General features: G+C 41.7%; 4 protein-coding genes and 1 long non-coding RNA gene across 15 annotated transcripts; 4 read left to right on the plus strand and 1 right to left on the minus strand.

Moving 5' to 3' along the window:
• The first annotated feature begins 2,062 nt into the window (after positions 1–2,062).
• Positions 2,063–4,038, plus strand: JUN (Jun proto-oncogene, AP-1 transcription factor subunit). The gene has a single exon (XM_064665139.1). It carries the CDS (start codon positions 2,418–2,420, stop codon positions 3,360–3,362), a length of 945 nt encoding a protein of 314 aa, XP_064521209.1. The 5' UTR covers positions 2,063–2,417; the 3' UTR covers positions 3,363–4,038.
• Positions 4,039–21,795: 17,757 nt separating this feature from the next.
• LOC135418574 (CARD- and ANK-domain containing inflammasome adapter protein-like) lies at positions 21,796–22,911 on the plus strand. Its single transcript, XM_064664013.1, is given in 4 exon segments — positions 21,796–21,957; positions 21,959–22,320; positions 22,323–22,343; positions 22,346–22,911. Coding segments are annotated over 4 exon segments (1,059 nt in total). The 5' UTR covers positions 21,796–21,847.
• Positions 22,912–24,338: 1,427 nt separating this feature from the next.
• On the plus strand, positions 24,339–41,525 carry MYSM1 (Myb like, SWIRM and MPN domains 1). Of its 4 annotated transcripts, none has more exons than XR_010432792.1 (21): positions 24,339–24,506; positions 25,284–25,429; positions 26,453–26,528; positions 26,707–26,777; positions 27,044–27,121; positions 27,250–27,276; positions 27,807–27,885; positions 28,555–28,653; positions 29,259–30,013; positions 30,867–30,997; positions 31,847–31,950; positions 32,581–32,658; positions 33,675–33,763; positions 34,082–34,136; positions 34,221–34,271; positions 34,947–35,021; positions 35,298–35,499; positions 35,692–35,824; positions 37,565–37,670; positions 37,788–37,845; positions 38,393–38,518. XR_010432792.1 is itself a non-coding variant. In XM_064665059.1 (21 exons), the coding sequence occupies exons 1-21, from the start codon at positions 24,354–24,356 to the stop codon at positions 38,555–38,557; spliced, it is 2,718 nt and encodes a 905-aa protein (XP_064521129.1). In that variant the 5' UTR covers positions 24,339–24,353; the 3' UTR covers positions 38,558–41,525. The 4 variants fall into 4 exon arrangements, 3 of the variants coding, with proteins under 3 accessions (XP_064521129.1, XP_064521131.1, XP_064521132.1); XM_064665059.1 differs by having other exon boundaries at positions 35,311–35,499; positions 38,393–41,525; XM_064665061.1 differs by lacking the exon at positions 25,284–25,429 and having other exon boundaries at positions 24,395–24,506; positions 35,311–35,499; positions 38,393–41,525.
• Positions 41,526–49,304: 7,779 nt separating this feature from the next.
• Positions 49,305–51,353, minus strand: LOC135419053 (uncharacterized). Of its 4 annotated transcripts, none has more exons than XR_010432801.1 (3): positions 51,166–51,353; positions 49,870–50,628; positions 49,305–49,570 (listed from the first exon to the last, which is right to left on the minus strand). It is a non-coding gene; the product is annotated as an uncharacterized LOC135419053 (long non-coding RNA). The 4 variants fall into 4 exon arrangements; XR_010432799.1 differs by having other exon boundaries at positions 49,870–50,041; positions 50,526–51,353; XR_010432800.1 differs by having other exon boundaries at positions 49,870–50,398; positions 50,526–51,353.
• A 233-nt stretch (positions 51,354–51,586) lies between these two features.
• Positions 51,587–99,013, plus strand: OMA1 (OMA1 zinc metallopeptidase). Of its 5 annotated transcripts, XR_010432797.1 has the most exons (10): positions 51,587–51,708; positions 52,463–52,985; positions 53,372–53,600; positions 54,666–54,839; positions 54,935–55,042; positions 56,253–56,381; positions 59,451–59,525; positions 60,949–61,098; positions 67,666–69,419; positions 69,590–70,949. XR_010432797.1 is itself a non-coding variant. In XM_064665128.1 (9 exons), exons 2-9 carry the CDS (start codon positions 52,483–52,485, stop codon positions 87,427–87,429), a joined length of 1,428 nt encoding a protein of 475 aa, XP_064521198.1. In that variant the 5' UTR covers positions 51,587–51,708; positions 52,463–52,482; the 3' UTR covers positions 87,430–99,013. The 5 variants fall into 5 exon arrangements, 4 of the variants coding, with proteins under 4 accessions (XP_064521198.1, XP_064521195.1, XP_064521197.1 ...); XM_064665128.1 differs by lacking the exons at positions 67,666–69,419; positions 69,590–70,949 and adding an exon at positions 87,370–99,013; XM_064665125.1 differs by having other exon boundaries at positions 67,666–70,949.
• The last annotated feature ends 44,317 nt before the right edge of the window (positions 99,014–143,330 follow it).

Genomic DNA, 143,330 nt, shown 5'->3' on the forward strand with positions numbered 1-143,330 from the left:
AAGTGATTTCTCTTCTGTGAATTCATCTAAACACTTTAAAATCCCTCAGACCACTCTTGCCAAGGAGTTCCACAGCTGAACTACAATTCTGTGAAGACATTTCTCTGGTTTATTCCGAACCTGCCAGTTCCATTTGATGCCCCTTGGCTCTGGTGCCCTAAGAGCCAGTCACTGGTCTCTATTTATCTTGTATGTAAAGAATAAAAGGGAGTTGAACAACTGCTCTGAGCACTCACTGCATTAATGAATTTCAGAGATTTTCTTATGCATGTGCAGTAACTTAGGGCTGTTTGGCTGAACTGTTTATGCAGCTGAAATTTGAGTTACCTGTAGCTCAGAGATGCTGCCTCTGTGAGGACTGTGTGGGCACCAGCAGAACATCAAGAGCTCCCCCATCCAACCAAAACTTTATATTCTGTGCCACAAACTGTTAACACGAACATACTGCATCTGTTATTGCACACAAGTAACACCAGTGCCCACAGTGTGGCCAAATGGAATCAAGTGGGAACACAGGGTAAAACTGAAAGGAAAAAATGTCAGCAACTTCAAAGAGAGGAGCTGGACCTTCACTTTTCTTTCACAGGCACTTGTGTTTCTGTTTGCTTCATTGCTCCTTCCTATACTGTAACTGCTAATTATGTCATTATATCCAGGAAAAAAATAGCACTGGAGAATTTGAAAGTGTGTTTTCAAACCTGGACATAAGTTTGTCAGCCTCTCATATCGTGAAAAGGGATGGAAGCTAACAGACCAACTTCTTCACTGATACAAGAAGCTGGACAAACAGCAGGTAAGAACTTTGTGCTGGAAGCGTAAGGAGCACTTGTTGCACTGCCGATAACCAAACACCAGCACAGCCCTTCAGTCCGTCCCCGTGCTACCCCGCATTGTCACTGCCTGCCCTCAAATACCTGCTGCACTTTACTCCAGAGGTAGCTGCCCGTCAGCATTCCCAAATCCACACCTCCCCGAGCGAAGGGTGTGTGCGGGACAAGGTAAGACAAACGCATCCCTTTCATCAGAGCCGTGCCCTGTAACGCCGCTCGCTCGGAGCGGCTCCAGCGAACCAGACATCTCCCATCTGTTGCTCCGAGGGGAACATGCCAGCACAGACTTTTCTACTCCTCCACAACGATCCTTCAGCTTCAGCCCTTATTCTCCCTCCCGACTAACCTGTACTTCCACACCAATACTGGGGCACTCTCTAAAATTAGGCCGTCGCTGTCCCCTCCCCTCAGAGGACGAGTTCAGAGAAACCCATCCGCACCCCTGCTTTCTCCTGTCGGGTTCTACTCCCCCCTGCGTTATCCCGGTTATTCCCGAGGCCGGGAACTGACGTCGCGGCTCTCTGTAAAGGCAGAGGTGCGGGGGTGTCCGCCAACGCCGAACCCCGCGGCTCGGGCCGTGCCGGGCAGGCGCGGGGGGACTCCGCAGGTGCCGGGAGGGGGTCAGGGCGGGGAGCGGGGGGTGCCCCCGGTGCCGCCCCCGGCGCTGCCTGGAAGCCGCGGGGGCGGCGGGACGGGGAAACCACGTGGGGCTCCCCGGGAGCGCCGCCTGAAGGGACGAACCAACACCGCCGGGGGGGGCAGGAGTGGGGAGGGGGGACGAACACACACACACACACACAGAGCACCACCGGAAACGCGGGGGGAGCGCCGGCCGCCAAACAAACAAAACCACAAATAACCGCAGAGACAAAGCAACAACCGCGGGCGGGACACAGCGGGACTGGGGCGGTTGGCGGGGATGGAGGGTTGGCGTGTGTGTGTCCCCCCCCCCCGCTGAGGCGGCCCCGCCGGGCCAGCCCCGCGCGCGCGGGACGCGGTAACCAGAGAGTTCAAAAACAACGACGTCAGCCCACAGTGCCCCGCGCGCGCCCCCCGGCATTACGTCATCCCACAGTGCCCCGCGCGGGCTCAAGAAGCTTCTGAGCGGGGGGGGTGGCCATGGCGACCCGCGCGGGGCCCGCGCGCCGCGCCGGGCCACGCCCCCCCCGGGGCCGGGGCGGCGGCAGCCAATGGGGAGCGCGCGGGGTGACATCATGCGCTATTTTTAGCGGGCCCGCGGCCGCTGATAAGTGAAGGGCTGCACGGCGGGAGCGAGCGCAGAGCGGGCGGGAACGGGAGAGTGAGCGCCGGGACAGGGAGCGGGAACGGCAACTGCGCGGAGCCGGCCACGGAAAGTACTTGTGGCGGCGGAGCGGCGTCCCGGCAGCGCCGGCACAAGGAGGAGGGCGGCGAGGCGCCCCGCCAGGCCGGGCGGGCTCCCAGCGCGGCGGCAGCAGCAGCAGCCACCCCAGTAAGACTCCTCGTTTCTCCTTCCCCGGCTCCGCGTTCCCCTTCCCTGGGAGGGTCGGGGTGCCCGCGGGGAGCTGAGCGGCGGCCGGGCAGCTTCCCCTCCCCGGACTGTGTTCTATGAGTGCAAAGATGGAGCCTACTTTCTACGAGGATGCGCTGAGCGCCGGCTTCGCGCCGCCGGAGAGCGGCGGGTACGGATACAATAACGCCAAGGTGCTGAAGCAGAACATGACGCTGAACCTGTCCGACCCCTCCAGCAACCTGAAGCCGCACCTGAGGAACAAGAACGCCGACATCCTCACCTCGCCCGACGTGGGGCTCCTAAAACTGGCCTCGCCCGAGCTGGAGCGGCTCATCATCCAGTCCAGCAACGGGCTGATCACCACCACGCCGACCCCGACGCAGTTCCTGTGCCCCAAGAATGTCACGGACGAGCAGGAGGGGTTCGCCGAGGGCTTCGTGCGGGCCCTGGCCGAGCTGCACAACCAGAACACGCTGCCCAGCGTCACCTCGGCCGCGCAGCCCGTCACCAGCGGGATGGCACCTGTGTCCTCCATGGCCGGCAGCACCAGCTTCAACACCAGCCTGCACAGCGAGCCCCCCGTGTACGCCAACCTCAGCAACTTCAACCCCAACGCGCTCAGCTCCGCGCCCAGCTACAACACGAACAGCATGGGCTACGCGCCCCAGCACCACATAAACCCCCAGATGCCCGTGCAGCATCCCCGGCTCCAGGCGCTGAAAGAGGAGCCACAGACTGTACCTGAAATGCCCGGGGAAACCCCTCCCCTGTCCCCCATTGACATGGAATCACAGGAGAGAATCAAAGCCGAGAGAAAGCGCATGAGGAACAGAATCGCGGCGTCCAAATGCCGGAAAAGGAAGTTGGAAAGGATTGCCCGGTTGGAGGAAAAAGTGAAAACTTTGAAAGCCCAGAACTCAGAGCTGGCATCCACTGCCAACATGCTCAGAGAACAGGTTGCACAGCTTAAGCAGAAGGTCATGAACCACGTCAACAGCGGGTGTCAGCTCATGCTCACACAGCAGTTGCAGACGTTTTGAAGAGACTCTTCAGCGGGAACTGTGATGTTGTGGTACAACTAAAACGGGCGAAATCCAAAGCGGCAGAGGCGTAAAGCTGATGGCAAAGGCTGGAAGGCTGTCCTGCCTGTGCTCTGAAGGCGCATGTGTGGAAAGACTGGCAAAGCCTTCGGCTGGAGCCGGGAGTGGAGCGGCCGGCGCCGCGCCGGGAAGGGCTATTCCTGCTCGGATGAGATGTCAGATCTTCGTTTAACATTGACCAAGACCTGCATGGACCTAACATTCGATGATCATTCAGTATTAAAGGTTAAACTGCAATAGAAACTGTAGATTGCTTTATGTAGTATTCCTTAAGAAAAAAAAAACAAACAAAGTGGGAGGGAGGTTTGTGGGAGGCTGATTTAAAAAAAAAAAGAACTATTCTGCCTGCCTTCAAGTAAATTGTGTATGTACATATCTTTTTTTATTTTATTTTATGAAAGTTGATTAATGTCAATAAACTACTTCATGACTTTGTAAGTTATTTTTATGTTGTTTATTTGGGCACTGCCCAGTATTGTTTGTAAATAAGAGGCTTTTTTTTAGCACTCTGAGTTTACCATTTGTAATAAAGTATAATTTTTTAATGTTTCTGTTTCTGGAAAAAATTCTAGAAGGTTCTATTATATTTAAGAAAAAATAAAATAATTAAAATGTATTTCCCCCTCACACTTTTTTTTTTTTTTTTTTTTTTTTTGCTAGTGGCTGAGTTGGGAAAATGCCCTTTGTGCTGGGCTCTGAAGGGTAGGGATTGTGCTGAACTTGCTGTCTAACTTCAGACATGTCCTGGAGAAAGTGAGAGGAGATGGGGAGAAGCCAGATCCTGGTCACTAAAACAATACAACTTTTTGGGTTGTCCTGGAGTTTTATTTCCCAATTGTAGCCTGAGTGCCTTGGCTGCCGCATTCCCAGGCCCAGTTCAGACAGCTGACTGACTTCAGGCAGGGTTGGAGAGGGGTAGAAAGCCAGGGAATGAAACTGTTCCATAACTGGAGCAACTGGCTACTTGATCTGACAGGCTTTTTATTAAATTAATGCCCTCAAGAAGATAAGGCAAGCAGTTGTACTTCAAAAAATGCTGTAGGCTTCAAAATAAAAATATTCACCTTTATTCCTGTGTTTTTTCCCAGGTAGGAGGTGATCCTTGTTTGTTAATATTTATGGCAATGCTGTCAGCAGTAAAATAATTTTATAACCCTTCCCCTGTCTCTAAATCCTTTCCCTTTTGGGTGTTACTCTGGGTTCTAAACTTTTTGGCAATAGAAAAGCTGGGAAAACTGAACTTAGTGGGAAATTAAAAGAGCAACTTGTTGAAAAACAGCAACTCCTGTTGCTTGTTTCCAGCAACTTGCTGAAAACAGCAACTTCTCTAGCACTTCCCAGGTATTTTTTTAGAATGTAATCTTGGTTTTTAGTACAATGACAATATACAGATATAGCTTAGAAACCTGCTACATTACTTGGGAGGGGGAGGGTGTGGAACAGTTTTATACCAGGATTTCCAACATGGTACCCAATTCATTTAATTTAATAAACATATTTAAAGGAGACCAGATGTTTTCCTGCTTGCTGTTCGAAGCCTAACAGCTAGGAGGAAGTAGATGATATGAAAAGACAGCCAGAAAATATTGGAAATTCATTATTCTCAAGCAGGCATTATTCTAAGGAAAAAAGTCTTTTTTTCCTTAGAAGAGGAATAAGCGTAATTTTAATTGAAGTGACAGTGTTGCTTAAGGTCACTTCACAAGATGACTAGATAATTTTATATATATACATACCTTTACTGTTATCAAAATGATACCCTGAACCTTGCAACTACTGTGGGTCAGTTCTTTACAGGAAGCATAGAAGTATCTTCCCTTTAATGTTTTTTCCTTGAAAATGACATACATTTTATCACAAGGGGTTGTTTTAATGTTTAAAATATGGTAATCACCTTCCACCTCCCAATCCAAGTGTCAAGGTAGGCACTGCTGGGCTGGTGTTTGCTGCTGTCAGAGGAGTACAACTGTAACAACACCAACCAAACAAAGGGTTACTAGGAGGATTCTGGAGTTTGCCAAGAGTACATTTTGCTGATGTCAGCAACCCGGAAGGTAAGTTGATTTTGACCATATGTAGGAATAGACAGCAGAGGGATAATACACAGCACTGCTGGGTGTGGTTTTACTGGGATTTAGCAAGTGCCAACTAGCAAAATAAGCAGGGCAAGGAGATTAATTACCTGCAAAGGTGCATGTTTAACTCTCAGCAGCACTGGGTTATGGAATAGATGTTACTAGCAAGCATTTTGCTTAATCACCTAATTACGTAAAAAATAAATACATTATATAAAATACTATGTTAATTAAACACAGCTGAGTGACAGTCTGCTCCACCCTGCCCTCATACACACACAGACATTGCAGTTGTGTGTTTGCTCCCAAGGGTGACATTCTGTAGCAAGGGCAAAAAAGTCCCTGAGCAATGGTTGGTTCCTGGGACACAAGTAGTTGGTGGCCAGTCAGAGAATCTCCCAAGCAAGGTGGGGTTTAGTGCCAGTTGTGCAGTTCCACAGGAGACCAGGAGCAATTTAAGATGAACCCTTTCTTTGGTCCCACACCAAAATTGAGGATCAGGCCTAGGATAGGGCAAAGTAGGTTTATATTCCCTCCACCTCCATGTGTTTTGTAAACAGCGTGGTGGGCCGGGAGCCTGTTGCTATCTGGTTCACTTCAGCCCAGATTAGAATCCAGCACTCTCAGGATATTAGCAGATCACTCTGTGATCAATACCCACAAGGGCAATGAAAGCCGTGCCTGCCTTTATATGTGGTGAAATGCAAAGTTTTAACACTTACTGAACTGCCAAGATTTAAATTGCCTAATGCACTGTGGGCCTTACTTCTATAAGGAATAGTCAGTTCTCTCTGAGATTCAGAGAGAAACTCTTTTTGTTGCCCCAGCTGTACTCACAAGGGAATATTTTGCAAATAACAGCATTGTGAACATGTATTTTGTTTGGCTGTGAGTGTTGTCAACGGATTCAGGAAGTGAAGTCAGAAAAAGGCAGGGTTTCAAACAGGGCAGGCTGCACAGAAATGCCTGGGCAAAGAGCCTCTAATCAGAACAACATGTTTGGGACACAGAATATTAATTAGAATTTAGGTCTCTATTGAAACCAACAAAACCCTCGCACTTCTATCGCATAACAGAAGTGAGCTACAAAGGGGGGTTTGACAACCATTACTCGTTGTACCATTTTAAATCCAAAGTACTTGTCATTGTAGAAATAACAGCAAAATCTAACTTATTCTACAGTGGGACAGAGTTACACACCAGCCAGTTTCAATCTCAGAACACAGAAGTTACTTGTATGTACTTACATGTACTCCTACTTCTATGTACTCCTACATATCTGTAGGTCTAAAAAATACCAACCTCAAAACAGAGCACTTTAAATACCAGCCTAAGGCAGCACATGCCCATTTAATAGCGAAGTCAGGACCAAGAGATGCCTTAGCTGTCTTTATTTTATAGGAAGCTGTCAGGAAATCCAGACAATATCTCTCCAAACCTGTGTGAAAAATGACTGGCAATTTTGTCCCATGCAAAGGTCTAAGAAATCCATTACAATAATTACTTTCTGAAAAAGCAGCTTAGGCTGGGACAAGCTCGGGTGCTGCTGGAGAACCCCACGCTGTGCTGTGTGCCATGGCCAGGAAAGTACAAGGCAGAACTGAAAAACCCCCACTTATCTTTAATATCAAGCCTAGTCCTTTATCTGTTCTCCACCTCTTCCTCCCTACTCCTATTCCCAAGACTTTGGAGTACCAGCATGGAGTTACTCACATCAAGAACTAAAACCAGTTCAGGCAAAGCTGGCTAAGTAGAACAAAAAAAGTTGCAAACGTCGTGAGTGAACACCAAATATTGCTAACAGGCAGCTGGACAGTAAGGAAATAACATTGGAAATTACCATATACACAAACATGAAACAGAATATACCTTTGGAACATCTGGCATTAGGGACAGGGAAGGAAGGTGGTATTAGCTTTGCAAGGAAAGGAAACTTCCAAGATGCAGATGGTTTGCTTTTTGGGAAGATAATTCTTCCAGAGAAGTGCTTGTTCCTTAGAATCACATGCTCTGCCAACGCCAGACCTGCACCCAAGGGCTGGTGGCAATCCTAATTCTACACATCCACATTAATGGTGACATGCACAGCATAAGGTGTCCCCTGAACAGAGATTGTGCCTCTCACAAAGAAAACTTGTAGAAAGTCATCATATAATTCACCGTGAAAGCCTCTGACTGCTGAAACACTTCTGGAGTGGTTTTGCACAGCAGGGCCCTCTTTTCCAATTCTGCACATTATTCCTTGCAGGACATTTTTGTTAAGAAACAATGGAACTACAAAAATCAAATTAGACTTTCATCAAGGTCCTTTCTGTCCTTGAATATTCTGAAACACTAGAAGCACAGTTACAATGGGGAAGAATGGCGTTTTAAAAAGTTAATTAAATATTGAAAACACTGCTAATTTTTTTAGTTATAGAGTAACAACAGACATGGGGAGAACAAAACAAAAATCTAATTCAGAAAAATGAGTGAGTAACCTATTTTTGAAATCTTTTACAAAACTTGATAGGTCATGACTGACCTGATTAATCCAAATCTCTATAAAACACCTAGAAACTAACTCTGTAAACAAAAGTGGAGGAAGAACTAATATTTATTTTCCTCAGCCTCACAATTATTTTCTGGTTTGAGTCTTACATTCTCCAAGCAATCTTTAAGTTGAATCCTTAAACAAAAGTACCAGCAACTTACTGGAAATTCCTCTGAACTGTGAACTTTATTCCTTATTCTCTTTTAAATTAAAGCCCATTCCTGTGAAACCTGGCAGCATAATAACACCAAAGATGTGGGAAACAGGATACAATTCCAGCAGATGGAGCTCAAAAGCAAACAGTCCTGGAAGCAGCTGCACAGATGCCTGAAGGAGGAGCCTCTGCTCAGGTGGTGGAGTAGCCAAAAAAGACTTCAGATGAAACCTGTTATCATGTATGTGTAGTAAAACCAGAATAATGTTATCAGCTTCCCTGAATTCTTAAAATAATCACTGGCATGGATAGGGAGATCCTACATCATTTTAGTCATAGAATATCCACAGTTATTTCAGGGGACACTGAGTGTTCAAACAAAGCATCCATGGCTATTTTTCTGACCTCTCATCCACAGTGATAAATTAGCTGGTGTGGCTTTTAGATGACTGCTGTTATCACACCTTTGTGTCCCAGATAAGAAGCCATGAAAACTTGCACCATGCAGGGATTATCCAACACATGTCGCTGTTCAAACTCACAGCCTTTCTTTCACACAGCACTTGTACTGAGAAGAGATAACTGAAGGAGTTGTGAATCTCTGCTGAATGGGTCACTGGGAGGTTTAAAAGCAGGGCCTACCTAGTTCAAGGGATGCAATTCTCCAAGTGTGCCTGCAAATTAAAGCACCTTGGCAACTATGGAAAGATCATTTTCATCTGTGTCCAAAAGTAGTTCTAGAACTTTTAACAGTAGCAAGAATTGTGAGCTGCTGCATCCACCTTGTGAGCTCTGCTGGTTGTTTTATTTTCAGCTTGGAAAGTGAGACTTAAAAAGCCATAACACTTTACAGATATAGCTCAAGAGTTTAACTCCTGACATCTAACGAAGTGAGCTGGCTCAGGAGGCACCATAGGTTCTCCCTATGGCTCACAGAAAAGCACAGGGTGATTTGGATAAAGTAAATTGCTAAGTGAAGTGCCTGGGCCCCAGCAGGCTGCTTTTTTCAACTCAGGAGCCTCCAGTCAGGATGAAACCAGGGAGTAACGATTACCTGATTAGAATCAGAGACACTCCCTTTCACTAAACAGAGAAGTTCTGCAAACATCCACCACGTGTTTGTGATGAACAATTTCCCTATGCAAAGTTGTACTCTCCTGCAACCCATACATAATGCACACTCTTTTTTCCCTATCCAAATACTATGGTATCCCCAAACATTAACTGTTCAAAATTCCTCACAAGAAGTCATTAAAAACAAGGCTTACTATGAACCCTCCAGTGGTGTCTCAGAGCCCAATCAAGATATGATCTTTATCATGTTAATAATCACCAAGTGTCTGACCCAAATACCTGACGGGGAGAAAAAGAACTCAAATTCTCCAGGCAAAATCCATCTCTGGTTTTCTTGTTTGGCTTTGCTATCATACAGACATACATATCTGCTTCCTGACTGAACCAGGTAAAGTATTTATAAGTACATGTATTCTAATCAGTTAACAAAGTGCTTAAATATGCAGAATTACATAAAAACTATGTAAAACCATACAGTAAGTAGAGCTGAATTCAGGACTGGCACTACAAGAGCTTACAGTTAATCTCCAGCCAGGTTACCAACCAAAGCCAAACCTTGGGAAGTTAACAGCAAATTTCCTTCTTTAACTGATGGATTGTAAGGAGATTTTAGTGCTCTTTGCCCAGGTCCCTCCTCCTTGAAGCAGAAATTTCTAACCAGTATCTCTCCAGTGCAGCACTTGCACAATTTCCAGGAGTGTGACCTGTGCAAAAGCAAAGCAGCGACTTTCCTCTGGGCAGATGGGTCTGTGCTTTTAATACATCAGCTTGGTTAGAGACTTCTGGATTTTATTTCCCACTTCTGCACTCCAAAAACCACCTAAGCTTAGTATATTTAGGGAAGTGCCCCTGACTGCACTTCACAACTACTGACAGCTTTTGCTTCCGTGTAATTTTGCAGAAGTAACAATAAATTTGACCACTTTGGTTGTTTCTCAAAACACTAACAGTTACCGAAAAACATAGCATGAGTCCTAAAGATGCTGAATATCCCAGCTTTGGAAATCAGGCCACTGATAAATATTGGAAAGAAAACATGTTTAAAAACCATTGTATTTTTTTATGTTGGGAAATGGGGATGTCAGAATTTCCAGACTAGAAAGAAAGAAAGGAAGAAAGAAAATGCACAAGGGCAAAACATTTTGTACCAGGAGCCTTTTTTTTTTTTTTCTTATCTTAGCCTCAGACTAAACTTTTATTTTCATAGGAAGGTTACAGAGCTCCAGCTCTTTCAAAGGGATGGTTTCAAACTGGTACACAAATATACACTGTTTTACTTTTTGATACAACTTGGGGCCTCGCTGCAGGACCTCAGGAAGCTTTAGCTGTGGTGCCTTATGAAGTTTCCAAGGAAGCAGTTCAGGTTTCTCTGCCAGTTTTGGGACTGCAGGAGTTAAAGCATTTGGCCACTACTGCTACAAGGGCTGCTGCTGCCAGGTGAGCACCCACAGATCCTCCTCCTGGCCTTATGGAGCTCTGCTTTGATGTGTATAAGCATTTTTTTTATACAGTGCCAGCCTGAGCAGCCACCTTTTCCCTCCTCCTTTGCTTCTTCTTTTCCACTCCCTCACTTGTGCTGGTAGTGCTTTTTGGAATATCGCAGGATACTTATTTTAACCTGCATTGCTTTCCTTATTCTGTAAACTACAGAGCTCTATGAAGACCTGAAACGATGGGGGGCAACAAGGGAGGTGGAACATAAACACAGGTACAGGCAGTGGGGATGCGGCATCTGCTGAAAGAAACGCTCACGACTGCCACAGGCAATCTCCAGACTGCCACAGACTGAGGCAGAACTCCTAAATTCATTCTGCCCAAGTTAACTTACAGTACAAAAATGCCCAAGCAGATTTTGCACCAGTTTTACTCAATTAATTTGAATTCACACTTTTGGTTAAACAAGCTCAACTTTCCATATGGACAAAGCCATAAAACGTGGTTTGACTTTCACAGGGAACATTTTTCATGCACCCATTAACTTGAACAAGAACTGTGAGACCTTACTGTACCTGCTTATGAAACTGTTTTTGTTAGATGACTAACTTTATGCATATATATTTTAAATTATTTAAGAGGGCAGTGAGGTTATTATCCAAAGCCTTATAAATGGAATTTCTTGCACATGTTCCTGATATTGGCTTCCATGTCTGTTTTGAATTTACTTACAAAATACACTACCACACCCACAATTAATTTCAAGCTGTTTCCTTGGCCCCCTCTGTTCACTGCATTATCATTCTTATGTGCAGAAACTGCTTCTGTGTTTTCCCTGGACAGGAAATGCCAGGCTGGCAACATGAGAGAGGCTTGGATTTTAGCTAAATGTTAATGTTTATTGCTGTGGGTTGAATGTGGCAACTTGGTTAAGGAAATGCTCTCCCAGCCAGGCTCTGTAACACCTATTTGCTACTACCAAAGCCAGATACAGTTCCAATCAAACTCTAAAGGTAACAGTGACAACATGTGGTGACAAAAGCAACAAAGTAATAAAATCAGGGAAGGAAAGGTCTTACGAAGTTACTCTTTTTCTGTTACAAACAGCCCAATTCCCAAGCCTGTTGCCAATTAGGAACACCAGCAGCTCAGTTGCAGAAGTGTGGGCACTGTAGTCCCACCTGATTTTCTGTAGCCTTTCTAATGGTGCTCTCTCTTGAAATTTATTTCTCAGTCTTTTGGCACATCTAAGAAGGAAGAGTTCACATTTATCCCCTTGAGAACATCCCAGCACAGCAGCACAGCCCCAGCAATCCATGGAAGCAGTGCCACCCACCTCACCCTTCCTGCCTCTTCAGGAGGGTCCGACTTCTACACTGGGTCTGGTGACCCAGGGGAATCAGGAAGAAATAAAACTCCTTTTCTTTACAACTGTATAGAAACAGGAACAAGCGAGACCCAGCAATCACCACACAGAAACCAACCCAGATTCCTCAGTGATACCACTTCAGCCACCAGCACAGTCAGTGATGAATTCGAGTTCTAATTCCACCTACAGCTTTACACGAGGAGCTACTTCTTAGTCCCACACGTGATTTTCCATAAGTGCTGGTTGAGATCTACAGTGCAGAAGAGAAGTGCTGAGCTTAATTCTCCTTCTTCCAGGCACTCCATGTCTTGGCTTAAAAAACAAAACCGAAACGCCCCAAACCAAACAACTGTGTCTTGGCCTAAACCCTCCCTCTGGTTTGGATGTTCAGAATAATACTGACTTCACAGAGATTTACTCTCTGATTTCAATGAGTCTCTGAGTCTGTGAGTTAAAAAAGAAAAGTTTTTTAAGTACAGGTTGAAAACAAACAGAAACTCTCCATGTAGCCAGGAAAAATTGCCACTTTTTCCTTACAAGCAAAAATGATTATTTGTAATGATGAAGCTCCAAAAAAATCTATGAATGGCTCTTGCAACTCATGAGAAGAGTCAGAATAAAAGTAGAGCTCTCAAATACTGAGAATTTTTAATCGCTTTCTATTTCCTTTATGGACATCCATCAGTATTTGCACAGTCTAAAGCCCCTCACATGTGAACAATGATAAATTGAAATGTATTTTGATTTGTTTCTTAAACTGTATTAAACTATGTTTAAGTATTGCTGTATTTTGAGCTAAAACTGGAGTACTGTGATTCACCACATTAAAAAAAAGCTGTGATTCTTCAAGTCCATTTGCCTAATATCTGCTTGCCATACCTAACATCACAAGCCTCATCCCAATGTTGAATTTAGCTATTATTTGATACTTTATGCTCTGAGATTCCTTCCTTAAGTCTGAAGCTTTAATTTAAGCCAGCTGTTCCACAATAACTCAACATGTGTGGGATTTTCCCACTAAATGAAAATGATAACTAGGACTTTTTTTTATTTTTAAAGATATATTATGTCCACTGAGAAATGGTCCCTTTGAAATAAAGGCAAGGAAACTGTCAAAGCTGGTTCACCCCTGGAATGTGGAAATGATCCTGTGCAACACAGCTGGGTTGGTGCTGTTATTGCCTTGACTGTGTTATGGTTTAATGTACAAACTTACGTTGGCTTTTTCAGCTTTCCATTTTTACTGACTTATACAGTTTCATGTTGAAAATTAATACATGAATATTAATATATGCAATATAATATTCTAAACAAATATTTCTATTCAAATTAATTTTCTTCTGAATAGCAAACACTAAAGACTATTTGTGTTCGTGAGGGAAGGTGTATACATGTACATCTGTACTGTAGAATGCTACTGGTTTAATACTAAAATACAGACAATTTTAGCATTGAAATACATCAGTTTTCAATACCATTTTGATCACAAGAAAATGGGAAATGGCCTCTAGAAAAAAAAGCCCTGCCATACCAGAGGCAATGGCAGGTAAAGGGTTAAAATCAGTGCAGTGTTTAAGAGTAACAGAATGTTTTCCTGCGAACTCCTTCTATGGTGTGATCCAGGGGAAGGTCCAACTTAAGTGCTGGATGTTCATACAGGATTTCCTCTGACTAATGCTGTCAGCATTCAAAACTTTGAATTTAAAATGTGGGTGTTCTGCACAGATAGGAAATTTACCATTTACAATTTCTGATTGGAAAATGAATGGAAATGACTCTGATTTTCGGATTCATTTGCTGTACGTGGAGCGACAGCAGAAAATAAGGAAGTCACTCAGTGGCATATGCTGGGATTGCCTGCCAAGCTTCTACACAAGCCTTTTATATCTGGATGGGATTCACAGGAAGCTTGTACAGGAAGGCCTTTTCCTTCCTTATTTTTGAAAAGCTTTGTTGGATTGAAATTATGCCAGTGAGTAGAAGAGGGGAAGGGGGAACAAACCACCATCCTGGTGGTTTTGGTGCCAATCCATACAAAACTGAAAGTCACATCAAGACAACATTAATGCAACCTGTTGTAAAATAAACTAACAAAAACAAGTCTACAGAGCATAAGAGATGTTTAATAGTTTCTGATTTAAAAGATTTAAAAAGAAAAAATAATGCAAGAACTAAACCAAACAGTATGGAAAATGCAAATCTGAGATGGAATCTGCCACAATTAAGGTAAATTTGCCAACATTTCTAGCAAACATGCCATGGCCACATACACTCTCTAGCAGGTTTGCTCTGAATTCTATTGCAAGCTCTGGCTGCCTCAGATAATGTTTAAATAGAGGTATTTTATTGAATTAAACATGAAGTCACTAATAGCACTTGAGCTGTCACTACAATATCCCTTCTATTGACTTCTTAATGTCACGTTTATCCCATTTTCATGACACAATATTAACTTTTAATTGAAACTAAGCTTTCCCTCTGTCTTGTGACACAAGGGAAAAAGAAGGTTGATTCTAGCTATTAAAAATCACTATTCCTTCCTTAATCTGTGTCTTCTAAAATCCCTAGTGAGCATATTACTGCTCTGTGTACTATTACACTTATTGAGCCAAAGATTTTGCTTCACTGGGAAGCATGTAATATAAAAATATACCTACAGGTGGACTTCAGTGGGTCTAGAGGCATCCTCAGCATCTACCACATCACCTGGCAGGGGTCCCACAACTCTCAGAGAACTCAATTTAACCCTGAGAGTCTTATAAACCCAGAACTGCAATTTAGGCAAGGAGGAAAAAAACCCCAAAACAACCAACAAAAGTAGAAACAAACAAACAAAAAACACCCCCCCCCCAAACTTTAAAAACTTTCTCAAATAGGGAATGCTTCAACTGCACAGTAAAGGAGACTGGGTTTGTAAATGAGTGGGTTGATGACAGAGGGATAATGGTGGAGGAGGAGACTCAAAAATGCATAAGGTAGCAAAATTCAAAGGATGAAGAGGAAAGTAGTGCATGGACAGTGGAAGACATCAAAAGCATTAGGAGGGAAGACTGAAAAGATGCAGCTCTTGTAAAGACTGTTGGAGGAAGTGTGCAGTTCTCTGCCACTGCACAGCAGAACCAAACATTCAAATTATGAAAGCTATTATTAAAAAAAAAAAAAGGACGCTGGAATAATGATTCAAACTTGTGCCTTGTCCACAGAGTAGCTCCAGCACAGGTACCCACTCTGTGTACCCATATTGTGAGAAAAGGCATTGCCAGGGAAAACAAAATCCATACTGGTGTGTTTGCATTGCTCCTGTGACCAAAACTCTGTGCAGCAAATACTTCTCTGCTCACAGTGCAGACTAGAGGAGCAAGGAATAAAAGACTTAGAGTCAGGAATGGGAATGGAGAAGTCTGAAATGAAAACTCTGGTTCAGAGGAGACTGCACATGATCTGCAGAGCGATGGAAACTGAGGGGGCAGCCAGGTCATGCCTTTCCCCTGCTGCATGAATCACCCTTTGAATGGAAATTTGAGTAGGAAGACATAATGGCTTGGGAACAAAGGGAGCTGCTGGAATATCACAGGTGCAGCCCAACAGAGAAGGATGTTTTGGGACGTGCCAAGGAAAGCAAACACCGTGAATCTGGAGGAGTTGTCAGGACTCTGTGATTTGGGGAGCTCTCCAAATCAACAAGGGTGCTTCTCATGGAGTCAAAGAGACAGGAGTGGAGCTGAGGTCCAGACTCAGTGCTCCAATTAATCAATTCCTCAATGCTAAAGCAGAATTCACAATTCAGAAATGACAGGAGGTGCTGATGTCCTGCTAAAGTTTCCAGGAGTCAGACTTGTACTGCACTGAGGCACTCCCTGCAGTGGTGGATGTGTAAGTATATACTTTGCTGAACTGGGACTAAAGTGAGGTGCAGGAATCCAGATCCTGACATACAAGACACATTCTGGGGGAGCCAAAACAGTCAAAGCCAGAGGGTTCAAACAGAAGAGAGGGGGAACTGCCAGAACTTGGAAAGGGAGATAACATGGGAAAGAATCAACTCTATATGCCCCAGAAAACCTTCTAGTAGTGAGAAATACTGTGAAACTGAGCAACAGGTACTCACTAAAATACAGAATTACAGGCAAAGTAAAACACTAATATGAAAGAAACAATGCCATACCCATGACTTTCTAGCACTGCTATACCAGGAAAGTCAAACCTCATTTTGATATACAACAAACACAGAGTGAATGTAACTGGAAATCCAAGATGATTATAACTAGTTGATCAGGTTGGAATACAACAAATGCTAATAACTAGAACAAATAAATAAATAAATAAGTGCTTCCATATCTTTTTCCAGGAGAAGGAAGGAAAAAAAACATTTTTTTCCTAAAATGTGGTCACAAGGAAGCCCCTTGAATAATTTGAATTGTCTAAAGACAGAGATAATGCTATAGATAGAACAGTGAAGATACTGGTGACAGATTTGTATAATCACTAAGAACCAAATTCTGCTTGTGCACTGCTGTAAATTTAGAATAGTAGTCCACAAAGCAAAGCAAATTTGGCCAAAAGGCTTCTGTGGGAGTGCAGTGGCACTGCCATCCCCACCTCCTGGGGACAATGCTGCCAGTAAGGTGAGCCCACGGGGTATAGGGGGTTTGAGGAGGATCCTGGTCCTCAACAGCTACAGAACTTCCATAAAGTATTTTCCTCTGTAAGATTTCACTGACAAAGTTTCTGTTCCTGACTCAAAACCACAAGGGCTTGTTTGGTTCAAAATAGCAAAAAAAATTCTGCCCATTTTGGAGAAAAACCCTGGCCCTCTCTCCATTTGGTTTTGTTGATCCTCGAAGCTGCCTCAGCATTTGGTAACTCAATACTTTTACATCATTTACATTTTATTCTAATGATAGGAGGGCTCGTGTTTTGCCATAACTGCTTTCTGTCAGCCTTGGTCTGGAAGGACACATTTAAAGCTCTAAAATTATAAGATAAAAATTATGACACTGATACAACTTCAAGCCAGTGAACTGGAAAATGGTAACTCCTTATTAGTAGAATCAGTATTAGTTTCCATGTTTAGTCAATAGATTGACAACCAAAATAGTTCTTAAATTTAAATTAAGCTTGTGACAGTACAGACTTCTGCAGAATAAATATGTATGGAAACAAATAACTAGTAATACTTATCACTTAGACACAAAAATTGTAATATTTCTTTTTTTAACTTTGTATTGTGAAAATTGCTAAATAACTAAATATGTATTTCATCATATCACAACTAACATTTTTTCTGCCTCTTTCAGACCAACTTTTATTTATTTATTATGTTCTGAAACAAAAACATTGCTTTTCTTTAGCTCTGTGAAGCTAAAATAGAAAGGTTTTTTTTTTCTTCTGCCTCCACTGTGTAGCTTTTCAGAAAACTACCTGGCAAGTAATTCCATGAAGAATTTTGGAAAAATACTTAAATCTAATTATTCAAAAACTTGAATGGCAAAAGAATAGTTTCTAAGTAGTTTGGTCACTCTTCTTAAATTCACTGATATATTCATGGTAAACTGGAAAACAATCCTAATCCTCACTTCTGTAAGTTATGTTCTTTAAGCCTCATTCCTGCAGCCAGATCCAGCCCTCCTGCTCTGTGGGCATTTCCAGCCATCAGGGGCACTTTGCAGATGTTTGTTATCCACTCACAGTCACCCCAGGTTGGCAACTTAATAAAAGTACATGTTTTTGGAAAAAAGAACAGTTTGCAATGCAGGGGTGCAGGACAACATGATCTTCATTTGGTTATGCCTGAGGAAACAGCACTACAGGGTTGGGATAAGGCTGTGGCTTGGAAATGGAATGAAATACCTGAGTTGTTACACCAGCTGTTGCACTGTCAGTACCTTGCCAGCATCCCTGAGCAGTGGCCACATCCAGGAAGCTGTGCCTTCTGCAGGTCCCTGCTTCCAGCCCCGTGCCTGGCACAGGCCCCGCAGGGGGGGCTCTGTCCTGCCAACGAGCCGCAGGAGGAGCAGAGTCAGACACAGAACACGAGGCTGAGCAGCTCAGCTTTCCCCTCCTCAGCAGCCCCACTCAGGCCCCCTGATCCACATGTCCTGCATGTGCCAGTTCCACTCAGGGGATGGCACTTTCCTAGGGAACACCTCCCATCTAAATACCAGCCAGGGCAGAGGTTGCTCAGCCCCAGGAAGGCCCCGAGCCTGCTCTCTACAGAAATATGACGAACACAAACTGATCGCTCAGCACCAAAGCTCCCCTCCTGACGTGCCTAATTTACTGCACTTCATCTTCAGGCAAAACTAAGCACCACATTTTGCCTCTTGCAGACATTCTGACTAGTCAGCTTCTCCTCCAGTGTTATAATAAGTCAAGCTCACTCTAATCATCACCACGAGCACTTGTAGCACTGCTGTTTCTCAACCCAGCTATACCTAAATATAGTTCAACCTCAACCAGCTCAGCCACACTCAGATTCCTGGTTATCCAAAATAAAGCTTTACCATGTTTATTAAGGAAAATGCCTTGATTACCCGGAGATATTTCTCCATCCCTCATCATGTCTGGATAATGCAGTTGGCTTTATTATCTCTTCCAGACTGGTTATTCCACAGCGAGATACGTTCCCAATAACCAGCTCGGTGAGAGCCTCGGTGGAGGAAGGGTGACCTCTGCAGGTGCCTCACGTCCCTTCTCAGTCCCTCTAACCACACTCGAGGTGTACTTTGGGTTGCTTTCATCTTGGAGAAATTAAAATGGAGAAAATTAAACGTATATTTGATGATGACATGGCAACATAAAATAAGCCAGAAAACACGGGCCCGCGTTAATTTAAGAAATAAATGTTCATCGCTGAGAAGTCAGAAAACAATACTTCAAAGGACAGAAACTTCAAAGCACTCTATAACTTCAAAGCACTGCTCCAACAGTAATGAACACTTAGGACATGTCTGTGAGGTAGAAAAAAATTTCCTTTTTTAATGCTTGTGTAAACAGGGCACAGGGATTAAGGGATTGGCCCAAGGACACAAGTTAGTGGCAAAACTGAGATTGCACATCAGAAATAACTGGCTCAAGTCTCCCAGGTACAGCTGGATTGAAACAGTTCCCTGCATGGCCACTCATTCAGCAGAGGCAAAAACTGAGATCTTTCCTATCAGTAGCATCACCTGTCCTTCAAATCTGTAAATTTAGCAAAGCCAATCATTTCCTTTTTAAAATAACCTAATAAATAACCTTTTAGAATAACCTAACAACCCAGTCCTTGAGTACATGAAGCTAAAAAAGGCCAGCAAAATAAAGGAGGTCTGTGATGTACTTAGCAAGAGAAACACAATCACCTCATGTTCCTCAGACAACAAATAAATACAAAAAATAACAAAGAAGGCCAAGGATTGGCATCTTCCTCTTTCCAACTTACTTCTTTTCTTAGATCCTTTGTAATATTGAATTTTGCCGTTTTGATTTTCAATGAAGAGCTTCCTGCTGATCCCACATATTTGTGCCCTCATGCACTTAAATTACAGGAGAAGAGGTGTGGAACCTTAATATTTTTCCCTTCTCTAAAACATTTACGTGTCAAATAAAGTGAGTTAGTAAGTTAAAAAGATACAAACAAAAAAGCATCCTTCAAACAGCCAATTCTGAACCTCTTTGTGAAGTCATTGTTGGAACAAAGGCTTAATTCTATAAGTAGTTAAAATAGTAATTAAAAAATAAGGATTTCTAAAACATAATTTCTAAAAATGAATTCATACAATAAGCTTCCAAAATTTTCTTGCCAACTGTGATTCTTGTTAAAGACAGAATTTTCTCCTGAGTCACATATTTATAATGAGGAACTTTTTTAAAAAAAAAAATGCATGATTATATTTTGAAGACTGTGATTTGCATCTCATAACATGCCACTTGCTGCTTATTACTTCCCCAAAATAAAGTCCCACAGTGGCTCTGAAAGAGATGGTGCCTGCAAATATTGTTCAAATGTTCCTCCTCAAGGCCAGTGAGGAGAACTGCACCCTTCCATCTGTACTAGGATCGCTTCCCAGGGAAAATTCTGTATTCAGAACCCCGGGAAATTACTGCCATACTAACAGACTCCTAAAGAATATCACAGTTTCTTTTTGTAAATTTTTTCAGGAGTTCTAAAAATTCTTGTGCCATCTCTACTAACAACACTGCTCAGCACTCAGCGTTTTCCACTGCCACAGCTCACAACTTTCCTGTGGATGTGATAAGTATTGTCATCTCTGTTTGACACGGGAAGAATAACAGTGACAACAAGTAGATCCCATTTCCCCAAATGTTAAGTAAAGACTAATTTACTCAAGGCACAGATAGATCTTCCCTACTTTACTAAGTGAAACCTGAAGACTAAAAAATTTTCAGATCCCAGACTGAGTCACTGGCAGATTTGGGAACAAAATTCAGTCCTCTTGACTCCCTACAATAAACCACGGGTTTCCATGTTATGAGTTAACAATCATTAACTAAATGACAAAGGTTTTGCTATTCTTGGTGTAGTGCCCTTCTTTGCATTTCAGAGGAATTACTGGGCTCTTAAATTGGCTGTCAAATTTGCTGACTTGATACCTGGCTGGCTTTCAAAATATATATTAAAAGTCTTGCCTTTCCTGGCTATTTCTTCAATAAAACTTTTTTTTTTTTAATAGAATAAATTTTGCGATCTCACTTATAAAATTAAAGTCAACAGAAAAAAATTACAAATCTTATCAGTCACACTGTACCCACTACTAAGAAAACACATGCAAAGGCAGCAGGACCCAGCAGGAAGGGCACTGAACTAAGAAACTGATGCCAAAAACTCCCATTTCCTTAAAGAATGTCATGCTTTCAGCTTCTGGGAGCATTTTACTTCTAGATCTTCCAGAACTCTGTAATCTCAGTTTCTCTCTCAGTTGGTTTCAAAATGTGTACATAATTATTACTTTGTGCCCTTATCTCCATAAGGATTTTTAACGCCAATAAATTAAATTAATTACAGCTAGATTCCAAGGTCCTATCCATATGGAAGACTCTACAAGTGCACAGATTCTAAGCTCTAATTATCCTTTAAGTATTGCACACTGAATCACATGCCTTGATCTACCTCATGTAACAGAATTAACTTGGGTTAGAGCAGCAATGACAAGATAATTGGCCTTTAAGTTAAATACACCCCATAGACTGCAGTTGTAGCTCATCCTAGAAAGGCTGGATCACTTCTTATAATCAGCTGCTTATCCAGTTTATTTTTTATCTTGGTCTTTATGCTTTTATTTCATTCCTTTATAGGGTTTTCACCTGCATAGGTGGCAGTGTGGACTGTCATGTCAGATCATACCAGAGGTGTGACTGTGGCAACAGTAACTATGCCGCCAACTTTCTTTTGTCCTGTTTAATCGACTGGTCATTTAGGGACCTACAAAAACCAGCTTGGCCAGAGGAACAGAGAAACTCGACAAACAAATATCTTCTATTCAAATATCAGATTCACAAAAGCTATTTTTTTTATTCCTAATTACGTGTAAAAAATCTGGAAGAAGCCTTCCAATTGGAATATCTTTACATATCACAGACTTCTGTTATTAAACTGCACTCGTTGCTAAGGAAGAAGAGAGGAGATCAAAGGACTTCTAACAACTAGAAACCCAAAGGTGAGGGAGTTTCGATTTCTTTCTCATTCTTTAAAGATTTACTCTGAACTACAACAGTTGTTGTTCAGAGTTCCTTGCTACTTCCTATTTACCTTCCCACAACACCTCAATTCACTCTTTGATTAGCAGCATGATGGTGCAGTCAAGCACCCCGTTTGCAAACCCATATGCAATCCAAGTCCTGAGGACTAAAAAGGAAGAGCTGGTGGAAGGCAAAAGGGACCCAGACCAGCTCCTGCACTCACAGAAAATGGGATTTTACTCCAGAAAAAAAGACGGTCATGAGTTTCTACAGGACACGAACAGAAAAGAACTCTCGGATTTTAGACATACTCATTTCTCAAGGTGAACGAGCCTCCAAGGTCTTTTTTTACCCATGTTTAAAGCAAGTGGAGCCAAGACTTTATAGCAAGATATGAAAATATGTTGGTGAAGTAAAGGAAAGCATTAGAGATGCCAGAAGACAATCGGTTGGGTATTTATTTGAAAAAGATTAGGTTTGACTTGAAAATAGCAGTGAACAGCAGCAGGGGAAAAAAGACCGTCCTGGAAGAATAAAGCATAAATGGGCTACTAAGAAGAACGGAAAAGAAACTCAACTTCCAAGGACACAAAGCCTAGAAAAGATGTGCTGCTGCTGACGTCTTTGCTGCAGTTGCCAAAGGCTCTGAGTTAGAGAAAACACTCAAAGATAATGATATCACTGCACTAAACTCTACCAGTGAAACACTTGTCCATGTTGCAGCTGCTCATGGACATCCACTGATTGTGGAATATTTGATCAGCAAAGGTGCAAAGACAGGTGTGAAGGACAGAAAAGGGAGAACAGCCCTGCACAGGGCTGCTGAGAGAGGCCATGGTGATGCAGTCGAGTGCTTCTCCGGGGTGGTGCTTCTATGCAGTTTGGGCATGGAGGGCAAGACATCCCTTCATTTGGGTGCAGAGAATAACCACAGTCACATACTGAAGATGCTCCTGAAAGAAGAGGCAAGAAGGTGCAGGAACCAGCACAGCTTTTTGCACATGGCAGCTCTTAAAGATGAGAGCAGTCTGACCAAAATGCTTTTACAGGCTGGTGCCCTCACCGATGGGAAGGATGAGAGAGGACAGACTGCTCTCAGTTACGCTGTTTCTCAGAGGTCTGAGCATACTTGGAACTCAAAAAAAAAAGCCCCAGTCTTAAACATACTGTAGATGACAGCCTCTAGTATAAATCAAGACTCATGAAAAAAGAAAAGATAGGAGATAACTTTTCATATATTTGTGAATATCAGCCTGTTTGGACAGCTTAGTTAAGCATTGTTTAAGCAAGGTATTCCTAAGACTATAACAATTATTAACTATTTTTCTTTCTATCTTTCATGCTACCATTTGTCTAGATTTTGCTTTTTCAAGTAGAGATAACAAAAACCATCACATTTGCTCTTTATTAATTTCACTTACAAACTCACTCCAGCACAAAGAGGAAATGTTCAGAATAAAAAGGTTGCAACAGACTTTATTGATTTGAAATATTTGTATTGAGATGACAATACAAATATAAACAGAAACACTTTTTTGAGTGGACAGTAATGATAATCAACTCTTCCCTTCGGTATATGATTAAAAGCCCAGCTACCACAAACACCAAAATATTTCTTGTGAAACGAAACACAGATTTAAGAATGCATGGGAACAAAACTGTGATTTTTTGGCATCCATAATACAACACCTTAACTTGACCCACACAACACCCTGTGCTGTCGTCTCTAGATGAAGGAACAGACATGACCACATGCTTGAAGGACAAAGGGATGTATGGCCTGTGCAGGCCTCCAGAATCACAGAATTTATGTAGGGTGGAAAAGACCTCCAAGATCATTGAGTCCAACCTTTGATTACCATGTCAACCAGACCAGAGCTCTGAATGCCACATCCAGTCGTTCCTTGAACACCTCCAGGGGCAGGGACTCCACCAGCTCCCTGGGCAGCCTGTTCCAATGCCTGACCACCTTCTCCGTGAAGAATTTTCCCCTAATGTACAATCTAAACCTTCCCTGGCACAACTTAAGGCCATTTCCTCTCATCCTGTCCCTTGTTCCCTAGGAGCAGAGCCTCATCCCCCAGGTGGCTTCACCCTCCTGTCAGGGAGTTGGAGAGAGCGAGAAGGTCCCCCCTGAGCCTCCTTTTCTCCATGCGCACCCAGCACTCGGGGTGCCCCTCACCAGGGCGGGCTCCGGTTCCAGGCTCCCGCTGTCGCATCCCGCGCTGCCCCTCAGCCCCTGCCTGACCGTCACCCCTTCACTCACAGCCCGGACGTGACCCTCAGAGCCCGGCCACGCTCCGTCAGTTCCCGGCCATGTCCCCTCACAGCCAGGCCATGTCCCTCAGTTCTCGGCCATGCCCCCTCACACGCCGGCCTTGTCCCCTCAGCCCAGCCATGTCCCCTCACAGCCCGGCCATGTCCCTCAGTTCTCGGCCATGCCCCCTCACACGCCGGCCATGTCCCCTCAGCCCAGCTCTGTCCCCTCACAGCCCGGCCATGTCCCTCAGCTGGGCCATGTCCCCTCAGCGCATCCATACCCCCTTACAGCCCGGCCCTGTCCCTCAGCTTCCCGCCCGCTCCAGCCGCCCCGCGCTCCGCCTACCCCAGCGCCATGTCCGGCTCCGCCCGGCCGCTCCTCATCGCTCCGTGCCCGCCCATCGCCGCCGTGGGGCCGCCCCTTCCCGCGATAGCGCCGTCCCGGTGTCATGGCGGCGGCGGAGGAGCCCGAGGTGGACATCGAGGGGGACCCGGGGGCCCCGCCGGGGTGAGTGAGGGTCCCGCGGGGCTCCGGGAGCGCGGCCCGTCCCCCTGCGCCGGGCGGGGGTCGCGGGGGGCGGCCGCTCCTGAGGGGGCGGCCCTGGCCGGGCGCTTCCTGCCGCTCCGGGGAGAGACCTTGGAGTGTCATGGAGTGCCTGTGGAGAGGGGGCAGCGCCGGTGTGGAGCATCGTCAGGCAGGGCAGAGGGAACGGGGCTGTGGGAGCGCTGGTGTGAGGAGAACACGGAACTGCTGCCAAGGGATCCCCCAGAGCTCGGAACAGCGCCCGGAGGCTGCTGGGAGAATCCTTAAAAATACACATGGAGAAGGTGCTGGGTTGTGTAACTGTGTTCGCGAGCTGGCGGAGGCAGAGAGGGTCAGAGAGCTGAACGCCGGGAGGGAGGTGCAAAAAACAGTCATAGAATCATAGAATGTAAAGGGGTTGGAATGGACCTTAAAGATCATCCAGTTCTACTCCTACCGTGGGCAGGGACACTTCCCACTAGACCAGGTTGCTCAAGGCTTTATCCAAGCTAGCTTTGAACACTGCCCGGAATGGGGCATCCAAACCTTTTTTGGGCAACCTGTGCCAGTGTCTCACCAACCTCACAGGAAAATATTTCTTCATGATATCTAACATAAATTTCCCCTCTTTCAGTCTGTACCCATTACTCTCTGTCCTGTCACTACAGTTCCTGATGGAGAATCCCTCTCCAGCTTCCCCGTAGGCCCCTTCAGGTACTGTGAGACTGCTGTGAGGTGTCCACACAACCTTCTTTTCTCCAGGTCAAACAGCCCCAAGTTTCCCAGCCTGTCGCCATAGGGGAGGTGCTCCAGTCTTCTCACCAGCTTCACAGCCTCCTCCGGATTTGCTCCAACAGTTCCATGTCCTCCTTATGTTGGGGACCCCAGAGCTGGATGCAGCACTCCAGGTGGGATCACAAGAGCAGAGCAGAGGGGCAGAATCACCTTCAACCTGCTGGCTGTGATCCTTTGGATGCAGCCCAGGGTTCAGTTCGCTTTCTGGGCTTCAGCAAATTCATGGATAAGGGATGGTGAAGTAGGCAGAGACTGTCCTGCAGGAGCACCTGCAGGTGCTGGAAGAGAACAAGAGGTTTGTAGCAGAGACTTGCTGTCCTAGGGCAGCACCTATCACTGCTGCACACAGGCTGCTGGGCAAAGGGGATATTGATCCCACCCTGTCCTTGGTGTGCTCCAAAAGAAGCAGGAGTTGTGTAGGGTTCTGACTGTACATGGAGATTTATTCTTTATCCTATAAAGAGGTGTTTGAGATGCTGGCACAACGCATTTCAGAATAGTAAATGAGTTTAAATTAGTAGCACTGCAGGGGATATAGGGCTAATTAGTCATTAGAACTGTCTGAATGCTCTGGAAGTAAAGATTTTTTTAAACAGCTAATTACTTGCGTTACTAAGCAGATTTTATGCTGCATGAAAATGAAAGGAAGTTGATCAATGATGTTAATCAGTGGCAGATCTCTAATAAGTAGTTATTTACAGAAAAGATCAAGCATAAACTGAATTAATTCTGTAAGAGTACTAGATTAGATAGTGGGAAGAAATCCTTCCCTGTGAGGGTGTTGAGGCCCTGGCACAGGTTGCCCGGAGAAGCTGTGGCTGCCCCATCCCTGGAAGTGTCCAAGGCCAGGTTGGATGGGGCTTGCAGCAACCTGGTCTGGTGGAAGGTGTCCCTGCCTATGAGATAATCATTAAGGTCCCTTCCAACCCAAACCATTCCATGATACTAACAGCCCTGTACAATTAACCCTTGTGTAAGTATGAGCTTTCCTTGGCAGGAAAACAAGTTTGTCTTTACAAGAAGGTGTTTTTACCATATTGGGGGAAACATGTAGAAATGTTAAGTGGAGATATTAGAACTCAGTGACACTTTTAATATTAAACTACAGTTGTCTTGCACAATGGAATCTCTTTCAGAGATCATGAAAACCCAGCATCAAGCCTGCTGCAGGATCACTATCTCGATTCATCTTGGAGAACTGGCAACAGTCTTGTAAGTATTTTTTTAAATGAGTGGTGCTTTTAGCAAGGTTATCACAGCTGCTGTGTGCTCTTCCCTCCACGTACATGCTCTTTAGGTTTTTAACCAGGGCTTTTTCCTTACTTTTAGAAAGCATTATATATTTATTCTGGGGAATTCAGATATTAAAACACAGTTGTGTTGTTTGCAGCCCTGGACATTGGACAGCAGCATTAGTGAAGAAAACAGGGCTGTCATTGAGAAGATGTTGCTGGAAGAAGAGTATCCTTTTGCTGATTTGGTTTCATGTTTTCCTGTAGAAAAACAGAAAACTTCCTATTTCCAAAGGAACTGCACTAATCTTTTCCTGTTAAGATGACTGAAGCCCTGCCACCTTGTAGGTAGATTGAAGAAATACTGCTGCAGAAACTGCAGCGTTTGTTTCTGCAACTGGGTAATTCTGAACCAGTATAATTTATATGATTTTTAGAATTCTCACATGTACAAATATCCCTGATGCTTTAAAAAGTTACTTAGCAATATCTCAGGTATTATTTATCTAATAAATCACTTTCTGAAAAAATATGGCTCAACCAAAAGGAAGTGGAGAAAAGATCTGTGAAAAGGTAAGATGTGCTTGGGAAAAATTAGATGAGAAGAAATGAAAAGTTCTCCTAAAGTAGGGTTATTTGCTGAGATATGCAACAGCATCACAATTGCTAATTTTTATTTTCACTCTGTTTTTTATTTGCAGCCCTCATAAGAAAACTGGAAAAGTCATGTACGTACATTTTAATGATTGAGTTGCATTTTTAAACGTGGTGTCTGATTTAAGTTCAGTTACGAGAAACTGTTTAAAAAAAAAAAGAAGTTACAGTTCCTTAGTTCCTTTGGTTTGGCTGTGCAAAATAATATAAGAGAACTTTCAACAGGAAGAAATACTGTGTATAATAATAGCCTCATGGTAAAATAGGGGAGTGGGGGGTTTTTTTGTTGCACAGTGGTCCTTATGAAAAAAAATTGTTAATTCTAGTTGGCTTTTTTGCCTGAACTTTTCTGTTTGCTGCTTTGATTTATTTCTGTACCGTTAGTCACTGATGAATATTGAGTTGCCTTGAACCTTCCTTTGTGGTGGGGAAGCTGATTCTCAGTATTTTATTTATCATGTTTATAAACTCATGTTTAAAACAATACTTTGAGTTTTACCAAACAAAGGGAGTAGTTCCCCTGTCAGAAGGTACCTTGAGTTACTGGGGTTGGAGGATTAAATGTTTTTAGGAAAGCAGCAACTTTTGCTTCCTGCTTTCCCAGGGTCCGGTCACCTGCAAAACCACCTGGCTGCTCCCTGAAGTGGACATTGGAGGAAAAAGAGCTGTTTGAACAAGGACTGGTGAGTTTGTTTATAGATGTAATATTTTTAATTGAATTAATTTATTTATTCTAAATAAGAGAATAGTTAATATGAATAAGCGTGATATGGTTCTTCTAAGGCTTCTGCTTTTTTTTCTTCTAACATGTTAAAAGTAATTGCCATCTACCAAGAGTGTAATGATAACCCAAAATGGTTTTCTTTACCAGATTTTGTTCATGGGAGGCTGATTACAATTTGAGAGCACAAAATACCTCAAATACTCAGCATTATGAGTTGCACAGTCACAATACTGTTCTTAACTATTGGAAGTGTAGTGTGTTTTTAAGGCAAATAAAGTGAAATCCTTTAACTACTGTTGTAAGGTCTTCAGAGATTATATGTAATATAATGTAATAGGGTTTGCTTGCCAAGCACAGTAGGATTCCTTGGGATAGCAGGCAGCATAATTTACAGAGTGCCTGAAGAGGGTGAAGAAGATGCTGTAGTTAAGAAGAATAACAATAGTTCTTACCGTTGGATGCCATTTTCTTTTTGGTAGAACATGAATAGTGAGGTTCTTTACCGTGGGTTTGCTGTACTGTTTGTGCATTTGAGTGAACAGCTGAGGTTTTAAACTCTCTTGGCACGTGAAGTGCAATGTCTGGAATGTCAGAGTTTGGGTGCCTTCAGTGTGCTTTGTTGTGTCAGGTGAAATTCGGCCGCCGGTGGACAAAAATCGCCAAGTTGATCGGGAGTCGAACTGTCCTACAGGTCAAGAGCTACGCTCGGCAGTACTTTAGGAACAAGGTAAATGGAGGATCTCTGGAGCTGGCAAAAAGGCTGTTTGCCAAGTGTGGTGTTGCATGTACAGCTTGCTTTTAATCTGTCTTTTCAGGGCACTTGCTGGCAAAGCACATACTCTGTTTATTCCCATATTCAGAAAAGTGGAATATGCTTATTTGCAGATTTAAAATAATTCAGACCTGATTTCAAATTCCTAGAATAACCTGTATTTTTATTGCTAGTATAACTAAACAAAAAATGTAGTATAATTGTGGCCTCTTACACTGTTTGTCATTAGTATGAAAATTATTTTCCACTACACAGCTGTTCTTGCTGTGTGTTGTAGTTTTAAGCTTAACCTCACTTGAGATTTTGGGGACATTTAGGAAGAGATAAGTATTCTCTAGGATTCTGTGACTGGAAATACGTGTTAATTTACACTTGGGCTAAAGTATACCTTTAATGCTGTGCCAAAGTCAGTTGCAGTGGATTAAACTATATTAAAAGGGTAAGATAAGGAAGAAACGCTTCAAAATATCCGCTGTTCAAATGAAGTAGTTCTGATTATTTGGGAGGCAGATGGGATTGTTTTGTTCTTCCCTTCTTAAAGTATCTGATATTTTCCTAAGGCAAAAAATGGTGATTCTGAAAAAGAAGAGCAAAGTCAGCGTGGGAGCAGTGTTCCCATGGAAGATGGGATAAGGGCAGAAACTGGAAATTTGAGAGGCCGTGCAGACCCTAATCTGAATGCAGTGAAAATTGAAAAGCTGTCAGATGATGAAGAAGTAGACATAACTGATGACATGGATGAGCTACTCTCTCCTACCTTCCAGCAAGAAACTGGAAAATCTGAATTATCTGTTATTCCAAAAAGTCCAGTTGAAGAAACAAAAGGAATGGAACACGGTTTGTCATCTGCTGGACACAGTTCTGCGACTGCTTTGCCTAAAGAAGATCCTCAGCAGACCAGGCAGGATACAGTGGATGCCTTGGTATTTCCTGCTGTGGCAGCAACGTGTTCCCAGCACCTGAATGGTGATAAATCTTTGAGTTTAGATTTCCAGCAGTACAATAATTATATTGAGAGAGCTGAACAAGGAGGAGCAGTAACATCTCTTGGTACTGGACAAGCGACTGCTCAGGAGCCCAGTGAGGAGCAAAGAAACCCAGCTGACAATGGATTGCTTTTTCCTTCCCCCTGCCAAGCGGATGAAGATCATCAAGAAGAAGCAGAGGAGCTGAAGCCCCCTGATCAAGAAGTGGAGGTTGACAGGAGCATCATTCTGGAGGAGGAAAAGCAGGCTATTCCCGAGTTCTTTGAAGGGCGCCAGGCCAAAACACCAGAGCGTTACTTGAAAATCAGGAATTATATTTTGGATCAATGGTAAGATGCATTGATTTCTCTTACTGAAATAAGTGATTAAGGTGTCCTGGTTTGTTGTAGTTAAAACACTACTTGGTACTAGCAGCTTCTGAAAAGAGTAAAATTATTTTATGGTAGCTTGCCAGTGAACAGCATTCATTATTAATGCTTCTTCTGCATCTTCCCATTTTTTTCCTGGCATTCTGGAAGCTAAGCAATGAACATACTTTGAAGCATTATGAAAATTAGTGTCCTGTATCAGAACAAGCTGCATGCATTTGGATTATGTTATTTTCTTCCAACTTTTGCCATCCGATATGTAAGAAGGGTTTTAATAAGTGGTTCCTCAAAATAAATAACTGGTGACATTAACTCTGTGATGAGGTCTGCAGCATTGGGGCACTGCCTTTACAGAAGGGCAGCAAGAAGTCTGTGCTGGAACAAATGATGCTGAGCAAAAGAATGCCTCTAAGTAAGTATCAATTTGGTGTAGTGCTTGCACACTTGAATATTTTTTATTCCATCTCTAAAGAGCTGGTGTAAGGAACCCCAGGGATTTGTGGCAGCAGGCTCAAGGTACAGTTTGTCTTGTTGCCATTTTGGTTTGTGTGGTCACTCTGTTGCTTAGCTTGCTTTTAAGTAGAAATAATTACTGAGTTTAACTCAGACTCCACTCAGTTGTCTTGTGTACTGTCAGCTTGTTGTGGGTGAAAGAAAGACTAAAGTTCCATGTTCAGAGAAGTGTGGAACTGAAAAGGTTCAGTGTCAGTTTAAAAGGAAGCAATAAGTGCACAGAGAGTGAAAACAGGACCTCAGTTAAAGTCACACAATTCCTTCCTCCCCCCATGATTTGTTCTGCTGGATTTGATTTTAGGGAGAGATGTAAACCCAAGTACCTGAACAAGACCTCGGTGCGCCCGGGCCTGAAGAACTGCGGTGACGTCAACTGCATTGGCCGGATCCACACGTACCTGGAACTCATCGGGGCCATTAACTTCGGCTGTGGTAGGGATGTTTCTGTGGGAACCAATAAATAGCCTCTTTTGGGGTAATGCTGAAGGACTGCCTAACGTTAGGGTGCACTGCTCACCCAGGGGATACACAACTGTCCTTGCTAAGGAAGGACTTTCTGAGTAGATTGTCTCTCACAACCTTGGAAAATCTGGAGTTTGTAACCTGCTTACAGGATTATGGATTTTTTGTTTTACACAAAACCTTTTTATTTTTTCTTTATTTTTTTTGCCTTCCCTCATGTTTAACCATACATGAGCTGGTGGACTGGTTGTTTTGTTTTGTGCTTTTCTGTGTGTCTAGGGTTGGATTATTTTTTTTTTCCTGATAACCTACTGTATCTGAAATTCTGCCCTCCTTCCTTATAAGACAAAATTCAAGTTATTGTTACTTTTCCCACACTGAATGATAACTGTTTCCTGAATAAACATCAATGTCTTCATCCTCAGGGCTAGTTTTTAAACTATTCAAATGTTAAAATCACATGATATTTAAAGTGTATATACACCTGGAACTTGGTGTTGTTTTAGAGTCTCTGGATGGATTTTGGTCCAAAGCTGAATGACAGTCACCTGAGAGAGTAGCAATGTCTTGCAAATACCTTTTGTCTGAAGTAAAGTTATTTAAAATAACAGAATTATAACCAACAAGAGATGTCTCTTTACTCTAGGGGGTTTTTTGTTGCCTTTTCCACAATGGCATTTGCCGTTCCCACTCACCTCTGTCCTCCTGTCTGTGTAGCAGTGCTGAGTGTCTCCCACTCACCTCTGTCCTGTCTGTGTAGCAGTGCTGAGTGTCTCCGTGCTTTGCTGACGTGCAGTGTCTCCCTTGTGTCTCCTGCAGAGCAGGCCGTGTACAACCGGCCCCAGGCAGCCGACAGGACTCGATCCCGGGAAGGCAAGGACACGGTGGAAGCCTATCAGCTCGCACAGCGCCTGCAGTCCATGGTACGGCCTGGGGGGGAGCCGGAGGGCAGCACGAATGGGGAGAGTCTGTCCAGCTTTCATAGTGAAGTGTTTTGCAGTGGGTGATTAAGTTGCTTGCATTTTAACTGTTAAATAGAGTAGGATATGGTTTACTGAGAGCCTTATGCACACAATTAAGTGCAGTAGTAACTACATGAATTACCAAGGCTTCCCAGAGTAAATTTTCATATTCACTTGTAGTACAGAGTTTTTAAGTACTTCACAGCAAAATACATCAGCTGATGAGAGGAAACACAAAATCAATCCCACTAAAAATATAATAAATTGAAATATAAAGAGCTGTAGCATCCACTGGATGTAAACATCCTGGTTTTATAGTTTTGTGCATTGTCTGAGCTAGAATTCAGGGCTGGATAACAGTGCCCTGTTGCTGTCAGGGGTGCTGAGCTTCCTCGGAACACCAACAGGCTTTACTGCCTTAAAATGCAAAAACTCCACTGATGATATTTCGTGACAGTCTGCAGAACACCAGGGTGTTGGTAACACCCCTGTGGCAGTACCCTTTTGGACACTGTCTTTGGGGCTGCCAGCTGAAGTAAATGCAGTTTTTGCAGGGGGAGAGCCCTGACTCTTGGTGATTTCTTGCCACAGCGCACAAGAAGGCGGCGAGTGCGAGACCCCTGGGGAAACTGGTGTGATGCCAAGGATTTGGAAGGACAGACATTCGAGGTGACCCTTCTGTGTTTTTAACTTTCCTTAGTTCTTGCTGATTGCTGGCAGATGGTGTTGCATCAAACAGACAAGGGAACAGTTGTGTCATAGGGACTTAACCTCTCTTGTGGAAGCAGTAATTTGAAAGTAATGCAGCAGCTGGTACATCTTTGTGCTGCTGATAATTAAAGTTGGTGTTTGCACAGGGGTTTTATGCCCCTAAAGCTCTTTGCCTTATCTTGTAGGAGATTTCATGATCCATTGCTTTTGAGTTAACTGCCTTAAAGCAAATGGTAAGGGATGGGAGAATACCATTTAAATGTTATTTTTTCAGTCCTATATGGTTTCTTTGTGCTCATTATGCAGGTGATAATGAGTTCCTAATATTAATTCTGCTACTAGCAATATCCCCAGAAATTCTGTGGTTTATGAAGTGCTTTAAAAATTCATACAAGTCTAAATATTTTATGGGAGAATTGGAAAGAAAATACTTGTCCATTCCTACAATTTCAGATTATATGAAAAGTGAAGAACATCTATTTTTCTTGTATAGAAAACCTTCTTAATTTGCCACCTTTAGTAATTACCTGTAACAATTACTTCCATAATACTGTTTTTGATTGAGATTAATAATTCGAACACTTCTTGCAAATTACGTATTTGGATGGAAAAAAAGGTTGAAAACACTCATCCCTAAAGAGGGGTTGTGATAAGTTTTGAGCATGGTTTGTGCTGGCAGATTATCACACTTGGATTTACACCTGGTTTGTGATGTGGGCTGTGATTTTACTGAATTTGATTGATTTCATATGAGAATTCTCTCATCAGGCATCTTGTGGGCTTGGTCTCTGGTTGTCACTCCTTCCACACTGCCTGGTTCATGGCTATTGCCTCTGCCATCAGTAGTTCTGTAACACACAAATTATATCAAGAGGACAGTGATATCAAGAATTGATTTTGGGCTGGTTTTGCAATCACTGCTGAAGCAGCACTTCAGACATTAAGACATTTCATTTTTTGTTGAACCCTCTTAGCATCTCTCAGCTGAAGAATTAGCAAGAAGGAGAGAGGAAGAAAAACTGAAACCTGCAAAATCTTCCAAAGGTTCGAGACAACCCAAAAGGTATTACTGGATGTGCTTCGTGTTCAAACACAGATCTGTCAGAGGTTGAACACATGTCTTGTGTCAGGCTGGAAAGGTGCAAAGCATTAGTGTGTGTCACGGGCTGAAATAGCCTGGATGCATTTCACATGTTTCCTGTTGCAATTCACGAGTGTGGGGAGTGATGTTTCTGTATTTGGTGGAAGTCATCCTAGTGTGGGATGAGAAAATCCAGTGAAGAACACAAGGTTATTCCTCCTCAGCTGAGGTGACAGTGGGAAAGTTGAAAAGTTTCCTGACTGTCCTACATCTTTAGAGAAATTTTCTTTCATTTTATAGTTCCTTTGATCCCTTTCAGCTGATACCCTGCTGTCTGTTCACGGAGGAGAAGCAGGTATGTACCTCTGAGGGAATTACCAACAAGGCTTCATTACTTGGGTTACTTTTCTTATACTCATTATTGTCTTTATCATTTCAGGAGCCTTTTAAGGTGAAAGTGTCTTCTGAAGCACTTCTAGTAATGGATTTGGTGAGGATTAAGTTTTGTCTTTCAAAAAGCTATGATCTCTGTGTTGTGGGTTTTTTTTTTAAATGAAGTTTTCTTCTCAGGAAGACTGAGAAATACAGTAATGTTTTCGTTCACCTAGAAGTGAGAACCTAGTATTAAATAAAGCCCCTAAAGATGAATACTTTTTATATTCTGCTTACTGTACAACTATTTACCTTCTAGAAAAATGAATTAGAGTTTTACTGCTTTACTGCTTACTACTCTCTGTCACACTTTAAATCTAATTTCCATAAAGCTACTTCCTGACAGTCTGTCCTTCTGAGATCTATGGCTTCGTTTTCTACCAGTCTGGCAATTGATTTTTTGTTTACAAAGCAAAATGTGGGGATTTTTTTAGGAACGACAGGTTGTACCAAAATTGTGCAGTTGTTCAGCAGTGCCCAGGCTGCATCTGTGGACGTGTTACACCCTTGCACTACATCCCTGGTGTGTTTATAATAAGCAAATTTAATCTTTTCTGTTTGCTATAAATGGAAACAATGGGGTTTTGAGAGGTTTTAGTGGTTTTGAGTTTTCCTTCTAAATGTCGTTGACAAGTTACTGACTTGAGTGCAGGGCAAAACAAAGAGAAATTACACAACTTAGACTTCCATAGCTGTTTAATCTCATTTCTTTCATACCTGTTTGATCTTCCAGCACTCTCATGTGTCTCTGGCAGAAGTGATAGGGCTGCTGGGTGGAAGGTACTCTGAAGCTGATAAAATTGTGGAAGTAAGTGTTTGTCTTTTTACATTTTCTCTAAAATATTAAAACTGATATGATAATAGATATAATTTGAATAAATGTAACTGTTATTTCTGAAGGGCAACTAATTAAATATATGAAATCTAAGTTAATTACTGCAGTCTTGAAATGTTAGAGTTCTGTTCAATTGTGAAGGAGAAAGATCTGGTAAATTATGAGGAAGATCTGGTAAATTATTCTTAAAATTCTGTTGATGAAGTCTTATGTAACTGATGGAGGTTTGTTGCATTTATCCATCTGGAGGTTTCTTTGCCAGGTGTGTGCAGCAGAGCCCTGCAACAGCCTCAGCACAGGCCTGCAGTGCGAGATGGATCCGGTGTCCCAGACACAGGCCTCAGAAACACTGGCTGCCAGAGGATTCCAGGTCATTGGATGGTACCATTCCCACCCAGCCTTCGATCCCAACCCCTCCATACGAGACATAGACACTCAAGCCAAATACCAGGTACAGCAAAAACATACAAAGAGCAAAAAACACCCCCAGGCCCAAAGCCTCCGTGGTATTTACAGTGGTAGTACATATTATTGCTCTAATCTTAGCTCAGCCATAAATGCTGGGGTTTAGATTTCAGCATCCTCTTCTGAAAAAGGTTGGATTTTTATATGTGGATTTTTTTGTGTTTTTTTGGTTTTTCAGAGCTATTTCTCCCGGGGAGGTGCCATGTTCATCGGAATGATCATCAGCCCTTACAACCGGAATAATCCCCTGCCGTATTCCCAGATCACCTGTCTGGTCATTAGTGATGAGATCAGTGCTGATGGTTCCTACCGTAAGTACATCTGTTTTATCCTTTTCCTTTTGGATACTAAGGGGGAAAATGTCTGCTTTTGAACTTGAGAAACAGATATTTATGTATCTGTGTTGGTAAGGTGATGGCATTGTACAAACGGTATAATTTCTGTTGGTAACGTGCTGGACAAACCCAGGAATTTCACTGAAAGAGTGATCCTGAAAGTTGTCCCTGCTGTCATGACAAGAATATACAAATATAGATAGATAGAAGATTGTTCTTTTGTGTTAGTATTTTTCACAATCTGTGGAAGAAGTGAAAGGTTTGGGACAAGAGTCACTGTTATTTACATGCAGAATCCTTATGAACAGCTGAGAAACTGTTTCACATGTACAGCATGGGCTTTACTGCATTGCAACATTCTGAACAGATCCTCTGCCCGAGGAAACAGAGGTAAATAGCAAAGAATTGGCTGCTACAGTGGCCAAAAATCCTTAATTCTCGACTAATGTGCCATTCTGAAGGTCAAAGGATCAAATTTGCTAGGAAAGCTGAAAGGGTGTGCTGGCAGGAACCCCAACCTAAGGGGTTTGATTAAAAATGTCATTGGCATTTAATGAAAACAGGATCCTTTCCTTTCTTGAACAGTTAAGAACACACCATATAAAATTCATGGTATTTCCAGTGATGATCAGATCATCTGCTCTTTCCCTGACATTCTTTTGAGGAAAATTCCCCTGACAACAGAAGATGGTTCTGGTAGCTGCCTGTTCTCTTTCCTCCTCCCTCCCTCTATTTATAAAGTTCTGATTTTTGCATCCCCACTCCAAGGTTTCCAGTTCTCTTGGCACAGCAGAAGCTGAAGCCATGTGAGCCAACAGTTCTCCCTGTTTTTTCCTGTGGAAGTAAGCAGAGGAGACCATCTGCCTGGAGACTCACTGCACAGTCCTGGGGGAAGTGGAGCAGTGGCCACATCTGTGCACTAATTCCTGTTTACCACACTGATTGTCCTGTGATTTTATCCTCATTTCCCACACATCCCGTCCTTGTGGAGGAATTAAATTACTGACAAACTTCATTGCCTTTAGAAGACTTTTTTGTAGTCACTCACTTTTTCTGTCTGAGAGGATTCCATATTTCTGTTTAGCTCCTGAAATCAAAGTTTTACTAAATGGCATCTCCTCAGGCTCTTTGGAAATGACTTACTGAAATTCACACTCTCTTTCTTTCTCCCCGATTTTTGATAACTGAATCGTTAACCTGCAAATAATTTTCTTGCTAAATTCCTCTTCCCCCACCTGCAATAAACCAGGAGATTTTCTTCCTTTCAGAGCCAAATTCCTCTGAAATAGCGAACAATACTCATCAGCAGCCCCTTCAGGCATAAAAACAAAACCTTTTTTTATTCACTTAATAATCACCTAAATCTTAGAGAAATTTACCACTACAAAAGTGGTACTAAACACTCAATTCATTTTTCTCTTTCTCTGTTTTTTGTAGATTTCTGTGTCCTTCCTTATGGCCTGGGGAATTGGTGAGGGCAGGGAGGAAAACAGATTTGTTCCTACTCCCACCACAATTAAATTTGGAATCCAAAACACGTCATCCTTTTGCTTTAACCTCCTTAATGTTGTCAAGTAACAGAACCACAGGCTTCTGCAGTCAGTAACAAACAGGAACAGTTATGGGGAGGGAAGGGATTGCATCTAAAACTGAAAAGAGAAAGAAAACAGTGGAGTGCACTAGAAACACTGAATGATGATGTTCCATTGACTGCAGGCCTGCCCTACAAATTCGAAGTGCAGCAGATGTTGGAGGAGCCTCAGTGGGAATTAGTATTTGAAAAAACAAGGTGGATAATTGAAAAGTACAGATTTTGCCACAGGTATGTGTTTACTGCTGTTACAAACAGCCAGTTAGGAATTGCTGTATGTTTGTTATTGTTTCAGTCAAGACCTGTGGCTCCTTTCTCCAGCATTCCTGTTTCTTTTTCTTCCAACAGCAGTGTCCCCATGGATAAAATTTTTCATAGGGATTCTGACCTGACTTGTTTGCAGAAAGTAAGTTTTCTTTTTTAATGTCAAATGTTTTTTTTAAATGCGAATCTGTTTCATGTTAGCAGAGGTCACCTGAAGTTACATTTTTACAAATCAGAGATGGAAATTAATGGCAATAAATTACTTCTGTGGCACAACTTACTCACACAGTGGAAAATAAGGATCCTCCTTTGAGAGAGGTGGGAATGTGTTATGTGCAGACACCAAGTTTGACCCTCAGTTCCGAGAAGATTTAATGGCAAATCACTTGTACACAATAATTGCCCACGTTGAATTCTTTTGTTTCCTCTCATGACTTTGCTTATAAACAATGCAAATCTAAAACTGAGTTGGTAAAATGCTCTGGAATTCAACTGTTGTGTAGCTGGTTTCAAAAAATTGGATTTAAATCACCTGTGTTTTCCTGTGTCACTGTTCCTTTTAAAGTTGTATTGCACACTTGAACAATTTTTTAGTGTTAATTCTAAATAAAAATCACTTTGTAATAAAAAATTAAAAAAAATTCAGGAAAAATTTTAATTTTAACAAAATGTTCTTTTGTTTTGACCAGCTTTTGGAGTGCATGAGGAAGACTTTGGGCAAGGTAACAAACTGCCTCATTGCTGAAGAGTTCTTGACTCAGATAGAAAACTTATTCCTTTCCACATACAAGAGTGAGGAAAAGGGCAATGCTGAAGGAAGTGAGAAGGAATGTTCACACCAATTGCCACTCTGATGGCTTTGGCAAACCAAAGTGATGGAATTTGGATGTTATTTTTTGATTTCTCTCCTTCCTCCTCATTATGTCAACTCTTTCAGAACTGTTACCCACCTCAGTAGTGACTGTTACAGAATCCAGTGTCATCTTATCTTGGTGGTTTAAAGATACTTTGGAAGCTCTTTTTGTGTGTGACCCCAGTGCCCAAGGGAGGCTCAGGCTAACGAGGGACACAGCATTAATTGAGTGGCTCTGGGAGAAGGACACCTGTCAGGAATACTGTGCAGCCATCTTCAAGGAGAGTTTGTCCTCTCTCAGGTCTTCCAGTTTGGGAATTTTCTCTTAATGTTGTCTCCAGGTACCCATCTAACTCAGGATGAATTAATGCTTTAGAGGTTGTAAGTTTGAAGAGAAACTTAACAGAAGAGAAACTTAACTGAAATGAGAACTTTGTAGCTCCAACTCTCCTGGTATCCAGCCTGAAGTTTTATTCAGTTGTAGCAAAATACATCACCTGATTTCTTTGCTTTTATTACTGTTTTTCCCCATTCATCCTGATGGTCAAGTAGCTTTTTGGCACATTCTTTGCCATCTTGTTTCTGTATTGGGGAGGAAAAGCTGGCAACTTTTCCTGACTTCTCAGTAGTGCCTGTGCTTGTTTCCAGTGGAAATGCAACCTTTCTGACCTTCCATTCTATGGGGAGGTTTTACCTTGTTCTCCAGATCCTTGCCGTTTGTCCACTTGGAATTGCCACTGTTTCCTGTGGAAACACGAGCTCTGGGTTGATGGCAAACTGGGGGCAAGGAGAAGAAAAGTATTTGTGTGTGTAAAGAAAAAAATCCCAACTTTTATATTCGGAGTCTTCTCTATAATGTACAGTTTAATAAGAAAACACTGGTTTATATCAGTTTCTCAGTTATGATTTCTTACAGGTGTATATTCAGATAAATCAGTCACAGATTGATCTTGATTGGAGAAGTTTCCTGATTGCAACTTGGAAATGTTTCGTGAGCTGTATCACTGTGACTCTTTATAGAAGAAATGTGTTTTAAATTTTGCTTTCTAAGGAAACTTGACTTGTCTACAGGTATTTACACAGGTTTATCTTGGCAAAGTTTCTCAGAGAGGTCTAAAATGTATTTGAAAACCTGAAACAAGACGTCGAGTTTATATCTAGAGGGGAGAGAATGGGCTCAATTTTTATTTTAAGAAAAAATATGTGTGTGTATATATCTAGTTCTACATAACATAAATGGAATTTTAAGATTTTATATGTTTCAGCTTTTCATTTATATAGAATTTGAAAAGCTTTAAAATCATAGAGCTGCATCCCAAGGAGGAAAGCCCTTCACAGGAAGCTGATGTTACGGTTTTTACCATGAAATGTCAGACTCTTTCTGTCACTGAGGGGAAGGTGCAGAACCTGATCAAAGGAAAATGGGAGCTCTTGATACTCAGTGATTTTCCCACATTCAAGAGCTGTGGACTCAGAAGTACTGGTGGATGTTCTGTGCTCTCTTCTGTGTCCAGATCTGCAGGTGCAGAGCTTTGGGTCCCACTACTGTGTGTGATTTACCACTGGTGCACCCATCTGTGTCCAGTGTGTTGGCTCAGGCTGCACTTACTCTAAACTGTCATCTTTGGGACTTCCTCACTCCCAATACTGCATGGATTTCTGTATTCCTGGTTAAACTACACTCTGAGTGGGAAGGCATTCCTGACAGCTCAGCTGTGGGTGCTGTGCAGTGCATGGTATTGGGTTCAGTTTTCCATAGGTTCTCTAGGAAATCCCCCAGGATCAATGTACACAGACAGCTGTAATTTGTGCTGGTCTGTAGCAGGAGAATTTTGAACCCCTGTGCAACATCAGTATGAAGTAGATCCTGTTCACTGTCCTCATAGGGTCTATTCCCAGCCCTTTAAGGATGGATCAGGATTACCCAAGCAGTGGTAACTGTGCTGGCTGCTTCTCTCTGTAGTGATTGCAATGAATTAAAGTAACACAGTTGTATCAATTGGATTTAACAGAGATGTTATATAAGGAAGTTCTGAGTGACACATGCTTTTTGAAGTCTCTGGGAAGAGGACATGGTGCAGGACCGAGCCTTTGGCATGCACAGAGACTCCAAATATTCTGAGTTTATGAGCAGGGTGGTGTGGAGAAAATACAATGCTGGTACCGTTGGGATCCAGTCTTGCACACGGAATTGTGTGGGAATTGGAAAGAGCACAGTTGTGATGCTGAGTAATGATTTTGTTGGCAGGAGCTGTGGTAAGAAAATAACTAATCTGCTTTTCAGCATTTAGTTGGTCTGAGTGGTTAATAAGGAGAGTTTGGAAGTTGCAGGCTTCCCAGGAGGTAAAAATCTGTTTTACTAATGTGCCAGTTCTGCTACCAAACACAGATCAGGCATGAAAATTCTTTATTACAAAGCTTTTTTTTCCCCATCCAGGCTTTGTTTCAGTGCACTTGTGAGGATTAATCCACTGTTCCTTTCTGTAGGTCCAGTGTTACACCCTGCCAGGTGTTGCTCAGGAGATGAGGAATGGTTGAGCAGTGAGTAGAATGATACAGTTAAAACTGAAATTCGAGTTTAAAATAGGAAGAAATAAATTAAAAACAAACAGGCAACCACAAAAAAAACCAAACAACCCCCCAAGATGTCACTTGTGCAAATATCCTTGAAGGGCATTTGTTGGCTGAATTATGTTTTGCTCTCTCAAGTTTCCAGCAGTGCTGCTTCACAGGGCACAGGTCTTGTGTACAAAGGGGAGGGAACATCTCTATTTTTATGTTTTTAAGATAAGTAATTTTCCAAGAACAATTCAGGTGAGGAAAATGAACAAACCCCCAAACCAAACAGAAAGTTAACACTGTTGCCATTGATGTTAAGTACTGTTTTTCCTTTGCTTGCTTCTCTGCTATTCCTGACTGATGATAGAGAAGAGTCTGCTAATAAAGACTGTGTATGCAATGCCCTGAAAGATGTGTCCGTGTTTGTGATGGCTCCTTGCCTCCTGAGCACCAGCTCTGGAATTCCTTTATTCCTGGTCGGTGGCAATAACCAAGTGAGTGAATGACGTCCCGTTCCACCAGAGGGAGCTTTGTCACAGCTCATACAGCAAAGGTTTGGAGCTCAGAGCAAAGCTGTTCTGTCCAGTGCATGTAAACTGCTGGCCAGCGAGGACATCCCGGGGCAGGAGCTGTACCTGGGGGTGGAGTTGTCCCCTTCAGTTGTTCTTACACACCCTCTGCTTCAGTCTCCTTCAGAAATGATCCAGTGGTGCTCATGGCAGGGATGTGGGGATGGAGGCCAGTATTTTCCACACGCGTTTCAGAGAGTCCTGGCTGTAGGATGGATGGCTGGGTGCACAGTATAAGGGATTTGTTTGCATGGACAACCCCAGTGATCCTGGAGATGCCCACAGATGCCTTTTGCCAGCCATGTTCCTACCCCAGATCTGATCCAAGTGTGTTGGTTCCAGCTCCATGAGCCAGGCTGACTCTGGCTCTGCTGGAGAAATTGGCTCTGCTGTGCAGTGCTGAGCCCTGAGACGGGGTGTGGAGGGAGAAGAGACACCGTGGAGGTGGACAGTGCACCCCAAAAGTGTGGTGTGGCACAGCTGTGCACCCCAACATCTGCACAGGGAGGGGACTGTGCTCTGCACCCCTGAGGAGGTGAGGGATGGGGGGGGACTTTATCCTCACAGAGCCGGCACATGGGAAGGAGCTGGTGCTTTAACATCCCATAATCATGTTTGATGCTGGACAAAGTATTTAATGGCCCAGATTAAAGCATTGGGGTTGTTTAATTGGAAACATCTTGCTGTTTTACACAGACCTAGTGCCCTATTTTTATGAGATTTAGAAATGTGCTGAGAAATTGTTTCCATGGAAGCAGAGATCACTAAAGAAATAATGCACATTTCCTACAGGATTATTCCCTTTGCAGCCTGCTGTTCTAAATAATTAACTCTTTTACTGCTATTACAGCTTAGCATGGACTAAAAGAAATAATACTTTTTTTAGTGTCATAGAAGCATTACATATCTATATAAATATATATATATTTATATATAGGTATATAGATATTTCTAAAAACTCTTGTCTTTAAACCTGTTCCTTCCTTATTTACAGAGGGGAAAATTCACCAGTAAAAAAAAGTCAGTGGAAAAGGGCACTTTTATTCTGAAAAATATTTCACATTTGACATTTGAATAACGTGAAATAAAATAAAGATATGAGGATACAGATGACCATTAAATGGATTTTGACTTAGAAGGAGGGATGTGAAATTAAAAAAATAAAAGGCAGATTATTGTAATGTTGGTAAATGAATGACTTAAAAATAGGAAAAGAGTTACTAAACTATTATAGAATCATCAATATGACAAACTGACTTAACTTGATAATTTTAATAATTTTAGCTATAGATCTCAGTTATTTTCTAAGAAAGGTAACTACTATTATTTTTATGTGAAGGAATATCCAGGCGGTGTCCTTCTCTGGTGGCAGAGGGGATTTTCATTGTATTTACACCTGGAGCTCTGATTTTACACCTATTCTGAGTTATAAACACTCTCTGGCAGGCAGGGTCCTTCCCAGGGTTCAGGCAGACCAGACCCAATCCGTGAGTCCAAGGAGCCCAGCAGGCCTGGACTGGAAGCGGAGCAGCCTCAGGTCACCAGAACGTAGGTGGAAGGAGCTGACTGCAGGTGGGTGTGAGAGCAGTGCACACACTGCTCTGTGGTCCCAAAATAATGATTTATAAAGAGGCTGGCAGGGCCTGACAAATCAGATGAATGGGACTCAATGCAAACTGGAAAATGTGTTTCCACTGCTGCCAAAACACGTGGAAATGGTAATTCAGGCTTTGTAGATCATTAAGACACTTGGGAGTTGCTGGAGTGTGTTGTGAAAGGCATTACTCAAAGTTCGGGCTGCAAATTTCTTAGAAACGACAAACAACTTTGTAAGGGTAACACAGGCACGGAAATCAGCATCCCTGCTGCTGCCTGGGGATGAGCATGTGGCAAAGGAAAGGGGGAGAGAAGCTTTCTGTGCTGGAAGATGAGGCTGCGCTCCCGTGCTCTCCAAGCAGGAGAGCAGCCATCAACCTCCTGAATTGGCAGCTGCTCCAGGCAGCAAACATCAAACTCCAAAAGGCTTTAGTTTATAAATCTGTGGAAGTAGAAAGTCCATAAGTGGTAAGAGTTTAGGCAGTAGAAGGATAGGGATGCTCTGTGATGAAAGATGCAGGAAAAACCATGACAGAAGTGGAGCAGTAGGATTTCTTCCAACAGAAATGGGAGAAACTCCTTAGACATCCATTTACATATAGTCCATGCAAAGCCTAAAGAAGGAAAAGGGGAAGCTGCTTGTCTTTAATCCATAACAGAAGGCCAAAGTAGGAGCTTGTCTTTTGTCTGTTCCCTGTCGTTTGCTCATCAAGGAGGAGGGAGAGGAGACAGCTGGAGGCAGGTGCCGCTCCCTGAGAAATAGGATTTGGAGTTTTCTTCCTTTCCACAGGAATTTGTAAAGTGACAGTTGTCAATTATTCTAGTTGAGTAAGAATGAATTTTTTGGTATAAGTGAATTTGGGAGTCAGTTACCTAAATATTTTAAATCAGTCCTACTTTAGAGGGTAAGAAAACTGTTGCAGTTGTCTATTTAATATAACACAGAATGCTTTCACTCCTGCTGCAGGCCTGGCTCAGCTTGCTTAAATACTTAAATACTCTGTGGAGTTCTTACTGAAATTCAAATAATTGCCTCGGCATATTTGGGTTATATTGCTGCTTTTCTGTTGGTAGACTTCTTTTAAAATCTGCTTTGCTTTTTGTTGTTGGTAGTTTTTTTAAAGTTTCTGGAACTTTTTTAATCAACAAATAATTTCATAAATATTACTAAATAACCAAATAAGGTTGTGATAAGACACTCCACAGCACCAGAGGCTTTTATACAGAGTCATTTGTTAGGAAACATCCCAGGTGTTGTGTTGCTTCCAAGAGCAGAGATCCCAAGTTCCCAAGTTTGTATTCAGGCAGCACAGTGAGCTATTCCCACTTGTGCTCTTTAATAAGGGTCTGACACTCCTAGTCAGCAAAGATCCCTTGATCCCAATGCAAGTGTAAGTTAACCTTGGTGTTCTGCCCACATTCCAACTCTAGTAATAGCTTTCTGTCTACCTAAATTCCCTGGGCAATTTTAATGGGAGGAGATATTTTTCAGTGTTGTACAGCTTCACAGAAACACTACACAATGCTCCAGGACAAACTGAAAAAGAGCTTTATTCCAACAGAGCTGTGGGGGGAATTTAAGAGCAGGGAGTAATTACTGAAGTTGGAACTTGGCCAAGGCACTACAACCGGACCCCTTTGCTACCTACTCATCTGCTGCATTCCTCATTCGGGGGGTCACATCCATGAGGAAAGACTTTTTAAAGAAAATAATGCTGGTTGTTAAATGTTGATACATTGGCAGTTCCATTCTCTGTGCTGGGTGTGGATGTCTAAATCCCATCCCTCCAACCTGCTTCTGTGCCCACTCCACCCGGACACTGCAGCTGGGTCCGTTCTCTTCCCTGCATTAGTTTCAGTGTTACAAGTTTGTAATTCTAGTCATAATCAGGGAATGTGCTACTACAATTTAATGGCAAACCATTAAATATGCAGCCCTGGTTCTACTGAATGAATAGGACATCAAGGAAAAAGGGAAAGGTTTTGATTCTGTTCCTGCCTTTGTTTATAGATGCTGTTGGGTAATAATTTTTGGCTCAGCATAAACGCTTTCCACTCTTGTTCACTTACCTGTTGAAAACTTCGAGCTTTGGATACACAGAATGGGGCTGATGCATCCCATTTCCCCAAAATAAGCTTTTTATGCAATTGCAGCAGCAGTATTAATACATTCTCAAAGTTTTGGAGCAGGGTCTATAATTTATCAGGTGCCTTAAGACAACACATCCCAGCTGGTTGGTTGTCAGTCAGGAATATTCACTTGTACTCATAGAAGATGAAGTGAGAATTTGAGATCTAGGCTGAATTTTCCCATGTCACAAGAAAATTCAGAACTTAGCCTAACTCCACAAAGTTTTGCAATCAGCCCTTTATAAAACAGATTAAATTAAAAATCTAGAGCTGAGCAGCCCTCAGTGCTGAAGAAATGTGGGATGAGAATAAAAAGTTTTGGAATGCATTGCTTAACCATTTCTTAACTTATGCAGAGCTGATCAAAGCCACGTGTTTGAGAGGCTGGAAATGTCCTTCCATCAGGGATCATGGGATGTGCAGTCTTTTCTGGGGATCTACTGTGGCTTTCAACAGTCTTTTAAAATCACTGCATTTTTCTCTTTTCTGTCATGAGAAAAGAAATATTAATTTAAAAGTGAATGATGAGATTTTATATTAGAATATAAACATGTAGGCATAATTTTCATTAGGAGAGGGAAAAGTGACTGATTGTTGAAAACATCATAACAGGTAACAGTGTCTGCATCTTTTTTTGGGTCCTGCTTTTCTTTTTAGAAGCTGAGATTGAGAAGAGAGGCTGTTGTGGTGCCATTCATGTTTTTATTAATCATGAAAGGACTGCCCCATGCAAGCCATGTGTTGTGGTCAGGTGTTTCCTTGCTAGTCCTGAGCCTGCTGCTCGGGGACTGCCAATGCCCCAGGGTCATTTAATAGGAGGGGGAAGGTGTCTGCAATTAATCATAGAATGGGAAGATTAATTGCAGCACTGAGCTCAGAGAACCTCTCCTTGGACTAGATCATTCTCTTGACTAAGGCTTTGTAAAGCTACTGTAGGATCTGGACTTGAATAAACCAAACAGACCCACTGCTCCTGCTGAGCACTCACTTCTCTCCTCCTTGTCATGCCACCTCCCACGTGACATCTCTTTTGCTCATGGTAGATGTTGTATTTTACTGTAACAGTCCATCATGTTCAGCCTGTTTGAATTTCTGACCTCTCTTGATGTTCTCATTGGAAAGGAGACAATGAACCCCTTGGCAGCTTTCAATTTGAAAAATCAAAAAGTTTTTTATTATTCAAATGTAGAAATTTTTAACTCTGAAATTTCTAGTTCTCCTTTTCCTGATTACATCATCATCATGTTCTAATTGCATGTTTTCTCACTGTATTTAAGTGATCAGGCTCTGTTCCCTTTGCAGTGGGTTCTGTGAGTGGTAGGAGAGGGTGTCCTTGTGCTATTACCTCCCTGGGTTATTTAATGGAGGGTATGCTTGCTGTAACCATGCTAGAGCTGGCTGTTGCCTAAATTATGTTCTGCAATTCCAACTGCTGAAGGGCTGCCTTGAAAAGCTCAAATTAAACATAGGTAGAGAAAAAAAAATCCTGTCTCTGTGCTACAGCTCTGAGGAGGCCAGTGCTGCCCTTCCTGTACAGCCCTGCTGCCCTTGTGCAACTGCACAAAGGGACTTCTGGCCTTCGCTTTTAACTCAAACTTCTTTAACCACTCCAGATCTGAGGACAGTGCCAGAAGCAATGCCAGCACTACAGCAAGGAAATGAAAGATAAGGATTAAAACCCTCTTAAACTCTGTTCTCTCTGCTCCCCCTGGTAAATATATTCCTGCTTATATATCCAAATATGTATTCTCAAATTCTTCGACACAAAATCCCCGTGTTAGTTTGTGACTGGTGTGAGTTGACAACTGTCTGCTCCACACTCACATTTAAAAGCACACCCATTACTCTGGGTTGGAGCAGGGAAGCCCCAGGGGAAGCTTTGTGGCAGCAGATCCTCCACTGCTCTCACCAGCCTGCAGCTTCCAGCTCTTATCAGTGGTAAAATAGCCAAACCTGCCACTGTTTTGGAACAACAAAGAATCCTCTTCTTTTCTCATCTTCCCCTGCTTAAAGATAATCTCTTAGGGATGTTTAGACTGGAATTATGGCCAGATTAGGTTGATGATGTGAATTGTAATGCCTTCCTTGTAAACACTCCCGAGGCCACTCGTTTTGATGGTAGAACACTGCATATCTGTGATGTTACTGACAACTGGAGACAAGATCCCCCCAATAGTCCTTAAAATGTTTAAACCTTGGAGGATCACCTTAGAGAAAGCCAAACCAATTTCTATTGCTTGCATATCAAAGCCAGTTTTTCAGAGAACAGTTAAAGAAATCACAGATTGGCCCTTCCTCCACTTCTCCTTAATTGGGCCAGTTAATGCCATTAAACAGATGTCTTCCTCGTGCAGGTATAATTATCCTTTCCAAAGCATTTTCACTGATTTGCCTCAGGCTTTTAAGCACTGCAATTACTCTCTCTTTTTTTTTTTTTAATGCTAAAATTAATCTTAAGCCATTACAATTCCTATCAAAGCAGGAAAAATCAACTTCCTGAACTTTTACAATTATTACTCAGCAGTTCTAACAAAATTCCTTGTACCAGGCCCTATCTAGTTAAAATTTCATCCATGCCAGGCAGCCTGACAAGATCCACATCTCATTTTCCCGATGATCCCTAGTTAGTCCCCGAGGGATAACACTCCAGCCCTACTCCAGTACCAATCAAGCACCACAGAACAATTAGGGAGAGTTTGTATTATCTAAATGAAAGACTGAATTATGAAAATGTGAATTGCTAATTTTCCACTGAGGTTTTTCCATATGGGCCCAACAGTACTGGTGGCACCCAACCAGTCCAGTCTGTTGAGTTTTCTTTTTCCCCTCCCATCTTCACGTGCTCTTTTGCTGTTGTTGGAAATAAGATACTTTATAACTGTCTCAATTCTGAAGGACTTAAGCAAAATCTCTCAAGTATAGACAGTTAATTCATGCTCCCTTTTTTCCTGTCACTCCAAATGCATTTGGCATTTTAGACAGCAAGTAGAAGAATTCTGTGTTGTTTACTATTTTCACTGATGTTTTATGCAGGTCAGCTGCTTTAAAAGCAGTTTACAAATTATTTGCAGTATAAGAAGCGAGAAGAATAGAAATTAGGTGACAGATTCTCAGAATTTCTGCCAGTTTTGCAACTGTTAAGCATCCAAGCTTTTCCTGAGTCTTGCATTAAAATGTTGTGAAATAGCAAGCAAAGAAAAGAGCACTCCTTATTTACAACCTCTTCATACATGTTTTGAAATTAAATTTGGTACTGAATTTTATCACAAGTTTTAGACAGTTTTGCAGTAAACTTCTGGTTGGGTCAGTAACTTCATCTTCTGGATTTTAAATCTACTTTTTTTTTTTTTAACATCAACAACATAGATAACAAGCAGAAATAGTTATTACCTATTCAATTCTTAAATAGGAATTGGTGTCTCAGTGGGGGAGGGCAAGGGACAGTTAGTACATAATACAACAGGGGGATCAAGACAGGAACTTCTAGTGAACAGGATTTGGGAAAATCTTGGCATTTAGGAGAAGTGTTGCCTGGGTGAGGTCCTGAGATTTCAAATGGCCAAACAGGCTAAGTGGCATTAACTCCAATTTCTGACTTGCAGAAGATGATGGAGTGCATTGTTTCTGCCAAGGTTTTAGCTCAGTACCTGTGAGCAGAAATGAATTACACTGAAACTTGAATGACAAAGGCATCGATTAATACTTAGTTTTTCCTTGGATTTTTATAGAATTCAAATATTTTATTATTTTATATTAAGTTTTTTCATTTGCAGTTGAAAACTATATATTTTAACTGACATCTTTTAATAGTGATGAACAAAACTGGTAGCAGGGAGACTTCAGTACCAAATATCCAAATATACAGGAAAAATAGCCTTTATTTTTAATTTAAACTGGTTTTCATTGCTTTTATTCGTTTGACATTTGCTTGTGTGAATAATTTCATATATAAACAAAATCTCATTCAGTTCAGCACAACTACTTACATAGAGAGATAAAGAAATACTAATGGACACAACTACACAGGAAAATTGTACCTGTTAAAGTGCTAATTGTACTCAGGAAATCACTTATGACCTCTAAGTAGGTCTTATGAAGTCTTAAGGATTGAAAACTTGCTTTCTGGTCTTCTTCAGAAATGGGAACCACAGTCTTTTTTTCTAGGAGAGATGAGGTTTGTAAGTAAAATCTCAGCTACAAAACAAATCTTAACCTACTCTCTTTATCACAGAACACTCTATTTTATTTTCTCAGGGAAAAAAAAATGGTTATATGCATATAAATTCATTAAAATTCAAGAGAAGCCACGGTATAAATTACTAGTTAGAATGTGTTTTTTTTCACAACATGTCTATTTAGAGAAAAACACTTTATAACTCTCCAATTGCTCAACTGTTTACCAGATTTTCATCTAAGATATATTTAGTGTTGGTATTTGATAGAGATATCCTATAATTACCTGTGCTGTATTTGCTGCTTGTCTCTTTGAAGTTTTAATTGTAAGCGATGCCACTTTAGAAAAGCAGAATGCAGAACACAACTTTTATCCCCATCCTTGCACACTCAAAACATCCATTGTGTTTAACAGGAATTCAGGCGAGTCAGGAATGCAGAAAAAGCTCCTGTACCCTCTATGCAGACAGTTAAACAATGCAGTTGGAGAAACAAGTAACAGGAAAAAGAAATATGCCAAGAAATAATACAAAACAATATGTTTTCAGCAGACTTGATATAAAGTGGAGACTCTAAGGTGGAAAAATGACATTTGCTCCACAGAAGAAATGGTAGAAAGCCCTAATGCTTGGCTTAGGAACTGAGAATTCTAGATAAAGAAAACAAGAAGAGCAAGCAAATACAAAGTCTAATAAGGATATTAATGAGGGTTTCCATCTCAGTTCTTTATTTCTTGACAGCTGGGACACACACAAGCCTTAGGTTAGACAAAGTACTTTTCTGCTGCTACAGCTCAGCTGGTTTTGTGATTGGAGCTGACAGTCACAAAAATTAATGCCATGTTATTGACTGACAGATTTTACTCTTCATGCCTCTTATGACAATGGAGGCTGGGCAGGTCATAAAGGAATTGTGTCTGATGAAAACAGATTTTCTACTTACCATTAAATGAAGTTTCTTTCTGGCCTGGACTCCAGTATCTGTTCACTACATATTTTCATAGGCAGTGGACATCAATGCTTAAGAACTGTCACAGCAGAGGGCTCTGCAGATAAAAAGGGATGGACTAATGAGTCTCAACAAACACTGAACAATACTTCACTGTGTTCACAGAGAGGACGTGACTGTGGAAGGCAAAGATTTGTGTTTCTTTACTTTTCACAACCACAGGGCCTCTGTTTGCATGCAAAGCACTAAGACTTGTGTGTAGCCTGGGCTGCCCTGCCATTACCATACATCCCAGTACATCACTCTGGCTCCGGATGCTTAACCAGTCAGGACTCGGGGCTGTGAGGTTGTTGCCCTCAAAATCAGATTTGTAACCAGGTGTGCAACAAGCCAATAATGCAACTCTATAGAGAGTTGCTGATTATTTATCTCAGAGCTGCACAAGGCTGGGTGCTCAGTGGTGTTCCATGAATCAAGCACGGCCACTGGACTTTTCACACTATTATTTACAGGCAGAAATTCGGAGTTACTAACTTTCCAAGCACAGCCCCTGCATTATGATTGATTAGGAATTCCCATACAAGTTACATAACCCCAGTGAACTTCTACACATGCTCAGGAGAAGGGTCTTGACCTCGGCAGGGGTCTTTTTGACCTGTAGGCGTGATTTTTAGTACTATAATTAGCACAGTTCAGCTGTAGCATACATGGACTGTATTTTGCCAAGTTAGCAATGTGTGCATAGATATACATCATCATCTTTGATTTACTGCATCCTTGTAGCTTGTTAGTTCCTGGATGTCCTTAACTAGGGGATGCTGGCTGCTGCCTGTTCCGCTGATTTAGGCTCGAAAGCACACGAAGATCCTACATCAAAGAACACCCTGACTTATGGCAATTTTGATATACTAAATTTTTTGCAACAAGGTAACACCGCGGGCAAAGCCAGGGTTAAGGCGCTCAGCAGAGCGGGCTCCGCGCCTCACGAGGGGCAGCGCCGCTGCCCGCGCCACACAAAATGGCGGCCGCCCCTGAAGGAAGCGGCGGCGGCGGCGGCGGCGGCGGCGGCGACCCCGCCTGAGGGAAGGGACGCGGAGCCCGTCTCGCTTCCCGCCCTCCGCCCCGGTATCGACATCGTCTCCGCCGTCCGCCCCCTCCTCCTCCGCCTCCCGCGGTGGTGAGTAGGGGAGCCCGGTGCAGGAGGTCCTTCCCAGTCCCCGGGACGTGCAGCTAAGAGCCGGCCAAAGCTCCCCCCACCCCCGCCCGCCATTATGCCGGCGGGCGCCTCCGAGTGACGCGTCTCCTTCTCCCCCCTCCCGTCAGCCCATGTCACGATAGTCGCGGTTCCCCTCGGAGGGTCAGGGAGGGAGCGAAGGCCGCGGTCGGAGCCAGGGGGTGAAAATGAGCGAGGGGGTGGCTGGGGCTTGTCCGTCCCAAGGCATTCCCATGTCCACGCCCGTGAGTCAGAGGATCCCGGCTGGCAGAGACACTTGGTTTTGCTGTGTTGAGTCATTTTGTTACTAGGCCCGGAGCAAAGTAGCAGTAACATGCTCATAGATCCTGGTTTTCCTCATAGATAGGAATGACACCCGAGGGCAGCAGGGAAAGGTGACACCTGTCTTCCACGAGGGACACCTGCAGTCACTCTGGACTGGTGGTACTAAAAGTGAAAGGGAAAAATAAATCACACCTTGTTTTATTTTCAGTGATATTCGACAGGGATTTCCTTCACTATCGGAAGGATTGGTATCTTGAAACTGCAACCGGGTGCACTTGTGACTGTGACCGTTTTGTGCAATGCAGCTGTTGGCAAACAAATACACAGTATCTGTTCAGGAGCAATGAAATAATGATTCAGAGTTTCGTGTTTGGGGGGGGGGGGTGGGTGGGTGTTCTTAATGCCTCTCTGCTACTTTTTTTCTTTGTTTCAGGGTAACCAGCCAAAGAAGTTATGAATATCATCTGTGGTCTAAAGCTGCCGGGCAGGAACTGTGTTTTCTCTCATTTGGCATCTTTGAGCAAGCAGGGGAAGTGCAATAACCTCTCTAGGTCTTACACGGGATGGTGCCGAACTCACATCAACAGATTTAGATGCCAAAGGCTGGATTTGAGTGGAAATACTAGAAACTATTTTTTGACTGGAAACCCTGTCTGCCACAGAAACTTCATCAGTAAAGGACTGAAGTGTGTTTTGAATGTCCCAAATGCAGGAGTATACAGGAATGCACACCACAGTTCGGGAAGGTTTTGTGTCCAGTCTTCTCGGCCACAGGGGGAGAAGACCACATCCCTCCGGATCTGTTCCGTAGGGGAACTCCCACATCACTGTTCTGCTTGGAACATTCACATCATCAGGTCTCTTCGCACATCACCAGCATTTCAGGCTGCGCCAGTTCCTCTTTTCTGGATCATTGTTAAGCCAGCTCAGAAATTACTTGCCATCATTCTTGGCAGGTAAAATACTGTTACTTCGCTCTCAGTGCAAGACCCCATCATGCAAAGTGTGAGTTTGTGGAGGATGGCAGGTGTGTTTGTGGTATTGTTTGACTGACAGTTTGCTCAACAAGAAGGGTTTTTTCCATTTTCAGAGGTGTTGGGTGTATCTTTTGCTCTTTTCCTTCTCATTTACATGTGGTAGAGGAAGGTGAACCAACACACTGAGGGGCATTCCTTCTTCTCATGTTCGAGGGAAGAAATGGAGTGGAGTAGAAGCCAATTATAATATAACCTTCCATAAGCTGCTACATGAGATGAAACTATAACAGAGAATACAGCAAGGGCAGACACTAACAAATTTCTTTTTAACTATGTCCTAAGTTAACACTATTTGTATCTTACAGGAGCATAAGAAATTGGTGGAAGGCACTTCCTCCTAATAAACGGGAACTGTTTAAAGAAAGTGCAAGAAAAAATAAATGGAAGATCCTCCTGGGTGTCAGTAGCTTAGGAGTTGTATTTATCATGTTTTATTTTACTCACTTGGAGGAGACACCCATCACTGGGCGTGCTCGACTGCTGGTGTTTGGGAAGGAGCATTTTAGGGAACTGTCACAGATGGAATATGAAATGGTAAGATTTTAAAGAAAAAAAATTAAAATACTCTAGAACTGTTAATGCTTTTTTTTGTAGGTGATGAGATAACCCTGTTAACGAGATGGGCAAACAAACCTTGTAGTGTCCTTGATAAGTCTTGAAGTTCACACTCAAAACCCTGCTGAGCCCCCCCATCTGTTACCTTCTCCTCTTGTTCCCATCCTTTTTAAGAGTTCTCTTTCCATCAGGGGCACATTAAAGCCACATGACATGCATGTAACAAACATTTCTGTGTTACTGTGATTGAAGAGAATTTTGTAAAAGAAATATGGAAATCTGGTAGGATCTTAGAAGAACAGGTGTATGCTGAGATTTGTCTCAGTTTCTGAGCTGATTGCAGCATTCTTTGGCACTTGTCCTCTCTTTGAAGCTGTCACTTTGTAAGGTAGTACTCTCTACCTGCATTCTGTTCTTTTTTTTGTGTGTGTATTTGATTAGCTTGTTATTCTTTAATTGGCTTCTTTTAAACTGCCTATTTAAACTGTCCAGAACTAGTTTCTGTAGCTTTGAGTTCTGTGTCTTCTTGTTCTAAAGTCAGTGAAACTTGATAAACCATATCCAAATGTCACTATAGTCCTTTCTCTCAGATATGAGTTAAGAACAGAACAAGTACAAGGATATTTTCAAAATACATATTTTGTATAAATTTGCCCACCTTACAAATTACAACAGGAATATTCAGATAGGCAAAAATTACAAATTCAGATGGAAATTCAAGAGGGGATACAAAGGTTCTCTGAATTGTGATGCCAAGTTTAACTATGTTTAGAAAAATGCCAGATACAGGAGGCTGTAGCCTCCTGTAGTTTATACTATCTTATTTTTGATCTGTGATCAGTTTACTTTCTTTTAAGTTTATTATTCTTTTGCTTGTGGGTCTCAAAGGCTGAACTCTAAGGTATTGACATTGGCTATATGAAAGAAAAATGCATTGAAACTTAGTTTTATCTAAGTTGTATGTAGCCACTAAATTAGTTTACTAATTAGTCATTCACTGTGTGTTTGTTCTGCATGGCAGTCAGTGAATTTTTTTTTTTTCAGTGGATGGAGGAGTTCAAAAATCAAATGTTGCCTGAGACAGATGCAAGATACCAGGTTGTGGAGAGAGTTGTGGGGCATTTGTCTGAAAGCAATAAGGATGTTCCAGAGGTCTCAGCACTCAAGTGGGTGATTCACGTGGTGGATGAACCAGGTGTAAATGCTTTTGTGCTTCCAGTAAGTTGAACACAATGCAAACATTATTAATAACATTGAAACAGCATTTTATTTATGTGTCTTCCACTTAATTTTTATTCATTTTTTGTTTACAGAATGGGCAAGTGTTTGTTTTCACTGGATTGCTCGATGCAGTTTCTGATATTCATCAGCTGTCATTTATTTTGGGACATGAAATAGCTCATGCTGTGCTGGAACACGCAGTAAGTTTTTAAAGAAAGTTGTCTGATATTCTTAAATTATTCTAATTACTTTAATTTTGATCATATTATACCAACCAAGTTTTCAATGTGACTCTAATTAATGAAAAATGGAATTTGAAATGTCTGGTCCGCTACAGTAGATCCCTATTATTGGTGTAATACTTAATAACTGTCAGAAGGCCTCTACTGGTCCCTGTTAGCACAAAGTCTGCCAGTGTTTTTTTCACAGCTGCACAGGTGGATTATGGTTCACTTTTAACAGTCATGTAGAACTTGGTCTGCAGATGCCTCTCTCATTGCTCAGATATAAAGAACTGGAGGTACTCAGCAACTCAATTTGTTACTCCTATACTTGTTAATACCTACAGACGTGGATATACTTAAAAGATTATCCTAAAACCCATAGTGTTTTTATTATAGTTACACACTGGTTTAGAATGTCAAACTCTGGAATGCCTGGAGCTTGATTCTTGTGATTTTGGGTGAGCAACAGTTCACAATGTTGTTTCTTGGGCTCAGTTGAGCCAACTACCCCTTTGAACTTCTAAAAAATGCATTTCTCATAGTAAAAAGAACTTACCTTGTTTATGTGGAACCTGTGTCACCCAGCTGGCATAAAGAGAACTATTGCATGATCCCACTTGTAAGTGCTCAGATCAATTTGTTCCATGTCAAATAGAGCTCTGGAAAACAGAATAATTTCAGTTTATTTTTTCAGGATCTCTCAGATTCTGAAATGAAAGCAGTGCAGCAGAAAACAAAAGATAAATACATTATGTCTACTGTCCCCTATTCCCATTAGGGATCCTGTCTCAGTGATATCTGTTTCTTCTCAAATTAATGTAAAGAATAGTCTTTGAGGTCTCTTTATAGATTTTTCATTCCAACTGAGGTGTTTCTTGGACTTTTTACTGAAGAACTCTCTGTATGTCATCCCCATCTTACCTCCAGCTTTGTGTCTCTCAAATAGGGTGATGGCCAGATGTGTTTGCTCCAGCTGTATTCCACAGCTGCTGTGGATTCCAGACTGAAAGTACCTTGTATCCAACTGGATTTTTTTATTTGTTCAAGCAGGGAATCTTGTGCCCTGTTCCTGTAGCTGCACAGAAAAAAACCAAATCTGTGATTTTTAAAGTGTTTCCAAATTCTGTTGTGTTCTAAGGAAATGTCAGACTGTAAGGAATGAAAATGGGACAATCTCTGTTTGCAGGCAGAGAAAGCCAGCCTGGTGCACATCCTGGATTTTCTCTCCCTCATCTTTCTCACCATGATTTGGGCCATCTGTCCTCGGGATAGTTTGGCAGTTGTTGGCCAGTGGATTCAGAGCAAGTTGCAGGAGGTAAGATTGGCATTTTGTGTTATCCTCCCTGACTTCCTCAGAAAGACATTTTTAATCTTAATTTTAATGATAATTTTGAATCTTTCACTACAGTAAATAGTATGTTTGGGGAAAAAGGCAAGAGGAGAAATATAAGCAAAAATTAATATTTGAGTATGTTATTGAAGGAAATACATTTTTAAAAATCTGCTTCTGCTGTGGTTGGTGCTGATTTTCATTTGTCATCATGAAGAACTTTAGATCTCCCTACATGACTTGGTTGAGCTGCACAGGCTCCAGGTACCAGCTGCCAATTAAGGCAGATGATTATCTTTTAGAAATGTAACTTGCCCTTTAAAGTTATGTATGTTAAAATGACATGTTTTTCTTTTACCTAGTTGTTAAATTGTTCCTAAAGCAAATAAAATATATGGAATTGTTTAGATGTAATGGTAGTGGTAAGAATGGTTTCCAAGATTAAAAATTTGAGAATCTAAACACTCCTTAAGAGTGTTTAAATCATGCTGTAGTAAAACTTGCTGAAATAATCTTTTCAGCCAGCATATATTCCAACAAAGTAAAATTCAGAGGCTCTGTGGTGCCAATTTTCTTCCACAGTCTAATTTTCTCTCTGCCTTTGGACAGTTACTGATTCATTTATTTTTTATAAAAGTGTGTTTTTTAAAAATAAATTTTGCTTAGATCATAAAACTTGAATCTGAATTTAAGTGAAAGAGCTCTTTGATTACTTGGACTTGATGCTTTTCCTGAGATTTCCCCCAGTTCCTCAAAAAGATGAAATTAAACAGAATCAATCTGTTTTGGTAGCTCTTATGCTAATGAGGAGATATGTGGATTCTGAGCATAAATTATCTCTAAGGAGCTGGGATATTTTGTACAAGTAGCTGAGAAACCAATACATTGATGAACACTGGCCAGCATTTTGAAGAGCTGAATTTGGCAAAGAACGAGTGTGAATCAATCCTGAGACTGCTCATAATTCAGACAGCAAGATTCCACTCCCTGTCAGCATCTCTTCTCCTGTCCTGGGCTAACTGCATGGATATTTGGGAATCATGGACTGGAGCTGTGCTTTAGGTTGCAAATGGAATTGAGGTTTAAGCTCATAGTGCTGGTGTGCTGTGAGAAACATGTCTCATGCTGTACAGCAGTGTCCTGGGTTAAAAGGCTGATCAAACTCACCTTCAGTACTATTGATGTGATTGATACCTGCAGACCTTTCACCCCAAATGAAAAAGATGCTGAATGGAAAATTTCATTTCTTTCAGTCCCCCGGGAGTGCAGCACCTGTTTGTTTTCTCCATTCAACATTTGCCTCTTGTGCTTCCAGGAAAGGGAACCTTTCTGCAAACTTTCTCAGGATATTTCTTGTCCTCTTCTTCCATAACTGTATTTTGCTTTTTAAAGCCTTAGCCTCCTACTCTGTGAAAGGGTTATTTAAACCACATTGCAGTACTTGCTTCTCTCTGTATATTTGTTTTTCTCTTATGTCCTAGAGGCTTAATTTTTTGACCTACTGACTATTGTGTATTTTTTATTATTGACTCTAAGTAGTTCTTAGTGATTCTTTGTAGGTCTTTGGGCATGTGAGCTCCAGTTCTGCCTTTTCCCCAAAGGCTGGTGGGTTTGCTTTCCTTAATAAATTGTTAAGTTTCCTTATGCTGTTCATCTGTGGTTGTTCTTTAGTCATGTATTTCTGAACTGAAGCATGTTGGCTTTGTTATACAGCAGCAGTTATTTTATATGGGAACTAAAGCTAGGAATTATTCTTGGAATAGCTCAAGGCATAGCTTTGAGTTTTGCTCATGTCCTGCACATAGATATGTACAGCTGCAGTGCTCCACACTCCTTTCCTTGTCCACCTCACAGATTTGTATTCCACAGACAGCTCTGGTAACTGATTTGAAAACTCAAATCCCTCTTATTATGTCCAGTTTCAGACAAGGATTTTAGATCAGAGTTTGTGGTTCTAATTTTTCATTCCAGCACATTCACAGAAGGTTTTTTAAACCGTTTCATTTTTTCAGTAGCAGATGAATAGTAAGTACTGTGTGTGAGATGACTCTGGACTCTTTTTTATGTAACCCATTTAATTTCCTTGTCTAAAAAATATTTAATAATTAAACAAATAGTTTATTTGGCTAAGTGGGAAATGCTTCAGGAATACATGACAGACCAGCCAGGGGCATCTTTGCTGTTTAGTGACCATATGTGCACCTGCAGACCTGGATTTTCGAGGCAGTAGAGGTATGTGTTCCCCTTCCAGGAATGGCTTTATCATCAGAGGATTTAAAAAATATATTTATAATTGCAATATTTAAGGTTTGTATGGAAACCAAGAATTTAGAAAGTGACCTCATATAAGTGCTTACTTATCAACCAGAGTATTTGGCTTTAAAAAATCTTTAGAGGATCAGCTTTGGTTGGCTTCTATTTTTGACCTAGTAAAGAAAAACTATCACTGCTACTTTGGAAAGAAGCAAAAAGTTACAGTTACCTTTCTGTACTCAAAGGATTGGACCCCTTCTTTGGTGCTTCTCTTTTCAAACTGGTTTGTGTTGTTTGGGTTTTGGTGGGGTTTTTTCCCCCTGAAACTTATAAGGATTTCTGCATGGAAACACTCGTGGCTACATCCCACACTGTGCACTGTTTGCCATGCAGAACAGATGATACCAGGCTTAAAGGCAGTCAGCAGAAAAGTTTAGGGAACCACTGGAATTTTTACCTACAGTTGCTACAACAAAAATCTTGGTGTCAATAAAAGAGTGAAGTGAAAAAATTCTAGTGTAAAGTTGGTATTGAGCCTTCAGTTGCTGCAAAATGGGACTGGCTGGTGAGAGTGGCCATGAAAATAAGTGTAATTTGAATTGATTTCCACTAAATACAGGATCAATGAGTTACATAGAATGGAATTAAAGATTACATTAAGAAAATTAATACTGATCGTGTACAATGTGAACAAGATAGATAAACCCCTTTTCTTATGGGCAGGTTAGAAAGGCAGTTACAATGCTCCAGCTTTGTGCACATTCAAACCCAAAAACAGAGCTTTGATGTGCTTCTTTCCAGTTCATGTTTGACAGACCCTACAGCAGAACACTGGAGGCTGAGGCTGATAAAGTGGGACTTCAGTTTGCAGCAAAGGTAACTGGAATTGGTTGGTTTTATTACCAATGTTTTCAGTTTCTGTTTAAATTGAAGGGAGTTTCACACTTCATACAGAGGTAAGCTGTGAATTTTTGAAGACCTGTAGATTTATGAAGTGGTGGGAAATAAAACAATTTTTAGGGAAAGACAAAGTCACGCTGCCTAATTGCAGGTTGTAAAATGGAAGTTTGTAAAGTTGCACATTAACTGCACAGTGTATTTTCTGTGTAGTTTATTACTATTAGAAGAAAAACCCACATATTTATAACAAGGAGAATGCTAAACCATAAGTTGGTTTTAATTGTGTGTAAAGATTTAAACATTTAGCCTAAATGCAGCCATAGGAACAGTGTAACTTTGCTGAAGTAAGACAAAAATTTGGCCAGAAGCTCCTCAACATTTTTCTCAGAATTTATTTTTTCAGTTACTTTTTTTCACCTCCCTCTGGATTTTAATTTGATATTAAAGAAACTAAACAAACTTTTTGGTTTCTAGCAAAGTGCAATATAGAGCAAGGTGTCAGATAACAGTGAGAGCAGCACCATCTAGTGTTAATATTTCATAAGGAAAACTTCCTTTTCTTAATAATTATTTGTGTTTCTTCAAGGAAGAGTTTTAAAATTAACTTTGATTTTGAGATTGAAACTGCATTTTTAATTTAAAGTCATTTAAGGGAGTAATACAACCTATAAAAAAACCTATAATTGCTGTGTTTGTGCTCAGGGTTTTGTGATACCAAAGATTTAGGGCCATACCAGAAAGAAATAAGCACAGCATTTCTCTACTTGTGCAGGTAATCTTTTTTTTAATAATCATTTTAAGAAATAAATTCAAAGAATAAAGCACCACTACTGTATTTTGGGGTGGGGGGGGAAGAAGTAATTTTCTTACCTTCTGACAACTTGTAGTCTTTTATTTTCTTAACAAATAGAAGTCAGTGTAAGAAATCATGTTATTTTTTTTCTCCTTCACTTAGATGCAAGAATAAAGGAGTTTGTTAGTGATACATAAAAGCTATTCTAAAAGTTACTGTTCCGTGACTTTCTGTGGTTAAATATATACTTCTGTGGAGAGAGTCAGGAATTCTGCAGAATTACTGTTTTAATCTCTTATGGGTTACAGAGATCACCCCTGAAAAAAACACGTAATCACTTACAGAAATGCCTTTGCAGCTCATTTTTAGAGCTATTTAAGGTTGAATTATTATCACTTACTATTTTAGACTCTAAACTTCTTCCTGTAAATTTGCCTATATCTGTGGAGATGATTAATTTCTTCTGCTGTACTTTATGTAGCAAATATAACTTAGAATTCGCAGCTGAGGGTTTTTCTGAAGAAATTTCATAATTCAGTATCTATTAGAGTGTGTATTTATTAGATTAAAAATTCAGTGGTGCCCACATTTGCTCTCTGTTTTCAGGCCTGTGTGGATGTCAGAGCGAGCAGCGTGTTCTGGCAGCAGATGGAACTGGCAGAAACCATCCAAGGGCAGCCCAAGATCCCAGAGTGGCTTTCCACACACCCTTCCCATGAGAACAGGGCGGAGCATTTGGACCGCCTGATCCCACAGGTGAGCAGAGCTGATCCCACAGGGGAGCAGAGCTGATCCCACAGGGGAGCAGAGCTGATCCCACAGCTGAGCAGAGCTGATCCCACAGGTGAGCAGAGCTGATCCCACAGGGGAGCAGAGCTGATCCCACAGGGGAGCAGAGCTGATCCCACAGGGGAGCAGAGCTGATCCCACAGCGGAGCAGAGCTGATCCCACAGCGGAGCAGAGCTGATCCCACAGCGGAGCAGAGCTGATCCCACAGGGGAGCAGAGCTGCAGGGAGCATCTTTCCCTCTTAGGAAGGTTTGATGTTGGTTCAGGAGCTACTTTGGGATTGATTCACAATCTACACTTTTATCTTTCTCTTCATCCTTCCACAAATTCTCTGCTACAAAGCTCTCAACCTTAAAGGTTTTTTTAAATGAGGAAAATTATGATAGCACAGAGAAAATGTAATTACATTCCAGGTTTGTTTTTTTTTTTCCTGACTGATCATAGTCTTTGCTTTTGAATGGCCTTCTCCTATAGATGTGACAGTGTCAGGATCTCAGCCACTCTTTCCTCGTTTTTTTCCACTTTGGAAGCCAATTTTTAAGTTGGATCCCTAAACTGTGGTGAGTTCTCTTGCTTTTGTAGCTTTGCCTAGGCTGTCAAATAGAGAGTGCTCCATCCTGCCCCCTCACTGCTGTGACACTGAACACACCTCGAGTGGGTGAGCTTCAGAAGGATGTCAGATCCCCAGGAGAAGATTTCCTGAGAGCACATTAGGGAGCAAATTTTACTTCACTCCAAGAAACTTGAACTAATTCACACAATTGCCCATCAATCTGCAGCCTTTTCCCTGTGCTTTCTTTTGGATTTCCTCTCAGAGGAATGCCAAGTGGAAAGCTACTGGGGGATTATCTTAGTTTGATGTGCTACTTGCTGATAGCTTAAGGACAGAGAACTTTAGAGGTTTAGTAATCTTAGTTTGCTTATTATTTCTTTAAATGTGGGTGTTTTAACTACAGAAAAATAAAATGGATTTTTTTGCCTAGTTTTTTTCGTTTTGAAATAGAATGTTAAAGCACCTCAAAAGCACCTCAAAATGACACTGTTTTTCAGCAGCTAAACTATGTTTGGAAATACTTTTTTTTTTTTTTAATTCTCAATCACCTAAAGTCTTTCTCAGTTCCAAACTGTAAAGACAGTTGAAGATGTATTGGCAGAGAGAGCACTAAAATGTTGAGGTGTTTGCTGACTTCAAAGGAGAAAGAAAGGTTTTCACGAATCCTTTGATGAGGATGAATCAGTAAATATTCTAAATGGTGGCAAATCAAAGTCAGCGTTAGGGGTAGGAGGCTGGAGACTGGCTAGACTGAATATTTAAAATTAATATACACAAAGTCTGTACTTTGCAAAAGCAGGTTATGACTTTTTTAGATGGATTTTTAACACATTAGAGCAGCTGAATGGAAAATGATACTTGTTGTGGAGCCGTAGTTTTAGGTAGATTGAACATTAAGGGTTCAGGATTGCTTATTTTCATATAGTTGCTGACTGGCTTATAAAGAGGTAACGAAATAAATTAGTTCTTGTGTTCTACACCTGGCCTGTTAAATAACTGAGCAACTGTGTACAACTGTTATTTCTGCCTTATCTCTAATAGTTTAGCAGGTGGAGCAACTTCATCTTTTTATGGGTACTCTCTCTTCCAAGAGCAAGGGAGGCTGGGAAGTTTTCTTCCAAAAGATGATTGAGGGGGACATGTTTTTGTTTGCCTTTTACCTTAAACATTCTTTGGAGTAGGATGAGAAAAAAGACTTCCTGTCTTTAACAAGTTGACTAAGTAAGTGAAGTTGGCACTACAAATGTGGAATAAAGATGAAAGGAAGTGTGTAGAGGTGTTGTTGGAGGCTTCTTGTCTGAGGCATTGACTCCCTTCATCTGGGAGCTGCTGCCTGGAGGCTGCACCTCAGGCATTTAAAGGGAATCCCAGGGCATTATTGTTGTTCAATATTGGCATCTTTTTGTTCAGTTGTTCACATACTTAAAGCTTTTAGAACAGTATTTTTACCATATGTTAATAGCCATTAGATATTCAGAGCCCAGAGAGAGAAGCCAGATTTCAAAAAAGGCCTTTTAATCTCTAGTATCATTCTGTGAAGAAACTGGTACTTCTTAAGACTCAGTATCAGATCCATGGTGAGCACTGTTGTGTTCATGTGCTGCTGGTTTTGAAGCTGAACTGGTTTTGGGGACAATACAATGTCTATTGTTAGACCAGCTACTGTAGCTGGGACAAATTGGGACAAGTTTTTGGACATCTCAGGCCACACTGATCTTTCTCTACAGACTTTAAGCAAGTTCACAATAAAATGTGACCATATAAAGTCAGAGTTTTTCTTCAAGTAAGGAAATGTCACATCTCAGTGAGCTGACTGAACAGTCCCAGGAAATGTAAATTAAAGCAGGAGCATCACAGGGATTCTCTTTATATGTAATTAGAAGAATGGGGAACAAATCAAATGACCATTGAGGAACTTGCATCTGGTTTTGTGAGCAAGTTGGAACCTACAGCCAAGCTGAGGAATCAGTAAATAGTGAGCTATGAGCAGTTACAGAGTCCTGGAAATGAAATAAAGCAAATGAAAAAGATTTACCATGTTTTTAAAGCAGTTCCCCCTCAGGGGGAGCTTTGGATTTTAAACTAGGAAAACAGAGTATAGTCTTAAATAGGAAACTGGAATCTCTTAGAATTCCTGCCTGGAAGGTGGTGAGATACTCGATGAAGGCCTGTGCATTTGATTTTCAGAAAGAGAAATCTTAAAATGATTTTGTAATAGTGGGGAGGGTGCTTAGTGTTGCTCTGGAGAGAAAAATCACGGAATTGTAGTGCCAGAGAGAAGTTCCTGGATAACAGCACACTGAATAAAGCAGAAGGTTATCTACTGAGCCTTTCCTGTGACACAAAAATTCATCTTGACATGACATTTGATTTTTTTTTGGCATCGTGTTGTTGGCTCAGATTCCATTTTTGATTCCCTGTAACTCACATTTCCCACTCTTCCTTGTAGAAATGCCATAGTGAGATCATTTAGAGACTAATATTAAGTTGGGATACATCAACTCCACTGCTTGTCTTGTTTGCTAGGTCAATTAACTTGTCAAAGAAAATGTAATTAATTTACTCTGGCAACACCTGTTCTTGTCAAATCCACCCTGTCTGTTTGTTACTTCTATTTTTTTGTGTAGCTTTTGATTATTGCTCAATCTGCTGCCTTGTGGATATGGAAAATACATTTATTTTGCTTTCTTTTCAAAAATGGGTTGGTATATTTGCCCTTTGCTTGTGATATGGAGATTACTTCAGATAGTTCTAGTAGCAGAATATGTTAATTAACCCCTATCAATGTGAAAACAAGAATAAAAACCACTGACCTGCATTTCTATCCTCCCCATAAAATTGTTAAACATTTTGTCACAATTTTTCCTTTCTGTGCCAATGGCAGTGAAAGATTGGAAGTATTAGCATTATATATAAGCTGCTTTTCTTCTCTATCAAGTAAAGTCTATCAATTCTTTTAATCATCTTTTACTGCTCTTTCGTTAATACTGTAAGGGCTCAAGATGCAGCAGGTAGCCTGGTGTCTGTGACAGTGTGAGGGATTAATGCTGGGAACTAAAAATTCCTTATTTCTGTATTTGTCTCCTGGCAGGCTTTACATGACAGTGAGGATGAGGCAGATACCCCTAATTCTTATGCTTTCCCTGCTCCCAGCACGTTGCAGGAGGTGACTGTGATTGTATTGATAAGAAAAACAGCTTCACCTGTGATACTTGACAAGCAATAGTTTGGATATTTGATCTGGGATCTCCTGAACCAGTGAGCAGGCAGGGGGGCTCTGTTGTGAGCAGCAGTGCTGTGCTCCTGGGGTTAACCTGGAAAGAACAGCATTAAAATCCTCTCTTCCCAGGTGAATCTTCATACTCACTGCAGCTAGTTAACCTTGGCTCATCCTGCCTCATTTACTGAGAAAGCTCTTCAGTAAAAACAGTCAATAAAACATGTTCTTATTATAATATCAATATGCATGTGCTTCACTGGGAATGCTTTTACCTGTACTTTGGTTACCCAGACTGTCAAAACCCAATCTACTTGAGCAATATTAAATTACCAGATTTGAAGTTACCAGTGATTTTGGAAATGCAGACACCTGACCACGTTGGGCTGGTTTATCTTTCAGGAGAAATGATGTTTTAAGCTCCTCAACCTGTAATTGGTATTTTAATGATGTAAAAATGTTAACTCTGAAGTGCTGTTTTTCACTTTTGCTGTCGTGACTTTACTATTTTAGGTAAGTGAAGCCATGGAAACAGGCCAGGCACTGTATAGCCAGGAAAACACAGAGATACAAAATTGCCAAATTAGCTTAAAAGAGGATTAGTTTGTCCTTCCAGGATGCAGCCTAAATCTTTGTATTTCCATTTGCCTTGAATAACACTGCTTGACATTAATGCAGTCTTGCAGCAGCTTATGTTCTAGGAGAGAACAGGAGAAAACTCTTGGTTTGTCATAAATGTCAGTTTAGAAATTAATTGGTCACTGAAGCAGAAGAGTGTTCACAGTGTAGTTACATTTGGTGACTATGTAGAAGATCATGCTGTAGAAAAACAAGCTGTGAAAGCTTTATTCATATTTTTTAAAAGTTAGACAAGAGCAATATTTCATGCCTAATCCAGACTTGTGTATCCAGTAATTTAAATGTTACATTTCACCAAGAAATGGCTGGAGACTCTTGCTACATTCGTGGAATGTGTCTTTTTCCAAAACCAGTTGTTAAATTTAAAATATATTTGGTTCTAGGCATTTACAGCAAACTCTATCAGTTTACTGTAGTAAAGTTAGGGAGAAATAGGTTTTGAAACCTCTTTATCCAAAGAAATGAGTTAAGAAGCTCTGCTCTTCTATTTTAAAATCTGCTGTAGTAAGATGTTTCCAGTGTCTCCTGTGGAAGAATAGCAGAGTGTTTCAAAATGATGGGCAAATGCTTATGCATACCTGTGCTGGAATATTTGATTTGTTACCTCAGCCAAAGCTAGTGATTATAAAACAGATTAAAAATTTCTGCTCTGTTCAAAGTACAATTCTAGCAGTGCTGGGAAAACTGTTACTTTCTTCCTCCTCTTTAATCCATCTGGAAGGAATGACTTGACCCTCACTTTCTGCTGACAGTCCTGAGTCCTGGCCAGGATGCACCTGGATACAACTCAGGCCAGGTCTGGCCATTACTTTTCAAGAATCCATGATTATAAAGTGAAGTGGAATAAAATGTACATTTGAATTTGTTTTCCCATGAAAGGATTAAAACCAAAGCAGGATGTAAATCTGCCCATGGTTTTATGCTGTTAATTGAGCCCAAGATAAAGGTCTGTGTACAACCCCTGCATCAGTTAGTTGTGTGCCACACACACCAGGAGCTGCCTGTTTGTGTGGTCTAATTAATGCATGTTCAGGTTTATTACAATGAACACCAACTTCAGCATCCTTTAAACCAACTGACTTTTTACAAGTTGATACCAGTTTCTCCACAGTGCCTTTGAGCCATGAGATTCATCCATTGTCACACCTCCATTCCCCACAGCACAGGATGATCTGGGGGGGATGTGCCTGTGCTAATGAATTTTGTCTCTCTGGGGAATTCTTTGCCTCCCTCGTGCCTCTGCTTTCTTATCTGTAAAATGAGCTTAAAGTTTGGTCTCTTAATACTAATCTTTTTATTCAGGTAAATTTTTACATTCCAGAGACATTATTTTCTCCTAATACTTGGAAGCTGTGTATCCAAATAGTTCTTAGAGATGAGATCACTTGTGTAACTGGACCTTAACTATGCTGATGAACTGTCTCTGTGCCAAACACTTAAATGTCCATTATGTTATTGGAGATTTTTCCCTCCTTTTTTGAGTCAGGCAGCTATATATAGTTACATCAATAATAGAACATACCTGATGAAGTAAATAATTCAGAGACCTTTTTTTCCTGATGCAGTCATTTTCATTTACATGGAAATATAAATATAAAAATTTTAAGCTGAGAAGCAATAATAGCTATGGGCTAGATACACCCTCACTTAATTAGGTGGATTTCCTGCTGGGATTCTTCTTCTTTCAGAAGCATTTTAGAATATGGATTGATTCAACATTTTTCTTCAAAGTAACCTGAAAGGGTTACACAAAGTTCAATTTACCTGTGAATGTAAATTAAAAGGTAGAAGGTACTGATGTGCACAAGTATCACACAAAACAGTTAGAGAGCTTCCTATCTATTTGTGCTGTGCCTTTTACAGTATCCATCCTTGGAGACACTGGGAGAAAATCATTTCATTCTTCATTCTTCATTTTCCCCATTGTTTTACCACATTGCTGCATTTCTTCACAGGAGTTCTTGGTTTCTGTTGGAAAGTTGTTCAGTAACAACTCAGGCTCAGCATTACACTCACTTAGCTTTATGTGCAAATGCAAACCTTGTGGAAAGCCAAGTCACTGACTGAAACCTTTTTTGTTTTTCCTGTTTAAATGAGCTTGATTTGTTTTCCTATGTGTTCACAGGCTCTTAAAATAAGAGAGAGCTGCAACTGCCCATCTCTTTCTGGACCAGATCCTCGCCTTATTTTCAAACTTAACATGCAACATCTCCTGGAATCGTCTAAAGATCGAGAAGCCCCAAATTCTACAAAGCAAGATCCCTCAAAGCCAAAACCAGACTTTGCTCACACTCAAAAAGTGGAAGATATGCCTGTAACTTTTGCAGTTAAACCTACAAACTAATGACAATGATTTTCCCTTTTTATGGAACTGGTGGTCCCTGAAGGTCTGTCTTATAACATAAATTTGTCTTTGAACCATAAAGGAGATGTAGCCACTCAGATTCTCCATTCTTTTTATGTGATTCCCTCACTCAAAGCAATAAGGAACCATGCCCACACAAGAAGAGCAGTGTGTTGGAGCAGAAAGTTTCTTATTCATTAAGAGTTACTAAAATAAATCGCTTCTCAGGGGAAAGATAATCTCATACAATCCAGTGACACAGTGTAATTTTCAGCTTTATCAGGCTCACCTTGATCAGAGGACAGATGAGCCAGAAGCGTCCCTAAAGCAGAGGGAAAAGTACAATTTTCATCACTTAAGTTGTCTGGTTTATCTTGCCATAATTTGGGTTAGATCTACTCAGCTTCATTTGAGAAATAATGAGGAGAGCTCACTGCCTGCTCCACATACAGGCTGTTTAAAAATATTAAGCTGAGAAGTGATAATAGCTGTGGGCTAGATACACCCCCACTTAATTAGGTGGATTTACTGCTGGGATTTTTCTTCTTTCTGAGGCATTTTAGAATGTGGATTGATTCAACATTTTTCTTCAAAGTAACCTGAAAGGATTGCATGAAGTTCAGTTTAAAAAAAAAGGAGTTAAATAATTTTCAGGGGAGTCTTTCTTTTGAAAGAAGCACTGAAAGAACCACAGTTTGTAGCACTAGGATGCTTTGCAAGGATGGCTGTTGTCTTTTTTTAAATGATCAGGGTGCCTCATCAAAGAGCAGTTTTGCTGCAACAACATTTAATTTGGATATATCCATTTGGATAGAAACGATTGCTAATGTGGAATATATCATGTAGTAAGACAAATATAAGATTTTTTGACTGCACAGCTTTTGCAGCTGTATCTTGTAAAAGGTGACTTCTCTTCAGGAAGCTGGCATCTAATGCTGAGCATCCCTCCCTCCCCAGTCCCCCTGAAGCCACACTTTTTATGCCCTGGAGGCCAACATGCAGTGTAGGTAAAGCTCTGCCTTTCAGGATGGACCACTGGGACCCAGCGTGGTCATCTCTGTTTGAGTTGTTTGAGCTGTCCTTGCTTTGCAGTTGGTGAAAATACTAAAATGTCCCTCTTGCAGGAAGGTGTAGAAAGAGGTGGCAGTGAATGAAAATAAAAAAGGGAAATCCTGTTCCTCCAGTTCTTAAGATCTGTTATTTACTTGGATCGAAACTTGTTACTTACTTGGATCAAAACAAAAATCTCATTCATATATGATAGGGTCTTACATGAAGGAAACATTAAAAATATTTTCCAGTATATCCTATTTTTAAACATTCTTTTTCTATATGGAGAAGGGAAGACTTTATCATATTTCTTCAATTAAATCAGAATGCAAGCTTTTAAAAAGGAACACCCCCTCCCTGTTCAGTGCTATCAGTGAATATAGTTGGGAGAACAGATTGTGAAAGAAGTAATTCTTTCTCTGACTTCAGTCCCTGAAGCTGGGTCCTCTGAGAAACACCAGCAACTCCCTTATCTCTATTCAGAGGTAAGTTGATGTCTCTGTAATGTTGATGATTCTAGGGCTGATTGTATAGGTTTAGATTGGCTGCATATTGCTTACAAGCTGGTTTTAAATCTCTGCTCAGCACTGCTGGCAGGAGGCAGAAGGTCCAGCCTGACCATTATTCATCCATCCATTCTTATTCTTCATGACAGGACTTTTTGTAGCAGACGTTCAGTGATGTGTTGCAGCATTTGGACATTGTCACCTGAAGGGAAACAGAAAAATACACCATTTAGATTTCCCTGTGGACCTCAGAGTTTATCCTGCAGCACCAAAACCCCAACGCCGCTGCCTCTCTCTCGCTCCAGTGTCAGAGCTTGTTTTGTTATCCAGGGCTCCTGCTTGACATGCAACTGGATGCTTGTGTCTGTTAGGAATGAGGAGAACATACTAGAGTTTTACAGCATTCAAGATGAAGTGTGAAACTACACAAATTTAATATTTCTCCTCTCTGCTTTAAGTGACTGAAGTACAGCAGTGGAATGCTCAAGATACAGAGAGATTTTAAAAACTTTGGAAGTAGATAGTTTTGTAACCACGGTCATGGTGATGTGAGAGAAAAGGTTCCAAGGGAAGGGTAATTGCTTATACTAGACTGACAAAAGGATCATGTACTTTTTCGAATTATAGTGGTCTAATAAAACATATTTCTCTCCTTACAAACACACACACAGGAGTTAGGCCTCTAAACTAGAACACTCTAGTTTTAAATACAGTTTAAATGGTTTTAAATGTATAATTTTAAATCCAGTATGTGATGTTGAAAATTTCAGGTTTTACTTTACATTCTGAATTTTCCTTAATACTTTTCTCAAGTGCTTTTGAAGGGTTTATTCTTCCTGCTTCTCTCATGTCCAACACAGAAAATGCCTTAAATTCATCTGCCTCTTGGAGGACACTTTGTTTAAAATTCTTACTGAATATTTTATTGCATCTGTCTATATTGCTAAGGTATTTTCTTTCTTGAACAGAGAAATTAAAAAAATATTGCTTTCCAAAGGTTTGGGAAGTCATAGTAAAAATTGCACTTTTAAGTGATCATTTTCTGTGTGCATATGTAATTATGTAATATGTTAATATATAAGCTATAATCTATTATCAGATTATTAATCATAAAAATTATACTTTCAAAATATATCCCTTAGGAAAATGCTCTGGTTGCAAGCTTCTGACGATCTGTAGAAACTTTTAATTACGATTGTGTAACTTAGGATGTCACTGGAAAAGTAGATCTAGAAGTGTTGTTGAAGGAACTCAGTACTTGAAAGTCACATGTCATAGAAGAGGGAGAATAGTGGCCAAAGTGAAAAAAGGTAAGAAAGACCAGTAAAAACACATCTGCATTTCCAGCTCCAGTACTTGGTGCTGTACTTTCCAGCTTCCTGCTGAAAGAGTAAATATATGGTACAAATTCCACTCAACCTCTTGATTGCTGTAGTGGAGTGTTGAGAGATTTTGTAAGCCAGGAATGTGCATTCAAGGCAGTCTTGCAATAAAAATGGCTCCTTATAACTTTTGGGTTGTCATGTTTACTCTTTTTTTTCTTGTTTTGGTTTTTTCTTTATTTTTTTTTTTAAACTTGAAATACCTGAGTGCCAGGAAAGCAAAGCAAACAGCTGTTAGAATGCTCTTTGTTCTTGAATTCTGTTTGTAGTCACTAAGAGAGAACAATCCTGCAAGCTTGATGCTTTTTCATATATTATGTAGACTGCCACAGCTTTTCTTTCAGTCTAGTGTTTGTATCTCAATACCCCTGGTTGAAAAACTATTTCCAATGTATTAGCCTGTGTAAGCTGTTTTACAGCCATCCACATTCTCTCTGCTGAAAGTCCTTGTTGTTTTCCAGGTCTTGGGAGTATTTGAGGGGGGAGCAGGATGACCACAAAGTGTGGTTGGTGGTAGAGGCGGCAGCATAAGACTTTCCTGTCACAGTATAGCATGTTTCCTTTAGGTTCTCAATCCATATTGCAGAGTGTGGGTTAAACACCTCCAGGAAGGACTGATATTAAAAACTTGTATTTCTAGATCACTTGAAGCACCTCATAAATACTGTTTTTTCCATAATACCTCTGTAGGTGATCCTTGTAACAGTTGGAGATACCGAGGCTCAGTGAGATTTTAGTTCTAGCAAAGCTCAGCAGAAGTCAGTGAAAAAATCTTGTGAAACAATTGTTCCTTAGCTTACTTACACTGTCATGTCTGTGTGTGTCTAACAGAGTCCTCACAGCAAATTGAACTGATGGGCTTTCAGTGATTGCTACAATTTGTCTCCTTTCTATGTGTATCTGCAGAGGTTGGATGTACCTCTTTGCTACTAAGATACAGTTTTTTGTTCTTGATGTGGTTATTTCTTAACTACTTTCTCTTAGGTACAAATCCGTTGTGGTTTGCTCGCTGGCCATCATCATTTAGGAGCTGATGCCTCAATCTGTTGATGTGGTGGTGATTTGATCTCTAAAAAAAGTTTAGTGGTTATTTAATCTCTAAAAAAAGTTTAGTCTCGAATTCGTGGTTCCACTGCAAAGCCAGGGTTTGCTGGGTATTTGTGGTCTCGTCAGCTAAAGAGAAAGCCAATAAAAGTTGGCTGCTGTTCTTCCTTTCCCGTGCCCCAGCCCCACCTTTTCCTTGTGCTGCAGGCTGAAGCAGCAAGGGCTGCTGAGAGAGGGATCAGGATAAGCAGGATGGGCTCTGAACTGAGCCGAGGACGAGATGGGCTGGAAATGTTGTGCCTGTGATAACTTTATTGCTGGGGTTGACAATTGTTGGCAGGTCTGTAAAGAGAACTGACTGAGTGTCTCTGGTGTCGCTGCTGCTGCCTACACATATTGCAGCCATCCAGTAAATGTGCTGTTTGATCTCCTGGAGCCTGGGGCTATGTGCCAAACACAGGCCTAGCAGATATTCCTGGCTCTGCTGTTCTGGCTGTGCTGGTTCAAGGCTGCTGCTCCTGGTGTGAGCCGGGGGCTCTTGCCCTGATTTATGAATGGATGCAGAGAATTGTTATCTCCAGCACATAAATTCATTATAACTATTAAACTGAGGTGAAATTGAACCTGTTGACCTGGAAGTGAATGGCTCCATAACATTTCATTAATCCTTTGAGATGTTTAATTCCTGCTAATTTGATATTTCAGATACGATCTCCTCCACAGATATAATGGCTTAATTAGTATACATTACATGATGTCTCATCACACTGCAGCGTGTACAGTATTTATCCACTAAAAAGTAATTCAGTAGAACTCAATTATAATACATTGACTAGAGCATAAAAGTTGAAAAGGATATGTGCAGTAGTTATTATATTTTAAGCATAAACATTTTTCAAGCAGCCTTCTGTTTGTTGATATTGATCACCTTCTAAAAATGATGCTCCTAAGCCTTTTGTTGCAGCTTACTATAATATTTCCATTTAAAATGGGATTCTGACAATATTGGATTAATTAACAACCATGACCAACATTTGGTGGACAACAGTTGATGGAAATCTGATGTGTAACTTAGTCACCTGTATAATATCCTTAATACAGTCTTTCATATTGTTGGAGATCAGCAAAACAGATGTGAAAATGGAGTTTGAAGAACAGCTCTCTATTTTCTGTGGTTGTCTTCTATATCTTAGTTTGATAAAACCACTGTTGACTGACAGCACTCTTTGGTGATATCTGCCAAAGAAATTTATTTTGTAGCTTTCAGCCTACAAATCATTTTACTGAAGTCACCTGTTTCAGAGCACACAGTTTCACGAGGCAGTTCAGAACAGTGGTGCAAGTTAGGACTGCAGGGAACAGGCAAAGAGAAAGGTAATAGGTCTTTGGAACCTGGTCATTTTGCTGCTGCCTTCCAGTGGGAAGTCAGTGGAGGCACAGATGTGAAGAAACTCTGATAGCTCATCAGTTCATTTAGCAAGTGGAAATAAAAATTTTGCTTGTGGCATGTGCTGTATGATCTGACCAGTGAACTTTTTCCTTCAGCTTTCAGTCCCATGTGGATTTTAATGGGAAAAATAACTATTAGAACTGTACTGGGACATTTTGTAGACAGCCTTGTGGCCATTCAGTCTTTTGTTTGTAAGGTCAGGTACAAAGACTTTTTCAAACAAGTTCCATCAAAATGGTACAGCCTGTTCTCATGAGATGTCGTGGCCACTGCTCTCCAGTTTTTCTTAGGTTCTTATCATGCCTTCCCTACACAATCCATTGTAGAAAATTCGCCAGGTGCCACAGAAACTGGGTGAGCAAACCAACAGTTCAGCATCAAGTCAGTGAGAAAAAAGGGTGTGACATGATCCATGCATAAGCAACAGAAACTACTGAAGACTTGATAATAGAGAGCTCTGAAGTTCTTGTGCCAGTTTCATTGCAGGTTCTTCACAGCCTCAAATACCACTTTAGATCTTTTCAAATTGTGGTTGAGATCAACCCAAGAGGCCACAAAAGATGCAAAAATCTGCTGGAAAAGTGGTACCTCGCAACTCCTTTGCTGCCTCTTTTCTAGAATTGCATTTGGATATTTGACTCAAGTGTCAAATAAAATATTTCCCCCAAAATGTTAAAGGATGTTTTTTCGTTTGGATATTGAAGTTGGTTTTATTTTGTCAGGTCAGTATGTACAGGATAGTACCCAAGTTTAGATGACTCCTGCCCCATCCCAGCCGTTTCCCCTCCAATGACTCTGCAATCTAAGACTTAATTAAATTTATCTCTTTTTCCTTTCTACCAACATTGATCTATATTGTATATTTCGACTCTGGAGAATCAGAGCTCCTTACTCCTTCCTGGGATACGTTGTCAGATTTATTCCATACATATCTGGAAAAAGTAATGAAGGAGTAAATGGTGCGGGAAAAGCGCAGTGTGACTTTTCAGTCACCAGGTGGCAGCTGGGCTGCCCGAGCCGGGCCTCAAACCCATGGATTCTACACCTGCCTTTTCAGTCCGGATTCAGGAAATTATCCAGGCGATTTTCCCTCTCGGTGTTAACGTCAGTGAGTCCTCCCCGAAGTAAACTCGAAACATCATCCCCGTGAGCCAGTGAATCTCTTGTGGTTCTGCTGAAGGCTCTCAGTTCTTTATCCAGATATCAGATAGCAGCTTTCTGTGAAGTTGTCTGACAAGCCTTACTTTCCTTTAGCAGAAATGATCAGAAAGGAGTGACTGAGTGAAAAACTGTACGTGGAAAAATTAACTATGTACCCTTGGATTTATACTTGAAGTAGCCAGTTTTGAGCCCCTGTTGCAAGTCTGGTCTGCTTTCCTCCAACTGCAGTGTAACAAATGAAGACAGAACATTTTATTTTGGTGCTGATAACATCCTTCTCTCTGTCTAATGATTAAAGCAGGAGCTGTGCTCTGAGGAGATAAAAGATATGTTTCCACCAGTGTTTCTGATATCTTGGGCCTGGATTTTTTTCTTCCTCCACAGCCTCTCAGCCAAAGCGAGGATTATCCCTGAGGGAGAGAGAGCCAGGAGCTGAGGTGACCACAGTACTGACTGGTCACCTCACAGCAGGGTGAGCAGCACAGGATTGGAGGTGGGATTGGATCCCATTGACAGGCCAGTATCATCAGACAAATTCCAGGAGACAGATCTGGTTGAGAGCAGGAGGCCCAGCCAGTGTGCCAGGATCAGCAGGGACAGGGCTCCAGCAAAGCTCACCAAGGCCTGGGACTGAGCTGAAATGGAGCCCTGGCTGGTGGGTACCTGTGCAGAGGCCCTGCCAAGGCTGGCCAGGGCATTAAGGCCTGCTGGTGAATTTGGGCACCATGACAGCCATCCTGGGATAGGAGAGCCTGTTCCACTGTATAATGTGAGAGTGGACTAATGGTGAAGTTTCCAGCTAAGGAATGGAGACTCCAGATTTCAGTTTCCTGTGCCATCTCACAATGGGCACACAGATTTTTAGTATAGAAGTTTCTCTTCTGTAAAACATGAGAGAATAAGTTCAAGGATGTATCGGGATGGAGATGTATCTGAGGTGAGGAGAAAATGAACTTATTAGGATAGGCTGTTCTTATTTTCTTCTCTACAGTTACATTTTTAGAGTACGAGGAATAATGAAGAGGGGAAGAGATCAGCCAGCCCTGCTTGTTCAGGAGGGCATGAAATGGGACAACTGATTTGGTTTTGTGGTCTCAATGCTTGGTGTTCTCTCTCTGCCCCCATTCCATGTGAGGTATTTCATGAATTAAAAGGTGAAGGGCAGTAATCGAGGTTGGTATTTGGAGGAGCTGAACATGTGTCTGTTGGATTTCAGTGACTGCCAGGTATATGAACAGCAAATTCTGAGCCTGGAGAAGGTTTCTATGTCTTCCTTAAGCACTTGCACTTTAACAAAATGGCAGATGATCCTCAAAGTGCTGAGAACTTCAGCTGGCTGTGTCTGGTGGGGTTTTGCTCCCTCCTTTGCTATATCCTCAACTGTATCACCTTCTCATTACTTTGATCATACAGATGGGGCTGGACTGGTCTGTGTTTCACCATTTTTCATCCCAAAAGCTAGAATGAAACAAAACCCTTGAGAAGCAACAGGGTCTAATTTTCACTGTCTCAATGAGGCCTCTCTTCTGTTCACATTGAAACCCCTGGCAAAAGTCCCAGTAGTTAGGTCTGGATTTCTCCCTCCTTAAAGCAATATTCTTCCTTTTGTGCTTTATTCTCTGCTTGTCAGAATCAGCTGATTATGAGCTCCTGCACAGATGACATTTTATCTGCAGTCAGCAGGAAGGAGGCATGAATTAGGGCTTAGGAAAAAAATGTTCAATAATTAGCCACAGAGGAAGGAAAACATCCAAAAAAAGTACACAGAAGGAATTGACTTATTTCATTTGACTGGGCTGGAAAGTTCAGCTGTAATGATAGTGGTTAAATTAATTATGTTGATTTGGTAGCAAGGAAGCTAGCTGGTCCCCAAATGATGTGTATTATTTTTGAACTTAGATGAAGTAGCTGCACAGTGCTGTGGATGTGTGTCAGAATCACAGCTGTCAGGTATTCCTCACTTGCACACCCATTTAGGATTTGATGCAGGATGGCACAATTTGGTCACACACTAACCCTTAAGCCTGAGCTTGGATAAGTCTGTGGAAGGCTTTAGTGCTTTCTCTGCCTTTACTACTGTGAATAATGATGGACACAGTTTTGGATGATGTGGTGGGTTGTGACCTCTGGCACATTTCTGTATTCCAGCTGAAATGTGTCCTGGGGCTGTGCTGAGGCTGATGCCCTGTGTTCAGTAGTGGCTGCTGGTGGTGCTGCTGGTCCTGCATCATCTTCTACTCCCACACCTCTTACAGCTCCTTTCTGCCTTGGCTGCAGCTTCAGTGACTGGAGGTGTTTGTGGGCATAGCTAACACAACATATATCACACCTGTCCCTGTGTGGAATCAGAGAACTTCTTGTGGCTGTCTCCGGGTGTAGAATTTAAATGTGTCCCAGTTTCAATTCTCTGTGGCTGTTTGGTCTCTTTTGTCAAACTACTTTTATAATAACTTACTTCTGACATGCTGACCTCTCTTATTTTTGTTGTCAGCATTGCAGGAGTGAGGATCCACTGAAAAGACTTTTCCATGTGGCTGTGGAAGCCGCTGAGACCTATGGACTTCTTGATTTTCTCTGAGAGCAGGTCCCAATTTTTTAGGCTGTCCCTGGAGTAATCTCCATCTCTTAGCTTTGGACTTTGGGTTTTATCATTTTAAAGTTTGACAGTGCCTGTGGGACACACGTGTCAAGAGGCATCACATCATGGAGGATGTTTCTTAATGGCTATTGTGGGCTGATCCATCCAGGACTTGAAGGAGGACCCTGAATTTGATGGGGATAAAATGAGCACAGCATTAGCAAAGAGAAATGTTCAGAAGGTTCTCGTGTGCTGATATCTGAGACACAGAGCAGTCTCCTGAGCAATAACAGATCTGGGGGCTTTACACATTTCCTTCTGTTGCCACTGATGTGGGGTTAGGCTGGGACTCACTGCCAGCAGCAGTCAGGCCTGGCTGTGAAGGGGTGTGGGTGCTGATGGTCAGAGGGGTCATACCAAGGTGCCATAATGAAACCATAGTTATTTTTAGAGGATAAAACCCCTCTAAACATTTATAGCAGTTTTGCTTCATTTTAGTCCACTAATAACATATTTTTGCCACGTACAACATTGCCTGAGTACAGACCCTTTGCTGTAATGGTTTACAAGTTTTCATGTCTAAAAAAAATGTTCTTTGCAGTCATTTGGACTTGGTGTCATTTTTATAGACTGTGTACACAATTTTCCCTCCTGGAACAAAACACACATGTGCAATCCTGTCCAATCCACAGCTCTTCCTCTTTAACACTACACAGAGCTGCTTTGTAACCTCTGTCTTCCTCTAAGGCTTTCCCACCTAACCTCTTTTCTTATTCCCTGCTTTTCTAGGTTAAACTTGGTTGCTTGTGAAAAATGCAGGGATAAATCCAGATAGCTTTCTGCCTCTGTTTCCAAATAATAAGAAAAGCTTTGACAGCTGAGAGCCCGGGTGAGCTGAGGTGGCTTAACCCACGCTGTGGGGCAGTGGCTGCAGGTAATACCTGGCATCTTGAACTCTTCCTGCAGAGACTTTCACCCCAGCTGCTGAGACATCAGTGACTCCTAATGTGCCATCCATTAGCCTGTTCCACTGTAACAGCATAATGAGTTGCAGGAATCCAGCCTGGAGGTCAGGGATGAAAGGCTTGTGTTGAAGCTGCTTAGTGAACTTGATTCCCCCATCTTTAGAAGGTCAGAAAACTCCTCCACCAAGAGGATGACCTTTGCCAGGTCACAGAGACTGATGGGCAGGTTGGCCTGTGCCAATCCGAATTCTGAGACAAATCTTGGAAGCAGAGAGAAGTGAATCCATGTTTTCAATGAGACACGGCTACTCTGTATCTGTGTTGATTTCCTAGCATAGGAAATTCTACGTATTTTAAAATAATACTGAATAATATGGAGTAGAACATTCTTAGGCTAGTGCTGATGGGTTTGGACTGCAGTACCTCCTTGGACTCAGTGAGGTCATGTTTCTACATCTACTCCAGCCCATCAGCCTGATCCAGTGAATAGGGAATAGGAAAAATGCAACAAAGAAACTGTCCATACTGAGACAATTTAATTAGAGTTTTTTTGCTTCTACAAAAATGGCCTACACAGAGAATACAAAAATAAAAATCAATGCCAAAATCCTTGGCAAAATACAGCTTGTACAGGCTTCCTGAGGCTTCAGAGCTTCTGGTGCAAAGGTTCCTCATAAAGCTGTGTATGATTTGTAGAAAGGGAAGAGCAAAAAAGAAATAAAGAGAGTCTATATCTGTAGCTGTCATTCTCACAGGAGGGCTTCAAAGACCCCAAACTAGTCACCTAGGAAACTTAAAATCTTGCAGAACTCTCTCCTTTAGTATAAACATTTTTAAAAAAACTAGTGTTGTGATTAATTTTTCAGTAAAAGGTGTGGATTTGCACACTGTTTGTGGAACATGAAGGTGATGTGTCCGAGGTCGATCCAAGTGGGAGGTTTGAGCTTTTTGCTCTTTCAAAGCCAATTAGATTTTGGCCAAAGCTTTGTGGAAGAAGCAGAACCACCTTCTCCACCCCTCCTCTTCTCATTTCATAGGTGCCACGTGGCTGGGGCTTTGTTCCCTCTACTTGCTTTGATTTACACTGTCACACAGACAAATCAAAGCCTTCCCTTTATTTATTGCAGCCAGCAAGAGTGTGCTATAGACTTAATTCAGGATATGGACTCAAATCCTTCCCTGGAGCAGAGCGTAGTACTCTGTCATTTGCAAACACTTGGAAGCACAGTCCTTCAGAGCTCCTGTAAACAAGAATAAATTCAAGGAAAATTTTGAATTACATGTGTAGTTTGAATGAATACATTGGAATGAGAGTAGCAAGACAAATCTATCCATCATGGGCATTTAGTGCAGAGCCTGTATTTGCTTTTCTTTGCTATTCCCATGGATTCGATCAACATCGCAGGTCTGTCATTCGCTAAATACATGGGCTCTGCTCCCCGGGACAGCAGCTCATCAGTTACCCAGGGAGCAGCCTGTCACAGGGCCTGCACACACCATTTGTATCTGTCACACCCCCAGAGATCAGAATCTTCCAGAGTCCCACTCATCCATGGCTTGGGAATGGGCTTTATGTACCTGAGAGCTGCCGTGCTGGGTCTGAAACCTGCAGGTGGAGTTGGAAAGTCTGGATTTCTCAAAGTTAGATTGTAGGCACCAGCCTGCAGCTGTAAATTTTTATAAATAATTTTTCATTGATGTCCAAGAATGCTGGCAGTCACTTCAACTCACTGGTTTCGGAATTCCCTCTCCTGAGTCACAGTCTGCTGTGTTTCTTTAGGAGAGCTGCAGGAAAGGCTTAGAAATCAAATTACAAACTTGGATGTCGTCTAGACAAGCCCAGGCACACGTGCTAAGAAAGCTGCACTGAATCCCTGCCCCAGCACCAGAGTTTTTGTCAGGCTCTTTCAGATGCCAAACAACTGTGTGACTTACAGAGTGCAATTTTTTACTGTTCATAGTTTTGTTTTGTTTTTTCTTCATATTCCCGCTCTCTGGAAAGATAAGAATGTACATCTTTCCACGAGTCTCTTTATGCCTTCGGTTGTGTTTTTTTCTAATCCTTAGTAAATTCCTTAAATATGGTCAGGATGATAATTTGCAGCTGTAACTGGTTTGGATCTTAAAGGGATTGTTCTTTTTTTCCCTCACAGCTTGGTACTTTCAGCTCCTGCTGTGTTTCCATGTGCTTTTCTTCTTAGTTCTCTGCAGGGAGTCAAGGGGTTTCATAATGATGATGCTGGACAGCAAACACAGTGTTAACATTATTTTACTCTCCTGTATCTTAAAAACTTCTCTAACATATATCATGTCTTTGATCCCTTATCTGGACTAATTGAGTTCTGTTTTGTTTTGTGTCTTTTTAAGATTATTGTTTTTTTTAAATGAGTAGCTGATACATTTAACTTCAATAGAGTAGGAATTGTGTAGTGCCTGCATGTATTTCTAAGCCAAAATTTCCCAGGGATTTTGTAGTAAGGCCAGTTGCCATGAACTCAGTGCTCTTTGAGGACATGCTGAAGTACTCCTGGTTATTTGGATTACAGATGCCCTGAATCTTGTTGACATTATAGGCTTTGTGAACTATAATATTTCTTTGGGAGCATTTGTATTCTTTCACTGCAGTGCTGTGTGTCAATAAAAGAACTGGGGTTCTTCAACCTAGGAAATTTTAGTTGTGTCTCTCCATCCATCCCTTTTGTCACTAGCAGGTAGAGGGGAAATTTTAGTCCCCCTTCTTGTTCCAGGTTCTTCAAAAAATATAATAAAATCTTCCCGTGTCCTGTAGACCTGTTGCTCATTAATTCATTTAAGGTTTGTGCCATCTGGAAAATTGGTACCTACTTGCATTTTTATTATTGTTTCATACCTGAAAACACTGGGTGCACTGCAGTGGGAGGATGACCTTACCTCCAGGCCTACCTGCTTATGTCCTTTTTCCAGCTGGAGGTTTTGCCTAAGCAGATGCCTGGTGGACTGTCCAGAACACCTCCTGCAGCTTGGCTGCCAAAAAGCCACATTTTTCTGCTATTCCTTAGCTTTTCTTAGCCCAGCTCAGCATGTGCATCAGTGCTGTCACTCTAAGCAGCACATGAACATGCATTTTTGCATTAGGAATCCCAGCACTCCCAGTAGAGATCCAGATGAAATGTGTTTCCAGGGGAGACCCTGTCACAGCCCAGCAGATCTCACTAATGCAAGACTGTTCCTGGTAATCAGACTGATAGTTCTTATTCTCAGTTTTGTGCCATTACCCCTTGATAACTCCCCTAAGGACTAAAACTTGCTTTTTGCTCTTTGCACACCCGTCATATACTTAATGATGACACTGCATTTTCACTTCCCTCTCCCTGCCCTGAATCCAGCCACGATTCACACTGAATCCCAACACACCCATATCATTTATGTTTTTACATTTTAGTTTCCAATGAGTTTGTAAACATCTTTCTTTGACTAGGCCAGGATAGTCATAATTGTGTAAATTCTGTATCACTGAGTTGTTTCCCACTTCCACAGTGTCTTTGCTTTTCACAGCTTAGGTCAAACCCTGCCTGAACACCAACACACTTGGCTGCATGTTAATTTTAGTTAATAGCTATTCAGTAAAACAATGCATCCAGCTCAAGATATATGGCACAAATTAAGCTGAATGTCCAAACAAATTCAGCAGCAGACCCCGGCCTCGGTGGGCTCTTTAAGTCCAGTGTAACATCCATTTACATTGTTTTATTTCTCTCTCAAACTGTAACTTGCTCCCTGTGGGGTTACACTGAGTTAGTTCCATTTTCACATTGTACTGGCACCACCATAGTTTTGCATTTAAATAGTCTCATTTCATTTTGATATCATGATGTCCCCTCCACAGAGGCACGTTGGGGCTGCCTGGAGAATTCCTGCACTATGAGCAGCACTGCCCAGGCAGGGCAGGGGCTGACACAGGGCTGTGCTGCACAGCAAGCTCAGCTCCCATCTCTCAGCCCACTCTTTTCTCTGGACTGATCAGGCAGTGGATTTTTCTATCCTTGGAGCCCAGTTCCCTCTCACTGGCAGAAAGTGTATGTGGATAGGAAACATGGTCTCTGGGAAAGGTGATGGTGTCGGGCATCAGCTGGGAAAGGACACAGGCAGGGCTGGTTCTCAGGTCAGCACTGGCTGTTGTGTCTAGTCATGGTTAGAGCTACCTGCTGCAAAATCCCATTTTGCAGGGAAGGGTCAATCCATCCCCAGGGTTCCATGGGATATGAGTGTCTCTGCCCTACCACCTGGCTGTACTTGAGCCAAGAACAGCTAGACATGAGTGAGCAGATGTCCAGAGTCCCCTGAGAAATGTACACACGGTTCCTGCAGTGCCCCACATGCCCTGAATGCCTCAGAAACACAGAGCACTTCCAGCTGTAAATGTCAACATCCCAATGGCAATCCCTGTGCATCTGTCTGCAGTCAGCATTCCATAAACAACTCGCAAATTATTCCTGCCACAGGGAAATTTGTGCCAGACCACCCTCTCCCAGCTCAGCCTGAGCCACTTAGGGAAGGAGGGATCCAAGTTTCCGCTGTCAACAGCCTGTCTCTGAGGCCAGGGCACGGCTCTGGGACTCTGCCCCACAGTCTCAGCTCCAACAGCGTCTTCATGGCAGCAGCAGAGCTGGTACTTTAGGTCAAGGGGTTTTTTATTTATAGAGTTGCCATTAAATCAGTGTAACACAGTCATGCAGTATTTATGGGAAGATTAGATACATGGTTGCTTCCAAGGCAAATAAAGAGATTTTTGCTTCTTGATGGAACATTCACTTGGAAAGCAAACCCTGGCTTTAATGTGTGTTTCTTTCTCTACTGCTATAAGTTTTCCAGGGACAAATTCAATCAGGCTCTTTGACTCTAAAGGTGAAGTCTTTGTGGTTAGTGTTTTAATTATTTTGTTTTTAAAAACGAGTTCTGCAGCTTTTGAGCTTGAGGGTCAGTGGTTTGGTTTTAATTCTCTCTGATAGCAGTGAGACTACTTGGTGTGAACCTACAAAAGCAATTCTGTGAAGTTGCTGCATTTAGGCATCTCTAGGATGATGCAAGAATAAACCCATTTGTTAGAGCTACCTCTGGGATCCAGTGCCTATGTACATTTGTCAAAGGACACAATATTGAATGCTTCATTTTCCAAACACTAGGCCAAGATAAATTATAGCTGGATGTTGAGCCTTCCTGATATAAATCAGTGGCATATCAATAATAACATTCAGCTTTTCAAGTAAATGTGCTGGGATCCTTATGGGAAATAGTAGGTTGCATTTCATGGACTTGTGCAAGGGGTATTGTCAGTGGAGCCTGCTTTTTATTCTGGCCATAGACTAATGGGAAAGTAAGTGTAAAAAGACACAAACTAAAAGGGATTGGGATGATGCTTTGGAACAAGTGTTTCTGACTGATGAGGCACTGAGGGCATTTGGAAGCCCATGCAGAATGGATGCAAGTGCTTTAAGGCCAGAGATGAGGAAATGAGTGCTTTTAAAAGGTCACATGAGACTTGGAAGTTAAACTGAATGGGGAAGGAAGACCAACAATGTATGGGACTGAATATTTGTTGCACTAGTCTTTGACTTGGGAGGCCGAGGGCCAAATCTTCTTCTAAATCTTAAATAACAACTAGTTTGGTCATTTGACTCCAAACTTCAGTTTTCACATCAGGCCCAAGTGCAGTTCTGAAATCTGTTTGTTGTGATTGACATTTTATATTGATTTTAAAATACTTTTGCTCACTTACAAGGCCCTCAAGTAACACTTTCATGAACTGTCTTTCAAGGCTGACTTTTCACTTTTGCTTTCCAAAGAGTATCTGCTATTTTACTGTGACATTCATATTCATCACAACCTGGAAACAGTTAAGGCTTGAGCTTTCTGCCCTATGGCTTTAAAAACATCATTCTCCTTAACAATAGAATATTGAATCTGCTTTTTTTCCACTTAGAATTTGAAAGAAATTCTACAGTGGTTGATATTCTCCCAAGACTTCAAACCTCAATACACAATTAGCAGGTATTTAGCTGTGAGAGCCAGGAATCCTTGTTTATCCCTGACTCAGACAGCCAGGATGCAGAGAAGAGTGGGATCCTCTTACCCTCTGTGTACTCTACACACATCCGCAGCAGGTGCACAGTTCCTCCACCGGCTTCTGCTGCTTTGTACAGTGGGAGACTGTACAAAGATGTGATAAACATGCTAAGAGGGAGAAATAAAGGGAAGGAAAGAGGTTGTAACCCAGAAGGCAGAGGAGGCAAGGATTAAAAAAGTAGAATTTCAGCAAAGACTGAAAAGGTGTGACAGATGAACATGTGTGCTGCACTGCACAGACCATCCAGTAACACAAATAACAAAACCTCCTGAGCCCCTGTGCTGGGTTCTCCTTTGGAGACTATCAAGGAAATAGATTTGCTTTCCCAACCTTTCACCCCAGAGAGTGGAAGAATAAATAGTTCAGAGGCCTGGGACTATACCCAAGAGTCCTGGGTTCATTTCATTGCTTTGTCAGAGGCTTCCTGTACGACCCAGGCAAAACAGTTCCTGGAGTTGTGCTCCAGTCCAGCAGCAATGAGGGATCCAATTGCTTCTTTACCTCCAAAGGATGGCAAAACACAGGTGTTAGAACTGCAGGGCTGATCAATGTGGACAAGGACCACGGGGTGTTTGGTGGGATCATGATACTAATCCCTATTTGCTTGTAACTTCATGTTCATGCCAATCAAAACAAGAGAGGGTAAGAATATTTTGAAAGGAAGAAGCTGGGACATTTAATCTCAAAATGCTGTCATTGTCACTACAGGAACCTCTTCTCTTAACTCATACTTGGAAAGGGGTATTTTCCTCCCCAGCTGCTCCACACAGATATCCACACTGGACTCGCTGACTCCTAAACCCTGTGTTTCACTGTAAATTAATATTTTACCATGTAATGTGAATTAATGCTGGCCCTCAGTGATTCTACTTTTAAATATACTCTCCAGGGTTTAGTGGCTTATGGGATTATAGAGTTAAATTCAACAAGTAAAGAAAAGGAGAGTGAGAAATCATACTTTTACTACTACTGAGAAATGTTTATACAGCTGCGTGTTTCTGCGTCTTTTACAGTAAATATTCTTTTATTCATGCTTATTATAATGTATTTCTGGGTGATAATTCATACAATGCAAGGCATCTCCCTTCTCTTTTGTATTTAATTATATTTATATTATTTGTTTACTGATGGCAAATACTTTCATAGATGAAAGTAGATAAAAGGAATAGATGAATCAATCACAGAAGACAGGAAAAAAACATGTATTAGCAACAATCTGCTGGTTTTTAAAAACTGGGGCAAGCAGGAATGTGATACTTTCTGGTTACGCTTACTACTGTTACTGTACCAGAATACAGCAAACAACTTATCTTTGCCTCCAAAGCTTTCTGTGGAGAACAGACGTATTAAAATACTTTGACCTATTAAATCTAATGGTGGGGGAAAGAATTTCCTTTGATTTTTCCTTTAATTTCTCCTTCCCCCCAGTATTACTTTTATTGATTGGTCCTTACTGGTGTACAATAACTTTCTTAAAGTAGAAACAGATTACAAACTCAAACCCAAGAGCATTCAGGCCAAATTCTGCTTTCACTTACACCAATATAAATGGAAAGGCACTTGGATAGATCACAGATTTGTGCTGGTGTAACTGAAAGCAGAATTTTGCCCTTAGTCTTTAACAACCCATTAGGGGTAAATTGCTTTTTAGCTAATGAAAATGTAGCATTTTTGTTAACAGCTTCATAATGATATACACAAGTGCTACATTGCCTCTTGATAATTGGAATATTTACTTGCCTTTTTTTCCCTTTGGTAAAACATGGACCCTGTTGTAGTTGTTCATAGGAGAATAATTAAGCCATAAAATGCAGACACCCAAAACAAAATGTAACTATAAGCAACTAAGCTCTGCTCAAAACTGGCTGAAAACAGAACTGTGAAAAATATGATAGTGTTGTGTTACCCAGGACTAAATGGGGACATGTGTTTTTACACATGATTCTTGAAAAACTCTTCTTCCACCCTCAACTAGAATTTTGTTCAGTGACAGAAAATGTGTAGTGGACCTTGAAAAGGGAACAACCACGTCAAGAGTGTGAATGTCAAGTTCTGACTTTTCCTGAACACTCATTTCTTTTGCTCCTGATTCAACCTTGACAGGTCCTACAGAGAAACAACCTTTCATTTCCCTCATAGAATAAGAAATTTTTTGGGTTTGGCCTCAAACACCTCCTGTTTGGCTCAGCAGCTCCAAATCCCTGTGCCATGAGGTTTCTAAGTGGCAATACCAGCACTGGAAGCAGCGTGTTTTATTTGCTTGGCTCTGGAGTTGAAGTTTTCCATTTTCCCTAAACCAAACCCTCTTGACTTAGTTTCAGCCAGTGTCTTACCAGAAAACACGTCCACTTAAACATACCTCATTAATACCTTCATTAATGCTTTATTAGGGCACCTTTACCTGCTCTGTCAGGGAACAGCAGGAGCTCCTGGGAGCAGCAACAAGCAGCTGAGCAGGATCTTCACCAGCCCGGCCCACATCCCACAGTAGCTGTGCCAGGCAAACAGGACAAAGGTGCTGGCCAAGTCCAATTAGGAGCCCAGATCATGAGACATCATGGTGAAAAGACAGGTCTGACATCAAACCAGGATGTTCATCTCTAGGTCAGAATCAGCACTTGCCAATAGATGAGGCAGGGCCAAGCTCAAGTCAGGAAGTGGGTCTGCAATTGATATCTGGATCAAAGAGCACCAGGACCAGGCACAACTCCAGTACAGTGGAAACAAACAACTCCACCAACCCCCCTCAGGAAGGAGCTTAAATAGTTTGTGGTCTCCTGGGTGTGGGTGGAAGCCAGAGGTGAGACTGGTCAGGGCCATTAAGGATTTTAGTGCCCTCAGAGCCCTGACAGTCTGGCAGATCCATGATATGGTCACTGCCAGGTACTGGTAAATTCCCCTAGGAATTGTGATTCAGAAGTTGTACTTTGAATATCCAAATTGTCACAAGCAGCACACAGAACTGGTGTGTGGGTCTGTTCCTGGCTGGAGCAAATCACGTCTGCTTTGTGTTACCTTGATTTCCCTACTGTCGCTGTCTTTCTTTGCTTTGGGGATTAATTCTTGCTCTGTGTTTGGAGAGTTTAGTCAAAAATTTTACCTGAAAACACTTGTTGCTTCAGTACTATAAATCACAATTTGATAATGTTTTGGAGAAAACATAACTAGTATGTTTCTGTGGAGAAAAAGAATTTCTGTTGCTTTGATTTATTGGCTATTCTGATTAACTTCTGTATGGTTGTGCAGGTTTATCTGAGCTCCAGTATCCACAGCAGAGTCAAACCCCGTGTTTGGCCTTTAGACTAAGTACAACTCGTAGACCATGACTGTGTGGAACACCTCTTCCAGGTATTTAAGGAATGTAGGATTTAAGTGAAATACATACATTTGTCTGTATATCCATAGGACTGGGTGAGTGTGTTGCATTAACTACACTAAAAGCAGTTTTTAAGCAACTATTTAACACTCCCCTCTGGCAGTAGAACTGATGTTCAGGCATTGAGGATGCCTTGCACTTGTTTCCATGAGGTTTTGATCTTTGTGAGTTTGGCTTTCTCTTTGTTGCTGCATTATTAGGGATGGAGACAGATAACTCAAAAAGCAATGTTGTGCATTGCTCAAAATCTGCTTATTAGGTTCAAGTCAAACATTTCTGCTTTTTACTGTATTTACAAAAGCAGCAGTAATAAATATTGACAAAGCTAAATAGTCTCTGGGAAGGAGCAGCATTGAATTGCTATGCAAACATGCTTTAAAAATTACCTACAGACAATACTGCTGTATTAAAATAATAATCCAAATGAGAGTACTTGCTTGAATACTACTTGTTTTGCTTCCCTTCCCATCCAGGAATAATGATGGATCTTGTGCTAGTTTTGAATGAAAATATCAATTGGGGAGTGGATTTACATAATAAAATTAATAGAGCATGGAAAGCTTTCAGCATTGCTTTCTGATTCTCCTCTGTGTGTCACAGAAGTTATATTTAAAAAGACAGATGATTTCAAGTTTGTTTGGGGAAACAAATCCTCTGGGCTGTGTGTATGAGATCTTTACATGTGACAGCTGGCCCAGCTCACAGAACACTCAGGTTCCTCTTCTGTTCCTATAAAGAAAATCTGTAATTGTGCAAAGTGCCACATGTGGGGCAGAATGTCATCATTTGTGCATGTTTTCATATTTATTGGCCTGCTTGTCTCCATGTAGAGATGCCCTCCTCAGTTATGCTGTCTGAAGTGCACTCACCAAAGAGGGGATGGAATCAGACAGCTACTATCCAGTCCAACCCCACTTCTTTGCGCTTACAAGTGGAAAATTTCGCAGGAAAGTCACTCCCTATCTTTACACCATAATTAACCACTGGTTAATCATTACATAAGTATCTGTACCTGGGCTTTCTGTTACAGTAGAGTGACAGGAGAGAAGGATCAGGGGAGAAGGGGAAGGAGAAGAGTGGTTTCAACATCCAAGTTGCTGTTTTGTCACACATAAACCCCTTCATTTATGCTCCCCTGAATCTTGGCCCTCCTGCTGGAGAAAGCTCTAAAAGTGATGTCTGGTCCTGCAGCCAAAATCTGTCTGTGATGCTGCCTTTTTTTGGATTAGTGTTGAGCTGCTGTCCATGACCTGCTTCTGCCTCTCCAGGTGGGGATATAAGGTGAGCTTTCTGCACCCTTTGAGACTGAGCCTCTCAGGTTGGCAGTCAGTTCACTGGCTGCTTTGTGAACCCTGTTTATGGCTTCCAAAAATTCAGTTTGAGCTAAGACCAAAGAGGAATGTACTTATTTTGAGGTAGGGACAAGTTTCCAATTAGCTACTAATGGAAACTTCATGGTGCCCTAAGGGTGATGAATAAATGAAGGTTCAAGTTAAAAAATAGATGTTTCAGGGTCGGTAGAAGAGTGAAAAAGTAGTTTCCCAGATCTCACTTTTTTGTCATAAATCACAGGCAATTTTTGGTTGGCTTTCATTGCTTCCAATCATGTCAACAAGGACCTACTTAATACTCAAATCTGTTTTGTTATTTTTACATATAAATTCCATTTCATAACAGCAATAATACTTTCCAGGCAGCTCATTTGAAGATGATTGCTCTACTTCATAGGTAGTAAAACTCACTGTGTCTCATTATACAGCTCAAGGTGTGTGAAGCAGACAATTGCCTATAAACATGCTGCCTGATGGGTGTTAATGCTGCATTATATTTACTGTTTTCTTTTCATGGCTTCAGGTGGCATGACAAACCTTTTCCCCAGGAATGAAATTTGGAAAATCTTTCACTTTTTCTTGGCAGAGCATCCCTCCTAGTCTGGCAGTTAATGTGCCTCAGATATTCTTTAAAAATTGAAGGGAATATCCTCATCTTCACACTTCGGCTGGAGGTTTTACAGTGTAAGAAAAATGTCTGATTTGTTGTTTCTGTGAGCGAGAGTGTCTTTGCAGAACTGTAAAATTTATGCCAAAGCGTTTTAACTTGTGTGTTTAAATTAGGCACCAAACTCTGCTCAATTTCCCAAATAATGTCCCAGTTTATATCAGCACTTAAGTACGTGCTGAAGTGTTTTCTTAAAAAGACAAAGTGCAGTTGTTCAGAAATGAGATGATTATTGAAGTTCTTTAGCTCAGCCCCCCAGAGATGCTCATTTTGAAAAGAGTCCCCTGCTCATGTGGCTGGATTTGGAATTAGATGTCTGCATAAAGACATTTTGGCCATTGTGTTTTCAGTGCTTACCAGTGACAGTTTTAATTATTATAATTATTAATACAAAACCCTCAAATCCTTCACTGCTTCTTCCCACTCTGCAGCCTTCCTCAAGAGGTTCAGTGTGTTTGTACTTATTTGGAAATGGAAGAGTTACCCCAGTAGCTGAAAATCAAAACCCTCATACATTTTATTCCTCTTTAGAGGGTCCACCTGGTTCTGCCTGGCTATTGTGACCATAAAATTAGTAATAAGAATACAAATATTGCTGGCCAGCTCTTTTGACCTTTTGTAACACAGAACATTTAACAAAGATTTAAGCAAACTGAGGCAGACTGTTACGTGTGAGGTTCATATAATGACAGACTTCCAGTGGTTCTGACATTTTGTGGTTGGAGTCTTCCAACCAGGATGCAGGTACTGTCACACAGAACAGGGTGTAACCCTGAGATACCCTCTGAGCGGGAATGTCAGGCTTTTACATCACTTGTACTTTTGTATCTCACATTTTGTAGCCGTAATATGACAATTGGTTTTAATGGAGTGCTGTGTTCCTTGGGCAAACAGGGCTAGGAAGGATGTCCCAGTCCCTGAGCCCTGCCTGTTGCTGACTTTGGCAAGCACGTGCTACAATCCCATTCACAAATAGTTGTGTTGTCTTGCCTCCACTGCAGTTATTCCAGAATCTTGGTCTTCTCATTATTAGAAACCACCCACCGAACTTCCTCATTCTGCTGGGGCTGATTTATACCAATAGTTTTGTGGCTGCCCTTTCATTTCATTCTTGCTGTTAGTGCCCTTTTGCTTCATGCTTCTTCCTTCAGGTGTTTTTTCTTCCTGAGGTATTTAGGAAAAGCATTTCTATCCCTTTCACTGTTTTATGAAGCGCTTTTGGATCCTTCCCCTTAACAAGTCTCTCCAACCTGTCTCCCTCTCTCCTCAGCTCTGATCTATAGGTTCCTGAGCCACCTCTTATCCCTTCTTTTCATCTGATCCTTTCCAGCAGAACTTTTCTCTGAGACGAATCATATAATCTAAACCTCATCTGGTCACTTTCTACTGAAGCTTAAATAATTGAAATATCAATAACATAGCATTTAAAATCTATTCTGCTTAATCTCCCAGAGTGGTGTGTTGGCAGATTGTGAATGTCACACTACTGATGAGCAAAGGACTTGGATAACTATGAGCTTCTAATCAAGAAATTAATCTAAAATTGTATATCTGCGTAAGAACTGCTGGCACAGGAGGCTGAAGTGCTCACTAAAAGCAGTTGGGCCTAAAGTGATTACTAAAGTAATTCAGGGCGTCTGAGACTCTACAGACTGGAGGTGTCTGCAGTGATTCAGCCCTCCTAAGTCTGTTTGATCCTTCCCTGCTGCAGTGCTCCCCAACAGAGGCAGTGTTGTGCTCTAGTTTGTGCTCTCTGAGCTGCAGGGAGACCCAGGAATTGGCTCACTGGCTGAAAATTGTCCCTTTGGATTGGGCTGTCAATGTGCTCTCACATGTACATGGTCTTGATGAATCTTCAAGGGAACAAGTCTTAAAGCCACGGATTTCACACTTTCAGAATTAGTCTCAGTGTATCTGCAGCTTTAGACGGACACCACTCTCAGTTGCACTTGGACTATATTATCAGGACTTGAAGCTGTAAAACTGTTAGATTCCACCCAGACACTCAGTAATGCTATTCCAGGATTTTACAGTTTATCCTAGTGATTTGAATAATGAGCAGGATAACAGTTTATTCTAAACATTTGAACTGCACATCAGCGTGGTAACTGGGAATTTTTAATAATGCTGTGAGCTTACACATTGCATTTCAAAGAGACTTACAGACAGTGGGTAATTAATAACCTGATGCCACTGATCTGTCTATAAACTTGCGTTCCTCTCACACATCTTCGTTCTTATAAGTGCAGTTGTGATGGCTGAGATCTAAAGCACAGCTTTGCACATCTTGGTGTCTCTGTGGGTAAATAGAAGACTTTGGCTATGGTCTTATGAGAGCTGGAGCAAGACACCCAAGCTTCCAGTCATTATTCTTTCTCTGGCCACCAAAATGTTCCTTAGTAGTTTAGGTTTTGTGTTAGTTTAGTAGTTTATTTATTTCCTGCAGACTGTAGAGGGACAGGCTCCTGCTAGAGGAACCTACAAACCCCTTCACAGGATGGTGAAGTTCCTACTTGGCAACTGAATGTCCAAAGGCCCAAATACAGATGATGAACCTTCCTTCTGTGCAAGTGGTTTTCAGCACAGACCTTTTGGCATCCTGAAGAGTATCCTGAAACCAGGCTGCTGCCTTTTCCTGCCTTTTCTGCAGCAGGACATGCCTAGGGCAGAGGTGAGTCTGTTCCAGAGCAGAGGATTCTCTCAGTTGTTCCTGCTCCAGGGCTGGGTCACACAGACCTGCTGAGAAGTGGGAGGGTGATACTGGGGTGAGGGGTGTCCATTATGTAATACAAGTTTACTACAGTCTAGTATAGACTAAATTTTGGGGTCCACAGTAAGGAGGGGCACTGCCAGAGACAGAAGGACACAAATGGATGTTGGTAGAAAAGTACCTTATTCCAGTGTCAGGATCTTTCCAGGATTTGTCAGTGAGGTGAGAATAGGCTCAGTCATAGAATATAGTCAGTCACCATAGAATCCCAGAATGGTTTGAGTTGGAAGGGACCTTAAAGACCAACTTGTTCCAACCATCTGCCATGGGCAGGGATACCTTCCATCAGACCAGGTTGCTCCAAACCCCATGCAACCCTTCCAGGGATGGGGCATCCACAGCTTCTCTGGGCAACCTGTGCCAGGGCCTCACCAGCCTCATGGGGAGGAATTTTTTCCCTGTATCTGATCTAACCCTGCCTTCTGTCAGTTTAAACATTTGAATGAAGAATCTCTCCTGACACTCAGGAGTTACTGGAATCAACAGTTTGTAGTCAAAGGATCAGAGATTCAGGCCTAGTATTTAAATAGGTTATTATTTTCTCAGTTGTGTCAGGATTTCCATATCAGAGGTTAAATCCTGCCAGTTTAGCTCATAGGCTTCCTCATGACCTAAATGTGGGTTATCCTTTCCATGCTTAAAGATTTACCTTACTGGACTGAATACTCTGTACAGGTATTTGGTATATAATATGCACGTTTAAAGATAAGTAATCTACTAAAGGTCACACAGGACAACTGTGGAAGAGTGAGAAATAGTAACCTGGAATCTTTGCTTGGCAGCAAGATTCAGCTTAACCTGTTCCATAAAATATTGTAAATGAGTAAACCAATGTCAATGAAAAAGCATTCTAAACCACAGGTTAAATGTGTAGTTTGCAGGTACTTTTGACTATCATAGATGGGATTAAAACAACCTTAAAAAATGTTAGAAAATACCTTTGCACACTTGATTTCTTAAGTGCAGAAGGAAGTGTCCTTCTTGCAGCCTCGTGTTTTTTCATCTGATTATTGCTAATGCAAATTGCCAGTGGGGAATGCATAAATCTGCACTGCAGTGCTTGAAGTTGGTGCAAACACTAATTTTTTTTGCAAATATATCTCTCAATTCCAGCTCTGTAATGCAAAATGCTACTTTCTTACTGAAAGACCTGATAGACTTTGGGTTGGCACAGATGGAAGATAAAAATATTATTCCTTAAAAATTGTACAACCATTTTTGATTTTGGTAGGTTCTCTCTGAGTGTGTAGAACAGCAGAATTTAATCTCTGCACATGGTCTGGGAAGTTGTACTTGGAGAGAAAGTTTCACTCCTGATCAGAGAGAGTAAAGAAAAAACACTCAGTGAAAACATTTAATAATGGTTCATTTTCCCCCTCTCTTGTAAGAGGAGACAATTAGAAAAGAACATAATGTGGGGGGAGGGAAAACAAAACAAAGCTATAGAATTATTGAGCTGAACAATATCCTCTCTTACATTTCAGAGGGAGGATTGGAGAGAAGTTGACATTTTAATATTTTCTAAATTACTCTGCAACATGTTTTCTGATGGATCTAATCTGGTGCCTCTTCCACATTGATGTTTCATCCAAGAATGTTCGGGCAAATGCGTTATTAAGCTGGTAATTCGGTTTTAGCAAGTTTTATATTTCAGTAAATTAAAAAAAAAAAAAACCAGGCTAATTTCCTAAGAGTTAAAGGAATAGGGCTCATTATTCCCCATGCAGAGAGGTAAATTGTTAACTAGCAAAACTCTGTCTTGGTTTTCATCCTACAGCTCAATATTGAGTGTTGGCTACACTAAAAGATGCAGGAGGGAGACTGGGTGCTCAGGCAGGAGATTGATGAGAAGAGCTTTTTGATTGTGGGGTTAACATTCCTATGCTCCTGATATCTCCAGTAGTGACTCTCAGTTGTTGTGGCCACCAATAACAAATGAAGTAAAATGGTTTGTGTCACCTGTTGTTGGTATTTCTCAGTAACTAATGAAACCTCCAGCTCTGCAGGTTTCCTCTGGAATTCTTACTTTCCAACATGTGAGCCTTGTTTTCTGGGCCACTTTGACAAAACTCTGGTTCAAACAGAAGTGAATTGCTTAAATCTTTCCCATCTCTAAAATTCAGATGACTTTGATTAAGGCAAGAACTCTCTCCTCAAGAGTAACTAATCCATCAGTGCTCCTCCCCTCATTCATTGCAATAGTACCCTCAGGTGACCTTCAGCATTGCCCATCTGGTTGTCTCTTGGCCAGCAGCATTTACAATATTTCTGATACTAGCAGCAAATTCTGTAATCTTGAGGAGTTGTTCAAACTGTGAGCAAGCTGTGTGGCTGCTGGGAAACGTAAGGAAATGGGAATTCTGCTCATCCTGGTCGTTTCAAAGTGTTGATGAATATGACTTCAGGCCATAATGAGAGTTGGAGTCTGTTGCTTTTGATTGGAATCTAAAATAAGCTGTGTCTGGTACTATATCTACTGCCTTACTTTTTTATAACTCACAAGTTTAATATCCATTTATGGACATCCATCTACATATGCTGAGAAAATTTACTTATAAACAATAGAGGTAATTTATCATCATTACAATCTCACCAGCTTTATTTGGAATTAAGTTTTGAATCTGGGCTTAAACTCATTCAGATAATTTCTCTGCAGAAACTATCTTTGCCTCTGCTACTCACAGTTACCAACACTGCCTTTCAAGCATTGATGCAAGACATAGAAATATTCCTTTTCTTTTTCTTATTAAGTTACTTGGCACTTGACAAGCTGCTGTGACTTGGCTCTCTGGGACAGCTGGTGACACAGTCAGGTCAGGAGGGAAGTATTCTGGATCCACGGGGCATTTTACATTGACATTGGCTCATTGTGTATCAGTGGCTGGGAGCTGAATGGAGGACTGTAAAAATTGTAGGCTCTATAATAGCAGATTTAGAGTTATTAACATGCTGGCTAGGTAGAGCCTTTTAGGACATTTGTTTATCAAGGGGAATTTGAAACCCATCAGCTGACAATGGGGAAAATATATTTAAAAAATTATGAAAGACTTAAAATCAATTTGTTTTGCACCAACTTAACTTGAAAGCTAGAAAAGCTGTCCTCCTTTAATTACAGAGAGCAATTTTTCTAAGGCCTGGCCTTTCAGTGTTTACTTGATTTCACCACATTTTATGGAAGAAAGCTGGGAATTTATTAAGCATTTATTAAACAGAGTGGGACAAAGGATTTTCTCCAACATTGGACTGAGCTCAGTATCACATAACATCAGGTTTTGTGTATCCAGTCAAACACATTTACTATTACAAAGCAGTCACTCATTTAATTGCTGATGAAAGCAAACAGACAGCTCTCAGGTGTACCAGAGCACATTAGTCTTTTCCTCTGTCCATTCCCTCTTTTGTGTTTGAGCCAGACAACTTGTATGTCTTCCCTGCCTCTCATACCCTTTATTTATATTGCAGTCCTAACACTGTTAATGTGCTCAATAATTTATAAGACAGCTGACCTCAACATTAGGTGAGCTATTGAACAAACATCAGGGACTGTTACATTCAGTTTAGGCACTGCAGTCTGAAAACCCCTCTGAGTCCCTGCACTCCAGCAAGTGCACCAAGAGCACAGAGGGAAGATGCTCCTGCACAGCCTTGGCTCCCGTCCTTACCCAGCTGACAGATCCTCAAATCACAGGCTCAGGTGGGTGGATCACTATTTGTCCTTTTGTCTCCTCTTTCACTTCTGTGGCTAAAGGTAAAATCTTTGCACACAAACCCTGTTTAAGTACTCTGTTACTAAGGAAACAAACTTGTCAAGCACGGACCATGTGGGAATAATGGTGATTTATTTAGAAAAGGAAAGGTTTGTCATTTTAAGCTCACTACTACAAAATTGCTTTTTGATTATCTTCAAGCTTATTGCATTGTCTTGTCACAATAAACTATGGGAACAAGTGGAAAGGTTAATAATTGTGGGCTTTGTTCTTGTCAGTTACTCTGAAAAGATCTTACAAGAGACCTGCACCCTGAGCTCAAAGGGAACAAATCTCAACAGGGCTGGAGCAGGATCCTGGAGTCCTTTTCTTGGGTTGTTTTTATTATCTATTTATTCCCTGTCTGCCTCCAAAGGCGGCGTGGCTGAGATGTGCAGGTTTGCAGGCTGGTACAGGGATGGACTCTGTGACACACTGCTAAGGGCAGGAAAGGCTGTTTACACAGCTTTTCCAGAGTGGGGGAAGAAGAAGGATCAGAGCAGAACAGAGGAAAGTCCAGATCTGAGAGTGCTTTGTAAGGTCTAAATTGCAACACATTTTCTGAGCCACGTCACTGAAGGTTCCTTGTTTGTTAGGAAACATCAAGGTTTATTTTATTTAGGTCTGATAACCAGATAAAAACCATTCTAAATAACTTCAGTGTGCTTTGAGCCAGGTCTAATGTGCTTTTTGTCAGGAAAATTTAATATTAAATTAAGAACTTTTTTTCTGGAGAGGGTGGATCACTTTCCTGCATGTTCACCAGGAAGTTCTGTTCCACTGTGAGCTGCCTGATAATCTTTACATTGTTAATTATTTGAGGAAGAATAGAGCAAGAGGTTCAAGTTGTTGTTGAGTTTAGGGGTACTTTAAGGAATGATTGACATCAACAAGTCACCCGAAAGGCTTCTGTATTTTCACAATAATGCAGAAATTTAGCATAATGGAAAGCTGGCAGTTTATTAGAGCATAGTTGGTTTTAGGGTGAAGTTTTGAGGAGAAACACAAAACTGTTAGTATAGAATACTTTTGAAAATGAATAGATTTTGGGTTTTTTAGTGTGAAATTATGACTCCTTTTGGTGCTTTTATCGAAGTAAGAATATTTGAAATCTAAATGAAATGTCTCTCAGGGCTGAGAGGGAATTTATTCTCTTATGTAACTCACATCTTGACTTTCTACTGTTATCTGGAACACTAAAAAATGTTGAAGTATTTCCCAACAGAGGGAAATTCTTTCCTACATACTTCTTGGAGATCTTGCCACTTTCTCTCAATATCAGCAGTCTTTCCTGCTTTCCAGAAAACCCTGAAGGCTGACTGGAAAAGGAAGAAATCCCTGCTAGTATCCATCTACTGTCTTTTCCCATGTGAAATTACTTGCCTCACATTTTGCTAGAAAATGAATAATACAGTAGTAAAGGATGCAGCATAAAGTATTTATGGCAAATTAAAACTCATCTCCAGGACAATTTGGATAATGGGGACATGGCCACACCTGTTCAGCTCTTTAGTGGAGTGAATGTGTGAGGAATTATTTATCAGTGGAAGTTATTTTCCTTAGCTACAAGTATGAATGAAGAATAAATTAGTCACACCGTAACAGGAGTTTTACGTGTCAGTTATGACCAATTTTGAGTTATTTGCTGCATAATATTCAGGTTGGGTAATGCTTGTACTTAATGAGTGGGTTCATGCCCTTGGATTGTGGAAGTCACATGGAGGAATTAAGTTAAAGTTGAGTGATTGGATGCACTGAGATTTGGGCAGTAGTTTTTATGCAATGGCAATGTCAGACACAGGCATATCTTTATTTATAATTTGGGAAGGACTAGAATTATTCTAGGATGTTCTGTAGTGTATCATTTGCCCTGTTCTGCAGCCATTTTTACCTACTCTTCAGGATACAGATTTCTGAAGAAGAGCTTAAAGATACAATAATTTTACTCAATCTTTTGAACATTTTTATGTCTCTGCTCTGACACCAGACTTCAGATTAAAGCTCCTGAGCAATGGGCTTTTTTGCTACTTTGGAACTGGTGTTCTGAAAGCTGGGACCAGATGAATAGCTGAATTTTCAGGTTTACCCCAAACAGAAGAAAGGAAAAATGCACTAAAACCAGTTATTGTGTTAGCCAAGTGTTTTACTTTTTTTTAAACTGAAACATAGATAAATTTTTTCGTGAAACTCCACTTTGTGGAGTGAGTCTGTGTCTCCTGTTGCTTCACACTGCAGCTGAATACCAATAAACTTCTGATTTATTGACAGTTGATCACAGTGCTAAGAGACTGTTGTGCTACCAAAGCTCTTCCAAGTGCTGCAGCCTTCATCTCTGGCATACACTCCCATTGGAACACTTTTCCAAAGGCCTCTTCTCTACAAATACAGGGACAAGATCCATTCTTTTCTCTCCACGACTGGCTAAAATAATTCTCCTGGGACTGGGAAGAGGTTTCCAGAAATGTTCCTGTTAGAAGAAGATTTTTTTGTCAGTGCTTCTGCTTCCCTTCTGGAAAAAATGCCTTCTTTCCATTTTTTCCCATTTCCAAGGATGTATGTCTGACTTTTCTTCACAGTCATGGGCAAACAACAAAATCACTCTTTATCAGACTTATGGTCAGGCCTGAATGTTTGATTTGTTTGAACTGTGGCCATTCAATTCTAACCAAAGACATGTTTGCCCCATATTCTATCTACAGGTGGCTACATCTTCCAGAGGAAAGTCCCTTGGCCACGCTCCCAGAGCCTGGGAAGAACAGCTGAGCTGCAGTATCAGCTTCCTTTTAAGGAGAATTTCTAAGCAAAAGGCACTGTTAGATGATACCAACAAATTATTAAGTTATTTTTGTGGGTTTGTTTATTCTAAAGGCCTTAGAATATATTTTCATTTGGTGTATAGATGTTAAACACACTGTGGTGATCAAATGCTAAATCTTGTAACGTTGCTTTAAAATGCACTGACAGAGGTGATGATGAGGAATAAAGAAGATTTCACTGTCATGCTTGTGAGCCACACTATAAAAGCAGCTTGCTGCTATCAGTCTGCTTGCCCTGCAGCCTGCTCAATCAATACTTGTAAAAATATCTTTTCCCAAGGGATGAGCACAAGGCACTACCCTGTTCACTGCTGGAAGTAGTGCCAGTGAGCCAGGGCAGCACAGCAAGGACAGTGGCCTCCAGAAAAAGTCACCAAGGCAGAGACTTTGGAACCATTTGTAGATTTTCACCACAGAAATAGTATTTTGCACTTCCCCATGTCCTGTGTTCCAAGCACAGCAGCCACTCTCATTGAAAGCCAGAGCACATTTCAATAAAAGAACACACTAAAAAGGATTAATGTTCCTCACTTTGATGGAGGAAGAAACTCCTATTTCTAATCTTCGTTTTGTGACAGCGCAATTGATTTCTTCCCTGTGTGGTTTGGGGCTGGCATCGCTCCCAAATCCATGTGTGTTGCCTACAGCTCCCACTGCTCTAATCTCCTCAGGTTCCTTTGCAGCCTGATTAGGTCCTGCTGTGTGTGTGTCAGACCTCCTCAGCAGAGCTGTCACCTGTGCATTTGATCACAGCTGAATTCCAACTGTAAGAAACACCCAACAAAGTCATGTCATGTAGGGAACGGGGTTGTTTGGCTTCCTGTTGCTATAGCTACACTGTCTAAAAAAGCCTTGGGAAACCCTGGCTGGAGTTTAGCAGGATGTGACATTGCTTAAAAGAGACTTCATTGAAAGGATAAAAGTAGATCTGTGAGCCCTGAGTGATCCCATCAGCTCAAAGGGGCAAGTGTCCAAGTCTGGGAATCCTGTAGTTTCCCATTTTTCTTCTTCATTTCTACGTTGAATTCATTATGCAGCAAAGAGCATAAGGAAAGGGCAACATTTTCTACTGATAATTTCCTGCCTTATCATGGAATCACAGAATGGTTTGGGTTGGGAGGGACCTTGAAGATCATTCCACTCCCCCTGCCATGGGCAGGGACACTTCTACACCTTCTCCTAGAACAGGTTGCTCAAAGCCTCGTCCAACCTGGCCAAGCATATCTTTAGTGCTGGACCAAGGACATGTGCTGTCTTCAGACTTGTCATTAAGGTCTTCTTTCACCTTTTGGAATTCCCTCTGGAGTCAGTGGAAGGAAACACACAGCTCCATAGAACGATCCATCTCACTTATTTTAAGACTGTTCTACTTGGTTTTTTGAACTCCCCTCTTCAATAAATATAGTGAGAGCCTGGGCAACTGATTTAGGCTTGCTGCCCTGCAGAAGTTAGACTAAAATATGAGGTGAGAGAATCCCCCTCCCCAAGGTGCCCCTGCTACCTGCCCCAAGCTGTCGGGTGCCTGCCTTGCTCAGAGGGGCAGTGTGGCTGCACCACCCTGCTTTCAGCTCCTCTGACAGCAGGAACACTGTTTGCACTTCGTCTATTCAGCTTAAATAGTCAAGGATTAGTTTTTCTTCTCAAATCTGACATTTCCGTTCCTTGTTCTTGCAGTACAGCTTTGTGCTTGAACCTTGTGCCTTTTTAGAAGCTGATTTAACACTACACTATGTGTAAAATCACAGAAATACAGTTGGATGCAACGTTTACCCTGCACCAAGACCAACTCTACCTATAGAATTTACAGATGCTATCAGGGTTAGAATATGATCACTGCTCAGAGTCTTGAATAACACAGCCATACAAAAGCTTCGGGACTGAATTCCCATGGGAGGCTGGCTGGGAACTCAGCTGGGATGGGTAGGAACTATAGCTTACTTTCTTTAAAAATATATGTTCTTTTCAAATTTTTCTGGTTTTCAGAGACATAAATGACTTTCAAGCCTTTCTAACATTAAAATTATTACCTGAAGACCAGAAACGATTTACTGAAGAATAAAAAAAGTCCATGTTCATGACATGAGCTTCTGTAAATATCTTAGATGTAATTTCATAAAGGTAAATGGCATCATTTCAATTTTGCTCTGCTCAAGTGGCAGTAGGCCCAGCAGAGTGAACAAAAGGCAGGAGGTAGGATGTCTTAGAAATAAATCCAATTAAATTTCTGTATGTGAATTGATTGTATTTTATTTACCCAGACATAAACCGGATTCTAGATAATCAAAGCTTTGGCTCGTTGCACTATATTCGATTATCCTCAACAAGTTGTTTTGTGGGAGCTGTACAGGAGCTGATTCTGTAATCCAGTTTGCTGTTCCTCCCAAGCCAAGCTTGAGTCAATAGAAAAAGTTTGATGTAGCTGAATTTGTCCTACAGCTCAACACTGTGACTGGGGATACCAGGGAACTTCAGAAGCACAAAAAGTCCATGTTGGGAAGCCTCTTAGGTTTCAATGATCAGTAGCTTTGATATCTAATATTTTTAAATAGATGTAGCAAACATTCTTGGGAAGCCTCTTAGGTTTCAATGATCAGTAGCTTTGATATCTAATATTTTTAAATAGATGTAGCAAACATTCTTGGGGGGGATGTGAGAAACACTAAGATGAAGTTCTGGGCTTTGCTGTTGCTTTCTTTCCCTTACTAATTTAATACTTTGCATTAATAGACTTGTTTTAGGTAAGAGAGTTACCTTGGAGCTGAAATCAGAACCTTATTTGGGTTCTAAAATAATTTTGTGGTGGGGGGAGGGATGGAGAGCAGGGGGGAGAAGGGATGGCAAGACTGGAAATGGAGCAGTCCTGGTATTGAGTTCTAAATCATATGTGATGGTTGGAATGGACAGATCATAAAGATCGTAATTTCCAGATGGGTTCATAGGATGTCTTTTGTGATGACTCAGCTGATTAACAGATCACCCAGATTGATACCAATCTGACTGCTATTTCATGAATAATTTTCCTGAGATTTTTAACCCTTGTGCTGCTGAAGGTCAGTCTTGGTTTTAATGTAACTTAGAGTGCAAAAAATCTTGAAACAGCTGTTACCTACTTCCTAAGCCTCACAGTTTTTTTTTCTAATCTCCTCTGTCTCTCCTTGCCTAAAATATTCACCTATTCTAAGTAGTACCATTTTTCTTGGAAAATACACGGGGCATTCTCATTTTGGAACTGAACCCTTTTAATGTTATTTTAATGTCTTCCCTATATTTCTTCGAGCATCGAGCAAAAGTCCTTCACCATTTGTGACAAAGCAGCTTTCCCTGGGTGATGAGTGGAGTCAGCACATAAATAAACACAACAGGCTCATTAGTGGGTGTTGTCAACTGTCAGCAATGGCTGAGAGTTGCAGCTTTGGATATAATAACCTGCTTTATTCAGCAAGGGTAAGTTAGGATGCAAAGGCTATTCCCTGGGCTGCTCAAAAAGTGCCAGGACATCTTTAGCTTCCAGCTGGAAGAACCACCAGAGAGTAGCAGGAGGAATCTCAGTTTAAACACCTCATTTGAAGGTCAGAACCTCTAACAGTGTAGCAGAAGTACATTGCAGTGTCAGCATTGGTTATGAGCCCAGAGCCTAATGTAGGGCTCAAAACCATGACCTTCTACACCAGAGGCAAGAATGTTACCAACTGAGCCCATCTGACATTAATTAAACCCTCATTAAAAAGGAGGGCTCTTTTCCTGGGTTGAAATGTGATTTCCTCTGCAAGGTTTGGTCATGCATATTTTATTACGAATTTTAGCATGTGGACTATAGACCCTGTTCTGATCTTTTGGAATCACTGTCTGTGGCATATGTTTCATGCAGATGGGAAACAAAAAGAGAGAAAAATATCCATATTCATTTGTTCTAGTGTGTAGTATAGGTGGCTGTGGAATGACATTCAGGAGCAGCTGAAAGGGTGAAGTTTGGTGTCTATTCCCACATCCCGATGTGGGGGAATATTCCAGGTAGTACTAATGGGGCATGAACACAAATTCTGCAAGATTTAAGTTACATGTGAGGCCTCAGGATTATCCAGACGTTGAATATCACCTGGCAAGAGAATCTGGGAAAAGTCCCAAGCCCTTTTTCTTGTCCTCATGAGCTCCTCAGGGAAGCACAGTTGCTCACAGGCCTGTTTTACCTGCAGTGTAACACACTTTCTCCTTTGAACCAGCCAAGGCTTTCAGTAAGCACAGAAAGCAGCAAGGAAGAGTTCAGTGGTCCCTGTCTTCCTTTATACCATTATCTGAGTGATTTATCAGTGTTACCGAGGCTCTTTACAATCTGATGCTGCAGTGACTGGCTGTTTGCATACTTTATAGGAGCTGAGATGCCTGGACTGGTCTTAGTGTTGCCATTTATTCTGTGTTTAATACAGTTTGTCCATCAGTAAGGAAGAGGGAAGAATCCTGAAACAACTCCAGAGCCATGTAGTGCTAAAGCCCCACTAACCCTAAAGAGTTGGCACCCAATAGTTGAGAATTGCAGTGCAGGCCAACAGACCCCCTTCCCTCCTGCGTGGCACCAGGTACAGGATTTCAAGCATTTACTCAGCACTGGGACTCTGACCCAGCTGAGCCACGAGAATTCCTTCCAGCAGAGGCCAGCACTTCTTCCAACAATTTACTGCTTGGCTGGGAATAAAGCACAGCTGAGAAAGAAAGCCCTCATGCCTGTGATGCTTTGGTGTCTATGGAATACACTTGTCTGAAGTACAAAAGCCCTAAATAAATACCAAATTAAATTTCACCATATCGGATATACTCCCTTTGACAGCACTGACCTCACCAATCTTTCTGTTGCTCAGATTTTTTTTTTTTTACACGTTCCTCCTTTCTAATCACAGCTTTTCAGTCTCAGATACTTTTATATTTCCTCCCTTTTAATGACACTTTCAGTTCTTCCTTTCTAGTAGGCAACACAGAGCCTCCCAACTCAGAATATTCTGTGATTCTGTGATTCAAACCTCTGCCTCTGTCTCTTTTTCTGAGAAGACAAGACTCATCACTCAGGATTTCTTGACCCTCTAAGGAAAGAAGCTGATCTTTCTTCCTTGCTCAGTGGGAATCCCTAATGCCAAGACACACTTCACTGGGAAATCAATACAAATAAAAAGCAGTGAAATGTCTTTGTTGTGAAGCAACCTCTCTGCACTGCTCGTGAGCTCGTGCAGGGGGCACATCCCAATCTGCAGCCTAACTGAACAAGTGGCAACACCATCGATTCAGAGTCCATCTTACTTCCCATCCTCTCCTGCACATCGATTCAGCCTTATTCCCCTTCTCAGCTTGTCCCCTTTGGTCAATTGATTAATCATCAATATTACTCACCAAAGGCAGCCACAATTAAACAGACATTAGATGACTTCCCCTCGCATTTAATAACACTGAGCTCAATCCAACACCCAACGCTTTGTCTTCCTCAATATATTTTAACCAACATCCAGAAATGAAATGCTGTAAATTCAGCACCTGCTACTGGCCCCTGAGAAGGCGGATGGATGGACAGTTTGTTAAGCACTGAATTCCTCACCCTGCACCTTCATGCTGTTGACAGTTCATCTGTGAGCTGCTGTGACTGAAACATGTTTGTATCTCGGAGCAGTCCAAAGGAATCGTCTTATCATGTGAAGGAGCTGGTTCATACAGAGACAGAACTGGAACAGAGAGAGGAGAATATTCACGTGGAAACTTAAAATCTGTGGGAGTGGTGGCTGTAAACCAGTGGAATCAGCCCCTCAGCTGCTGTATCTGAACAGGGCAGCATTAGCTGGCACAGAGTCCCCAGATCACCTTGTTTCATTTGCTGGGCTTCCCCTGGACCTCTCTTATGGTGCTTCTCAAGTCTGAGCAGGATTTACTTGCTTTTCTTCCCCTGAACCCCATGAATTTCTTCAGTGGGTACTGAGCAGTTCAGCCCCAGGGTCATGTCGTGCTCTGCCAAGGGAGGCCCCATATTACATTTGCATAGAAATAAGTACAATATCTGAAGCTTTCACTTTGCACTAATACATGTGCAGATTGTAAAATGCCACTGAATTTCTACTCTCTGCTCACTGTCAAAGGGAGGTGTTTTACCTTTGCCCAGGTGTAAACAGCTATGTCAGGTGAGGGCAGTGGCAGAGGAGACCAGTTTTGTTCTCAGAGTGCATCTGAACACGTACGCCTCTGTAGATGCTGAAACGGGGCCTGTTTTACTGAAGAGAGAGTAGAATTTATCTGTTAAATGTACTCAATTTACTTGAATAAGCTCAGAGAAACAGGAAAAAAAATTATACATGTGGAGCAATAGAGAGACTTGTCATTATCCCAGGCTGGTGAAAGTTTCCTTTCTTGTACACATTCATCATCCAAAGACTCTCTGTTTTTATAAATTTCCTTCCTGGCAAGTTTTCCATCCATGGATTTCTGAGAGGGTTGAAGCCCCAGAACATATATTTAGTGCCTGCCGACAGGTCCCTAATTATGGCTTGATTAATCACAGCAGTGCCTGCACCTGTCTGTGCAAAACATCTTCATTTCTGCTTTGTGACCCGTGCAGGATCTGGGAATGTGTGGAACAATGGCTGGGAACACCCAGCTTGGTTTGCTTTCCTGCTGCCAGCTCTGTTCTGCCCTGACCAGGAGGAATTATTTCTCTTTTGTGGGAACAGGGGCTTCTTCCTTTGCTGGTGCTTCTGGAGGGGCTGGGATATACTTGAAAGCTTTTCCCAAGAGTCAAAAAGGGCTAAAACCTGGTTGCATTAACAGTTAATTTTTACACACTGTGCCTCACATCAGTGGATTCCCAGTGCCACTGACAGAAATGTTCACAGGATTTTCCCTAGGTATAGAAAAAATGCTTTTGTCTTTTGAAAGCCATTGAGTACATCAGGAAGCCTCCTAGGTCTGGAATTGCTGCAGGATTATAGGAATATGCAGAACTATGACTTTGCCTGGTATTCCTTTCTTAGCAAATGCAATAGATTTTTTCCTTTTCCTTTACTTTGGACAATTCCTAAGGAACTGCTAAGGGCAAACCAGGCTCTTTTCTGGGGTGCAAGTCAGGGTTGTTTGCACAGGACTCAGCTCAATGCCCTGAATAAGGAGAAGGAATTCATAAGGCACTTGAGGGGAATGTGAAACTCCAAACCATTTCCTACTGGGAGATACAAAGAGGACAGAGAATCCAGTGAACTGACTGTGCTAGGAAGGAACTCAAAGCAGAGGTTAGAGAATAATTTTCTCCAGAGGGTCCTTTTCTTATTTTTCAGAGGAAGACTGAAAAATGAGAGACACTTGGAAGGGATCCAGACAGAACTGAAAAAAAGTCTTTTTTATACTATTGAGATGAAAAGACCCAACTGAAACTGCCCTTAGTGAGGAATGGAAGCAAAACACATCAGCTTTCTAATGGGTTGAGACTTTGCTTTCCAATTTCACAACAAAAATCTGGAGGAAATAAATTTACTCTGTATCAAACCAAAGTAGATCTGATGTTTTTCACCCTGAAATGAAAATGTAGAAGTAAAATAGTCCAATACAAAATATGTTCTCTGATCTTGCGATGAAATGTTTTCTTTTCAATATCTTGTAAAAATAGCCAAAGAAAAGAAAGGTGGGAGGAGCTAGGGCATCTCCCTTTTTTCCTGTACTTGAGACCCAGTCTCTTCCCGCTCCAAGAAATAAAGGATTGTCAAGGCATACCTTGCCTCATGCTTGCAGTCTGCTCTTAGAAGGGCTGCCTAGTGGGGCCTTTGTTGATGCTGACCTTCCCAGGGATGGTACTGGAGCCTTCTTTTGCCTTGGGTGCACCCTAAATATGTCCCCTCCCCTTTCCCATGAAAGAATGCCATGTCCAAACAATCCTGTTTAAAGAGAAATTCAAATATACATGGAATTACTCTGAGCAACCGCAGCTCTACAGCTGGAAAAGTCTCAGTGCATCATCACCTTCATTGTGCAGGAATGAAGAACAATTCTTCCAATAAAACTCACCTCCTACCATTACATTTGCTTCCAAACAACATGGGCTCTTATACTTCAGGAAAGCATTTCTGGAGATGGTAAAAAAGTCCACCCAACTCACACTTCAAAAATAACCCAAAATTTCCTTTGTTCTTGGTTTCCTGTTTTAAACAGACAAAGGCACATTGTTACTTGGAATCTGTGAGGCACAGAGGATGTGCTCTATATAACATGAGGCATGGATGCCAGGATTGCCCCAGCTGGAAACCAAAGGAACAAAAAACAACATAGGAAAAAGGAGGTAGAGCTGTGGACACACAGCTAGAAAGTTGTTGCAGTAGAAGTCAGTGAAACAATATACAGAAGGAGCACAAGGTTCTGGCTGATGGGCTGGAGAGGAAACATCAGTGATCTTCAACAGCCTGGAGGGAAGGAGGAGGCTGGAGATGTAGAAGAGTGAGGTTGTGAAGAGGAAAAGTGCATAGCAAAGTTTGAGTTGGTTGGACTGACATAAAGGGTCAAATATTATGGAGAAGTGAGTTCACTAAATCTTATGTGAGAAGGAGGTGACAGAGGAATAAAAGGCAGTGCTGACAGTGCTGGCCTGGGAGAAAGGGAGGGAGCAGGAGGGAGGAGAAATTAAGAAAATAATGGAGAAAGGCAGGAAGGGGGAGGGTGGAGGATATGGGAAATAAAGTGCTCAATTTTGTCCAAGTTGCCCTTGAGCTGGCAGGGGGGTTATGCTGGATGATGTGCTGGAGAGATTTATGTGTGTGGGGTAGGGTTGGGAAGGCAGGTTTGTGAGTCAGCACAGAGTGATTGTGGAACAGCAAGAGAGAGCTATGAGACAAAGGAAGAGAAAAGAGCCCAGATCAGGCCCTGTCCAAAGAGGAGGAAGGAGCAACATCACCAGAAGCATCCTCAGAGATCAGGGTGTTCACCAGGAAACAAATAGCAGGAGGGACTCAGTGCCTAGTTAAGAAATGTCTGGAGAATTTGGTGCATGGAGAGAGCATGAGCATTTAGAAGTGAGTTTTGGGGAAATGAATCAGTGTTGTAGTCCTAGTTATGACTAATCAGTTTAATGTGACATGGGTTTGATGGAGGGGTTGACTTTGGGCAGCAGTTGGAGTTCATGGATTGCTGTCTAGGCTGGAGCATCCCACAGGAAACCTGTACATTAAGTCAAACAGGCCAAAAGAGAGGAACCAAACTGCCCATTTGTGAGAGTTTATTAGTCCCAGCTCAGGAGCTGAGTAAACACAGCTTCACAGCTCAGTCTGTTGGCTCTTGCAGGGCACCAGCTCCAAACAAAGAGTACCCTCTGTTCTGTTTTCTGTGGGCTCGTGCCCAACCTTGTCTTGATGCCACAAGGCCTTACCTTGATTTATTTGTCTTTTGATGGGCTTCAGATAAGCTCCAGGAAGGTTTAAGAGCTCAGCCCATGAGGATGTTGTTCCCCTGATGGACTCCTGTATAAACTCTTCTCTAACCAAGTATCATTCCACAGCACAGTTATAAAATGTTCAGCTCTGCACCTCGAGGATCATTTGCAAATGACAATTGTAATTTCAGAATACCAGATAATCTTATTGCTGTCATTCACTCCGTGCACCTGCTACATCCAAATGTGCATAAATAAACCTGGGATTTTTTAATACACCCATCTTTTAGTACAAACCCTAACCCCAACCCCTCTTTTGAAGAGGAAGAGTTTAAGTGCCCCACTTGCCTTGACTGAGAGAAGATGGTTTTCAAGAGAACTCAGGTATCCAGGGAGTTAAAAGGCAAGTTTTCAGGGACATTGTAACTTTCACAGGTCCCACCAGGAAAGGCACACAAGGGTTTTTCGTGGAAAGTAAAAGTGGGGAAGGGAGATTTTGGAGAATCTCATTGACAACTCCTGATTTTAAGAGGTGCTGAGGCAGCTGCACGTGGTCAGAACAGTGCATGGAAATCATCTAAGTGGGAACTAGATGTCCAGGAAGAGTGACAAATCCCAATAGACACCTCCCTATATCTTTAGGTGCCTAAATACCCCTAACCATCTGGCCCTTGGCAATATGGTCTAATGAAATATTAGGTAGATGTAGTAGGAAAGTAATTTGGTTTTGGTTAGTATCAGAAATCACAGACAATACGATTTCAGATCACGTATTTTTTAGCTCTTTTCAGCAGATCTTTTTTATTTGACTTTTATTTTGAAGCCCCTGATTTTAGGCTGTTATTTTAAACTCCTCTCAGCTGGTGACTCTGATTGCTTTTCAACCCTTCCATTTCCCAACCTTTGTACTCCTATGCATGAATCTAGGCCATGGTACCGCCTCCTGTTCGCTTCCCAGTGTCTTGGAGCTTTAAAATAAGCAAAATGCAATTTTGGTCTGCTAAGGCTGGGAACCTTGGGAGACACCATTCTGGTAGGCTTGGATTTTTTTAGGGTTTTTTTTAATTGGCTTGTATACGTTTGAAGAGTCACCATCCATGTGGATTGTTCCCTACACCTTGTTTAGTTGAGCACAAACAAAACACAATGTGCATAGGATCTTTTGCCTGCAAAGCAAAGGTGGATGCTGTCACATTACAGGAAGAAATTAGGAAGGGAACAGATTTTACAGCTCTCCTGTGATGGTTGTTCAAAGGAGAATTCTCATGAAATGAGAATGAAAATCTAATTGATGGCCTGATTCTCCATGGCTGTGCAGCCACCCTTCCTGGCTCTGCTTCTAATAAATGCTCCCTGCCTTCCTCCCACAAAGGCAAGAAAATCCATGTGACCAGATAGGGAGACCTTTAAGAAAAGACCAATATTTGCATATCTATTACAGCTGTACTCAGTGTTATACTTGTTTCATTAAAATTTCTATTTGGATAATATGTAAGGTCAATACTGTCACTGTTCTGGAAAATTCATTTATTTTAAAATTAAAGCCAAGCACAGCAAGTACAATTCTCCCCATGGCTCCACCTGTATAAATCCACTGAGCTTGACAGGGTCAGTAAGTGAAATCAGGATTGGGCCCAGTGTGTTTAGAGATGGGGAAAAAACATGCTAATTACATGAATTCTATTTTTCAAGGTAAATCACTTGTTATAGATGCTCTGAATTCTCGCTTTTTGATATTGCAGGGGTGGTTATTATTTCAGCCTGGTGCCTGCTGAGGTCCATTAGCTTTTACACACCAGTTAAAGCTGTCAATTGCTGGGACTGAAACCACAAGAAGAAATACTCAGGATTACTTCAAAATATGGAGTTTCCCCCAGGTTTCCAGCTGTCAAACCTCAGGCAGCCATTTTCACAGGAATTTGTCTACTGAGAAGGCTGAAGGTGGGAGTTCTTATCCCAGAAGTAGGGAATCACTGGTTTCAAAGTCAGGTCTGGTTTTGGATCATTAACATTTTTTAGGGCCTGTGCCTCATCTGGTTGCAGTCTTTCCAGAGTTTGGGCTCTTTTGTGTGGTCACTTGCTGTTTACAACTATTGCTTAACAATCCTTAAAATGGCATCTGGTTCAATCCTCAGAAATCAGGAAAGGGGAAGAAATGATCTAGGACAGCTACTCTGGAAGTCACCTTCAAAGTCTTACAATATATTAAAAGCAAAACCTATTTTCAACATGCACCAAGGGAAATCCTGTATTAAGGTGGATCTGTTTTTATTTTAATACTTCTGGTTTAAAATCTTTTAAAAAATCTTTTTAAACCCTTCATTTTGTATACAGGAAACTTCTATGTGTTTTTGAGTCCTACTGAAATCACAAGTGTGTTTGTCAAATGACCGTGTTTGTTAAATAACCATAAACTGGTTACTCTCCCTTCCACCCTTAAGGCTTGAGAGCAATCAGTGGTGTCTGTTACCCTTTTCCAAGGTGCTGGTGGTCTCTTATACGTCAAATGAGCTCAGTGGCTTTAATCCCTGTCCCAGGTGTCCGCAGCACAAAGAGCAGGATCTCAAGCAATAATCTCCATGTCAGTCTCCACAGGCAAGACAGGACTACACTCACCCAGGGGACCAAGAGCCTTTCTTGTCAGCAAAGGTTTTTCCTCCAGCAGAAAAGGAAAATTTACATTAGTGCTTACAGTGCATGGTCCTTTCTCCAGATTTAGTTCTGAAAATTCATTTCATTTGTAGATGAGAGACTGGATGAAGGGAAAGTCCACAGCAAAGAAAAGTCTAAAAACACCTTTTTAATTCACCTTCAGATCCTGTGCAGTGTGCTGGGAATAGGACAATGTTATTGGAGGAGACTGGATTCCAAAGGTGGGATTCATCCCACTGAATTTAAGCATGGAGAAGTTTGCTGTAGGTACCCTTTAGAGTTATGAGAAAAAACTGGTTTCTCCAAAGGGTGAACCAGAGGCAAATGAATTTTCTTTCAGAGTCCGTGTCAACTAGCTTTAGACACCTGGGGTTGGGCCATGGGAATGCCACCCTGTCTGATAGAAACCTTTACTGCAGGGAGGCAGGAACTGAAGAATCCCAAATCCACAGCTTGATTGCTGGATTTAAATTCCCTTATTTAAATTCCTGATCTATTAATGAAACAAAGATGTGCAAATAGCTTCATGCACAATGTTATTCTGGGGATCCTGGGAATGCAGAAGGTGTTAGAACAGGTAACCCACAGTGCTTTAGCTGTTACACTCAGAAAAGCCACCAGACCAGTGCTCAGCACTCCATTTATGTTCCACAAACTGAAAGAACCCAAAGCCACAGAAAATTGTGCCCTCCCAGTTTTTCTGCGCTGTGGGAATCAGGAACCAAAATCAGGCAAAGTTTGTATTAGAGAAGGGGAAATTTTCCCTTTCAATATTTGGAGTTATTCCTGTCAGCAAAAAGATTAAATTGTACAGCATTTCAGCAATCACCCGTGTATATATATTTATCATCTCGTTAGAACTGATTAAACTGGGTTTTGTTTAGCTTGGTAAGTGCCAAGATCTAAAAGAGCCCTGAATGATGGTAAAATGAAATCATCATTTTAACATCAGTGATCAGGGGTTGTTAAAATGGCCATTTCTTTCCAGTGCTTCACCCATGAGTTGAGAAATCCAATCTTATCCTTGTAGCAACCAGTATTTGCACAGGGGAATAGAAAGCAACATCTGGAGGCAGAAAATCCATGGCACTGACCTGGGGAGGTCAAACTGTGATACTGGCCAGGACTGGGAGAGAGGGGGTGATCGAGGTTAAAGGCCAGATTTGAGTCCTGATAGATTAAATGAAGCTCAAAGAGGGACTCAGGGAATAATGAGGAATTCCTAACCCTGGCAGCAAAGGGATTGTGTAAACCTGCAGCTTGATCATTCCTGTGGGCTGGGAGATGAGGACTTTGCTGATTAGGATGCAAGGGCAGCAGCACTGCAAAAAGTTCCAGATTATTTTATGACTAAGCCTTGCTGCAGGGAAAGAACATGTGTGGAAAAGGAGTAGTGAAAGAAATGAGGTGCCAGTCTACAATCAGTGAGGTGGGGAAGGAGCATGGCAGGAGCTGCAGGTACATGGGATGTGAGAAAGAGAACCCTGCAAGCAGAAGCACAGACTGCAAAGGGGAAGCCCCTGCTGCTTTGAAAAGAGAATATTAGTCAACTAAATGCAACTTTCTGCCTGGCACTAATGAAGCAGATTAATAAGGCTATTGGAGCCCATATGGCCATGGAGATTCCTTTAGCCTAAACATTGCTAACGAATGTTTTCAGAAGGTGGTGTTTACACTCAGACATATTTCACCTCCAGAGTGGCCTCCTATGTGAAGTAACTGCAGTGTTTACCCTCATGCATCAGATGCATCATCTCTCTGTGAAATAACTACTATTCCTAATTCACAGATAGGAAAAGTGAACCAGAAGAGCAAAGGCCAACATTTGCAATATCCACCTCTTACATCAGGGCTTGATTTTTAACAATCTCAGAGATTGCTAAAAAGGCCAAATTTAAACTAGTAGAACAAGGCCATGGAGAGGGGTAAGAGCAGTGCACAGGTCAGAGTGCAGTGTCCTGGTGTCACTGTGGGTGTTGCTGAAGAGGTTATTCTGGCTACTGCTTATTAGAGCCAGCTCTGCCACAGGCTTGGACTGCCCCACAACTGGTGACAGTCCCCATCGTGGCAGAGGCCTTCTCCCTACACACACATCCATCTGAGAATAAATAACTGTATATTCACAGGAATGGTTCAGTGACAGGACTCCAGTTGCACATCTGTCTAACTCTGGCAGCTGGAGGGGTCTGACCTCCCCACACACTGGCTTTTTTTCTTGCCTAGTGTTTCTGGTGTTCTAAAGGGAGGCCAGTCACATTTAAGTTCCAAATTACAGCCTGGGTGCTCAGGTTCAGGCAGTCAGATGTGAAAACATGCTGGTGTCTTACAAGGAGATTCAGTTGGCTGCTTGTTTGCTGCACAAACATACCCACAAACACAACAGGAACTCCAGCTCCAGGCAGCACAGAGCCCCAGCTCCCCTTTCTCCTCGCACAGGTTTCTCAGCTTTCTGTCTCCCTGTCATTCCCTGTCATTTTGATCTCTGTGTTCCTACATAGCCCTGACCAGTCAAGTTAAATGTTTTTCTTTTGCTCTCTAGAAATGGCAAACATTAAGCCCTAAATCCCCCTGAAAATAACTCAGTTGTAATCTTTCCTTAAAGATTTCTAAAAGTTCTTGTCCCTGGCTGTGCAGTTTAGATTGACTGTGTGCTGCATATTCAGACCCTATTTCCTTTTAGCTGACTTCCCACATGATGCTGCTTTGGATTTTCCGTATACTGAGCTATTGACTGGCCCCAATTCCCTGCCACAGCCGTGGTGTCTGAGGCAGGTGAAGTGGCTATAAACACTATGATGTTGTGTTTAACTGTTCGTGAGTGCAAATGTCTGTTTAAAGACAAGTTGCTTTTGAAAATCAGACTCAAAGTACACATTTATACTGAAATATTAAGTAGGATTCAGCTCAACACCAGCACATAAATCTGTGTTAATGAATGTATGTGCTCACATGCACGTGTGTGTGTGCCCTGTCCAGAGATAACTCAGAATTACACTTAAAATCATACATTGCCTATGTGAAGGACAAGGTAAGAGCAAAACCAGATGCATTAGCTGTCTCCAAGGCAGTTACCCTGTGGAAGGAGGCAGAACAGCACAGCAGGTAGCAAATGTCTTTTTCCAGAGCCTGGAAGTGACTGGTGTGTAGGCAGGCATGAAGGAACAGCCCTGCATTACTTTTATTGTCAGTCTGCCTGTCAAACTCCCTTGTTAGGCAGGGCAGGAGGATGGAAAATAGACCAATATTCAGCTTCTTTTCGTGTGTATGTGTGAAGGCAATAATTCTGAGAAGGGGTTTTTTACAAAAATACACTTGGTAGTGTCTGAACTTATATGTACAAGGTTAAGATAACCATATATAGGGCAGTACAAAGGGGAAAGAGGTAGTTACACCTACTTAACCCAGAGCTGCCAGTCCTGAGAGATTGGTTCTTTTATTCTCAACTGTGTTGGAGCCCTTCCATGGGAGTTCCTTATTTATTCATGGAGGGGAACATCCTCCATGCCGCAGATTCATTCCTTGCTGCACTCTGGGCTCTTGGTGCAGGAGAGCTGAAAGTAGAAGAAAGATAAAGTAACAGGCAAGGGAGAAGAGAACTGGAACAGATGCTGTGTATGGATTTCCTGTCCACTCTCACATTGCTAAAGGACTAAGGAGGGATAGGAAAGGGGAATCCTCCAGGTGTAACAGCTGTTGGACCAAGACCACTTGCTTTCCCCCCTGATGCTCGGGAATGTCACTTCTCTTTCATATCAAATTAATATTCCCCTTGAGCAGGGTGACAAGGACAACAGCACCCACACCATGGGAGGATTGTCCAGTAAGCACAAGCTCTTGGATGGGAAATGATGCTGTGGGGGCATTGCTGACCTGTGTGTGTGGTCCCTCAGCTGATTCAGGGTTGTGAGAGTCTCACCCAGTCCCATGGACAGGCTGAGAAATAAAACATTCTATAGACTGAGATTGGCTGACCTGCCATATCCCAGTCGTAGGATAGGAATGAGCATCACTCCTCAGCTGTTCATTATTGCAGAGGATCCTTCCTGTGTCTGTCACAGCTGAGGCTGGACACTGGTAGTTCCAGTTGCTGACAGTGTTTCCACAGCAGCTTTAATTCTTCAAATAGCTCCTACTTCAGGCAGTTATTGGACCTTTAGTGCTTTTGGTTTGCTCTGGTGAAAACACCTTTTTAAGAAACTTTTCTTTTGAAGATGACCCATAAAACAAAATAAAAATCCCTTTCCATCAGTTACACACAGTGGATAAAGCATTTTTGCCAGTTTTTGAGAGATATATTTTTTTTCCATGTTTTGACATTTGAGAAGTAAGTCTTGATGTGGTTTTTTATTGCTGAATAGGTGGCTGAAGCCAACAGTGTATGGCAGCAGGTTGCAATGAAAGCAAAAACAAGTTATGAAAAGGTCATGTTTAGCGAGATTGTTCTGAACTCTGTTAGTATCTAACACCCACTTGTCTACTTAAGCATTTCCATACTGTTTATCACCGTGGTGCCCGAGTGCTTCTCAGAGGTTAACATGGGTATCCTTGTCTATTATTCTAAGACAGTGTATCTCTGTTCTGTTTGGGTGAGATTTTTGTCACAGACAGATCAAAGAGCAGATTCTTCAAAAGCGTGGAGGTGGAAAACCTCGTAATTTAAGACTTTTGAAGGAAATTCCAAAGTTCTACTTCCAAGGCCACATGGGACTGTTATGTCTGTGTATCCTGCAAGTATCTTCAGCTCTCAAACCGTGTGGTCAACTTCTTTTCTGCTTCCTGAAGCTTTAGGGGGAGCTTGTCTTTGGGAAACATTCAGCATCCTTTTCTCTGACATCAGTCTGGCAGAGTTTCTATTCCAGTGCCAGTGAGTGGTCAGTAAATATGTGCCTGAAGTGAAGATATGTCTGAGGTGAACAGCAGAGTTCTCTTCTATCTATTTCCCTTGTACCTTAAAAAAAAAATTAACATCAATTTGTCTCTCTGGGGCAGGATTGCAGGAACAGTAGGTTTATTTACATTTAGCATTTCATTGTTGGCAAGAAGTGGTTTCACATCAGGCACTTGACCATTTGACCAGCAGATTTTGCTGCCATCATTTACAACCAGGTGAACATCATTAAAAACCCCTCCCAGGTTTAAAATAGACAATAAATATAGGTAAGAGTTTGCACAGAGGAATCAGGCTGCCCAGTGCACATGTTCTCAGCTGGGTGCCCTGGTCACAGGTACTGGGTTTGTATCTAGTTCCCCAGTGTGCTGTGGAATTTGAATTCTTCCCTTCACACAGCATGGACAAGCTCTGGCACTCATTTTACTTGAGGCTCTTTTGCAAAGGCAAATGGCCCTGCTGGAAACTAATCAACATAATTTTTACTCTTCACAGAGGTCTATTAGCAATCATTGCTGCTGTAAATGGGGACAAGCGTGTTCCTAAATTCAAACCCAGAAATGTTTTGCATTTTCTATAAAATATTCTTGCCTGGGCTTGTCTCTGACCAGCCTCTTCTGGGGCTTTTTGTGTTTTCCCTTTTTCCCTGGATGTTAAGGCTGGCTGTCAGATAGGGAGATGCTGCTGAGAATATTGCAAAAGCTCAAATGAGGATGAATAGGAAAACACAAACTCTAGTGTCACTGCTCCTGTAGAAACCCTGCACAGCCTCTTCCTATAGATGTGTACAGCAAACAAAGACCAGTTTTATTAAATGAGACACAGACACTTAGTTTTTATGCAGCCTGCCAATGGAGAAGACAGTAATCATTTTCACCAGACACAGACAGCCGCAGATTTTATGGTGGAAAATCCCAATGGATGCAAAGTGCTGCAGATTTATCATGACTAAGCTAAGCAAAGCTGTCCTTAAGGCAGACTTTATCTAGTTGTAGTTCTAGTTTTATAGAAATTTAGTTGGCCCAAAGTTTACAGCCAAAGGACTAGTTTGTGTTGAAGATAAACAAGCAACTTGTTTATAGGGTAAGAAGCAACCTAAGGGATTTGCCAAAGCCCATGAAGGAATTCTCTGGAGCAAGGAGGTGTGGTGTTACATTCCCAGGTGGCTGCAGAAACCATCGATCAAACTTCCTTTCCCTATTGAGTATTTATATTGAGAGCAGTGAAGTTAATTGATAAACACAAGTTTGGCTAAAATTTCTCTGGGTCTCAAAGGGAAGCCATTTGATTCCCATCCCTTGCCCTGGCTCCTCCAAGAGCCTGGGGATGGAGGTTGTGGTTTCGCTTCTGCCTGCAGTCAAACTGCATCACTGTGCCCATTTGGGTGGGATTTAAGCCTAAAATGAGTGTGAAAAATTTAAATTCTCATGTATTACAAGAGCTTGCCCATTTATTGGAATAAAAATTACAAGGATCATTAATTTGTGCAAATGTAAATGAGGAGCTGGAGAGGCTTTTCTGATAACCAGTGGTACATGTGATTTATCCATCGCAGCCATGCCAAGGATGGAATATGTTGATTGCCTCCAGGGTTAACCCTGCAGCTTTCATGCAGTGCAAAAGCAGCTTGTTGTGCTCCCCGTGTGGCTCTGGAGCACAGGCAGCAAAGGTCACACGAGCAATCAAGATCAGCAGATCCCTACTCAGGTGGGGACCCCTGTGGCTGCAGGATGAGCTGCGAGTCTGAGCTACCTTGGAACACACGTTTGCTTTTCAATGGCCTGACTGTGTTATGGACATCTTTTGATTCATTCATCTGTGTCCATATTTGCCATGAACATGGACAGTACTTGCTGTTTCTTGCTGTTTACCTGGGTTTTGTCCTTGCTGGGCTGTTTGAAAAATGAAAACAGAAGGAATTAAAAGGTTAGATTGTCTTGGTAACATGTCTCCCTGCAAGAGTGAGGCATAAGCTGACAGGCTGCTTTAAGAGCTTTGCTGATGGCATGAATTTAAGGATTCTGTAAGAAAACTAAAAGTAAGCATCCGCAATTATAAGATTTTTTTTTAAATATGACTAAAATTTTCTAAAATATTTGGGGTTTTAAAGGCATGAATTTAGTTGGGGTTAAGAGGAGCTGAATATCTGACCCCATTCCATCATATCTGGAATTTTGGTAGACGAACTTCAAGTTGAGACTTACAGACCAGACAAAATCTATTCTCCTTTTGTCTTTACTATTCCCACAAAAAGCACATTTGCTTCAGAAGCCCCCATAGCCTGTCAGCACCTGCCCTGCCCAGCCCTGGAACAAGGGGTAGCAGTGCATTCATGTAGTGCTGTCTCCAAGGCAGATACTTGTCAGGAGAAGTCACTGACCTCCTTGTTTCCTTAGCCCTGGAGATCCTTGCCCTCTCATTGCTGAGTCTCCCCAGGGATGTGGGGGTGCTGCTGCCTGCCCTGGGGGAAGGAGAGCATTTAATCTTATCATCTGTCTCAGCTGCCATCCCTGCTGAGGCTGCAGAGGAGCTCTGGGGCAACCCCCAGACAGCAGTGCCTGAGATGTCCATTCCTGAGCATCCTTTAAATGAATCCTCAACGTTTTCATTAGAAGGAGACACTCCTGCTGGACAATTATGGATTGTGACTCTCCCATTTTTTTTCCACAGGCAGAGAGCTTGTGCAAAAACTGACTGACATTTAAAAATGCCAGCAATCTTATTAATTCTTCAGTTCAAGAAGTGTTTCTTGGGGCTTTTTGTGTACCAGTTGGAGGACAGAAGGGCAATGCAGGCACACTGACAGAACCAAGCTCTTTACAGAAATACTGGACTCCTTTAAAATTGTGTTTGCTGTGGAACTTATGACCAACTGGGAGATGCACCTGTGAAGGTTAAGGCACCTGGTGCCCCGAGAGTTTCCAGCTGTCTGTGCTCTGTCCTGTGACTGACCTCTTTCTGCCTGGAGAAGAGCTCCTTCTGCAGGAATTCAGGGCTGTTCTGTGTTCCTGCTGGCCCAGAGGTGTGCTGCTGCTCTTCCTCAGAAGCAGAGCCACTAGTGCAGGTTACTGTCCACCAGCAATCCAATGGAATTGCCAGTGTATGCCCTCATTCCAGGATCACATGTTAAATTCAGACCAGAGGGCAGTATGTGCAGGGCTTTTGAAAGGGATGAAAGGCCAAGCACATTAAAATATCTTTTCTCCCTTCCCACTCCCCAGTTCATGGGCTCTCAAGAAAAGCTGTAGCACTTGTGTGGGGAGACCTGTATTCAGTTAAGCATTTTCCAGAGGAAAACATCCCCTTTCCCCCAGCCCACCTGCATCATGATCCCCGTGTCCCCTGCAGTTCCTGTCTCTGCAGAGGAGGCAGTGAGGTGGTTTCAGGTGCATGAGCTGTTCTGGGAGCTGCCAGTGTCCAGCTCCTCTGCCTTCAGAGAGGAGCTGAGCAGGATTTGGTCCCAGGCTGGGCTGACAGCACAGTTCACAGAATAAAGCACATTCCCCTTCTCATGGCTGCTTCCATAGATAACTCTGGCACAGGCTGCTGCCAGCTCCTTGTCACTCCCTTATCTCCAGGAGGAGAGCTGTGGCAATTCACACTGCTGGATTTCTGTGCCAGTGAAGTGACTGGGATCGTGCATGTTTGCTCTGTGCCACATGTACATATATTTTGATGTCAAGTTTGCTATTCTAGATTGAAAATCCTCCCCAGTGGTTGGTGAGTATATTGTTTTGTTGGATGTAAATCTACCATACAGAACCAAGCCAAGGTTACTTCACTTTTAAATCTCCAGTGACCATCCAGTAAATAACAGCTCTTGAAGTCCTGAGTCTATTAGCAGAAAATACAACTGTAGATCACTCCTCAAGGAATGACTCATTGCAGTGAGGTTAGCAGGGAAGAGAGGGAAGAGCTTTCTGGAGTCGGTTGATTGGGTTTATTAATGCAACAGCTACTCCTGCATTAGCAATTATATTTAGTGCATAGTGACTGAGAAAATCAGATGCCTTCCAGTTCCTGCCATTGGCACGGAGCTGCTTTTTGCTGAAAATGGGAGGAATATATGAAATTATCCCAGGGTAAGAGGTTATGCATGCATTAAGGTGACAGCCATGGGTGCTGGCCACTAATTGTGAAGCCACCATGGGTTAGCACAAGGTCTTAAATCCTGCTGTTGAGAGCTTTTATTCTTTGACCTGACTTGCTGCAGGGGAATGGGTTTCAATTTGGAATAAATTTTGACCCAAATAATTGAAAGTTAATCTCACTTTATTTTACATAATGCTTTATGATAATGCAATTGTAGCATGTTTAGTGTGGGGCATAGAGGGCAACAGTCTACAGAAGCTGACATTTTGCATAAAGAAACAAAAAGAGGTCCTGAGTTTATCTAGTCAAACTGATAGCAGCAGTTGAGAAGATTAACCTTTCTAATAATGACTTCCCCTCTTTTATGTATTTGGGGATGGCCTCTTGTAGGTATTAATTTGTGACACTCAACAATTACATTCTGTGCAGTATGGTATGTGTGAGCTGAATAGCTTACTGGGTCAAGCAAATGCAGAAGAGATCAAACCAAACAGGGTGAAAATATGAACTCTAACAGAGTAAGTTATTGCAGGTCAAGTGCTGCTCGAGTGAAGCAATGCACTGCTGTAAGTTACTGGATACAAAATACCTTCCTTCTTGGGGAGTTATCAGAAAATATGCACTCAGTGAACCAGAAAACTGTGAAATTATTTAATACAATTATTCCTCAGCTGTGAATAGCAGAAATGTCAGATTTATTTTTCATCTAGATTTTCATCCCAGCAAATCTAAATTTATCCCTGATTCTTTTGTCCTGATTTTAACATTTGCTCTGTTGTACTGCCTATAGTTTTATACCCAGTCCATGTTTTCTTAATAAGTGTCAAGTTAACATAAAGAAACAAGGAAACTTGTTTTCAAGTAGGATTTAAAACCATGATACTTTTGTTTAGATATACTTTCAGGTGTAAGCCAAATAATTTCGTTACATATCCATATAAATCTGATATTTGCTTTCTTTTATTTGTCAGTATAATCTCAAATTTTCCACTGGGCTTCTGTCTTGTGGAGGGAGCACCTACATGGATAAGAAATAGAAGGGATGCAGCTTTCTGGTCCATGGATGATCCCTGCCCTCTGTGCCCAGACTATGGAATGTACAGTCAAGCCATGCTCACTAAAACCTTTCAGTCTGTCAGGAGAGCAGGGCTCTAAAGCTTGGGTGAACACCATAGTTATTTGAAAACTTCCTATTGATCCTCTGGGATCTGTGGGTCTTCTCTGTAGTCCTGAGAAGAGAAGGCAGTGTCCCTTCTCTGTGATGGGCTTTAGTGTATTGCTTACCCTGTGTTTGTTCCTCTGAGACATGGCCCCCCCCATTCCCTGGTGTTTGGCAAAAATTCTGTCCATGGGCTGTTTTGGTGAGGGTTGTAGCTTCGGAAATGGACCAGAATGTTTTGGGATAGGCTTAGAGGTGTTTGTGCTAACAAGCTGTACAAACGGAGGTGATGCAAATATCAACCCAAGCCTAGAGAGAAAAAGATAAGAAGCTCCTGCAATTTTAGAAACTGATCATTCAAGTTGTTGTTCATTTGCTTCCCTACAGCTGTGGCCATTCCTTGATCTGGAAGATAAATACATTAGTTTCTCACACCTGTACCAAGGAGTCCTAAAGGAGTATTCCCTCTGAGTCCAGTTGTATTGAAGTTAGAACTTTTCATATCAGTTGATGCCTTTTTTCCCAGCTCTGTCAGTCAGCCTCCATTTTCTGCTTCCCCTTCAGCTGTGGCATCTTTGACTCCTGTCATACCCTTCACAGAATGAAGGATTCAATTGACTAGTCTGGTTTTACTCTTATCTCCACACCCCATTGTTTTGGCTTCCCCAGGCCAAAGAAAGCAGCTTTGCTCCCTTCGGCAGCATTTTCCTTGCAAGCAGCCAGAGCAGTTGCAGTAAGTAGCACGTGGAAGGACTTTGCTTCCCCAGTGATGGAAAGTGGCACTTGTGATGTCTTGCCCCTTCCTGGCTCAGTGTTCTCCTTGTCAAACAGTGGTCACCCCCTCAGTGAACCATGCACAGCCTGCCTGGCCTCCCTTTCAGTGTTGTGTGTGCTGGATCCAGAGGGGCACTCTGGCTTTTGGGACTAGCAGGACTGAAGGACTGGCAGCTTCCAGCCCCATTAATTCCTCTCACAGCCCTGTACTGAGCTGAGGAGCCCTCTGTGCATGGCTGGGTGCAGAGCTCCAGGACTGCAATCAGCAGCATTGCCTCTGATCACACACTGGAGCAGCCAGTTTTAATGTTCGTATTCTCTGTCCCATCTCGAACAGCTCCTGTTAAAAATCCTCCTTTGAATTCCCCTGTGCTTCATTTTCCCTGAGTGAAACCATCACTGTGTTTCAGTCAATGTCAAAACACCCCTTGAATGAACAGAATTAGGACAGAACAGGGAGGGTGTGATTTCCCTGCCAGCATAGGAGTGGCTGGGGACTGAGATCATCAGTGCTCTTTGAAAGCTGAGTTATTTCCATGAGGGTGCCTTAGGAGTGCAAAATGTTATTAGAATATGCATTATTATTTTGATTTTCACCTGTCAGTCTTGACATCAGTGACAGGAAAGGGCACTACACTAGAAATGTGATCTGCTCACCTTTCCCCAACATGATGCAGCACAAAGACAGATGATTGTTACGCTCTGCTTTTACTTGGTAGCTTAGTCCCAAAGGATGTTGTACTGCTGGATGACATTGTGCTGGAGTCTCTGTGCTTGATTTTATTTTGAGTAAGTCATCCCTCTTTATACACAGATAATGAACCCACCGTGCACCTGGCACAGGCAGCACAGTGTTATTGAAAACACGGGAGTCTGAGCATGTCTGAAAGTGAACTTCTCTCATAAGTATAAGCTGCAAACCCTTATTCAACATTAAATCAAATCAATGTTAATTTGTGAACTAATTAGCATTTCAGGCTTTTTTTTCAGCAGTGTGGTGATTTTGTATATAATGCCATGTGATTGTACCCAAGTACATAATTATGGAGCTGAATACATTGTCTCCTGCTGACATGTTGCAGGAGTTTCTTTCAGCAAAGGATGTTCACTACATCTGAATTAAAATAAAGATCCACAGCCCAGTTCCATGCATGTGACCCATACCTGAACTAGACTGATGCAATATCAGAATCTAGGGACCTTTTCGAAAAAATGGGCTGACCATATATTAACTGAGTTTACTCATTCACATTTCTACTATATTTTAATGAGGAAATGGCAGGATATCCTTTGGTGTGAGGCAGATGATAAGACAGGTATTCTGAGTGGCGAATATGCATCAAAGAAAACCAAGTGATTTAAGGAGAGGGTTTCTTTTAACTCTGAAGCCTGACTGCTGGAGTACAGGAACTGTCAGTACTTGCTCAGCTCAGTGCTCATTCTCTCCTAGAATCATCTCCCTGGCACAGCCAGCACCAGGCAGCCAGAGATGGTGTCAGGAGTTCCATCAGCTTTGTAATGGCTCTCTCTCCTAAGGCAAAAATGATAGAAGTCTTCTCTACATTTACCAATATTTATCCAGAAACAAGCAGTTTAATTTAGATTCCATTACCCACACTCTAGTTTTCTTTAAAAGCAGTTTTAATAATATTTATCTACCTTGTGATCTATACATTGTCTTTGATGACACTGATTTTGTGTAAGTAACATGGTTAAGATAAAAGCCTCTTTCTTGCCATACTGCAGAATACACAATCTGCCCTGATGGGGTGAACATTGCACCCATCTAACATAAATATATGAGTTAGTAATGCAGCATCACTTATGGCTACAGTCAGTAACCCTCTTTTAAAAACTCCCCAGCATATAAATTGTAAAAGGTTTTGCAAAATTGAAGTTAAACATGTGCATATAGTTCCCTTCATGATCCCTGAGTCGATCAGCAAAATTTCCTGTCCGCAGACAACCCTTGCCCAGGTAAGTTACAGCTCAGCTGCTCACAAGAGCCAAACTATGACTGATTGTTGTGCTGGGACTCACTGGTCTCCTCCTGCTGATTCTGCCTTGATGGGGGTGAGTGTGGGACTGTCAGAGACTGTTTTGGGTGTGTGTCCTTTTGGACTGACAGGCTGCTCTTGCACCAGATCCACTCAGACTGAACTGCACAGAAGAAGGATTCACACCCTTCTTTATTATTTGAAGATTAAACAGTCAAATAAATGTGTTGGAATTTAAATGGTCTGGGTTAGACTCTGGATGAGTTGACTGACATGTCCTGCTTCTGAGCTGTTGTTTTGTAGACTATTTTGTAGTCTTTTTGTAGACTATTTTTCCAAGTCCTGATTCCTTCCTAGAGCTGGTTGCAATCAGAAAGGCCAGAGACTTTAATTTTCAATCTAGTGCTCTAGGAAAATGAGGCATGTTGTATCTATCTGTCTGTATGCAGAACCTATTGGCCTTTCTGTTGAAGGCCTCAACTAATTTCAGCCAAATCTGACAGGCTGGTAAGTTCTCTCAGATCTCATACAGGTAACAGGCTACAGTGATCCTCAGCCCTGGGCAATAGTTATAGACTGAGATTCCAGAGGCCTTGACTGACTCCTCTGAGAGATGCTGGAAGTCCTCTGTGTGTGTTTTAGCTTTCCTCAAGTCTTGCCTGAAGAATCAAAGTAGTCATGACAATGCAGCCAATTTGTTCTCTTTTGTTCTTCAGTCCACCAAGTGTTGTAACTTGACATGATTCAGCTGTACCCATCAAATCTAGTAATGTTGGCCTTCGAGTAGGATAAACACCCAAACATATTTATTTATTAAACATATTTATTTATTGATATTATTCTTAGATATATTTATTAATAATTATTTATTAAACCTGCCTTTCCCCTAAATCACTTAATGAATTATCTCTATTAAAATTTAACAAAATTTTGTGAATTTCAGCCCAACTTTTACAAGCTCTCATGCTAATTCTGGACATCTGCATTAGATGCAAACTGGATGAGAGGAGAATCGGCCTTGATTTTCAGTTTTTACCATGACTTTCTTAAATTTGAATGTTTCAGACATTTAAAAGGTTTACTCTTTCTCCCAGTTGCATTTTATGGTTGATAGTACACAGTGGTACCTTTGTGCAAACACCCCAATGTGACAATATTTTCAACGCAAAAAACAGAAAGTTGAACTTTTTAGAAAAACAAAATTGAGCCCAAGAACCACATTAATTATATCCCTGGTTATTTTGAGAAAGAGAAATATTTCAATCCATGCTATTTTGAGACAGACAAATATTTCAATCTATGCTCTGTATTTTTATGCTAAAGATGCCTCTTCTTGTCTGAACTAGCAAATACACCTCAGGGAGCTTTATTTTTGGTTACACATTTAATGCAGGACATTATTTGCATCACAGAAAGATCACATCACCCCATTGCCTATTTCAGCTTTTCCACACCAAACCTCAGGCTTTCCTATTATTTGTAAAATTGCTTTTGTTTCCAGTTGGGATCAGATGTAAAAATGGAAAGATCAAGGCATATTAGAATTTGTAGCTGGGGGAGAATTCTGCTCCAAGTGCAGAGTGTTAAACTGGGGGGGAGGAGGGGATGCACAAGACAAAGGAAAGGGCTTAGAACAGTTTTTTTGGATATCTGATTGCTATTACCCGCAAAAGAGCAAGAGATGAGGGCAGGAGGAGTGAGATATTAAAGCAAAGAAAGAGAACTATATTCATAATAGTGTAGCCTACAATTTTACACTTCCTAAATTTTGAGGTAAGTGATCTTGCCTATTTGGGAAGAAAAGTGGCACTGGCTTATCAATCAATTAGGAACCCTCAGGACATTTCAGGGAGAAGGTGCAGAGAAAATGTTCATTTTCAGATATTCGTGGAGAAATTGTAAGAATGTTCCAGCTTGTGTGGCCAACACTGATCTGCTTAACCATTTCCCTGGCATCTCCCTGTTTGCAATGAATTTATAAATTAATTATTAATTGGATTCTACTATTATTAGGAGTAATTTTTTTAAATTTTAAGCAAATGTTACAAGATCAGTGGCAACTCTAGAGAGAAGGTCTGTTCTAATTTCTAGCAGCAGCTGCAGTATCAAAGAGGTTAATGCAGATCATCAAGGTTTCATCTCCTTGCCCTCTAAGGTCTGATTCATAAAGCTGAAGAGATGAATTCAGAAATTTCCAGAGACAAATGGGGGAGAAAATCAAGATATATGAAAAAGGAGGGTGGAAAATTAAGTTTTGTCTCAGTGTATGTGGTTACCAAGCAGGGCTTGAAATTCACTTATATTCTTGTGCAGATAAGGTGGGGAGATGTTTCCTTCACATCCTGGGCCAATTCTCAATATGGATACAAATCAATGATCCATTTAGTCTCCCTCACTGGCTGATGCTGGGAGGAGAGGCAGAAACCCTTGATGAGGCATTTAACAGTTTCAAACTAGAGAGATGAGATTGCTTCCAGCCACTCTTTGTCTTTGCCCCTAAAATGTAAATACTAATCAGTCACTATTGTGCTGCTGTTTTAGCTCATGTATTTGTGTATGAAGTCAACACTGAACTTCTTGCTGAGCTTTTCTAAGCTCTGCTCTCAATGTCCCACAGGCTCCAATTCAGGTTAATTGAACACTGTTTAACTACCACTATCTTTAACTGAACACCATCTTTCTATTAACTTTAAATTAGTTTTGCTCTAAACAAGCATTTGAATCTCTGTGGAAAAAAACCCCAAAAAACAACAAACCAAACAACAAAACCAAAACCAACCAAACAAAAAAATAAACCACAGAAAAGAAAAAAAACCCAAACCCCAGCCCCAAATTGGTATAATTCTAAACCATCCAGCTCAGAGAGTACAAGATATAATAGCCAGTTATGTTTGAATCCTCTACTTGACTGAAAGGAAAGAGAGGCAACATTCTTCATGTTTCCTCTGGGACAATTCTGTTGGCAGCACCTGACTAGGATTTGATCAGGTTTTGCTTTCCAAATTCTGAACTGAAGAATCCCAAAATTTGCTGATGACCTTGCTAAAGCCTGAGGTGTTAGAGGTAGTTTCAAAAGATTCAGAGGTAATGCTGGTGCCTCCTCAAACCATGCAGGTGTGCCCTATTGTGGAGATCACTGGATTAGCCATGATCCCTAAAGCTGTGGAGACCCACGGAGCCTGGAATGAGATTTTCAAAACAGTAGTTTTAAAGAAGGCCATGGTAAGTCACTGCTGCAGAGAGAAAGAAAATCATCTGTTTCCTGCATCCCTGGTGGGAAGGTTGTGGTGAGCAGTGCTGGGCTTAAGTATCCCTTGTGTGGATATAAATTCCATATAAATCGAGAAGATAATCAAGAAAATGAGATTTAACAGGGACTTCTGGACCTTGTATTCAGGGGCAGAAGAAGAGGTGACCAGAGAAGGAGAAGGTTTGGACTGACATTCTTTGACATGTTTTTACTTGAAACATGAAGGTAGGAGGAGAAAAAGAACATGGTGTTAATTTGAATCAGTTATGAGAAAAAACCAAGTCTTTGCACAAGACTCTCATGCATCTTGTTTTATGTCTCAAAAATGTTATATATGCTCTGAGAAAGGATAAATTTGTAAAGCAAATAGTGGGTATTCTTTAAATGCAAAATAGGCTCTTAATTGAACAACCGAAGCCTGACTACATTATGTCTGGATTAAATTTACAATGGTACCAGCAGTCAGATAACCCTCTTTCCTTCACAAGCAGCAGACAGCTCATATCCCAGTGAGAGCCACACACTTAACCTTTTCAATTTTCTCTTGTAAATGCTGATTTCAGTCCTATCTGGTATAGAGAACAGTTGCAAGTTCAGACACAAAACCAGAAAATGCCAGTGCTCTTCTTGGGTTTTTTTGATTATGCATGGAAGAAGTCCAGGCTGTTTCTTCCTGCTTGCCTTTTCCAACACAAAGGGCAGAAAGGAGCTAAATTTGTGCCTGAGAGAATTCTGAGCACAGGTGTGCAGGTGGAGGGATAAATGCCCTGAGCAGTGGAGAGGGGAGCAGTTGTTACCCCGTTTGAAATGGGGTTTGTTAATCCTCACGTTACTGAGGTGGCTCAAGTCATCAGCTCACTTTGGTTTATAGCAGAAAGCAATTATCTCTTATTCTGTTCTGGAAATGATAAATTCCTGCAAATTATAAGGATAACTATAGAGATGGGTGGATACCTCCCCAAAGAGTTGATGAATGGGAATGATGAACTGCAACGTGTGAGGGAAGGCTCTTCCCTTCAGGTCTGCCCTGACATCTGCCTTCAGGAGTATCTGGTCTCCTCTGGGAGCTGTTTTCTGTATGGTGGCACAACTGAGGTACAGACAGTGGTATGGACTCCAGTTGTTGCCTGTGGAAGTGAAGATTTTTAATGATGTTTCTTTCTCAGCCAACATAACTTTCTAGCATAGGGATGCTCTTATTCTATGAGTCACCTCTGCAGGAACTGTCAGGTGCAGGGATCTAAATTACCTTCTTCCCATTCCATTTCTTAGGTCTTGAAGAAATAAAATCATAGGAGTGGTCTGTAATGTATTGAGGGAGGAATGCAGACACAGGGAAACCAGGATTAAGTTCTGATAGCATCTTGGTCTGTTATCTTTTTGCATTTGCTTTTTTATTGTGTGTCTGTGAATCCACATGGTTTTGTAAATTTTCCCTTCCTGATGCATATCTCTTTGTTTTTTGAGAAAAAAAAACAGCTCAGAATGTCTGTATTGTTGAATTGACCTCATCAAATTCAGCCCACAGCCTTTAGGAACTTAAAGCAGAGTCATGGAGCAACTGCACAGATTCTTATTTACTTTAGAAAATCTTACAGGTTTAATAACAAATGTTGTCCTGGTTTATTTCTGAGCTTTCCAGAACAATCCTTGCAGGGGAAAGACTGTTCAATGTGCTACATTTTGAATTAACAAGTTAATCTATAGTTTCTTGCTGAAAGGGAGGGGAAGCAATTACTGGTATGCATTAGATCACTTTAATTTCAGGTATATGTTCAGATATATCTTCATTGGCCCAAAGAAGGCTTGGGGTTTGGACAGAGAGATGGAACAGTGATTAGCCAAAGCAGCCCATGTTCCTTTTCCTCATGAAGTTTAATCAGTCACTGGCTTACATGACATTTTTCAAAAGCTCTTCATTACTCTTAGAAGATGTTTGATTGACTGTGTTGTCTATTGTTGCTGCTTTGCAGGCAGGACAATTTATGTGTCATGTCCAAGAAGATGCCATTAACAGAAGTCCCAGATTCAGTAGTTTGATGGTTTGATGCCAATATGAAAATGAGTGATGTTGACCTATGTAAATGATGCAAATCAAGTAACGAGGGTTTTCCAATTATTTTCTGGCATGGGTGACCTGCCACCAAAGCCCCTTTATGCAGGCAGCATTGCTATTTGCTTTTTTGTCAAATTTCTTCCTGGCAGAAATGTTTCTGGCCCAGAATTGTTACAGATCAGGTACTCTTGATTGCTGGGATTTGCCTCACTTGTGGGGTGAGGGTTTGTCAAGGCAGGGCACAGGCTCCCTCCTGCCCCTGGAAAAGCAGGAGAGCAAACTGCTGTAGCTGCACATCCCTCCTGCCTTTTCTCGTGGTGTCTGCAGAATTTCTTAGTGCCGCAGGGCATTTTCAGCTTGTGTCTGAGTGCTGCTGGAGTTGCCACCTCATTTGCCAGTCTGGTGACCAGACCTGCATCCTATTATCCTTCTGGTCCCTTCCCTCACAGCATCCTCAGAGCTCTGCACTTTGTAATGACCTCCTACTCCTGTCCTGCTTTTGGGTCCCAGGGTAAAGTGAAGACAAAGGGAAATTAATGCAGATGAAGCTCATTCTAAAAAAAATAATTACAAACTGCTGATGTGTGTGGTGGAATAATGCAGTGTGAATTTTTTAAGCACTACAAACACAAGAAGGGAAGTATATTTTATCTTATTCTACTGTTTTTGCAGATCCATGGGCTACACTGGGTGCAGGGTGTTTCCCGTGGTTACCTGGTGCTCTATTAGCACATGTCCCACTCCTCAGACCTCATCATCACATGTAATTTATCTCACTGTGCCACCCCCATTCCCAAAACCCACTTACCTGAGGCTGAATTTAGCCATTAATCTATAAATTTCTGGATTTTTCTGGCTGAGTGAAGAGTCCATCATAAAAAATATGAATTATTTAGAGACAGAATTTCAAAAGGGAGCAGGTAGAAAGCACCTGTGACAGGGAGAGAACAACAGCCTTCTCCAGCTGCAGTGGCTCCATTAGTGTTTTATGTTTCTCCAACACATGTGAAATACAGTTGCACTGCAGCACAAGTCATTTTGAGGGAAGCACCCAAAGTGGAGGTGCCTGAGGAGGGAAGCAGGAGTATTTTGTGTTATAGTTATGCCTATTTGGAGTAAACCTTAGTGGTTCTTTAACTGTGGAGCCTCCTTTGCCTGCACACCCAGTATTTGCAGTTGTCTTGCAGAAATGCAGTCGAGGCCATGAACCTGGGGAACAGTGGAGCTGCTCCATAGGCAGACACTGGAAATTCCTGGAGGAAACCAAAGCAGGTATAGAAGCAACAAGCAGGAAACACTCTGCCTGCTAATGAAGGGGAAAATAGGGGTGAGAGAGTGTGAAGGGGATTATTACTGAAGGATTTGCACTTTTCACAGAGCTCCTGCTTCCATATTCAGATTACTTGATGAAACACTGACTCATGGAGTTTGCAGAGTTACTCTTTTACATGGTATGAAATGAGCAGGTGGGGGTTTTTTCTTTCATATTTTTTTAACCATTTCCAAAGGTTGGGTTTCTAGTTTTAAATTCAGTAGTGTAAAGCATCCATTTTCTACCCCTGCCTGTACTGAACAGCAGTTTTGGATGTTGAGATCCCTCACACAGATTGCAGCTCGCAGTTGGGAATGGGCAGGAGTGATCACCATCGTGCCATTCCAACATCCCAGGGTGCTTTCTGTAATGTGAGAGGATTATTACTGATGCTCTTCTGGCTCTATTCATTGTTGTGAATGAATTATGCTTTTAAGCTGGACATTAGCCTAAAAATACCTCCAGTAACTTAAGTGGGAATTATTATTACTGATTGTGTTTGTGGTTGTTCTGAAGAGCCCACCAAGAGCAGAGCTCTGTTGTGCTAAGTGCTGTATGTGAGATGCTCCCTGCCTCAGCCAGTGTCTGTCAAAATACATATATTTTGGTTGGGGCCAGGGATAAAGCACACAAACAGAGATTTCACACAGCAGGGACTTTTCTGCCAGAGAATATAAGAAAGACTGACATCTTCTTCCTCCTGATACTCTGGTTTGTCTAAGGAAAAGAGAACATCTCTCCCCTGTTCTGAGTTTGTGTGGTGTGGGGTAGAGTTGTCTCACCAATTATTTCACTGCCTGTCTTTATCTGCTCCTTCTGGCTGCAGCTTCGTTTGCTTTCCATGGACTTCCCTCGTCCAGCCTGTGGGCTGAGGGATGATGGGGAAGCAAAGGCAGTGAGTGGTACCATGCAAGTCCAGCTCTGTGTTTTTCTCTTCAAGTTTGTCACAGTCTTTTCATGCTGAATTACTGAGCATTTAAATCTGGAAATGCATTTCACCATAAACAGCATTTTATGGAAGAAAGTGAGGAGTCAGGTTACTCCAGGCATTGCCGGTGGATGGCTTATGGGGAAGGCTGTCGGGAGGAAACAACACACACTAGGCCGTGTGCTTTCTCATTTGCAAAGATTCAGTTGCTGTCTTATTTCTCCCATCGTAAAATTGTCTCTCTGAGTTTTCCAGGTGGATGCATCACAGAGGCTGGAATGTAGCCTGACAGGTAGAAATCAAAAGCAGCATGTCTTAGTGATGCTTTGTCAGCTGTGAATAACAAGAAACATTTGGGGGGTTGTTCTGGAAATACAGATGCCATCCACTGTCAGCTCTCAGCTGCTGCTGCTCTGGGCAAACCTTGGAATGTCACAGGCAGAGCATTTGCTGTGCCCTGGATTTTGCTCCCACAGACATTTGCCTAATCTGTTTGCATGGCAGCTCCAAATCAGGTGTCAGCTTCTGTCTGCATTGAAATCTCTATTGCTCTTGTAACCTGAAGTCCAGAGGACAATATAGAACATGTTCTCTGGCTACCAGGATAATTTGTGCTTAATTCTTAACAACTTAGGTGACTAATTGTCTGAAGTTAAAAAGCAAACACAAACCCTCCAGAGCATTATGTTTTTCCATAGTGATGCTGATAAATAACCCAACAGTGGAGAGGATGAGACTGGCAGGAGCCAGTCAGACCTTGGGAGTGACTTCCCCACCCCAATATATAAGGACAACCTGTCCCTTTTCTAGTCACACACAATTTCCAGTACAGTCTGTGAGCAGGGGTCCAAACTCATGTTACTGTGGGCTGTGTGTGTTGGTGTATGTAGCTTTGTATGTAAGATTAATTTACTTAGCCTGAATATTTTAGGGTCTTTGTTTGATATGATGATATATGTGATAATATAGAGATCTATTAATTGAAATAATAATACTTGGAGGTTTATTTACATAAGCATGTTGCATGCTGCAAAACACAGTTGTATCACTGGGTATTAAAAAGGTTACCATGCCTTTGCTTGACAGTGCACTTCATAATATATCATAGGAGTAATATTTTACCAAGAACTCCAATACCAAAGGAGGCAGACTGACTACAGAACTCTCTTCTCTCACTGTGCTTAAGGCTGTATTCATTATTCAGTATTTCAATATTCAAGCTGTATTCTAAATCCAAAAGCTATCTCTTCAGAGATGTAGCAAAAAAAAAGTTTTGTTCCTCATAAATTCAATATCAATGAGCCAGTGGTAAGAAGTTAATTAGAGCACCCTTTCAAACTCCAGACTTCAGCAGGTAAAAGTGGGAGAAAAAACAATGAAATGAAATGCACGATAATGCCATGCAATCTCTCCAAATGAAGATCATTACAGTTTCTGACAAGGCTTTGATGCTGAAGCGCTGCCTCACTCGTAGCAAACACCCAGCTGAAGCAAATCCTCGCCCTGTGTGACAGGCCCTGAATGCCTCCATTAGCATTGCATCATCCTAATGCATTTAGTGTGTGTTTAATGTTAAATGCATTTGCACTTCATGTCAGGAGCTCCAGACCCGCTCGAGTCAAGGGGTTAACGCAAATTAAGAATCGCAAGAGAGATTTGTCACTCTTTATAGCTCTGTGTTAGGAGTCCTAATTTCATTACTGAAGCTTAGTCTGTAAAGAAAGAGTATTATTTTTGTGTTAGGTTCTTTTTCTTTCTTTTGAAAATAAAGAGCACTGCTAGCACTTGCTGCCACAGTAACACCTCCTGGGAAGCCCCACTCTAACATCATGTAAATATGTGCAGTAGTGGAGTAAAACCTGCAGAATACATTACCTAAGAAAATTTAACTACCCAGTTTAATTAACAGATTAACAATATAAAATCATGTTGGGAATGGACACCTATGGTTAATGGTGGGCTTTTGTTTTGCTGATCCTCTATAGAACTAGGCCATTTTGGATTTTAGTTGGAGGAAGCGAGGCCAACACGCAAAACACAGCAAGCCAGGCCACAGCTCCAGGGAGCTTTCCCTCAGCATCAGGTGAGGGTTAAGCAGCCCTTAACCTTTTCACTTGACCTTGCCCCTCTTGGTGTTTGAGTACAGACAGTGGCACAGCTGTGCAGAGACTCTCACTGGGGATCAGCCCAGGTGACCAATAAGATGGGAGGGGATCTGGTACAACAGAGGAGTTGGCTTAGAGGCTGGAATGAGCACAGAGGGATGGACATCACTCTGCTGTATTTCTGATGACTGCTTAGAGCACAGAGCTCAATTTATCATTCACTGTGCAGTGAGGAAGATGCACCTGATCTCTTTTCCAGCACTGCAAAGTGACAGAGCTGCACTGCCTTTATAATAATTTCTTCTAGCAGTAGTAGTGTTAAAGTCAATGGGACTGCAAACAGAGCATACAGAATATGCCAGACTCGGTAGGGTCAGGATGAAGAGCTGTTATGTTGATTGACCTCAGGAAAAAATTATTTTGAAGGGGTTTTTAAATGATTTTAATTAAAATGTGTACTTAGATGAGTGGAATTTATGCTAATTGCACTTGTATGTCACCATCGTTCTTGAAAAAGTTTTAGAAATCTTAAAAACTTCAGCTTCTTTCTCCCAGTGCTTCAGTGAGATGGTGCTCAACCCTTCCTCACAGAAAGGCAGAGAGGGAAATGTTTGATTGACCATCATCAGTGTGTCAGGGCCCAAGGGCACCAACAGCTCCTGATTGCCCTGACCAGGGGCCTCCCTGCAGAGACCTGATGTCCAGGGCTCCATTCTGGCTCATCCCTGGTCCCTGCTGAGCTGTGCCACAGGGTAATGTGGCAGGAATCAAGGTGTTGTCTCTCCCTTGTTTTCTGTTTGGCAACCTTTGCACTGTTTTCCTTTATGGCAAGTTCTTGTGCTTGGTACTTTGCTACACTTTGAGTGTTTTGCTCCTGATAGCAGCTGTGTGTGCACATATACTTTATGTAGTGTATCTGGACTCCCAGCTTGTGGGCCAGGTCCAACCTGAGCAATATTTCTGTGTGATTTGCTACTTTTCCCCAAAGAAGGAGTAAATCCTGCTGTAAGAGAAGATATCTCCTCTTGCACTCTCCATCTGCTTTAACAGCTCCTGCTGAGATCCGGAGGTGAATCTCAGAGGGTCTGATCCTACTCTTGTCACTCTGTGAAGGATTGCCTCCAGATCCCAGCAATTTGTTTTCTTCTCTCACTCTATCACTTCCCTGCCACAGTGTCTCCCAGCTGCAGCCAGGGTTCACACAAAGACCAGTAACAATCTGGGGGTACAACTCTGACTTCAGAGGGGCCCAAGCATTCATCTCCCTAACTAAAATCCTAACCAGTGTATTTCCCTTCCCTTTTCAGGCATGCTGGGATTCTTAACCTTTCCAAGTATCCTTAACATCTGCCCCTTTCAATAAGCTTGCCTTGTTGCACATGCCAGCATATTCCTGGGATTCTGGCTACAAGAATGAATTACTACTGGGAGAGATGGGGACGAGCTTTACCCCAAGGGAAGAGCTGTGGAGCAGCTCATTCCCAGTCCTGCTGCACTGCCTTAGCCTGCAGCAGTTTGTTCATGTAGCTGTACCCCAGCACAAGCCTCATTAACCCTGCCATGGCCTTGGAGCACGTTGCCATCAGATGAGATGCTCCAGCATTTTCTCTGTGTGCAAGAGCTTAAAGTGGTTTTTGTACTCCTGGTCTTAAACCAGCCACCTGATCAGTTATAAGCTACATGCTTGACAACAGAGGTAAAATACCTATAAAATAAGATGTATCAATAACAGAGCCTAAACTGACTATAGGAGGTATGTGAGCACTGAGCATACCTCTGCTTATCTTAAATCATTGCAAGGTATCATCTTAAATTGAGGGGAAAATCCAGTTAAAAATGTATTCGTGGGAGGAAATCAGCACAAAGTGTCTACTGCTAAAGCGTGCTTTGATTTTAAAGTTCTTTTCTTTCACTTCATGAAGTGTTAGCTGAGTGGATAAGCAACAGGAATTATGTGATAAGGTTGTCTGTGTTCTGCATTCACATTTGGGTAGCAATTCCACATGAGAAAGAGGGTCCTGTGATTTGTCATGCACCTTGTGCTGACTCTCACAGCGTGTTCTGAGACTCTGATTTAGCTGATTTTGGATGAAGTGGGTATTAATTATGACATGCCAAGATTCATGGCTCCCCCTGCCAATCTGAGCGGGGAAGGAGGATGGATCCCTGGCTCTGCCACCCAAAGGATCGACATAATGGATAGGAAGGAAGCATAACTGGTGATATGAGGTGAGACAGAAAGCTGGAGCTAGTGGGAGTTTGGTCCTCACTCCCTAACAAGCCCTGTGGGACGCGGCATCAACAGACCACTGCTTGTGCTCTCAGTTTCTTCTGGGCCCTTGGGTGTTTTTCAGTCTAACCCTGGTTCTCCCTCCATCCCCTGGAATCCAGCTCTGGCTGCCTTGCTAATGCCTTGGCTGAACAATCCCCGCCCAGCTCTCTGTGCTCGATAAAATGAGACCTTTTCTTCCTCATACATCCCTGCTTTAGCACACCTGGAAACTGAGAAGAGTGATAAAGTGAGCTCAGGCTGTACCTTGGGAAGAATTACAACTGTCTGAACAGCCATGCATACAGGCTGGGTATTTTCCTCTCTACTTTGCCATTTTAAGGTGACATTTGCTTTATCCAGACAGTTATATTAAAATCAGGTCTCTCAATACCCCTTGTTTATTAGTCTATACAGTATTTGTAATTTCCAGCCATAATACATTTTACTGTGTTTTTGGCAGTCTTCCTTATATTGTTGAAATATTTGAACATTGTTTTGGGGGAAAAAAACCACAGAAACCAACCCCTGAAAGCTGGTAAAATTCCTGATTTCTAGATGCTGTACAGCTATATTAACAGTCCTCTGTATCTCAAGGTTTTTTAATCTGTAACCTCCCCAGTATAAATCTAATAGACAAATTTAGATCTCCACACAAAAGCAAATTGCTTGCTGTTCATAAAATGCACATATTTGTGTTGTAAATACAATCCAATAACACCACTATTGTCAGGATCATTTTCTTTTTGCTTATTGAAATTATATACACATTTAAATTAGATTTATGAATGCCTGCCTCTACACCTGAACAAAATCTGGCATTTCCTTTGCTGTGCCTTTGATAGTCAAGACTTCTGTAGATGTTTTCATGCTTTCTTTGTGGGCAGTGGAAACAGGAGCTGTTTATTTTGAATGTTCTTATTTTTAGCATCTGCAGCTAAAAATGTGTCTGCTCAGTTATGTCAGTGCCACAGTTGTCATTTATTAAAAATACATATAGATTGAATGAAAACTTATAGATGAATGGAAACTTTGGGAGGTTTTATAAGAAATAGAATGTAACTCCAGGTTGAATTTTACTTCTAAAACATATGTTTATTGAATGGCCAAAACACTGAGCGCTTGGCAACACCAGCTCTTCCAGGGGTGCCTCCCTCATGGGCTTCTCAGTCCTGCTGGTCACTGCTGGCTCTTCTGGGAGCTGCTTTTTGTCCAAGGACTAATAGTGGGGAGCACTAAGCAAGTCTAAACTTGCTTAGACTCGTGCAGAGATTCAGCTCAGCTCGAAACTGGCTTAACAAACCTTTATTCAAGTCTTTGATAGAGAGCAAACATAACCCCAGGGACTTGGGATCAAGCAGATGGAAAGGAGTTTAACCCCCAAACAGTTCCAGCTAGAGTTCTTCTTTATACAGCATAATCCTCTTATGCATCCACCTATTTCTTATCTCCCTAAGTGGTTGAATATTTTATTTGCAAAGCTTGCGTGCAGCCTTCATTTATATTGCATGCACTGTGCTCAGTGAATGCTGTGTGTCTTTCCATGCTGGAATTGTACACTTCCCAGTCTGTATCTCCTCACCCACACAACATCACAGTGCCTTGTACAGGCCTTGGATAGTCCTTGGACAACTCTGCTTTTTGCTTGCATCCTGCCTGCCAGAGCTCAAGAGGAGTTTGGACAATGCTCTCAGGCACATCATGTGATTCTTGGGGCTGCCCTGAGCAGGAGCAGGAGCTGGACTTTAGTGATCCTTGTGGGTCCCTTCCAGCTCAGGATACTCTATGATTCTGTGATTAGAGCTTATTCTTAAGATCTTCATAGAATTGTTCTTAAATATTCAAGAAATCACAGAAATAAATGGTCGGGACTGTTTTCTTCCCTGTTTCCAATAATTTGTTTGCTGCATGTGTATCTCTGTATGCACAAATCTTTCTGGTTTCAAGGCCTCACTGGTTTCTTCCAGGTTCATCCAGCATCAGCTCAAATGAATTACTGCTCCATGCAATCCAAGCAAAGGGAGAGGGTGGGATGTTCTGGCAGAGCAGGACCTCAGGGGCAGTAATGAGACTTTGTATCTGTAAATCACATTGCAAACCATGTCTGAAAGGTGCTAAAGAAGCACCTCTACAGGGATTATTAATGCATAGAAATAAAATGAAATTTTGAATACTAAATAACTAAACAAACCCCAAAGACAGATATTAAAGCCATTCTAGAAAGGTTATAAATCAGTTTTGTAGGCAATAGGTTGGAAGAGAGTATGGAAGCACTAGAAACACATCTGTCATCAGGGAAGCTGCAGCAACCTTATTTCCTGACTGCAGAGAGAGAAGCTTTGATCACAGCTGTCACTGAAGCACTAATTTCTTTAAAACTGACTTAAAAGCCAGTGTGAAGTTTTTTAAAAAATGGAAGTTTTATGACTTTGAAAACTTGTTTCAAATGTTGATTTGCTTTCTTTTTTAATATTATGTATTTTAATAAAAGTAATTTATGGCCCCTAAGATTTTGATTTTGTAAGTTGATTTCATCCTTTTCTTCTTGCTTACCTGTCAGCCTCATTTCATCAACTATCTAATGTAATATTTCTTTCATTAGGGAATAGTGACTAACATTGGGGAACTGGAACTGCTGGGGTTGTATTATGTAGTGCTGTAAATCAGGTCAAAACAGCACTTGGATACAGAAAAGAAATTCTGCTTGTCAGGTGGGTATTTACCCTGATGCTTTAATTCAGGTCAGCGCTAAGCTTTTAAGGTAATCTCTCATTCACTGCACTGTGGTTCTTGGAGTGCACAAAGTGGATTTTTTTAGTATGAAACCAAGTCAGAAGAGACACTCCAGGAGTGCACCTAATCTGTCTGCTAATGGACACTTAGCCCACTTAAATCCATCTTGGGCTACTCTCAAATAGCTGCCCCAAAATGCAGGGCCCCCAGCTTCGAGTTCAGTTATTGCTGTTGGCTTGCAGGTGAGCATCAGGCTGAGAAAGAGGGACTTGTGTGTGTTAAGTGAGTTAGAAATCTATGAAACAAAATAAAAAACCACTTGCACTTTCAAGTGTTGGATTCACCCATATTTTGCATGTTGATTGGCTCTGATAATATGTTAGGATAAGGAAATATATGTTTGAAATAGTGAAATCACTCTCAGTAGAATGAATGGTATAAACAGAGATGCTCTGTGGGAGAAGGGCAGCAATGCAAGGTGGTGGTTAAACCAAGCTGCTTGAATGGGACCCTGAAGGTCAGGAAGCGTGCAAGGGAAAGAAGTCCTATGTGGGTTGGGTTTGCATCAGTACTTTAGATTTGGCTGTGGGGTTTGGTTTTTTGGTTTTTCTTTTACCATTCTCAAAGGACAATGATAAGAGGTATTAGGGTATGTTATTTTGACCTGAGATTTCAAAATCTGCAGATGGAATTATCTCCTGGATATTCTCTTGAACTCGGCACAGTGTAACATTGTGGCTGATGTGTGAAGTGTTTCATCTCTTATCAGGATGTCAGATCTACTAAAGCAAGCACATTGCTTCTGGGTTTGAATACGTGTGAATCCTCGATAATGCTACAAGGGAAGAAGGGTAGGAGAATCCAGTTAGGTGACATCTCATTTCTGCCTTTCACTTAGTTAAAGGCAATAATAGGCTGAATAAGGAGCAGATGTAAGCTCAGATATGCTGTGTTAGTACTCACAGTGGTGCCAGGTATGGGAATATGTGAAAGCTCTGAAAGATCTGAATAACAGCCATGCAGGTTAGTAGCTGTCATATCCTGATATCAGATCTCCAGAGCAGGACTGGGACCAGAACAGCTTTTCTGTCCTTGAAGACTCCAGAATTTTAGTCTTCCAGTGCTGACACACCGTTGGCACTGAAGGGTTTAGAATTTCTTTGCTGTGTGTGAGAAGCAGAAAATACTCATCCAAATTCCCAGACTTGGAACCTCCTCCCATTCCTGTCCCAGAACTGACTGTTGTGATAACAGAATTTATTTAGGCACAACTACAAATCTGAAAAGATTGTACCACTCAAAATGCAGATCCCTGCCTCAGACCAATAACTGCTTTCCCATGTCTTGCATGACATGTTTCTGTGCTGTAAACACAGGATGGAAAGTACAGGTGGGGGGGAGAAGGGAGTGAAATTTTATTTGGGAAGTCTTTTTTTTTTTTTAATATTTACTTAAACAAAGGGGTTTAGTGAACACTGAGAAGGGCAAATTGCCTTTCCTCTGGAGATTAGAGAAGTCAGCAGTTTTTTAAGCAATCTATTGTGCCAGGATGTAAAACCCCAGTGCCTTTCCATGGAAAGGAACGGGAACTGACAGTACTGTATTTTAGGATGTACTCCAGTGTCTCTCTGCTGTTACAGAAGTACAGACATGACTGTATCTCCAGTGGTGAATCTTGCCCTTCTTTTTAAAGAGACTTGAGGAGTGAATTTTCTGGGGTATATCTGGAGAATCTGAAATAGTGAAACTGTCACTGTACTGCCCTCAAAAACGTCAAAAGCTCATGATCAGAGCTTGGTTCTTGAGCCAGGATCTACCTTGTAGGAGCAGGTCAGTGACCTATGTCACAGGGGCATCCGTGGTGATCCCAAAGCCAGGGAGCTCCAATGTCTCTGTTCAGAAGTGCCTGCAAGTTTGACCGATAATGTTGTAACTGGGAAAAGGGATTTTCCTGAGGTGCTGGAACAGGGAGAAGACACCCCCTGGCTGACAGTAAAGCACCCTGATCAGAGGGTACCTCAGCAGCCTCTCTTAGATGTGGGCTGGGAAAGGGAGTTCTGGTTGATGGATTTTTTTTCTGTCTAGGAGAAGGAGTAGGAGCTGGAATTGCTGCATACAAAGCTTTCAAAACTGACCCTACTCTGAGTGGGATGCTGGACTGCATGACCTTCTAAGGTCCCTTCCAACACGAACTATCCTATATCCCAATTAAAAAAATAACTTTGGTGACCCTATCTGGAAACCTCTTCCCCTCCTCTGACAATTTTCCTTCTGCAGGTCAGTAGAAGCTACTGACTCTGTAGGAGCAAAGTTTCTGTGTTAACCTGAAGATCTAGGCTTGCTTGGGATATTCAGCATTTCTTTATTTTTCATTATTCTAGATGAGAGGTAGAGCACAGCTGAACCTCTACTCTGTCTGAACAGATCACTTGGATTTCTGAAAAGGTCCTGAAATTCAGAATACGCTGAGTTCACATTACCCTGTTCCCCCTGGGAATATACATGAAATGGGTATTGTATGTGAAGAGGGCCCTCGCTCTGAGTTTTTCAGGATTTCCATTCCAACTGGATTGATGCTGAACAGTCCTTCCTTCTTTTGGCTCAAGCCTGGGAGGGTGTTGGTAAGTTTAGCAGTAGCTGTGTAAGCTTTATTTTTACTTAGCTGTGTTATTTTGTTCTTATGACTATTGCAATCTCCTGCCATCTGGGGGCTTCTGGTCCTGCTTCAATAAATCCTATTCTCCTTTCCAGTTGCTCTGAGGATCTGCAGAAGGGGGAAGCTGGATGGGCTATGCAGTGGACTGCGAGCTGTCGACGGAGCGTTAGACATATTTTACTTGTTTGTGCTCACGTAAAATTGTCGTGGTACATTGCCACAATTGACAACCAAGGAGAAAATCAGTGGCTGGGAAATCTTTATTGACGAGCTGACACAATGTGAAAGGGAGCTGCTAATCCCCTTCCTGCTTTGTCCATAGCAGAGCAGTGTTGCTGACCTCTAGGAACATGTGTTCTCTTGGGTGAATCAAAATGTTGTCAGGAATCATTGAAAGTACTAAGTAGTGCCTACCCAAAATGCCACCCTGGAGTGCTGTCACCAGGAGCTGCTGTGTAGAGAAGTTCCCAGGAAAACTGCTTGTATGTTATGGTCATGTGCTTCTGGAACATTCTTGCAGCAGGGTTCTTTCTTGAAAAAGTCACATCTTTCCACTTACAACTGTGGGTTTTGTAAAGTATTTTCACCTTTCTTAGGAGTCCTGATTTATAAGGTTCTGTGTGAAGCCCCAGTGTTCTGTACAGCAATTTTCTCTCCCAAGAGACTGTGAAATGACTCAGCCCAGCAGCCTTCTGTGATTCCAGCATCTGTATTTATGAGTTAGAGGATGTGTGTGATGCAACATTTCATTTTACTTCGCCTTTTGTTTTATAGATTTATTTTACTTGATACGTTACCCATTTCTCTGTCTCTGTAAACATACCATTGGTGCAGAGCCTTAGACCAGTGTTTACTCTCTTTGCTCTTTTGCCCTGCTGATGGTCCTGCTCAAGTACTCTGTGGCCTTACAGTCACCTTTGGTCTATCTGGCCCATCATCCTTGTATCAGCAATTCTCAGTTTCCAAATTGCCACATTTAATAATAGTAGTTTGGAGATTCAGCATTGTCAATTTTGGCTGTTCCCTCGACCTCCTCATTTCCTGGGAGGTTATTGGGATAGCTGTAGGATGGGAGAATATGTTAAAAGAAATGCTGTGGCATTTGTTATTCTTCTGATGAAGTAAATGCTGGTTAATGGTAATGCTGCTGCTGTCCAATGTGCTCTCAGTTAGCTTATGTCATGCATGTAAAACAGATACTGCTGCACTGCAAAATAACTCACCATTTACTACCAGGAGTGAGAATAAACCTCTCCCCCTTTAAAGTAATAACCCATTTAATATACAGGTGGATTAGTTCAAGTGGTTGGGTTAAAGAAATTTTTTGCAAGAAGAAATAACCATACTAGGTATCTAATTAGCTTCTGCTTTTGTTTTTAATGACTTTAATCCCAAGATTTTGGGATTTTGGGCCTTTCTTTAAATGTAGGTATTCCAGGGATCTCTAAGTGCTCTTACAACCTCCTGGTGTGGTGCTGATGCCTTCTTAGACAGTAACACGGCTTCAGCTTGAGCAGGTCCACAAGAATGATAAACACCAGTCAGGTCATCCCAGATTTATTCCTAATGGGAAATACTAACTGGATGGAAGTGAGTGTTTCACATTTGATGACAAGGTCAGATCTCAGATGTGGAGTTCTTTGATTGGCTTCATGTCATGAAGATGATGATGGAAAAGCCATCTAATTGAGCTCTTGTTTCTTATTTGAAAAAAGCTACACTTTCCACAAGAACTCTATCCAAGATACTTTCAGAAATCTTAATAGGAGCATCAGAATTGTGTGACCTTATATAAAGACCTCTAATATTCCTTGAACATGTCTTCTTTTGTTCAGGGGCAGAGAAGTAAAGGATGTGCAGAATTGAGCCTCCTCTGAAAATTTGTCTTACATGGACCTGTTCAGCTCTTTAAGCAGATCCTCCCTTGCCTACCCCCCACCTGCACAGGACAAACAAGGGGACCTAATCCCTTTGTCCTTTGTGTGTTCACAATCATACTGAGATCTACAAACAGGTTCTACCCTACACATAGGACCAGAGTATCAATAATTGATCACAACTCCAAAGACACCTGCCAGTGTCTATTTATAACTCTGGTCCATATTGAGTGAAGTCCTTGGGGATAAAAGAGCTTTATATATGCAAATATTATTTTTTCTTCTAAGTGGGGTGAAGCTGTTTCCATCTCAAAGGGTGAAAAACCTGGGAGTGTTCATGGAATTGAGCCCATCTTTTAATGATCATATCATCAGAG

Source organism: Pseudopipra pipra, chromosome 9 (genome assembly GCF_036250125.1).
Source record: "Pseudopipra pipra isolate bDixPip1 chromosome 9, bDixPip1.hap1, whole genome shotgun sequence".
In the NCBI taxonomy this organism is placed as follows: Eukaryota; Metazoa; Chordata; class Aves; order Passeriformes; family Pipridae; genus Pseudopipra; species Pseudopipra pipra.

What these genes read in the sequence shown, in the direction of transcription:
- JUN (XM_064665139.1), top strand. Translation starts at nt 2,418, where the DNA reads ATGAGTGCAAAGATGGAGCCTACTTTCTACGAGGATGCGCTGAGCGCC.
- MYSM1 (XM_064665059.1), top strand. Translation starts at nt 24,354, where the DNA reads ATGTCCGGCTCCGCCCGGCCGCTCCTCATCGCTCCGTGCCCGCCCATC. An exon ending in GGTTCGAGACAACCCAAAAG is followed by an intron (nt 33,764 to 34,081) that starts GTATTACTGGAT and finishes TTCATTTTATAG; the next exon opens with TTCCTTTGATCCCTTTCAGC. An exon ending in AAGTACAGATTTTGCCACAG is followed by an intron (nt 37,671 to 37,787) that starts GTATGTGTTTAC and finishes TTCTTCCAACAG; the next exon opens with CAGTGTCCCCATGGATAAAA.
- OMA1 (XM_064665125.1), top strand. Translation starts at nt 52,483, where the DNA reads ATGAATATCATCTGTGGTCTAAAGCTGCCGGGCAGGAACTGTGTTTTC. An exon ending in CTTGCCATCATTCTTGGCAG is followed by an intron (nt 52,986 to 53,371) that starts GTAAAATACTGT and finishes TGTATCTTACAG; the next exon opens with GAGCATAAGAAATTGGTGGA. An exon ending in ATGCTGTGCTGGAACACGCA is followed by an intron (nt 55,043 to 56,252) that starts GTAAGTTTTTAA and finishes CTCTGTTTGCAG; the next exon opens with GCAGAGAAAGCCAGCCTGGT.